The sequence below is a fragment of the Seriola dumerili genome, unplaced genomic scaffold (assembly GCF_002260705.1).
Source record: "Seriola dumerili isolate Sdu_G_001 unplaced genomic scaffold, Sdu_1.0 BDQW01000621.1, whole genome shotgun sequence".
Taxonomy (NCBI): domain Eukaryota; kingdom Metazoa; phylum Chordata; class Actinopteri; order Carangiformes; family Carangidae; genus Seriola; species Seriola dumerili.
Window position 1 is genome coordinate 878,129 of NW_019174876.1, and position 143,556 is coordinate 1,021,684.

Consider the following 143,556-nt stretch of genomic DNA (forward strand, 5'->3'; position numbering starts at 1 on the left):
TATATTGATAGTTTTTATTGTTAAAAGCAGCTAATGTGTAAGGGAGATACATATGTTGTGATTTATGAAGTGAATGCATTGCTAATAGGCTACATCAGAATATATTTAAATTACCACCAAATAATTTGCCAACGGTGAGTCATTTCTTTTTACTATTCTCTGTTAATTACTTAATCACATGACATTTTTCTAATGGTAAACAATAAATGCAAAATAACAAAGAGGTCATCACTGCATACATGAACACAAGAGCAGCAGAGTTGCTCCAAATATTGCAGCACTAAGGAGAGCATTTATGTGCCCAGGATACTAGTATGGACACTCAACACAAGACTTCATATCAGTAGTATCAATAATCTGCAAAGCAACTAGTGACTACAGGTACAACAATCAGGTAAATGTAGCATAAACAAGTGTCTGTAGTCATACTAATGGCTCTGTGAGAACCTTGCAATGAGCAGCTCCAATAATGACAACGCAAGTCTGTTGATGTTAAGCAGGTATAATGTTTACCCTGTTCACTGTCTTAGTTTATTGTGTTAGCTTGCTACTTACAGCTGAGGCTGAAGGGAGTGTCATTAGTTATTGGTATTTGGTTATAAACCAAAGTACTGGACAAGTTAAATTTTTGACCCACTGATGTCACTACATGAAAAGTCAATGGCTCACCAAAGTCATTAGGATTTATCCTCTGGGAACCATAATGTCTGTACAAAATTTGGTGCCAAGTCATCTGATAGATGCTGAGAATTTTATTAGGATAAGTGAAAACTTATCCTATTAATTGTCCTGTTGGTGGCAGAGGAGTAAAGGTCATAAGTCAGCATTATTCATCTTCTTGGGACCATGAATGTCCAATAATTGTTGAAACCTTTCAGTCTGGGCCAAAGCAGTGGGTTGACAGTGCCAACCACAGGTCCTTCTTATGGTGGTGCGAATAGGTGCCTTTAGTAGATTTGATAGAGAAATTGAACTGGACCACATTTGCATAACTGATTTGCAAAATGAAAATTTGCCAGCAGAAAGATAAGAAGGAAGCAGGAACAGAGAATAACCCCCAGCACTCCAGGAGACATACTACATATCCTATACATAGCGTGGTAATCATCATGATAAGTTGACCAGTTGTTCTTAATTGTTCAAATTTTCAAACAATGATTTCTGTCCTGTTGTCAGGATGTTTGGACTAAATATTAGTTTTGAGAATTTAACATCAAACTGCAATGCTGTCTTTGTTGGTTAGTAAAAACTTTTAAAGATAATTGAACAGTCTTGACAACAAAATGTTTCATATCGTACATGCCAAAGAGTGTATTATGCAAATGTTTGTGTTGAATATTTTTTATATGTTAATGCCAGTATAACAAACTGCCTTTATAAATCTCAACAAAACATATGCTAGCTATGATACTTTATATGGCTAACTACAGAGTGTAAAAATTTCTTCTGATCCACCTTAGATACCAGGATGTTATACTTAGAACTTTGTGAGAAATTAAACATATACAATAATAAAACAAAGAAATTTCGTTCTTGTACAACTGAGACTAAATACCATCATTTGCATCAGTGCATTAATTTATATTTTTTTAATTTGGGGAAATAGGATGTTGCCAACATCTGAGATTTCTACTTATATGGCTAATGCATAATAATTATGTCACTATGGGCATTGCAGATTGCTATAACACCATGATAATAAACAAGTATTGGCTAAATAATTGGTATAATGATGGTTTATTGAATCAATGCACTGATAATTCTTTCAATTACTAATTTAGGCCATTACAAGCATTCAAAAGCGCCCAATACAGTTTTCCATAAACCAACCTGACATTCATTTAGATTTGAGAAGCGAAAACATGCGAATATTTGGCATTTTTGCTTGATAAATGACTTTAGCAGTTGTTCAGTTATTAAAATAGTTGTGCATTATTTTTCTGATCATTAATCGACAAGCTAAACTGTTCAGTTTCAACTCTAATCTAATTAGACCATTTTTTATTTATTATTTTGCTCCAAACATTAGTTTTGATATTTTCTGTATGGGAAACCCCAAAGAAAAGCTAACATTACTGATAAAAAATAAAACTTTTAATCATATTTTGTTGTTTTGTTATTGAGATGCAGCAACCTTTGACCTTTCACGCCACACCTCCATGAGGAAAGGTAAAGTTAGCTTAACCGCTAGCTAGGTAGCTACTTAACGGTAAAGTCAGCACGACTGTTAGTAAAATATTGTGACCAACAGACTGCAGCGTGGTTAGATATTTAACTGTCATGTGGATTGATTGAGTCAACAACTGACAACTGTACAGTTCTTATTTGAAGTTTGTTTCTTTGTTTGAACTTGGGTGTATTGCTAGCATCGCTAGCATTACCGTTAATTAGCTAACGGGTAATACAGCTAACGGGTCATACAGTGAATAACAGCTTCAAAATAATCAACTAATGTTGAGTTTTATTATCAACAACAGGTTTACTAAGAAATACCGACTTATCTACAGCAGAAAACATGACAGATATCGAAGGCCAAATTGAGCTCCAGCTCGAAAACTCAGCGCCCATGCAACAAGCGTTTGGGGGCCGACTTCAAGAGGACATGAGCGGGGAGAGGCAGTCAGACTTCAGGGAGGGTAAATAAAATACCAGCCAACAAGGTCAAAAATGTATCCTGTATGTGTGTCGACTTTCTAACATAAAAGCTAAATTCTGCATACCTTGACGTTAATGATTTAAATTAAAAAAACACATTTTCTACAATCCTTCAAGACACCGCTGCTTGAAATAATTTGGAAATTAACGCTGTTTGTGTTTTAAAATGGTTAAGTTTCCTCCTGATGTTTATAATATATTGCAGAGCTGGATGAGCCGCTGTCGTTGTTGGCTGACGTTGCTCTGGCGCCACTCCGCGGTAAACATGCAGCCTGCAGCTGTGACTGTGAGGCCTGCAGCTGCCTGGAGGTTAGACACATGGCGAGGAGCCTCCAGTCTATGCAGCTGCAGCTCCAGTTCCTCATGAGCAAAGCAGATGACCTACACAACTGCCTTGTGAATGGGTAGGGTTTCTGGTAACTACACAATGCACTGATTTCATCTGGGTTTTTTCTGATTTTCAAGGAAATTCTTCTTTGTGTTCTGGCAGACAGGGTCATTCAGACAGAGACGCTCTTGCTGCTGCGGTACCAAGTTTCCTGTACACCTGTCAGCCTTACTTTAACCACCTGGAATCCACAGCTAGGACCACTGTGTCCCAGCACACCCCTCTGCCTTATGACATCTACACAAGGGTAAATGTTTTTATAGGGATTTTCTCACAACTAGGATGTTGCTGATAGTTCTGGTTTTATGTAGTCGGGTGTTGGAACAGACATTTCAACTACCTTCTACTGAAAAAAATGGTTTATAAAGCCAGATGAGAGGGAGGTCTGCTGGATTTATTTAAATGTCATTTTTCAATGCTCTGCTCCATAAGCTTCCATTAACCTTCATTGTATCAGGGTGGTAACACAATCTGACCTAAGAAAATAAAACCATAACTGTTCAGCTAAACACAACTAGAAGTAAGTGTGAAAATATACATATGTATCATCTACTATGTAGTACTCCAGGTAGCTTCATTCAGTTATATTTTGAATGAAGCTACCTGTGACACACAACTAGCTTCAATACTCATACTGTATGCCTTACTTTGATTGAAAGCAACAGACACATACCCTCTCTCAAAACCTAATGAATGGCACCCTGAGAAGAACTCAGAAATTACACTTTGGTTTAACAAATCATGAAAAAAAACCCTCTTCCGATGCACGTCACATTGCAGACCACAGAGAACATACACTATTACAATGTATGTAAGCACTGTGCACTGTGTTGATGAATTTGGTTGTCTGATATGGTCAACTGCCTCAGAATAATTTAGATCTGTTCCTTATCCAGTTGTTGGAACAAACAGTATCCTAAAGCAGGGCATATCTTTTGCTGAATGAGAAGACCATTTGTGTTCACTGTATGAAATCATCATGGTTTAACCGCTACAATCTGACTCTAACTTCGACAATGTGCGTGTGTGTGCAGCTGCTAGACTTCTCTCAGCAGCTGTGTGACAGGTTGGAGCAGCTGGTGTTAACCTACGCCAGCCACAATCTCCTCTGTTTAGATGAAAGTGAGCCTAACAGGTATACACACACACACACACACACACACACACACACACACACACACTCTTAAACACACACACACTCTGAAACACACACACTCTTAAACACACACATGCAAACACACACACTCTTAAACACACACACACACACAGAGGAACACAGGTTTCTACTAATAACAGTGTGTCCTAATTTGTTAAAAAAAAATTTGTTGTTTTTGTGTTTGGAAAAAATCACTGTTACAGTAGCACAAATGCAACATAACAGACATAAATATATACATTAAATTATTCAATTTCAACAAAACAGTTACTTGTGCCACAGTTTGTTTCATGTAAATGATTTTATTTCCTAATTTCTGTTAAAAATGTTTCATGTAACTAGCAAAAGATTGGCCAAGTAAAGTTTCCGTACAATATCAGGCCATTGCTCTTTTCCTGGAAGCTCAACCTCATGGTTATCCTTTAATAAATGCTTGACAGGTTTCTCTTTCTTGTATAGCCTCCTCAATACTCCCTAGGTGCATCACAGCACAGTCGTGTGATTTCAGTCCTTACAAATTTTGCTTGGTATTTTTATTAGCATAAATTTCCCTAAAATGTTCATTCACCCATTTAAATTGGTATTTTCTGTGACTTTTGCTAGTATAACTAGCACTAAGTTCTCTGCAGGTATCAGTCAGTTTTACTGTCTAATTCTCTCCACTCTTCTGTCTCCATTTCCAGCGTGTCTCACTTCTGCATCGGTCAGAGTCAGCTCAGCCGACTGAGGCTGACAGTGTTCCGCTACTGTAAACCGACACCATACCTGGCCCGGGTCGACACCGGCCTGTACAAACGAATGCGATGGAATGTGGAGAGGCTCCAAGACAAGCAGCAGCAACAGGCAGAAGAAGAGCAGGGTGGAAACAATGAGGAGAGGGAGGCAGAAATAGTTGGAGACACAGAGTAGTGAGTCTGGATGATACAGTTTCTCCACCTACTATTACCTCTGTCAAAGCGCTGATGAGTATCTTTTTTCGAAAAACCCTTCTGCTAATATGACATCACACTCAGTAATTTCTAATTGTCAACTTATTCTCTTACTTTCAAACTCAATCTTACTACAAACTCTTTAACCTTACTGCTGTGTTTTTGTCCCTTTAAGTTACTTCCTGTGCTATGAGGATATTCCCAACATACATGCAGAGGCTGATGGCGGCGGCCAGGGCGTCTCTCATGGTAACATGGCAAGGATATGGTCCATCGGTCAGTGGGTGCAGGTGAACCCAGACCCCGCCACAGAGGACATCTATGACTGGTACACTTATTTACATTTCTTTGTTAATTTCTCTGTAGATGCTTTTACCTTGAGATTTCTCCATGCTCAGGGTCGGGAGTAAAATAGCAGAGAATGATAACTGCTAAATCCTGCAAAAGAAAGGCACTCCTCACATTAAAAAAGTCCATTGCATTCCAGCTGCACCCAGGATCCTCATTAGTATATCTGACACAGCTTCTCTGCATAGGTTGTCTGACTCTATACATTTGTGTGTGTTCATGTTTCAGGATCATATGTGAGGTTCCTCAGGCCAGCTATCAGAGGCTGTTGTTCCTGGGCAGTGATGAGCCGTCTAGCTGCAGTGCTACAGACTACCTGCAGCAGCTGCTGTTGTCACACCAGACAAAAGACTGACGGGAGGCCCTGTAGGAGGAGCGTGTGTGCATTAGTGCACACATGACATCTACCTCTAAAATACACCTGGATATACAGCTCATGGAAAGAGATTGGACCAATTCAGCTAACTTCGGATGTTGGAAGTAAATCCTGAGGATAGTTATTATGAAACAACTGTATGCCCTGTATGTCAAGTTGATGTGAGATTGTAATGTTGAACATCTGGTTTCAAATGCGTCTGGAGGTTGATGTAGAAACACCTGAGCTGAAATCACAAGTACCTCACACAATTATAATACTTAAAACCTTTAACCATAGTTTTATTGCTTTAGTCAGATTATGTAAAAGTAGTTTTATGCTGTATACTGTGATAAGTCTGTTGTAAGTGTAAGGTTTGCTACACTATTTTGTCACTTTATTCTGTTCAGTGTGTTAATGTTGTAAGCTTTAAAGATTTTTATAAGAGTTTGCAAATATTTTATTATTATATTTTAAGTTTTAAGAGTTTAACATTTTTAAGAGCATTTTGTTGTGCTGTAAAGAAGTCCAGAAGCACAATTAAAAAAAACATTTTATTTACATTAAACATTGTATTGAAATAATTACACACAATCACATGTTTCTGTTTTTCAGAAAGTCAAAGACAATAAGGAAAATTGTACATTTTAAAACAAGCTGCCATTATTTGGGCCTCACAAGTGAGAACACCCAATTTACTTAATTTCAACAGGTTCATCAAGCCATTTAAATTAGTACACATAAGCTCCACTTCATTTTCAATAAATTAATATCCAAAATGGGAGATTTAATAACTTTGAGCATGAAATTGTTCACTCAAGAGTTCAGCCTGCTGTGTTCAGTTTGACCTTGTAACCATTCAGTCCATCAATTCTGTTGACTGGACATAAAGAAAGGCATTTAACTTACAACAACGAATAAAATCTACCACTTACAACCAACATCATTCATTCTCTAATTCAATAAAAATCTATATATGACTCTTAAAGGGCTACTATACTTCTAAATCTCTAAAGTACAAAAGTAAAGTGGAGTTTCCCTTCATTACAGTGATCAGTCTTTAAACAATATACACACAAACGCTTACAAAAACACTACACAGACAGGTTTGCGAAAGCACATTTAAAAAGTCCAAATTTGTCAAAAATGCAGTGTGTGTAATGTGTCCCGCCTGGAGGTGCGGACATGCAGCTTCTCATGTACTACACAAACTTTGATAAGAGACTGGACAAAGTTGTGTGCAATGATAAGGGTAATTTTCTTTGCTGGATCCAATAGTGGGAAAGGGGCAAGAAGCTGTCTTAAAAGTCAGTTAAGGTAACAGGACTGGATGCCAAATCTCCTCAGTTTTCACTTCAGCTAAACAATTCAGCCTTCATACGGTTTTAACACTGGAGGACAAGGCAACAAGCCAAGAACTGACTAAATATAAAACAGATTTAAAGGAACAGGAGAGGAAATAAAAGTCCGATCTAAAAGGGGTGTTAGAAAATTTGGCTTTAAAGAATTCCCTAATCTTAGAAACTGACATTACAGTGAATCTCAATATGACTGTCTTAAACGCTGACTGAAAGACAGACAGACAGACACACACATATATACACACACACACAAACACACAACCGTACCGCAACTCATCACAGATTCAACATTAACACAGTTAATACCCAGAATAACCTGATATCCCAGAATTCCCTCCCTTTTAATAATATTCCTCCTCCTCATAAGACAATACAGTGACCCCTGACCTTCACAGCAGTATCGGTTAAAACCCAGAGAAATTATCAAGTCTGTGTATTGTACGTTACCAGACTAGAGGGCCGGTGTAATCACAGACAATCATCTGTCTGTTGTCTGTGACTGAAGTAACGTCATCTAACACGCGAGCATGAGAATCTAAGGAAGACCACACCTATGGAAAAGTTCATGTGCAGCTACAGAACAGTGACGTTGACCATTAGAGATCTTTTTGCAAAAACAAACCTTCAGCAGTATTTAAATGAATCACTAACAAACCTCATTTATCAACACAATCATATGCACATAACTAAAACCTCATTAGCGCCTGACTCCAGTGTTTCAAAGGGAAATGCTTGCATGCCGCACTAACCTTTGGTAAACATGATGATTTCTTTGATCTCAGTTTGCAAATAAATTAGACCAAAGTAAGTTGAGAAAGCAGGCGACAGCAGAGACTTGTAAATAACCAGCCATAGTTTTTAGGCGTCTGTGATCAACATATTAGAATGAATATACCTTACAAGACTTTAGGGATTTCATTAAGTGCAATTTCACAGAAATCTGGGGATCAGTGGTCTTCTTTCATTATTCAGTAGCAAAATATCTCCAGTGTATTCCCAATTTTAAATAGGGTGACAAGGAAACTGTCAGCATGTATGCACAGCTCTGGCTTCAAATAAAGGGGCTACAGGTGAGGAACTTAAATAAAAGCAACCAAATCTATCCATGTATTTTACTTAGATTAATAGTGGCCATTTGGCACCATTGGGGTGAGAGTGGCTACCCATGGCACATAGATTTGGCATAAAGAAAAGTGTCCAGTTGCACCCTGTTAAGTCAGTAGCAGTGATGCATCATGGGATTCTGTCAGTAATCACATGGTTTCAGGTGTGTGGGTTTAAAGGATTGAAATGTAATATTATAGTCTGTAAAGTCTTGTGTTTGCCATGGTGTAGGATATCGTGTGTGAGGTAATAGAGGTGCTGAGTTTCGGTGTGGTGTTGTGTTAAGCTTGTCTTCTTAAATTTCTGTGTGGCTGCGATGAGACGCAGGTTCTTCACTGGCAGCATCAGAGACTTTCTTGCCCTGAACAGAGACTCTTAGGCAGCATTGTAGTTAAATACCTTTATCATTCTGTCTGATATCTTAATTTGGGATATATATATATCAAAACATATATATGATATATATATATATATATATATGTTTTGACATATATTTCAATGAAGCCTAAGAATATGACCAAATATTTAACACTCACTCAGTTTTGTTCCTCAAACTGTAGAGAAGGCTTGAAAACAGTTGGTTAATAAAAAGTAGAAAGACAGAATATAAAATTTCAGTCTGATTCAGTGACTTGACTTACCTTGACCATAACCACGACCTTAATACAGTCTTCAACTTTCTGAATCCTTAAACTGACCATTCTCTTGTCAGCAGGGGGTAGCCTGGGGGTAAGCACTACCTGAGAGTTTTAATTCAGAACAAGAAAGTCCCTTACCTTTTTTGCATCAATTAAACTTCATACATACTTGAAATAAACCGCCAGCTGTTAAACTGTAGCACCGCCAACAATTAGTGTCTGTGTGTTAAATGTGCTTGTTTTTACAGTACATTTAGATCCCTTCAGATTCATCTTGTGGCCCCTTATTGGTTGGGAACCACTGATCTAAAGCACCACAGTTTACGGGTCTGCCTACAGGACTGGGCATTCTATCAATATAAATTATTATGTTTGTGATCCATCATTGATATTTTCCTTACATGTTGTGAACTGTAATACCTAATTTAACACTACAAAAATAATTCTCTGAGGGTTATTTTTCTGAAATACTTTGGAATTACATTTTAAAACAACCCTGCATCATTCAGTACAATGGGACGGACATCTAAGTGATCTAGTTTATCCTCTAACAGATATTGTGATGCAAATCGATGTGAAAGAATTTCTTCTGGTAACTTCAAATTTTTCCCAGCCCAAATATTGTATATAATATCTTGTACAGCTGTTCACAGCTGTTCCACAAGTAAATATTAATTTGCTTTATTGTGTTTAGTAACACCACAGTAAATGTGGGCCACTCTGCATACATGTGTATATTACCCTGTCTTGTTTGTCTCTTCTAATCTTGAATTCCCATGTATGTGTGCACGTATAGACAGCACTTGTGTCACCATCCCTGTGTGAGTGTTGTTAACGTTTAACATTACTGCAGGATCTGCAGATTAAAGTGTGTGAGTTAAATCACGCACTCAGGTCCCTCAGTGATGTGTCTCCAGCTCAACCACTGTCCACTCTCCCTGTGGGGAGCTTCCAGTGGCCTCTGGGGAGAAACTACTGACAGAGGTGACGGTGGCAGAGGGAGGGGTGAGTGGAGGCAGCAGGCTGGGCCACAGGCTGCTCTCCAGGGGGCTGAGTGTGCCTCCTGCACCCCCTGGCATCAGCAGCAGGGAGGAGCAGCCATCTCCATTGAGCAGAAGAGTCTGATTGATCAGCTGCTGGACTATGTCCACTTTCTTCCCCCAATCCAGGTCCAGGGGTGGAGGTCGCTCTGGAGACTCGGGAGGGCAAGGGGAGGAGCTGTCACCATCCTGGGAGGGGCTGCTGGGTGTCTGAGGGGAGTCTTGGTGAGGAGGCGGGATCTCAGTTGAAGATGAAGAGTCTCTATGTTTGTCTTCATCTGACGTCTCCCTTTCACAATCATCGTCAATGTCTTCATTTGACGTCTCTTGCTTGAGCTCTTCATTCTCTTCAGTGTGGTTCAGCTTCTTTGTTCCCTGTTCTTCATCTTCAGCCTCCCCTTCATCACTATTCTCCAGTGCTTCATAGATAGTGCAAAGGCCAGAGGAGGGGGACAACAGCACCGTCTGACCTTTATTAGATTGTTGCAGCTCTTGCTGCCACTGCATGATTTGCTGCCTTTGCTTCAGCTCCTGTTGTTGCTGCTGCAGTTGTTGTTCAAGGTCTCTCCTCTGCTTCAGCTCCTCTTCCTTCTTTGTCATCTCTGCCTCTATTATCTTCCTGTCCTCCTCCTCTTTATTCCTCTTTATTTCTTCTTCCGCTTCCTCCTTCTTCTTCCTCTGCTCCTCCTCCTCCCGCCTCTTCCTCTCCTGCTCTGCCTCCTCCAGTGGTCTGCACTGTTGGTCCCTGCGTTGCTGCAGCTCCAGCAGTTGTCTCTGGTGTTGCTCCAGCCTGAGGAGCTGTGGGCTCAACGCCTGCTGCCCGGGGCTCCTGGGTGGGAGGTCAGCACAGGTCAGCTTCGGTGGGGTAACAGAGGCGCCATGAGGTATGACGATGTCGCAGTAGGTTCTAGGGTATGCTGAGTGATCGCGGCGGTGATGGTGCGGTAGTGCAGTGAAGCCTGTGTGTGAGAGGAAGTGGGAAGGAAGATTACAGTAGCGTGATGTTATAAAAACAGAAGTCACAGGCAGCAGGACAGTGACAGCGGTGCAGTGAGTACAAGCAGAAGAGTGTATAGGGAAGGGGGTGGCCTTCAGAGGCTCATACTTGCTGAGGGAATAGTGAAAGCATTGTGAAGCCAAGCCCAAAGGTCTGCCAGTAGCCTACAGAACCAAACTGGCTGGCAATTATTTGTAGTTTTGTACTTTGAGCAAATGACAGTAAGACATTGTTTGCAAGTTGTGCAGCAGTGACAGATACAGCCTGTATTAGACCAGTATTTGTAGTATTTGTGTAATAACAGTGAACACACCAGTAAATAGTGACCCAAGGTGAAGTGACTGGGGGTGGTGACTGGGGCCAGGGTACGGAAATTTGTGCAGAGAGCATTTGTGCATACTTAAAATGATTGTTTTTCTACATGTATTTTTTTTTTTTTTTTTTTTAAATGACACCCAGAAAGATTTTTGTGTGCGAAAAAAGCAGCCAACTTCCTGTATATGCAAATACTATCAACAATGGTGAGACAAACAACCACAGAAAAGCCTATTGCCAGCTTAAACCGTCATCACCCATGAATGGAGTTTATAGTTAGTCAACCAGTGATACATGCAAAAGCTCTCCATGCATTTATAGACATCCAGCATCACAAGAAAACTGAAATAATAGCTTGGCTTTAGAAGGAATCATGTTGAGGTTAGATATTATTCTAACCTAAGTATATCCAGACCTAGAGCCAAGCTATTTGGCTGACCCTGAACAAACCAATCCAAAGTAATGAGATGAAAGTCTAGTCATTGTGCAACAGTGACATGCATAAGCTCAATTAACTTTAATACATGGCTGTAGAACAGTGCAGCAAGAATGCTAAAACAAAAAACAAAACAAAAAAAAGCCAGTAGAAAAGAGCAACACACCCACAATAGAGTTGAGGGAAATTAAAGTAGCAGCAGAATAAGCAGTGTTGCGTCCTTCTTGATGCTGGACAATGAGATGTCAAACTCCTTTATTGCTTTAGATGCTGCAGTTCGATCCACGGATGAGAAGGTCTTGTGGCATGGATGATCAAGATGATGATGAAGTCACAGCAGATTCATTCCAGTTTTGTAGATGTCAGACCAGTGAAGTCTTTCAGGTTGGGCATGAGTTCCGCTGTTTATCGTATCCAGTTTTCAAACGAAAGGCCATAACTTACACATGAGTGTCTGTGTGAGTGTATGGCAAGAGTGGAGCATTGAATGGCTATGACTGTTGACTTGAGTGTCTGCAATATCATGAGGTGTCTAGAGCCACAGGTAAAAAAAATAAAAAAATAACAGGAACTTTAAATGAAGATCAGTAGTGTTGGATGACCATGAATATGCCTTCCATTCAACTCCAAAGTGCTCATTTCAATAAAACTGTACGGTGAGAGAGTACATCATGGTAAAAATCTAATCTTTATTTAAAGTTTTAAGGTTAATTACTCCAAAAGATGGATAAACACAAGAAAAAGCTTGGGTACAATTTAAAGTGCAAGAAGAGATGGGGAGTGATCGAGGAAAAGGAAGATTACCTGTATTGTAAGGTAGGAGAGCGAAATCAAACATGAATATACAATCAATCAAAACTCATTTTCAATTATCAGCTTTGAGTGAAAAGGATAAATACACATGAAAACATGTTAAACAGTTCATTCCACACTTCTTTTGTTAAGCTTCATTTTTTTTGTTTTCCCTCTTTAAGAGCTGTAAACAGACAAGTCAAATCCATGCCAGTTCAGGGCAACCACATAATTCTGTGTTAAATAAAACAGAAACCAAAACCCAGACACGCTCAGACATTAGGAGTAAATAGTAGCTATTGCACATACAGGAATTGAAGCCATATACTCATAATGGAAATGTTATATCAGAGGGAAGAGCCACTGCTGTCCTCTTTTTTTAATTCTTCCCTTTTTTTTTTTTTTGCTCTCTGTTTTTTTAAGTTTTACTTTGATTACGTCCACCCCCAGAGATTTCAGGACAAACACTTACAACAAGAACTACAACAGTGAGATATTGTTTTGGGGAGGCTAGAACAGGGCCAGAGGGAGACAAGGGATGTTATTTGGGCGGTTAGGGAGATGATGAACTATACATTACCTGCGAAAGAGTTCTCAGTCTTTTCACAGATAGCAGAATAGTAGGGAGGTTGGATGTCATCTGGGTTTTCCTCTGGTTGCTGCAAAGTGTACAGAGTTGATGAAGGGTCTTCCTCTGACCCCGGCGCTTCCTCGTGGACAAGCTCAGCTGACTCTGCTCCCTGCTTCCCACACTCGATGTACTGCTGCTCTGCGAGGCATGGCTGGGTGAGAGGCTGTGGGATGAGACAGGGCTCCTTGGCCTCCTCAGGCAGCTCCTCCAGGGAGAAGATGCCAGGGCTCTTGATGCAGCTCTCCCCTGTGGACTGAGCGTTGGAGTTTGAAGCTGTGGTCATGGTGTCAAAGCCGTAAGACGCCAACGAGGTAGCTGAAGGTGGGGTGGTGTCTTCACCTGCGCCGGCCTCCTCCATCTCAGCCTCCTCTCCCTCTTCCACAGTGGACAGGCAGTGCTGCGCTGAAGGCTGGCTGTCAAAGGTGATGAGACTGACTGCTGGATTCTCCAAAGAATCATCCAACTGAGCTTCTCCCTCTGTGTCACTGGCCTCGTCTTCTGTTACGGAGGATGAGGAAGGGTTGGAAGTGGGGGCAGTTGCAGGGCCTCCAAGGACTTCGTCAGCCGGCAGGGTCTCTGCCTCTGCCTCCTCCTCTCCTTCCCTGTCTCCGCTCTCCAAGTGGATGCCCAGGTCCTGGTAGTCCATGTCATGCTGGGGAGAAAGCAGTGGGACTTGCGCATCTTGAGGCTGGAGCTTCCCGTCTCGATTGTAGTCACCAAGTTCCTCAGGTGTGCTGGTCTCACTGCTCAGGGTGCTTGACAAAGACATTCCTGGGGCAGAGAGGGGAGCTGGGGTCAGGGTCTGCATTGGGGCAGGGCAGGGCTGATCCAAGTACATTTGGGCCTGCAGATTTTGTGGCTCATCTCTGACAGAGGAATGATGGGGGGCTTCTTGGTTTTCATTAACAAAAGGAGCAGAGCCTAGTTCTAGCCAGGCTTGGGCTGGGGTCTGAGTTGGGGTCTCAGAGTCTGCTTGCCAGGGGTCTCCCAAAGGACTTGCTACAGCTGCTCCTGCCATCTGGGAGATGTGCTCAAGAACCTGCTGTGGCTGAAGAGGTTCTGCCCAGTGATCAGCGAAGGGGTTTGGTTGGTCCCACTGAGCAGCTGGGGCAGAGGGCAGCAGAGGAGGGGGAGGAGGGGGCTGGGCCACTCTGTTCAAGTTGTCTAGTCTTTCATCCTCAGCAAAGTCATCCTCATCTGCATTCCCATAGCTTTCCAGGCCACTCTCTGTCACCCCCTCACTAGCCATCTCCACATCCTCATCCTCCTCATCATCATCCACATCATTGTCATGCCTGGGTCTCTGCAGCTCATCTGTCCGCTCTGAGCCCACATCCATGTCACACACACGATCATTGTCATCGTCCTCCTCATCTTCATCCTCATCAAAGTCATTAACTGGTATGTCAGGAACCTTCTCAGAGTCAGGGGAACCTGCTGAGGCACCTTCCATGTCAATGGCTCCTTTGAGGCTACCTTCTCCCAGATCATCCATGCTCTCTGTGCCCTCCATTACACCAGGGGTGCTAAACTCAGACGCACCCTGCTGGCTGCCGCTTACATCTTCAGAGTCCAGCTCAGAAAGCAAGGCGCCACTGGCTCGCCAAGCAGACCCGCCCACTGGTCCAACTGATCCAGGATGGGACTCTTCTGTGGGCTGTGTGGTCCCACTCATTTCAGACATAGAAACCAGCTGGCTTCTCTCCCTCTCCTCTTCATCATCCTCCTCATTTAGATCGGTGGGAGGATCTATCTGAGGGATGTCATTTGCTACTTCTGGGAGGGTTTTAGATGTGGAGGGGGTTTGGTTTGTTAGCAAGTAAACAGGTTCTTCTGATAGGCCTGGAGGGGAGGCCACAGGTGGTAATGTGGGCTCAGCTGGGGCAGGGATCTGCTCCTGCGTTGTTAGTAAAGGAGCACTGATTTCTAGCTGTTCTTGGGGTGGAAATGTTTGTGGTAAAGCTGTCCTGACAGGGCTTTCTGGAGGAGTGGGAGCAGCTGCATGACTTTGCGCAAGCTCTTGAGGTACCACCTCTGGTGGGGTATTCTGTGCCAAGGGTGGGGGAGGGACCTCCTCTGGTGCAGAGGCAGCAAGGAATGATCCTTGTGGTAAGGCCACTGTAGCCTCAGCTTGTGTTTCTGCGAGAATAGCTGCTGCTGTGGCAGCTACTACCACTGCTACTGCTGCACCGGCAGTACTCTGTGCTTCTGTAGCAGGTGTGGTAGCATCTGAAACCCCTGTCTTCTTGATAGCAGTAAAAGGTGGGACAGCCTGAGTGGGTTTGGTTCCACGTTTTGCCTGAGAGGTGCTGCCATTTGCAGGTTTGCTGGCTGGAGAGGCAGGTGGGGTTCGGCCAAGGGGTTGTTTGTTAAGGGCAGGGAACCGAACAGCAGCAACAGGTTTCTTTGTGGGAGGTTTTGCAGGCTGTTGAGTTTTGGACTGTGACACTTTGGGGTCTGTTGCCTTTGCTGTTGCAGACCATTTGGAGGCAGCATTGAGCTTTACAGTGGCCACAGGTTTCGATGGTTCCGTTTTTTTGGGTGCAGCTGATGTTGTAGCTGTTGTAGGTTTCTTAGCCACTGTAGTAGAAGGTGGTCGACTTACATCTGATGCCAAGAGAAAAACAACAAAATTCAATGCTTCCAATCTGAATGTCAAAAAAAATTAATTTTTTGAATCAGTCAATTTCAGCTATGCATTTTTGTGATATTTTCATTTGGACTGTCAACTAACTTCTACCAAAGGCACACTAACAATATTAATTTGTATGTCCAGTGCACAGACTCATAAGGAATCTGACATCATGGATTATCTGTTCATAAATAATTATTTTTACATAGTCATATGGTATTGCTGGGACTAATTTCAACCACTTCATGCTACTTTATTCCAGACATTTAGGTTAATAACCTGAAACTGTCTAACCATAGCCATTAGATGTGTAAATACAATGTAAATACAATCCACTCCTTTAAGAAAAAAAAAAAAAAAAGCATCTGAATACAGCTCTGTGACATGGCTTCAGAAAAGTGTCTCCTGCACAGAACAAGGATCAATTTCTAACCTTTTTTAGCAGCAGCAGTTTTAGGAGGCTGTGCTGCTGTGGTCCTGCCAGTAGAGGGTACTGTAGTAACTCTAGAGGCAGTGGTTTTGGCAACTGCAGTGGTGGAGGACTTGGTTGTAGCTGTGGTGGGCCTAGATGTGGTGGATGCAGGCCGAGCTGTTGAGGGAGCTGTAGCAGGCCTGGAGGCAGAGAAAGAAGGACATGGTCAAGTGGCAAACAAACACTCGAGAACAAAAACGAACACAGCTTAATTTTTTGTTGGCAAAGGTCCAAACATGAAATGTGATGCTGCACCTCTATATGCATTTACACGCATAAATAATTGTCCTGTCCTAATGTAAACCACAAAAGCAATTTCAACAATGGGAACACATTAACAGCACCATCCATCTTTTGCCACATTAATGCCTCCTTCCTTCTCCACTCACTACCAAGATAAAAGGGCAGGCTGTAATGAGAAGGAGGGGAAAAAAAGAAAGATGGAGGTGGAATGGAAAGCTTGAACAAAGAAGAATGACAAAGAAAAGAGGCAATGCAAAGGTAGAGGTGATGACAACTGAGACAATGAAAAGTATCAGGAGCAGAAAGGGCCACAGGGTATTGTGAATGCAAATCTATTCGATACACATGGGCTCATGACTGTCACAGTGAGACAGAGAAAGAGAGGCTCATTTGTCAATGATCAAACCCATCCAAGCCCAAAACCTTTCGCAACAGAATGGCCCTCAACCAAAAACATGATACTTTTACCATAGCCCATCAGGTTCAGGCTGGGTTAGGGCTGGGCAATATAACATTTTCAAATCTTTTCAAGCATGGGGCTGACTCATGATTTTAATTAAAGCTGTCATCAACCTGTTTAGGGTGCAATGAACTTCTGGCAAGCAAAACGTAAAAAAAATTGCACCTGTGCATTGCCCAAATCAGTGGGTGGATGTGCCAATATTTGCTCCAACTGAACAAAGACCAAATGGAGATAATTGTTTTTGGTGCAAAATTAGTATGGCTGAAAGTTGGTGCATATCTCGATTTCCTTTCTTTGAAGCCTAAAAACCAAGTCAGAAATCTTGGTGTTATTGACTCCAATTTACATTTTTCAGCCTATTATCATCATAAAAATATAGCAAGAATTAAAGGATACATAAAAACAAGATCTAATTCACACTTCCAGTAGGTTAGACTAGAATAATCTTTTCTAAGGCTTTCCTTGTTACTTGTCTATAAATCACTTAATGCTTTAGGGCCATCTGTGGCGCCTCCCCAGTGGCTCACCAGTATACAGAATACTACTTATGCTCAATCCTTACCGCAACTGCCATGGGTTCGAGTGCGACCGACGGCCCTTTGCTGCATGTCATCCCCTCTTTATCCCCAACTTTCCTGTCACTGTCACTATCCAAAATCGAGACAAAAAAAAGAAGCAGCTATCTTCTACATTACATTTTTAACTAAAAGTAACCTTTTTGTGCATCGTTATAACTCGATTTTCATGATGCAGTCATTTTACACATTTGCAAGGAGGCAAAATTGAATTAATTTGATTTATTGCACAGCCCAAGATCAAGTGGCATAAATCTACGTCAAATCCCAATCTCATGCCAGCAGTACTGATAGTGATAGTTAGGCTAACAATTACAATGACATGTATAAAATATGTTGCTTCCTGATTGAAAAGTGTTTGGATGTGTGGCCATGTTTCTCTTTGGACACTGATTTTTCCAGATATTTTGTTCTTGCTGCATCATCTGCCCATGTGAGAAACTTGAAAAGATGCAATTTTGTCTACGCTGGAAGAAACAGTGCAGTCAAACAGATTTCCTGACAAATTTGACCTTCTGGTAAATAAAATACAATGTAGATTGTCAGCCAACCTTTTCAAATAATAATAAATTTCTTTGTATTTTTAAGCTACACCACACCTGTAATATAGTTGTGGGCATCTTATGAAACAGAGAAAATACTAATTTGTAATGTTATTCAGTTATGCTTTTCAGGGCCTAACTGAGGGCCACATGGAGGCCTAACAGGCATGTCTTACTCTAAAAACAACAGACCTGCTCTGAACAGCTCAACAGAAACAAGCAGCATAAACTACAGCCACGTTCCAAAACCCTGTTATAGTATTAAATTTGACAATCAGAAAGAGATGTGTATCGAGGTGAGTGAAACGTAACATGGCATTTGTGCATCATACTTGCAGTGCAGTGATATGAAAAGCAGTAACCTACATAAAAATCTGCTTGTGCTATACTGGGCTCTGTGAAATCTCAACACAATGCATTTGCCTTGTCAGGCTCCAAGAATTTGACATAGTCTGTGCTGCAATGCACTGCTGCACTGGCTAACCTACAAACAAATGTCTGTGAAATGAGCGATTCGTCAGCCGCAGGCAGAACTAGTCCTCATTTCTACACTTGATCCCTTGTGATCAAAAACAATGCAAAACCTCACCAATGTAAATAATTTGACATCTGTTTTTAATCAGACAGATTGACTTGAACAACAAGAGCTGAATAATAACATGTAATTGCCTTAAGGAACTGTGTAACCCCATCACCAATTACAGTAATCTCCATTATGTCTTCTTTTAGTTCTTGGTCTGCCGATTTGGTCAGTGATGTAGACATGAACTGACAAACACACGCTGACTTTGATGGCTTTCAGTGGAGTAGCATGCCAGCACACAGATGCCGCTCCCACATTACATTAACCATTACAATGACCATTTGTTTCCCTGAGATCACAACCACTGCACAGACAAGGACTCATAGCTATGGGACAGTGTAATTGGCTGTCATCAAAAGATTTGGGTTGCAATGTGAAGTGCAGCTAATTAAGGTCATTTTTCTAACCCTATATGTGAGCAAAATCTGAATTGACATGACCACTCAAGTATAAGAATCAAGGTGGACAGCACTGAGTGAAAGGCTTCCTCTGAAGGGAGAGAGGGAAGGTGAAATGAGGAGAAGAGTAAAGGGGAATAAAGAGGGTAAGGGGAGGTCGCAGACACAATATAACCGCAAAAACACCCAACCCCTCCCTCCATTGTTTTACGATGAGTCATAACTCATAAAAGGTTTGATCAAGAGGGGACGACACACAGACGAATAGACAGACCCACTAATGCCTGTACTCCACACACTGTCTGTGGGTGTTGGCTGGTGGTTCTGTTGTTGGTGTATCAGTATGGATTACATTTCGTGCCAACGGAGGGTTGAAATCAATACAAATCAACGGTCCAAAGAGAGGATGAGAGGCACAACACACCCATCTGAAGGATTTTAAGGGCAAAGGTCAGCACAGAGACACTGTTACACATTATGGGCTTTCTATGTTTTAATTTAGAATCAATATTCACAAATGTTCACAACAGATGCAAAAACACACTAATGGCATGAACATACTGAGCAGCTGCGACATCTGTTTGGCCAAAAATCAAAGTGTAAACATGAGGAAAGTTTTGGTGAAGCCACACCTACACCATCCATTCATCCATGAATCTCTCTTTCCTCTTCTTCCTTCTAAAAAAAAAAAGAAAGAAAAAAAAAAAAAATTGCTTGGAGGCTAGACTCCTTTGCATACTCACTTGTGGATTCAATTATTCTGTTTTAATCAAGCCAAAGAGAAAGAAGTTGGTTTGGCCAGGGTGTACACTTTATCCCTGTTGCAGTAAGCTCATCCTACAAATAAAATGCAGTTTAAGTACAAATTCTTCTGTTCTCGCCCTTTCTCCCCTCATCACTTCAAGAGCCCCCTCCGAGACAACAAATGGAAATAAAGCACCCTAACAATACCTTGTTTGGCTTGTAGGCTGTCCAAACCCAGCTGCTTTACTCCCTCCGGAGAGGAGCACACATTCCTAGGGTTGTGTAGGCCTACACTTATCTCCTTGACAATAAAGAGTGGAGCCCTGAATCAGCTCAGTGGAGAATTTAGATGAAGTGTTGCAGCCCAGCAATAGCTGGGCAGACAGCACTGGCTCTTATGAGGCCCTAGGCACCCACTGTCACTGTGATAGATGCCATGGGTCTTTTCCGTTAGGCCAGTAATCCTGCTCCCTGCCAAGACTGTCGGGGAGAAGTGACACAGTTTTATCTCCAATAGAACAACACAGAAGAAATCAGGAGACGAGACAGTGGGAGAAACAAAGTGATGGGCTAAAAGTGAGAATAAAGTGTGTTGCACAAAGCCAAGCTATTCTTGTATTTGGTTTAATTTTGATAAATTCTCCATTACAGCAGTCAGTTTTCTGAATGAGGATTAATACTGTATCAGAGAGACAAAAGTACTATGCCCCTGCAATTCTGTGCATTCCCAATTGCGACTCTGAATATTAATCATTAATCTACAGATTGCTCAGCAACATGAAGGTATGCTACATCATTGTCCATCTCATGTTACACAACTTCACTCTGAATTTTCCAGTATCTGTGTGCAGCTAAATGATGAATGAGTTAGAATGGTAGATTGGACGTTAGGCTGTAAGGAGGGCTTGAGGAGATCCTGGACAAATGCCCAGCACTGTACATGCACAGACGGCAGAAAAGAGGGATGAGGGGCAAGAGAAGGGAGACTGAGAGAGGGGGTGGGGTGGGCAAAGACTGATTACTCAGTCAGTGCAAGGACACCATAACTCATCATTGGAGGAGAGCAGAGCAAAGCAGGTGCCAGATTTTACAACATTTGGCTTCGACTCTAGTTCTCAAGGGTTCTCATCGACCACTGGGACAGAGACATCCTCCTGTCATGCAGATTAATTGTCCATCTTCACGTTACACATTCTAACTAACGCACAGAAATGGCAACAAAGCTGAAACAGCCTTGCCTCATAACTGTGCACCATCATATCCTATGAAATCTTATTGTCATCTTGCCTAAGCACAAATCCTATTTCTAGGGGCTCACAGATGAACCCATCGCCAAATCTCATTTGCCCTTCTTGAATGAGGCTCATTTTTTAAAACCCAATACGTTTTCATTTCTCCCTCTGGACCAGTTAACATCAATACTTCATGAGAGGGGCTGGACTTTCCATTGGACACAGGCAGTGTGTGCCACTACAACAACAACATGCTTGTTGAGCATGATGACCTTACAATAGGCTTTACTGTCTATGCTGTTTGCCACAACAAGTTTACTTGAACAATGTTTACCTGCAGATACTTGAAAATGTTGCAGTTTGAGCCACCATGCTGCTGTTGTCTCAGCAACATGAGAAACAATGGCGTGGCTGGAATTACAAAGAAATGGCTACAAAATTACAAGGAAGAAGTGATAGACCTATTGTGCTGCAACTAAATAATCTCCTTGGGTAGTTTGCCAAATCCTTTAACACCATTCAGTTCTGTTGGATGTGCTGCTATGGAAGGTTAGTGCCATTGTGTTAAGTGTCACGACTAATGCAAGTCACTGCTTGAGCTGAGAGATCCGTTTGTGTTAGTGTCCCACTCTGCCAGAGAGCCAGCAAGAACACCAATACTGACTGAAATGCACACCACCGATACGGTTGCTACACAAAGGATTCGAGACGCTGCTGACTTTGCCATCACACACAGGTGGCACGAAATGCAACATGCGTTGTCTGTCACAAGGGCACACACCTGCTGCTGTTCTCCTGTTGTGCTGCCCATGTCTCAAGCTGAGAGAGGCAAGTGTCTAATGTCACGTCCTGGTGAACGAGCCGGGAACAGTCACATAAGGATGATGTGCTACTGTAATCAGACTCCTACACTTCAATGCCTCATCTGATTAATTCAGGATGAGGTTCTTGACACACACACACACACACACGACAACATTAAGAGCAACTACTCTGAGTCTGACCTATATAATTCCAGTCTACATAGTGCCACATTGTTAAGTACTATATAAAAGTGATCATTGGTCATTGTTCTTAAAACCATGGACATCACTTTCAAGAGGATTGTGATAGCTGTCTCGGCGCTGAATTGATCAATGTATCAAGTCATCTGTCACACAAAAATACCTTGGAGTCCAGGAACCTGTCGCAGCCATTTTAATTTGTAACCATTTCCTAACATTTTATAGACTAAACGATAAATTGATTAATAGATAGCTGAATTAATTGTTATATTAAACTGATCATGAAAGTAATTGTTTCCGCAGTAATTAAAAAAACAACAACCAAAAAAAAACAGCTTTGTCGGCTGTGTAAAATAGGAAATTGGAGAATCTATAAATCAACAATAAAAATAGAGCTGAGGTGTAGAAATTACACACAAAGAGGCATTTATTTTATTTCTTGTAGAAAAGAAACAATTCAATGACCCTCTTCTGCTTCAGAAAAGAGAGTGATGCAGCACATTTTTCCTTTATTTAATAATAGAACATTAAGAGGGAAGACGAGTGGAGGCAGAATCTAATCAGGCCTTTTAGTACAGAACAAAACATCCTGTGGAAAGATGTTGGATTGGTGAATTATGTACCTGACTCTAAATTTCAGAGACTGATCGCTTCATTTCCACAAATGAGTATCTCAGTAATCAAGTTCAAGTTGCGATTACATAATTTGACAAACATCTGAAGAAAAAGGGTTTGTAGCTATAGCTTTGGCCTTCAGCTAATAATTATGTTTGGCAACTGGTTATAGAAGCCTGAATTTAATCAGGATATCTTAAATTTCTGTCAAGTAAAAATGTCTTTAACAAAAGCGTTCTCGTTGAAATGGCAGTAAATAACAATCTCAACAACAATCTCAACCATGAAATTCTACAACGGTTAAATGATCACTTGAGAGCACCACTTCGAGCAAGTCTAGTCCAACTACATCACTCCATGTCCAAACCACTGGTCCAGTATGAGAGGGATTATGAGCCAAGTCAATAGCTCTCTGCCCTGGGGAGGTGGGGCTGGTTGCTGCCAGGGGGTCCGTTTGGGACAAAGCGGTAGTTCTTCAGTATCACCGACTCTGTTAAGGCCCTCTGTCTCAGGTTATTTCTGCTAACATGACTCACACTTGAAGTGAAATTTGACTCAATAACAGCCCAAAGACCACAATGGACATCATTCTCCGTTGCTCCCTTTCAGGACATCAAGATAAACAGTCAGTCTCATCAAGTTTGTAAGGGGATTAAAAGTTCAGATCTCAGAGACAGAAACACAATGAGAGAGAGAGAGAAGGGCATTACACACAGTGCCATTAGGCCTGTAAACTTTTCAGCACCTGTTGCCCCTTTGCGATAGGCATGCATACCTTGTGGTCTTTGAAACAGCAGCACTCCCGGCTTTTGTTGTAGTCGAAGTGCTGGTTTTTGGGGCAGTGGACACCACTGGTCTGCTGGTAGTAGCTGCAAAAAAAGAGAAGATGATACGACTGATGAGATTGTATAGAAATGGATGTCAGGTCGTTAAAGTAAAACAGAACAAAAAGAAAATTTGAAATACTAACAAACACTACATCAAGTTACAGAAATTTAAATCACAATTAATTTTACTTTTCTTATTCAGACTCACGTATGGTTTTGGGTCTTGCTGCATTAGCAGTCTCAGCCACTGGTCTCCTCTTAGTGCCATTCACTGTTGTTGGCTTGGTACCATTTGTTACTGTGGAAGCAGCAACAGAGGTAGTCCCAGAAGGTCCAACAGACTTCTTTTCAGGCACTCGATTTTGGTTCCTGACCGTGGTGGAAACCGCTGCTGCACCCAGTGGTCTTTTAGGTACAGCTCCCGCTGCTGATGCTTTTGCTGTAGTTGTTGTTGTCGTTCTCTTGACCGCAGCTGCAGAGACATTGTTGGAGGATTTGACGTTATTCATCATACGGTGCGAGGCAGTACCTGGCCGTGAGTTGGATCCAGAAGCCCCTACAGATTTGGCTGTGGGCTGTGTTTTAGTTGCAACAGCTTTTAGTTTGACTTTGGGCTCTGCTGCCACTGGCTTGCCATTGGCTTTTGCAGCAGCCGCGGGCACTGCATCAGTCGCAGCATCATCTGGTTTAGATGATGCTTGCTCTATTGAGTTGTCCTGCGATGAAGATGGCTCTGCTACTTCTGCAGCTTCAGTGGGCTCCGTGGTTTCCATGGTAACCCCATCCGGTTTCATCCCCTCCTCCTAAGGTGTGGACACTGATGTTGCTGCTGTTAAGTAGGGTCTAGCTGCTCACACTCGTCTTGAATGGCCAGTTCCTCTCACACCTTAATGTCCTGTAGAATAAAAGCAAAACAAGAATGAATCTCTTAAATGCAGAATTCAACCATGTTGCACTACTCATGAAGTCATATGATAAACATGCCACTGTTGGCCAAAGGAAATTCCATTTATGGTAAGGGGCCTCCGTGGAATTTGGGGGAATCTGAAAAACAGGAAGTGAGCAGTGTGAAATGCCAAATAACCTCTTCTCTAAACCAGTCACTCTCATCTAACACATAACTGACAATCATAATGCATGACGCAGCAAAATTAAGTTAAGAATCGTTATTAAAAACACCAGAATAAAGGAACAGTGGACTTTTTTATCCGCACATTTTATGGGGCAGAAACACAAAAACTGATGACTTGTGACTGTGCTCCAAATGGCTTCCAGCATGTTGAAATTGAAAAGGGGAAAAAGCTGTGGTTTGGAGTACTGAAAGCCAAGAAGCTTCACAATCTCTTGCCATGACACACAGCCCACAGAATGAGTAGAGCGAGGAGATGGACAACAAACAGTAAATGGCCCATTTGTTGGCCCTTGTCTTTCTTTATGTTGAGCAAATGCAGATGGTAATAATCAAGTCACCCAGCGACTGCTTAAAAGAGATCTGTGTCCTGAGAAATTCTTTAATTCACAGCACAAGTGGAAAATCTGAAATTAATGTAGAGTATAAGAGGCTGCAGTGAGGGACAGCAGAAAATGAAAGCAAAGGGCGGTGTGTGGAGCATGTGTGCGAGAAGAGTCATATATAGGTCTTGAATTCATTAACCTCAGTCAAGTTTCCTCTTTCTCTGACTGGACAGAGCTTTTCCCGGATCAGTTCTGGTTTATTCTCCTTCCCCTCAATCATCCTCTCCACCCACACTCCCCATTCCTCTGCCCCTTTGACCATAATAGCTTCTTACCCCCCCCAACCCCCCCCCCCCCCCGATTACTCCACTCCTTTTTCCTATAGCCACTTGTTCTTCTCAACTCCATAGTCCCATCCTCCCACTACTAATAGGTCTGCTTCCAGTAAATTGCTACACAGATGGTCTAGCCAGTAGAGGCTCTGTATGGCCCAGGAAACAAGCTGTGCAAGAGATGGATTGAAGAGGAAACAAAAAAGATTGAGATGGATAGAAAAACAGCAAAGACCTATCTAAGGAAGCGAAAGCTATGTAACAAAACAAAAGCTTTAAAAAGGGGGAGAGAAAAGAGATTTATAAAAGGCTGAAGGAAGAAAAGGAATGGTACACAAACAGATGTTGACAGCTCAGAATTACTATAAGATAAGAAAAGCAGGAGTAATAATAAGATTGAACAAACCACGACAGCAAATCAAAAAGCGAGTGGGCTCTGCTCTTTCAGCACAAATTAATAAAGGTCATGTCTGTTGATGTTGTATGATATCAAGTCATTAAGCCTCATGACTAAAAACATCTTAGGAAAATGGCAAAGTTCCAAAGAGCACAATTTTCCACAAACATCAGATTAATGACTGCATTTACACACACAGTGTAGAATAATAATCGAGGAACACTAGAACCTAATTTTGCCTTTACTATGATAAACGCAGTTATTTAAAGCATCTGTATTCATGTCTAACTGACAGACATTTTAGGATTGATTCTTTTGGAGAAGCAGCACACATTCTTGTACTAAGGTCGGGGAACAGTTTGCTCACCAGTTACACATTAACATTTGAGGCAATGTGATACTGAGGCACTTTTCTCCCAGAGCCCAAAATTGTTTTACTTTGGCACTTATGTTTACAAGGCAATAAAGATCAGTAAGACTTGCCATCAACGTACTGGGGATTAGCTTAGAAAAAAAAAAAAGCAAAGATTCATCAATTAAATGACAATTGCATTAATGACCATTTGCTGCCACTCCTGGAATGACTCATTTGGCCAGATGAGTAATAACTACTGAATACACAACTTCACACCTCCTCACAGACTCCTCACACAACAACCACACCTGTACAGCCACTGAAACACCCAAATCTCTTGTATAAAATAATTAGGTCATACCCCTTCAGTTCAGCCATGCAAAAGTTACAAGTTGAACTTGCCTCACCTTTCAACTGAGCTTTCACTCCTGCTGCCCTCTTTTGTATTTCTTCTCCTGTGGTCTCTTGTAGTTACAAATCTCACACAGAAAGGAAGCCAAGTAGTGTAGAGTAACCTGGCTGAAAACACAATGTTTGGATTGTGCCTTCTTTTGGAAAATGTCAAGCCTTAGGGTGAATTAACCAATGTGCAGAGCCCTTGGGACAGTGCTGAGCAGCTCCATTATCATCACTCAATTTATATGGACTGAGAATCGTATGAAGCCATTAGCAAATTGGGAACCATACAACTGAGATCTAATTTTTAAAAAAGCAAGTACAAATCTATTTCTTTTCATATCACTTTTGTACAAATTGTCAAAGCAGAAAACCAACTAGAAAAGCTAACTAGGTGGCTACTCCTGATAAATCCTGCTGGATTTTAATCTTGATGTCGTTTTTGTAAAAAAAAAAAAAAATTAAAATCAGGTCAAACTTGCTCCTTGAAGAAAGTTGGTGGATCCGTTTGTAAATAAACCCCACCCAGTTTATTCAGAGAGGAGGGAGCAGTGAGACAGGGAGTTCGGTTGGCACTGTGACGTGCATGGCATGGCACAGTTTTGCCAGTCCAGCTACTAATGCCAGGGGCTTAGCAGACAGCAGCATGAATCACATTCCTCATGTGATGACCCCTTTCTGGGCAAGTAAAGGCATCATCTCTGACCAGCTGAAAACTACGTGACGCAGCACAGAGGAAGTGAATGGATCATTCAAATCCTATCCACACACACACACAGATTGTGATGTTTTACTAAATAACAGCAAGACCGCTCTACAGCCTTGGTGTTCGTTTTTTTATCCATCAGAAAATGTCACACTGGACACCAATACTAGACTCAATTTGGTGCATCTTCAAGCTGTTGACACCTAGCTGGGGATATGCTGGGTCAGAGTTCCAGATTTTATGTTCAGAAAAATGACTACACAACAATATCAGCAGCACTTTCAAAATGGTCTGTCTGGTCAAGATAACAACCTCATGCATTTTGATGAAATACAAAGAAAAAAAAAAAAACCTCTATTGTCTCCCTTTCTCTCAGTCCACATTTGCATAACAAATCCTAGTTCACTGAAGATTTAAACCATATTGAGGATGCAGCATGTCTTCTTTCTTGCCAGCTCCACATAGCTAATATCACAATTAGCTCAACACCCATGGTGACAATTACAATGAGTTGCAAGTATTGTGATGACGTAAACGAAAGGCACGACAGATGAAAAAGCTGCAGCAGTATATGTTCAGCCAAAGCAGGAGAAAGGTGTGTGTTTATAAATGCAGCCACCACTTTGTAAGATTGTTAGAGGGAGTCGGTCTAGACAGAGAAAGAACTCAGTGGCCTCAGTGGTATTTACATTCCACTTCTTCTAATAAATAAATATGGCCTTATGCGTCATTAAATCTTACTCCTGACCTGTCTTGAGGCAGTTAAATTACATCTGTTGTACCCCATCTCTCAGTCTGTTGCTCTACACGTCCAGACATTAGTTGTGGTGCCTGACAAAATGGGTCACTTTTAATACTGTGTCTAATACAAGCAGAGAGGGATTTAGCTGTGTTGAGAGCATGGCAGGGGTTTGGAATGCATTGTGCAGACTGCTGGAGGTGGTGGTGGTGGAGGGGGGCGGTTGATACTGATGCACAGGCTTAATGTCATCTGTAGATCTACCCCAGACTGCTGTCACAATGCCGCAATTATAAAAAGAGCAAAAAGACAATACACATTAGGAGTGGACAGATTAATGGCGTGCCTAAACTGTAGGTAAATACTAACACATGCCAGTGAAGGAAAATTAGGAACATATTTCTGCTCTTCAAGATTTTCCTTATGTGCCTTTTTGTATCAGAGCTGAAGTGTTTAGTCAATCAACAGAAAAATTATTGGAAGCAATTATGATAATTGATTTAGTTATTCAAGACATTTTAAAACAAAACAATCATCTCTTTCCAGCAGCTCACTGGTGACAATTTCCTGATTTTCTTTGCCAGATGTGAAAGTAAATTATAACAATATTAATAAAAAAATTATAATAATAATGTCAACATAACAAAAAAAAACACCCCATCAAGTTCAAGAAAATAAACAAAAAAAAAAGAAAGAAAAAAAAGTCAAATTTAAATCAATATTTGCACATGAAACTTCCTTTGCCCAATGTTGACTGTCTACTTTAAGATTCATGTCAATGCTGCATCTGCTCCAAGATGAGTAATGGTAGAAAGTGAATGCCTGAAGCAGCAGCAGTATCAAGAGCACATCTGACCCATCCACATTCCAGTTCTGCTGACTTCCTCAAGAGACTTCAAGGCTACACAGTGACAGCTGGCCGTGTGCATGTCTGACCAAGTAGGAGTGAAAGGGTCATAGGGAGGCTAGTGAATGTGTGTGCACTAGGGTTGGGGGTTGTTGTTGGGGGCAATTTTTGTCATTTTATTTTGCTAAATTAGTGGTCTTCAACTCAGTAAATAATTAACCTGTAAAGTGCACTTCAAAGTTTACGCCAATAGGAACTGCCAGTTGGAGCTGAGCACGTTCTTCTCGCATCAATTTCCGTCTTTCACAAATAGTGCAGTGAGTAGATGACAATTAAACTGTCTTTAGTGGTTGCTGTCCAATCGATTGGCGCCGAAAAGCAACATCAATTTATTAATAGCATAATAGTATCTGGCAACTAGACCCAAAACTGTGCGTGCGATTACGCTCCGTGATCATTTAATAGCATGTTATCCCCACCCGTTTGTTCACTTGGAAGCTGCAAGCGGAGGCGTCCTTCATCCAACGCTATGGGACTCTTTTTCAAATAGTGAGAGACGGCTGTTCAGCCTGTCCCTACAGCTTATTGCTCAGCTAAGATCTCAAGGTGATCTATTTTGTTTAATTGAAGAAAAGCAGCCTATGTGCCATGATGTTTCAGTAGAATTTGTTCTTCACAGTCTTTAATGTGAAAATCTGAGTGGCCAGGTGGAAAATTTTAACATTACCCAACCCTAGTGTGCACTGTGTGAGCATGCAGAAGATATAAAAGTGTGTAAGCGAGCAAAAAGTGTGTAAGATAAAAAGTCTGCAAGATGTGAAAATCATTTGTACAAATGTACACGCATGCAGACTAAAAAAATGATGGTGTTTACAAATGATATATGAAGCCTGAGTCTATTTGTTCATTAACTTTCCTCTGGCGTGTGACAGAGAGATGCATGTACACAGGAAGAAACACAGGCCGCATTCAGTGCAAGTGTGTGTGTGTATGTATGTATGTATGTATGTGTGTGTGCTTGAAACTGTGAGAGAGGACTGAAAAGATTAAGAGGAAGATGGTGGCCAGTTAATGCCATGGAATGAAGAGCAGAACAAGAGATTTAATCGTATTTGGGAAAACGGGGGGGTTTCCTGACCCCGAGCTCAAGCCTCAGTCTCAAGAGCAATAGAGCAGATGCAGAAAGCTCACACTTTCACTCCAATTCCTGCTTCTGGATTTACAGAAACAGCGTTCAGTGACCGCTGAAGAATCTAAAAGCAAATTCATGTCAAAAGTGGGTAGGTAAATTGACTCCAATAAATGGGACGTTGTGTGTCTGTGTATAAAGGCTTGCTGCTCCATCTGACCATACAAGGTAGTAGTGCCGTTTCTGCAGTATCACCAAGTGAGTGTTTAGTTCACACACATACAGAGTGACAAAGTGGGAGAGAGAAAGAAGAGAAATTCAATCTGCTGTTGGAACACAAACGTCTCAAAGCATGCTGATGGGAGAGGCCAAGTACATTCAGTGTACTCACTGTATGAGCCTTGAATTTGTGAATACACAGCTCTATAGAGCACATTGCCGAAGAGTTGCCTCCGTCTCTGCACATGAATGGTCTTTGCAGCTCTCTCACTCTGACACACAAGCACGGTAGATCGTGAGTCATTCACAAGAAAAGGAAAATTTATCCATAACATTTCTATCGATTAAATGTGACTTTGTCCTCTGGCTTAGATAAGTATCACAAAACTAACTTGAAATTTCTCCAGTTAGGATTAAAGAAGTCAAGCTTGTGTTGTACAATGATGTACAAGCAAAGCAGAAGAATGCATCTTTAAAAAGGAAAAAACATAAACAAGAACGCACTGTGTTCTCCATGGCCAAAAAAAGAGATAGCATAGTTTTATGAGGCTATGATAACCAAAAAAGGCAACAACACTATCACACATTAACAAAACCAGAAATGTAACTTGGCCATTAAATTTTTTAGACATCTGACACCAAAGTTAGGCCCACAGTCATCTGATCACACCGATTTTGCTCTCTCCTAAATTGTTTCCTGCCACTTTATATTGGTAGTCAAGAAATAACATTTTTTTCATTATTAAAACTTGAAAAATAATGCAGTGGGAAAAGTCATAAGAAAGGATCCAATTAATCAAAAGTATTCTTTATAAGTTTTGTATGATTTCATGATAACATTTATTTCTACATCAATTGACAGGAAATGATAAGCTTCAATAACAGGGAGTAACTAAGTCAACTTTAGACCAAAATGTAATTTCTCTCCCCTTCATGATACAGACAGTGGACAAGATGACTCCATATTTGTGCTTTAAGCTCACTTTGTGAAATACCCACCTGCACACCAGTAAAATGATCTAATATAATCTGATGATGGTGGCAGCTTGCACCAGGTTAAGAAACAACCGATAAACATCAAGTCAGTGAAGGACAAAGTAGTTTGTGAGCTGCTGTCTCTGTCTGTGCAACACGGCTACTGGATTATTGACTTTCGGCACAATGTCCCATCGGCTGTGAAGAGCACAGACATGTTCAAATGGAAATTCTTTGTATCAGTGAAAATAGTCTGTCATACTGAACCTGCTGTTTGGTTGATGTTTGAAATGATTAATCAGTTCAGAATGGATTTCTTGTTCTGGTTTTAAGTAGTGCCTCTGCTGCCATGTAGCATACTCAGATGTGTTGCCTCTTTTCAAGCACATCATTTCTTTTAAGAGGTTTTTTTTTTTTTTTTTTTATATATATATATATATATATATAAAATAAAACAATGTCCATAACTCTTTAGACTTGGCCATGGTGAGCTGATTGGAGATGACTGTTGACATTACAACACCCAGTCATCTCTAGTTGCATTCCTCAGCAGGCTGCCCAACAGACGAGCAAAATCGCACACAGAAAGTAAAACAGCCCCATTTCTTGTGGGAGGAGGGAGTAAGGACACACCAGCATTCTTTCTCAGCAATGTCTCACTAAAACAAAACCACAGAAACACATACTGTGTGTGAACACTCCCTTGATCTATGTTCAGGTACCATGTTCCCGATGGACAGACAGTAAGAGCTACTGCAGGGCCAGGCCCTGTCTCCTTAGAGCATCATATGTTGACCTTTTTCCCTAAAACACAAAATTACAAAAGGTGAAATTCCCTTTGCTTATGCATCCATTGTGAACCCCTACTTGTTGAGATTTTGGAGGTGTGCCCATCTGCCAGCTTCAAGGAATTAAAATGAAACAAAATTAAATATAATCTTTAAGAATAACCACTGGCCCAAACACTTAGCTATAAAAATAAAAACATCCACTCAAACACACAAATATATAAATTGCTTTTACATTGATGTGTGGTGGACCATTTGCTTTTGTTCTGATACAAAAGGAGTGATGTGTTTAAGCTACATGATGCCAAAGGAAAGCTGCACTCCAACATTATCCACTATACATGATGTTGACAATGGAGACCGGAAACGGATAATGGATTCATGCAATCTAAAAACATAAAAACATCCCCTGAAGCCCCAGCACTTCTTAACACTTTCCCAATCCAGTCATCATGGAGGGGAAGGGCTATGGTTGGGTAGGAACGCTTTTATTCATGCTTGCGTACTCTGCTGGAAACCCATTTGTCAAATAGTGAAAAAAAAAATAAAAATTACACTCACAATATCAATATTGTTCATTTTACAGTAAACCAGCTGGAGCTGCCATGGGTCGTATAACCATAAAAATATATTGACACAAGGATAGGAAAGTTTAGAAGCCAAGAAAACAGATGGACCCTTAAGGTGCACCATCCCATAGCTTTCTGAAGAGCATCTATTCTGTTTTTTGTTCTGTTTCTCATGATCAAGTCTTGGCTCCTGTCCCTGCCAGTCTCCATGGATAGACCTTTTATAATTATGTGTATGTATGTGTGGAGGGCAGGGCTGCCCACAGAGCCTCCTCACCTCTGCCAGAAAACGATCAGGAAGATAAATGGTGCTCCATGCACCTCGTTATCTGTAGACAAAGAACTGGATTAACCCTCAATGATCTTGCAGATTGGTTGGCTTCTCCTCATCTGTCCATATAACAAGACTGTGTGCAAGTGTTGACAAGCTCTATAATCACCATTTTCCATCCCAAGACTGCATTTGTATTGACAAATGCTTGTCCTGAGTAAGTTTACTTGCTGTCTACAAACTGCAACCTCCAGGGTACCTCTGTCAAGAATCCCTGCATTACTAAGCAGTAATTTATCCAAAGAGAAACCTAGGATGAACACAATCTGATCAGGCCGCTAAGCCCAGTCCCCAAAGTACAAGCCATGGACATGATTATGTACTTCAAAGTCAAACTCTACATTGTGTAATAAAAAGGTACAATGATTAGCCCAGATTGCCTTACAAATTTGTAACCCCTTACAAGTATGACGTAGACAAGGGGGAGGGATATGACTTATAACTGTAACTTTGACAAGATTAGTGGAGGAAATAAAGGATCCAGGAACAGCATCATAATATTCTGTTTATGCTGTGTACACATTAAAAAATCAAACCAACTAATAAACTAACGAGAATAAGTTAGGAATGCTCTAGCACAGCTAATACTCTTGAGAGAAAAGAAAAAAAAACTTTCATCATGGGGGGGTTTGGCTTGACGTCAAGCATGCAGCTTATTCTAATCAATTCCATAGGGGATACTAACATGTGCTAAGTGACTGTAAGATACTCAATAAGGCCATTAGGAGCAGGTGGTTAAGTGTGGCTACAAGTTAAGTGGACTAAGCCAGTTAGCCTTTAAGGGAGTGGCAGTGAGAAGGGACTGGACTCTAGGCTACTGGCAGAGCAGTGGTCTGAAAGGCTGCATGGAAATAGGTTACAATCTGTTGTAAACCTGGCAGGGTTTTCAGAAAGCACCAGCTAGGCCCTGCTGCCATCAGACAGGCTGCCGGTGGAGTGAGTAAAGGCAGTAGGGTGGCATCATTGACCATGGGGGATAGGAGTGAGTATAAGTATTTGTGTGTATGTAGTCAGAGCTGGTCCAAAACAACAACAACAACAACGATCATCTTAAGTGTTTGTGTGCTGAACTGAGTTTAACATGAGGGTACAATGAGGGGGTGGGTGGGCAGACAAGCTCTATTGTCTGCAATTCGCACCATGTAACCCCCTCAGGCATGGTGCTGTGGGGAGTGGGGGTTGGTTCTGAGTGGATTAACTGGTGCAACGGGACGGAGGAGCAGCTGGCACGGGTAACTTCACCCAAAAGACTCCAGGGATATCAAACAGGCTACAGGGTGAAAGACAGAAGGGTGGGTGACACCTCTTTCATACAGTAGATGTACAAATGACATGGATGTACCATTTGTTTGATGTAGACTGAAGTCTGCTAGCCTGTTATAGCTAAATCTTTACCCAGCAACACCATTCAGAAACTCGGATCTGCAGCTAGTCCCATGCACATCACTGCTACTATCATAGTATAACAAAGTCGCACATTGCATACTGTAAATACCAAAAGGAAGTATCAGTTTCAGGTTAGAATTTTCCCTCACTTGCATGCACTCTTTTAAGTAGCATCCAGCCTGTTTAACCTCGTTTAAAAGAGGATGCTTGACAGAAGTGAGAAGAAAAGCTGAAGGACTGCTAGAAATGGATGGAAAATAAAAGGTGCCGAGGGAGTTGTAGAATGAAACCATGGCTATAAATCGATTTAGACCAGGCATACCAGTTACTCACCAAGGACCTTTGTCCAGTGTTATCTCCCTCTTCTATCTTACTCTTTTTCCATATTTCCTGTTGCTTCCCACCATCAGCTAACTAATAAAAGTGGAAAGGGGCTGGATAAGACTGTGCAGGCATGTGAAACACTACCTCCTATTCACATCAACTTTGTGTTAAAAACCCTTGGCATTTTCAGTAACTTGAATTCAACATAAAACCAAGAGTCAAATTAAGCGATTCTGTCAAGAATGGCTGGCTGTAGAGAAGCCAAAGCTGACATCAGTTTTCCTATATTAAAGCCAGCAGCTACTCTCCTGTGCACCCGCCAACTGGCTATAGACAAGCAGGCAGATAGTCAATATAATGCTGGAGAGCCTGAGGGCCAGATCAGTTACCATGCCTCTGACTGAGCAGGGTGAGCTGAGGCCAGATGGACACTGATCCCACACCTCGCCTGCCTGCCTCTCTGACAACAACCAAACCCACAGCCACACCCCTGAACAGTGCAAAATACACACACACAAACCAATTACTCAACACACAGGATCAACTTTCTCATGCACGTTAAGAGGCAGAGCCAAGGATGATAACAGGATATGCCCAGCCTGCCCAACACAAACAAATGCACACCCTTATAGCGGTTGTGCACTTTTGATTCACCTCAGACAGACTTGGATCAATAACCAAATAGATAAAAAAAAATGCGAAGCATTGCATCAGTAGGGACAGCTTCTACACACAGCAAACGAGGCCAAGTTAAGAAATGTTCTCATCGTACAATATACTTATGCCCCCTCTCCTTTTTGTACAGCTGCTGGATAATCACATATATGTTTTCCAATCATCTACATCTCTGTCTTATTACCTGCACAATACATTGCTGCAATAAATACCACTACAAATACTAATGCAAATGCAACTAATAAATAATAATCACTTGTTCCAACAAAACAAAACCCCACGCTGGCAAGTCACAGCAAAGTATGTCTATGGAGTAACAGTCAAGGCTACCAAATTGAGCTAACAAACAGACTCTGAAAGTGCTGAGTTACTCTTTCAATAATTACAGTGCACTGAGCCCAGCTTCACAGTCCCAGACAGACCGAGTGCCTAAAAATGCAGCGCCAGCGTCCACCACTTTATCCTAATGGGCAGGAGAGTGCCAGCCTCCAAACCACAGTGACGAGAGTTACAGCACCGCACCGTCTCACCATCCCACAGCTCAACAGCCAAGAGCAACACAGGAGATGCACAACAAACCTGAAGGGTGAATGATGAAATATAGTTAAACCCTGAATGTCACCCTAAACAGATGCAACAGAGCAGGAAAGAGTTCGGATTGAATTCCCATGGGTGTGGGACTGAGACTGACACTGGTTGCATGCTGTAAAAGCAGCTGACTTCCAAGCAGATGCAAATGCTCTATGCTGTATAGGGGTTGTATTTTCCGTTCAGCTGCCCTGACTTCTGAGTGAATCCTCAGACAAGGGACAGACTGAAAAGTGCCAACGTCGTACAAACAGCCTTTACAGATTTCAGTTCAGTATCAATACTTTCAAACTGAACTTCAGTAAACTAAACTATAGCTGAAACGATTAGTCTATAATCAAATGATACAAATTGAAATCAACAGTTGATTTTCTGACATCTTAAAGATCAAATGATTAATTGATCAGCAGAATAATCAAAGATGAAGAAAATCATTAGTTGCAGCCCTGATCCAAACACAAGTTAAATGCAACAATTAGTCAATTAATTGACCAACAGGAAAGTGAATCAACAACTACTATCAACAGTACTTTTTCAAGCAAAAATGCCAAACATTGGATGGTTCTAGGTTCCCAAAGGTGAAGATTTGCCGCGTTTCTTTGTATTACGTTATGGTAAATTGAATACCTTTCGGTTTTAGACTGATGGTCAGACAAACCAAGACATTTGATGAAAAGTCACCTAGGGCTCTGAAACTTTATGAACAAAACAATTAATCAAATACAAATAGTCCTTAGTGGTAGCCCCAAAGTAAAAGCTGGGAAGTTGATTGCTTGAATTTTTGTTGCTTGGACACAATTAAAAAAGAGATACATGTTTGCATTCATTCAGCATGGATGGATCAATTCAGATAACACTGCAATGACCTTCCGTTTCCCCTTTTATTTAAATAAATTAGTTTTATCGTCTCTCTGATGTGGATAATTTTCCCTTTAAAATCTGATCCATAATGACTATGAATACCAAAAGACAAAAGAGTAACTGGTAAGTACATTCTGTTCTCACACTGTGACTGAGGTGGTGAGGAAATTTAAACCCTTGACCCCGACATCCATAACCACCATAACCTCTCACAGCTGTTGCACTGATGCACACGCAAAGCTGAATAAACAACACAGATCAACCATTAGATGTATTAATCCTACACTTAATCCTGACAGTAGAAAAAGTAGATGACTAGTTTTTGTTCACAGGCCTGTCATCACAGATAAAATCTTGAAGCTTGAAAAAAAAAAAAAAAGAAAAGAAAAAAGTTCAAGTATATGTCCAGAGGGTATTCAGAGTAGTGAAGATGTTTCAGTGAAAACACAGAACAGGTATTTCACTCACTCGGTCACTGAGCATTGAGACTTGTTCCATTTCCCCAATATGTGGCATCCATTTTAAACAGTCACTCTACTGCTGCAATGTCAGCCACCTGCATTTTTCTCTGACCGTCATGCTTGAAATAAACAACTGCACCCACCCCATTAGGCACCAGACCTGCATGAGTACAGATGCACATACCAAGACAGAGAGACGCCATACACTGAACTTGATCTTGTAGCAAACCAGTAAACAAAAACATGGAATAAAGTTTTCATCATGATTAAACATGAAATTAATTCCATGTCACACCAAGCTGTAGATATTTTAGTCTCTGTACTACTGGTCACCTTATGAATTTGACACAAACCCTGTTCAGACGAATGAGGATTTAAAAGTAAGTAACTCTCTTTGCATAATGCTGGCAGTTTCCTCTTTTCAAATCATCTTATCCAACAACTTTAGCTTTCACAAGGTTACAGAATGCACTGAAATGAGAACTATTTTGAGCTCCTCTTCTGGCTTGCTTTGGCCTTTAGGAAGAGGAAAAGGAAACAGAGGTGTGGACAGGGGACGTAACAGTACAGTATGACAACACAAGCTTTGTCCCAATTTGGAGGCTGGATCTGACAAAGGATCCGGGTCTTTCACAGAAACTGAAGGGCAGACCCACTGTTCTGCTGAAAAGATAGCCTCGCCTTGGAGAGAGACCAAAACTAATGGCTTACTTGTTTGATTAATTAATTAATTAACTAAAACTTAATGTTCTGTTTGGAGTATTGTAGAGACCCTGGACCCACTTTAACAGCTAAAAAAAAAAAAAAAAAAAAAAAAAAAAAAAACCTACATAACATTACTGTATCACCTCAACACATAATTACTTTCCATAAGTTTATGAGAATTGCTAATAAACATGATTTTAACCTTATGGCATGTTTCAGAAGTTTGCTACACAAAATGACATATTATTTCTGTTTGAGGTCCCCCGCTGGTTAAATACATGGATTTTCATATGCTCTGCATCCGTGACTGGCAGTACTATCCCTCCCAAATCCAATAAGAGATCTAACAGGAAGTTAGACTTCTCTTGGGTCCAACTTATTCCAAACATAAGTAATGTCATGATGTAGAAAAACATACTGCTCATGTCTTTGTAAATGATTACTTGACAAACAAAGGAATATTTATTTGTTCATTGGTAATCCATGTATAAAACATATTGACCTTTGCACAATGGATTGTGTGATACTGAGGGACATAAATGATACACCAGATGAGTCCTTCAAATTCAGACTGCATGTATCTGCTGCAAATGGTGGAACCTTTCATATAGGTAAGACTGTTGTTATGATGTTTTCAGACTCGAAATGCAGATTTTGGGGGGTTCCGCCCCTGAAATGCGACACAGTAACAGTGACCCTGCAATGAGCCCTTGGAGCTTCGCCAGAACATCAGAAAAGGCATGAGGGAGAGACCACGTGCGCGTGTCATTCACACTTGGTTTCACACCCTGGTGACGATAAACTGCTCAGCAACAACTCACACACCCTGGCATCGTTAGCACGAAGGTTTTCAGGGGTTACACACTCTCCAGTGAGTTTCTGCATGTCCGATACCTTTTTGAAGCCAGGGATAGAGTCACTGATCCTACACCCTAACCCTGCCCACCACACCCACACGGCTCAAAACACACCAATTATGTCATGTAGACTCTGAGCCAAAACCTGAATGATCAACAACATCCCTCTATCACTGAGATCTGCAGCCGATGCTGTCTGATAGTCTGCCTGATAGTCTGCCTCTGAGCTCCCAGTACGCCTCCCTTTTCTCATACCACTCTGCCAAGTGGAGAGGGAGATCGCTCGATTGTGCAGAGATGCAAATATGAAAACAGAGATGACGGCAAGCTTGGCAAGAAACAAGTCAGAATTATCAAAACACTTGAGAAAGCAGACAACAAGTTCCTAAAATCTTAAAAAGACATGTAGTACTTTTAGGAAGTTTTACCCCCCCAAGTATCCAACATTTCAAGTATTGTCAAACTGATCCTCATGTTGTTTTGACATGTCAAGGACCCCTGGGTGGTCCCTGGACCTCACTTTTGGAGCCATTGTTTTACAAGTTACTGGGTGTTTTTCCAAGCCTCAAGTGGAGCTTTAATAACACCACTTGTCCCAGGGAACAAACACGCTGAATTCACCCTGGTTTAGCAAAAGGCCCAGTTCAGCCTCACAGAACAATAGCAGTGTACGCCGGGGAAGCTTGCAGAGAGAAACACATGAAGCCAGTCAATAAACTGAACCTGATACGACCAAAACAGTGCCAGCTAACTATTGTAACACTGTAAACCCAAATAATCGTTTCTAGGAAAATAAAACCCACGTTGAATCCACCGTACAGCCGGGAATGCTAACATTTCACATCCATCATCACATCCAGACACAAACTGGCCACTACACATTACAAAGAGGTCGCCTGGCTTTCAAAACACATCATGTTTGGTTAATCAAAAAAATACAGCACAAAGAATGTGAGTTTCTTTTTGCAAATCTGTCATTTCGAGGGACTTTATGGTCGAGATATTACAAATAAACGAGAATTTTAATAATTTCTCTCGCGCTGGAAACGTTACAACGTAGTAAAATCTCCATACCTTTCAACCGCCGCCTCTGCTCCTGAAGACTCCGGGAGAAACAAACAGTCCCTCCCTCTAGGTCCAGCACGGAGGTAAAATGCACTAAATATGTCGACAAAACCGTAAATTTAACCAGACTAACAATGGAGCCGCGCAGTCAGCGGCGGGCGTCCCTCTCTGTGTCCTTCCCTCCACGTTTTAACAGCGGCAGACTGCTCCCCTTAATGAAGGATGGACCTGGGCGGGAGGGGGGCTGAATGACCGAGGAGTCCGTTTGAGGATTGAAGGCGAAGCGTGTTGGTCATAAGAGAAAATGCAGATTAAATCCCGCGAGCGGTCCAATCAAAAGCGCGAGACTGGTGGTTATGCAAAGCAGGGGTGACGTCAAATTCAAACCAAGCCCGAGCTCTGTACTGTGGCGCGGAAGGAGGGTGGGGGTCCCAAACGTGGGGTCCTGGGAAGTGCGGAGCAGCTTAATTTCATCAGTGGTGGAAGAAGTGCTCAGATCAGTACAAAAATTAAAAGAAAAAAAAAATCCAATACAAGTAAACATCCTGTATTCAAAATCCAATGCTTTTGATATCCAGAGTATCAAAAATAAAAGTAGGCTACTCCTTCTGCAGTGGATTATATCTTATGTGACTGATATCTGATTCTATGTGACATTATTACATTGGTAACACTGATGCATCCGTGTGTAAGCAGCATTTTACTGTTGTTGCTGGTGTAGTTAGGTAGTTTAATCCAGTGGTTTCCAATCTAGGGGTTGGGCCCCTTCAAATTTAGTATTGTACTTCAGCAAATATGGATGACTCACAACACAAAAATTAAAAAGGAGTGGTCAAATTTTTAAAAAGAAAAGGCAGAGATATCCTAAACTTTAGTCCCTTGCATTTGTCAAGCGCCACCAACATTTCCCAGATTGCAACTACCATAGTTAAATAATTTCCCCCTGCCCAGTAAATGCTCACATCCTTCCCTGCGTCCAGCTTGTGAGACATACTTTTTTAGTGCCTGAGTCCAAACTGAGGTGACCCAGATTAACCCTGTTTTTATTTCAGTCTGCAGAAGACAGGATAAGAGGAAGTATAACTGTTTCATTGGTTTCCAGATACACTGTTTGTGCTTGCATTTGCTTTTATTTTTTGTTTCATTATTCTCCTGAACTTGCACTCTAACTATGTTAAAATGAATTATTATTACTCAGCTGATAAAATCAAATGGAGAACCAGCTCTACCATGTGCAACAACTCTGGGCATGTTTCACATGGAAATCAGTATTTTAATTGTTTAGTTTTTCCAATTAAGTTTCATTGTTTCCACTGTTCCATTGCCAACTACTGGTCAAATGTGTGATTCTCTCCTTTTTTCCGTACCAAGTTAGACAAAATGTGGAAGAGCAATGCAATCTCATCAAACAGGGATTGCCAAGAATATCTATTTAGGGGCTCTAGGCATGAAAAGTTCAGGAGCTGTGACTCCAATAAAGCAGTGACACTCCACAGACACTCCTTGCCCTTTTTCTCCCACTCACATGTGTTTAGTTTCTGCACTTGAGAATATGAAATTTGAGACATTAAAGTTCCATGAATAATATTCTTCCTCCTTCACATGCACAGAGATTTTTCTGTTTCCTGAGATTTGGAGGGTTGGAAGCATGCCTGAATAAAAACTCTAAAATCTACATTGCTCATTTGCTACAGTCATACCCCAGCACAGTGTCAATTTCCCTATGGTACAAACACACAATAGCTGCAAGCTGAAAGCCTTTTTTTTTTAAATGTTGAGTTGCAGCTGCAGGCTCCACAATAGAAATCAATGAAAAGGGAGAGGACATACAAAGACTATTGCAACTCACAGAGAGAGAAAGAGTGAATGGGTTAAGACATCTGACATCAGCTGTTGTTTTCTCCAATAATACTCAGAGAGGAGGAGAAAGAACAGAGGCGTGTAAAAGAAAAAGCCTTGGGCGAAGAGAAATCTAAAAGTCTGCGAGCGAAGGGAGGAATGAAGGCTTACCAGAAATCATCAAACATGGACTCGTCAGTGCACACGTTCTCAGTGTGGCTCAATGTAGAGTGAGAGTGTGTGAGTCATGTCTCAGCTCTGCCTGTCTCCATCCTTGCTCTTTACAGGACTCTGGCAGTGGTTTCATCAGCAGCCTGTCAGCCTTTCCAGTCGGCAAGGGGCCCTGCGCCAGAGCGAGGGGGAAAACCCCAAACCCTCGCTAAAGTGTCACTAATTCTTTAACTTAAACTCAATATCAGCAAACCGTTTAAATACTCGAATTTGTAGCAAGGTCACTTAAAAGAAGGTTTTCAGAACCATTTCAGCTGATTTTTACCAAGTAATTTTACATAGTTTGTGCAAATCTGAAGCCAAAAACTACATGCAAAGCTCTTGCCACAGGAAACAGGCTCTTGGATGCGGATCCACCAGAAGTATGTCAGTAGACCATTTTAGCCTCCTTTTCTTATTTGACTAAACTAGGCACTAATGGCATCCATCATTATATCACTGCGCTGAAAAAGCTAGTAAATCTCCTCACATCCTGCCCATCCATTTCAGATTGCTTCATAATGTTGTTACACAAGGGTGTGGCTCAGTGCTGTGCTCTGGTAAAAACAGAATTAGGATAGACTGAGGGGGTGTTAGACTTGACTATACAGACTTGACTTCCTTTAAATCTCTTTCTTTAGTGTGGTCTGGTCACCCATCTGCCCAAACATCTTGCAGTGAAGACAGCTGCACACTCTGCCTGTAGCATAAAACACACTCTGCAGGCCCCACACACACACACCGACTGACACACCAAACACAATGTCAGGCTGCAGATTTGGTGACTCACTGAATAAAAGGAAGAGGAAACTGCTGCTGCTGCTGCTGCTACAGATCTGCCTTTTTTTTTAATCTGAGGTGCTTTGTTAATATAAAAGTCCCTGAAGTTCAAACAGCAAGTCACACTTGACTGGAGCACATTTCATTTCAAGCTGCGATCAAACTGGCATTAACAAAGAACCACACCTGACACCAGCACACTGAATCTACAACTGATTAGCAGCTTCTAGAGCAAGAGTTTTCCTCTGGGCTTTCATTGTGAATCAATAGCACAATTAGAGTAGTTCGACATATACTCTCATCATGTGAAAAGGATTATTCTCTGTTCTAGGAAGATGAATGAAACATATTTATGAGATGCATTAAACTATGAACTGTACCTTTGCTTCTCCCACACACACTCCCAACACGAACCATCGAGAGCAGTACATAATGTATGATGATATCAGGTTAAGTGGGTGGAAAGCAAAGATGTGCTACATCTGCTGCCAAGCCTTGCTTGGAGAGCTCAATAACCAGGAAATGAGTTCATCATATTGGACTGTTCTGACATAAAAAAAACAAAAAACAGAATTGTAATTTCCCTCCACAGAGCTTTGTGCTGCAGCGTCGCGACTGAAACATTCACAAGCGCTGTGTTTGACAATGTTTTAGACAAAATCACGAATCGTAGTTTCTTCTACGTCCTTAATGTGCCCTTTCCGTCTTCAAGTAGAAAAATAAACTTATAGTCCTTTGGTGCTGTGTTTCATGAATCAGTATCCACACACATTAACTACTTGCTCCCTCTTCTGATGATTCAAAGGAACTGTGTTTGAATGAAACTAACACATAATCTGTATTGTCTTCCACAAACAGTTTTAATATCAAAGATGACCCGGGAAAGTTTAATCAGTAGATTGGCAACATATGACACCATGTAGATGACTTCATGTTTGCATTTCACAAGTACAAGTGCATATTATTTGTATAAAAAAACATGATACCTTCAAACTGTAGGAGAGGTACTAGATAATATAAACATGCATGTAATACCATTTAAAGTTAAGGCCTTGGATACATTTGGCACACATTTGTCATCTCGAGCCAAAGTCCCTACGAATAATTAGCTTAAATGTGACGTGTTTGTTTATAAGACAGAATATGAGATGACTAAAAAAATACTGTCATCTTACACTCAATTAACCTGTTACTGCTAAAAGATCATCTCTCCCTAACAAAATAAACTATTGTCCTAAAAACACCTTCTGGAGTCCAGACTGTGAGACTCCCTATACTACTGTGCGTTTTATGCGGTACATAGACAAAGAGAAATAAAGTTATTCAAGCGTCCACTAAAGATCCGGTCACTGGTCTACAGTTTTAGACAAGACATAATTATGAAGACATGGCAAGACATTATAGCAGCTCTACAAATACGTTTCTGCCATCATTACATCTCCTTGTTATCTACCCCAAACCCCTGCTCTATTTTGTAAGGCAAGTCAAGTTTTTTTCCCTAAAGACTAAACAAGTCGGATGCTATTTGTTGATGGCCGTCAGTGCCGTAAAGAGATGGAGAAAGGGGGTCAGATTTCTACCTTCTGAACTTTGGCATCATTAAAGAAACATGCATATGGCTCTGGAGAGCAGCTTTCCTTGTTGTAGCTGACCACAGGCAATGCTGAGTGCTTCATTAGTGAGTGAGTGCATCCCACTGTATTGATCTTTACTCAGATAAATGCAACACAATCTACTACAGCAATCAAGTGCAGCAACAAAAACAAAACAAAGATCCACATTTGAAGGCAATGTGATGCTTGTGCAGTAAAAGCGCAGCTAGAGAAACTGTTTGAAACTTTATACTGTAGGTGCAGCTCATAGTAGAGCAAACAAATCGAGTCAAGTCAACACCTAAAACCGCATTCTGTATATGGTCCTGTTTTCCAGTATTTTTCTGGAAGTCATCTCCCTGATTGTCTTAAATAAAGACAGACTACTAGAAGGTGGATTTCTTCCTCTCATACTGTATACATTTACATGTCCCAGTATGATTCTAGTGTCCTCTGCTGAGTCATTTTTGCAGTAAAGAACACTATTTCAAAATGGGTTTTGGTAAAAAGGAGAAGACAGTGGATATGTTTTGTGAGATGTATAAATGCCTCATTTTAAGAGCCCTGTCCTCAAGAGGTAACTGAATTTGAAATACTATAGTAAAAAAAACAACAACAAAAAAAAAACCATAAAAACAGTCAGCACCATGTATGCTCTTCTGCAGTCCTCATCATGGCAGTTGTACCCACTTAGTATCTTTACAACAGGTCCTTTTCCTGGTTCAGCATTGTGCATTGTTAAATACATAAGAAAAAATACTGATACTTGTTTTAAATACCAACAAGGAACAGAGAAATGTATTTGCATTAGTCATCCATGATGCTGCCTTGTCTTCCTCTTCATACAGAGGACAAGTCCAGCCTCTGATCAGTCCTCAGTTTCTTCTTCATGGAGTCGAGGACAGGAAAAGCAATAGGTCCAATGAAAAGACTGTTGTTACATACTCCCTCTACAGAGTGCTGGTCCGGCTGATGGCGGTGACTCCTTCAGATGAGTGCTGAGGTTTGACACAGACACAGTATGTTTGTACAGAGACACTGGGCATCAGGACTGTGCAGTGTATCCCTGTGGTCAGCAGGGGAGGCTATTGAGGTCACTGAGATCAACGTCAGTTCACCAGCAGGACGTCCTCGTACGTCGTCGTCCTGGGGGGAAATCAAAGACAGATGGCACATGTTAACGATTTTCTACAGTCATGATATTTCATATCATAATCATATATTCTCATTTAGAGTCACATAATTGTTTTATTTACTGAAATATACTTGAAACATCTTGACAAATTATGTCACAACAAGATGAAAAGAAATGGCCAAAGTGATGGAGAAATGCGATATTTTCCAAACCTGATGGTGTCATGTGAAAACCTTGTAAATCTTTTTTTAATTTTTGAATACGTTTTGCTTTAATTTTGTTTCAAAAGTCCCTAAAAAAAAAAAAAAAATCATGGTTATCCAGCTAGAAACAATGCTGTCTCTCTAACACAGATGAAACTTTGGCTGAAATATTGAGCTTTTGTTACCCGATATAACCAGGTAGCTCACACAATGTCTTACCCTTTCTTTCCTTTACTCCTACTGTCTGTTATCAATCTGTCCTGCTGCAGTGATGTTTAGATACACTTAGATATAATTATTCTAAAAATAATTATTCCGTCCTTGTTGATCAATCATCTGTTGTGTTCACGAGACTCCACAGAGAAGATTGTTGTTGTTGCTCTCATGTCGGCCCTCTCCTCCTCACCTGTCACAGCAGCAGAAGAAGGAGCACGGCGAGGTCTCCAGACCCCTGAACTTCCCAGAGCTTGGTGCATCTGTACACTCTGCTATGAAGGCGTGTAGGTCTGTGATATGGATGGGTTCTTGGGTTTGGTGCTGTAGAAATCAATGAGAATTCATCATTGTTGGTTTTATTATTTAGTTTTTTTCACCTGTGTCTTCCCTATTCTACAGCTCTGACACCAGGCAGTCGAAATGATAAACCTGGATTAAGTAGACCCCTTTTCCTACCTTAATGGTCTCATAGGCTCCTGTGATGAGGGCAATAAACAGCGACAGCACCATGTAGATGAAGAGCGAGATGAAAGTGTACAGGTAAACTTGGCTGAACAGCCACACCAGAGTACTGCTCTCCTGCATCTCCGCGAACGTCACAAACATGTCGTCCCCGTTAATGAGGGAGAACAGACACTCCGACACCATGGACAGGGAACGGAACTGAGGGAGAGAAAACAGTAAGCTCCATCAAACCTTTTTTATTCAGTCCACAGACTGAAATAAATCATTCAGTTCATGGTGATGAGTATTATCTGAGGTAGGCAAAGAGTTGCATGTGAAGGGAAAGAGAAAGAAACAGAAATATTTGACTACACTAAACAACACATTTTTAACATTTTAAATTCAGTAGTTTTACTACACTGATTACTCTCCTGTCTACAAGGGTTTCAGTTTTACTCACCTTGACATGGTATGGTCCCAGGACGATCCAGCCACAGAAGCAGTAACCCAGATAGATGACGGCCACACAGAGGCAGAACCGAATCACATTGGGGAACGCTGCTCGAAGTGTGACGATCAGGATCTGTAGGAGGCACAGAGACATCGCACAGATCAAATCACAGTGTGTGAGAGAGCAGAGGAACATTTTCTCACCTTCTCACCAGTTATTAAATCAGCAGCAAGTTACAACAATATCAGTTGTCGCATACCAGTGAATCTGAGACTTACATTGTATTTCTGGAAGAATGTGAGGTAGCGGATGACTCCCACCCACACCAGAAGTGTGGAGGTCCCCAACAGGATACCACAGAGGTCATAGGAGGACATGTTCTGACAGGAGAAAAGAAGAGATACCAGCTTGACAATGAAAACAAATACACCGTATAAAGAGTAAACTGGAATTAAATACAGCAGCTAAATAACATTAGTTGGAAGCCTGAGTCTGAGGGACACCTGCAGAGGAAAGGAAAGAAGACCACAGAGGAAAGGCAACCAAAACTGAACAGGAAATAAATAAATGTGGAGAAGTCAGAGGTGAGAGTGAGGGAGTGTGTGTAACATTATCTCTGCTGGACAGTTAGTTTAACATCATGTATCAGAAGACGCTGCCACTCTCTGTTGTTGAGATTGGCATTTTGTTGCTATCAGGCCACGGTATAAGTGGGATAACAAGTTCCTTCAAGTTTGTAGGTTCAAGATTATAATGGATGCCTCAGGGGCTAAGAAGCACCCAACGCAATGCAAAGTGGTTTGCCTCCTTTATCAGGTATTATCGTTTACACAGAGCACATTAAACTGTAAGAAACTAACTACAAGAACTACTGTGGCAGATGTCGTCATTGAATGGTGTAGGGGTAAGAAGGACACACCTTAGATTCAATGCCGACTTTGATGATAGTGCCAGTGATGGTGAGGATATCGCTGACGATAAGGAGGATATACCAGCCATTAATGAACTCAAGCCGGTCTCCCCAGCACACTTTACGATCCAGAGTTTCCTTGAAGAACTGCACAAACTCCTGAAAAACACAGAGACAGTGAGAGGGAAAGGCCAAATTGAAGAATGAGGGGTATATGCACTAAGAGGTTTATTGACTGTACGTTTATGTACATTAACTACACACATTCAGTCACTTTTCCCCTTGATTTTAACTCAGCATTCTCACCATCTAAAGCCTGATTCTGCTTGAGTCAACGCTCTTATTCAGAGCCCTCATTCTGTCGTATGTTTTCCTCTCTTTTGGTTGTAGCAGACTTTCCTTACCTGTTGCAGCATGATGCCTCGCAGTATGGAGCGTCCACAGAGCAGCAGTGACACGACACACACCAGAGCCACGATGATATCAAAAGCTACACGTGAGTAGCTGTCAGCTGGGGGTTTAAAGGGAGACAAAAAAACACCAAAAAACAGAGCTGTTAACAGTCTTTCACTTCAATCTGGCAGTAGCGCACCACCCTTGTTAAGTACGGCTGTATAAATAACTTCATGTACTGAAACTTCATGTTGGTTCAGTAATGGTAACTGTAACCAACTTTTAACATCCTCATGTTCCCTACCACCCTTCAAGTTCACATCCTGTTTCTTTCACTTGCAGCATTTCTCTGACTGCTATGAGTCTTATATCACATGCTGCTCAAACCTCTTCTCAAGAGCCCCAACCATCCGCTCACGTGCTGTCTCACCATGTCCAGAGATGCTCGGGTCTTTACACTCCTTTATTGATGCCTGGTTTTCTAACCGGATCTTCACCTTGCCGCTGTGAGCCTTGTTGTCCAGAACTATCTGGAGGAGAAAGGAGGCCGACACAACAATTCATTTCCTTTGGAACTGTACTTTTTGACATGTATTTCAGACAACGAAGTATGATCTAATAGAATGTGTAATAGTTTAATTTGTTTAAGAAGTCAAATATTATGGTGCAAATTTGATCTGTGTTATTTGTCATATTGTTTGTCATAGTGTTGCATGATGAAAGTCAAACATAATGCTCAATGAGTAAGAAAGATAAATGTTCAGACTGACTGTGTTGGAGGTATCAGAACAACTAAACTAAAATATGTACGATTACTGTATAAGTCTAATCAACATGATAACTTGACTAATCAATCTTTTTTAGGGCATGACCGTATACCTAAAGACATGTCTCTCTTTATTACAAATCCAGGATCTCCTTTTGACAACCAAGAACCTTCACCTGAAAAGTCTCATTCAGTCCCATTATATTAAAGGGAACAAATTGTCTTGTATCGTCTGTGTGGAGTTTTCATAGAATACCGCACTCTGTGTTGAGCTCAGCAATTCATTAATTTGTCTATACACTAAATAATCCAAGACATGTCCAGTAAATGCCCCTCAGCAGTGCTGGGGACCGAACCATCAACTGTCTGGGTACATGACAGCCCCTGGAATCAACCCATCAGACATTACCTTTGGATCAACCATTCATATGTCTCTACCATTTGTACTCACCGTTACGGAAAAAGTGTAGCAGTCTGGGATCTCGTTGTTGATGATGGTCTGTATATTGATTGCCTTCAACTTGAACTCTATGGTGACATTAATGAGCCTTGAAAAAGATGAAACAGACAGATGGAAATTGAGAGGGAAGCTTGGTAACATGTGAACACTGGTTTGTAGTGCCAGTGTCTATGGTGTGAATCCTACTAACCTGTATAGGGATTCATTAAATTATCATTTTGATATCCCACTAGTTGTTGCATCAAACATCTTTTCTAGTGTCATGATGTGATGACCTCACTGACCGGTGCGCCACCCCATCAGCGATCTTGTTGGGATTTAATTGATTAGGGGCCTAAGCACTGTTTATTTGTTCACTGTTAATTTCACATTTTTCATTTGTTCAAGTGAAATATTTCTATGCATTCATGCACACAATAAAGATTATTGATGCCTAAAAATGATCAGACAGGCATGAATCAGGACAGCGAACTATGTGTGTGTTTTTGTATCTAAACTTGTATCAGTGTCCTTGTACACATGCTTGAACGTGCGTGTGCAGCAGAGATAAGCGACTGGTTGTCATCAGATATTACAGAGATAATCTTGGCAGTAGAGGCCAAACGAGGGGAAGCCAAAGCCATGCGAAAAATGAAGCCTTACTTGTGGAACTTGAGCGTAAAGTTCTTGTAGCTGCTGCCGAGTGGAGCCGGAGGGACCGACAGAGGGTTCACACCTATACAGTCTGAAGATGGTGGAGAACAGGAAGAGAAATGCCATGTTGAGTAAACACTGGGATATTCTGAAGCTACAATCAAAGAGGGGGATTTCTGATCTCTGGCATTTTGCTGTTCCTTTTCTACACACTGAATACAAAATATAATCAAATATGAAATCTTGTCAGCATTATTAGAAGTAGCAGATCACAAAGAAACATTTGACGTACGAGTGATATGAGGATAAGAAAGATGTTAACATGATCTTGTTCCCACTGTTGATCTTACTTCCTCTTAAATTGGTCTAATTTAACTCAAACACACACTAACATGAGGAAGTAAGAAACTTTTGACAAGCAAATAGGAAATGGTGACACTTTTCTTTAATCCCTCCTGCTTAGCATTTATAAGCACTATACAAACATTTATCAAATGATTTGTGAAATATTAATGTATTGTATTTGTCAACCATTATAACCTTTACTATGAAGACATATTTTATGTCACTACAGCTGTGTTTTACTTTATCGTCCTTCACTATCTGTTTGTATGCCACATGATAACGTATAGCTGTTGACAAATACATAAACACATATCTGTTTACAATCACATTATATTATGTCACACATAGAATAAACCATGTATTGTACACTGCTTATAAATGTTAAATAGGGGCATGGGGGTTAAAGTTAAGTGTTCCCATCGGTGTTCATAATCACCTCTAGTTTGCTTGCTTCACCTTCAGCAGATAAAAATCATAAAAAGGCCAGCACTAGATTTTTGACAAAAGGTAAATTAATTCACATGAAATGCCATGACAGGACAAAATAATTCAGTATTCTGGGGAACAAAAAAACAGCCATCTTGTAAATGCAATGATAAAGTGGACCTTATCATGTTATTATGACTTCAGTATCTTCATAATTGCGAGATCAGGTGCTACATTGTATTTTGTAACACATCAGATTAAGTGACCTGATTAGGTGGAGTCAAAAATTGCTATATTGCCGCTGTAAACATTTTTAATCACACTGTATTGCATGCTGGATCATCTCAAAGCCTTCCTGGATTATTTATGATGAGTGACTTTGTGCCTATGAAGAATCCTGTACTGTTTTTGCTGCTTCTGAAGGAACACAGAGAACCGTCCTGCAGGTCACAGTTATTAATTATGAGATAGTAAGTCACAATTATGAGATAAGGCTTGAGTGTGGTGAATGTAATGCAGTTCCATAGCAACCATTATCTATATGATTAATATAATTTGTTTTGCAGACAATTTGAAACTTACTAGAAGCCAAAAATGTGACCAGGGCTGCACACAATGAAATAAATATCACATTGTATTTTCACCTAATTTCAGTGGAATGTGACATGAAAACCCGTACAAGACTCTTGGATTGCAGCTGTTTATTTCCTGTGGTTGGAGTTATTCTAAAAAAGCCTTTTGTTTGAGAATACACTCCAGCTTTCACAGCTACTTGTGTAAGAGCCAGAATGCACCCTCAGACATTCCTCCTACTCAGACGTTCCCTTTTGAAGTCAATGTTTGTGTTGCCCCCCTCAGGCAACAACTGTCACCCTGGACAGTCTGGTCTGTAGATAATTGTTCTCTGCTTGACCTCTGACTTTGTGAAACCAAACTATATGCAAATATGCTTGGAGCATCCCTTCTGAGAACAATTTATTCTTCTTGTGATCTGTCACTGCAGCACTATCACCATTTTTTCATGTGTTTTTTTTAGTGTCAAAGGAGAGGTGCACCCGTGCTTTCAGTGGGCTTTATCTAGTTATCGGCCGCTCTGGTTCACATGCAGTGATGCAAATGCTCACGGTGCACTTAACGTGATGTGACAATTAAATTCTATTAAATTCTTGCATAAATGGTATGACTAAACTCATATTACGGCACATATGTCCTACATCCGCTACAACCCCCACCACTACTGTGTGGCATTTCACAGATCAACAGCTTGTCACAGAGAGGAAAAGTTCACACTACACAGACTTGAGAGCAGCTTTCTACCACTGTTAGCGCTGTTAATGGAAATCAGTGCAGTAGAATGTAGCTCATGTACCTGTGATGATGTGAGGGTCTATACTGAAGGTATCGTTGGCTGGGTCAATGCGTCCCTTCTTGTAGTACTGCTGGCAGAGGGAGAGCGCGCTGCCATTCACACCGACATCGTAGACATATGCATAGCGTCCCACTGTGGTCTCTGGTAAAGCCAGATACTGGGGGAGGATGAGAGGAGAATAACTGAGAAAAAAGTGTGCATATCCATGAATGTGCTTCATAAACATACAGAGACGAGAAGAAAAAGGAGAGAGACTGGAGGAAAATAACACAAATGTTCAAAATGACTTTGAGATACATCACTGTCTTCGTGCATTGTTCTGTATTCCACAAAGTATGTCAGAATTTCTGGCGTCAACTTTACACAACTCATTATCTAAACTCTGCGTGAATCTGTTGCCTCTGCTTGCAGTGTCAGTTTCTACCAACCTGTGCAGGGATTCAATAAGATGGTCTTTCGTTTATTGCTTTACTGTTTTTTACAGTTTAAATTGATGGCTCTGGTTTTGATATCCCAAACATCTATTCTAGTGTCATGAGCCAGACTGGGCAGTGTGCCAGCCCGTCAGCCATCTTGTTGGGATTTAACTGAGGACATCTGATACCACAAACTATCCCACTCACATTTTGACTAAATGTGAAAATGCAGCATTTGAAAATGATGGAAACAAACGATTTTTATCAAAACAGCAGATAATGTTCTGTCGATTGACTCATCAATTAATCAGTTCAGCAGCTTCCCATTTTCCTCAGGGCTTACCTGCTCCACGGCATAAAAGATGTGGTCATAGACATCGCTCTGCGTGTAAACAGCAAAGGAGTCATCTGTGGACTCATCGTAGTCTTTGAGGAAGAGGTGTTTGAAGGTCATCGTGTTCTCCTCCTTGAAGGTCACCACCACCTGGTTACTGAGGCCGAACAGCACTAACTGCAGCAAAGAGAGGAGGGTGATGAAAAAAGTTGACAGGTCAAAGAACAAGGAGAGACGGAAGAGTGAGATATGTCATGAGGAGGAGTGGGTGTCAGAGAGAAACCCTGAGGCGGTGCGCTCCAGGTGCAACACTAAGACTGCAGGCTTTGTGTTTAAGAACTATGCTCTAATTAATGGCTTGTCGATCAAGTAATCAGAACGTCCTCTGTGTCTTTCTGTGCCTCATAAATCAATTCTTCACACAGGAAGTAAAGATGAGACTTCTGCACCGATCCAGTTTAATGAAAAAAATACTGACTACAACAGTTATTTACAATGAGGTGACAATATTGCTGCCTCTTCCACTACCACTCTACACAGTTCACTAAAGAACTGACTGATGCAAGCCAGCATCTTTTATATCAACATAACTTTATTTAAATATCATGTAGACAAGCTGAGAAAGTACTGGTATGGGGCTTTCACACAGTATCTCATATCTATCTGTAGACAATGATTTTTCTTTAAAAGAAAAAAATATATATATATTTTCAGTAATTCGGAGGCAAAATGAAATGGGATTAAATTTATCTACATGTGAATAGACGGTATAATACTTTTATATCTTACAGTTTTCTGTTGGAATGGTACAATGGTGTTTATTCAAGATTTGCAATTTTTTTTAGGTGGCAGAAGACAACAATGAAATTAATGCAAAGTTTAACCAATTAACCAATTGGAATTGGGGCACCATTAACATTAAACAACAAATATTCCTCAGGAAACAGCACTCTGTCCTATATGTCAAAGAGTTAATATGGAACTGTATGAAACTGTAAGACAAATGAGTTCACACAAACTGAGTCAGGGCATTAACCTTATATATATATCAGAAGCCCTGATAATAAAAATGCTGTGGTGAGAAAAAAGAGCAATGTACCTGAGCTGTGACTATAATGATCTTGAGCAGCTGCAGGATCAGTTTAAAAGGCTTGCGGCCCTTAGCATGATATTTATCACAAGGACTCATGAAGAAGTATTTAAGCTTCCTGCGAAGGGCTTCCTCTTCCTGATCAGCCCCAACCCAATGACCTGCTCCCGTCGTGGGAAACTGATGGTTGCTGTGGTTGTTGCCATGACTGCCACTGTGATGGTCATACTCGCCGCTGCTGTCTGTGGAGCCGTAGTGAGTCACAGAGGAGGACAGGCCTTCTCGTTCTGGAGGAGAAAAAAAATGAAACAGCGTTTTTGTTTCTTCATGCTCATGCAAATTTTGATCAAGATTTCATCTTGGTCAAAATGATTTTAAAAAAGTACTGAATTAATCTTTGATCAGGACTAATACTCAAAGACAAGCAGACTGAGAAAATATCCACCTGATGTACAAGCTCCCAATGAGCTACGAGTACTCAAAGTCCTGCATGTCATCATTATTTAATAGCCACACATCGAATATGAAATGCCGCACAATAAGTAACAAGAGATTACAGAAACGCCAAAGATTCATGAGGCAGTTCAGAAACACTAACTAACACATATCTTAGTTGCTTTACAAACACAAGGATCAAAGAACAAAGGGATCCTTGGCAAATGTGTTTCTGTGTTATCGGTCTATGTAGAAAGTTAATAACAGCCCATATCATTTTAATTGATCATTTTAACTTTTAAATATCAATATTGGTAAATTCCTTAAAATTCCAGTTTTGGACAGGCTCTACATCTTCTGATTTAGATTTTCTTCATTCACAGACTACATTTACTCTGAACATTGGCATGTGTCAACATTTTCAAGCCAAACCCACAATGCACATTACTATTTCAGCAGTTAGTGACAGACAGATTCTTCTAAATTAGCATTACTGTCTTTCCCTCCTCATTACGATCGATACTGTTTAACCCATTCAGGCTGGTGTTTATTAAGTGTGGCAGATGTGGCTCAGAGTCAGTACTGCTTTCAGGGTTTCTTCTTAGAAACTATTTAGCTGAGGTGAGCCACCCTGATCCTGATGCATCTCATGTCATGGTCAATTTAGTTAGTGGATGATGGCCTAAATAACAACAGCCACGCTTATTAAAAAACATAGCATTTGTCATACAAAGTAGCGCCTGTGCTTGTTTCCCCCTAAAGGTTAATATTTAATTTGATTAAATGTGTTTATTTTTAGTTGGTTGCTAGAAACGGCTCCAAGGATGGCAATGTTGGTCGTTCCACCACCTTGGTCCTGACTGGAAAATCTCACCAACCGTTTGATGGATTTCCATGACAGACATTCATGTTGCCCTCTGGATGAATCGTAATAACTTTGGTCATCCCCTGAATCTTCATCTTTTCATCAAGTCAAAATTTAAAATTGTTCAGTACTAAAGTTTTTGACCAAACAAGTCTGTTAGCATTGCCATATGAGACAACAGTGACTATACCAACTGGCTGAACAGGAAAGCATCATTTACATGAATTGAACTGGTTTTCCAAAGTGCTGAGCCTAAGTCTCGTCATTTCCTGCAAAACTCTACTTGACCTTCTTGTCACAGACACAGACGACTTGCAGCAACAGCAACCTGTCAGCACCACAAGTGTGCCTGAGTCTGAAGTCTGTCTTCAGCTTTCACTGCTTTCACCTTCTCTTTGTCTCTCACTGTGTCTGGCTTTACCTCTCTCTGTCCCCTCTGGCACGCTGAACATGTGCTCAGGTCGGCTTTACATGTGATTTAACCCTTTCAGCTGCAAAGCTGCAAAGCTGAAAGGGCTAATGTTGCTGAGGACAGGGCACTAAAATAACCAACATGTGATTTTTACAGTTGTCTTCACACTGTGCATGATTTCTGAAAACACTGCTACACTTCTTATTTTTATTAAATTTAGAGAGGAGTCATGCTTTCTTCATTCTCTCTTCCTCTTTAAATATGGGAAAGTATCTGAAGCCAAGGTTAAACTATGAATCTAAGGCACCCTTTCAAAAAGTGACAGTGAAAGGGAGAAATCTGCAGCGTGTCTAGTTACTGCAGACATCAGTGTAGCAGGTGAAGTGAGGCAGATTCCTGGGATGGTTTGGTAAGAGCTGACAAATCTAAGGAGTCTGACCTGGCTGGGTTTGACAAGGGTAACAACAGAAACTGAGGAGAGTATGTATGAGACATGTTTTGGACATTACATGTTCATAGAGCCTTGTCAGGAATCAAATTTCAAACAATTAGTAGCAGCATCCTTACACTAGCGCCTCAGGTTGCACCAACCAAACAAAAAAAAAAGAAGCTGTCAAATCAAAGACAAGATCATTTCAACTTAATGATGATTAAAAAAAGAAAAAGAAATAGGGGAAAGGGGGTATAAGGTTATTACTGACTTTACTACACAGGGTGTAATGTGGTAAACAGTAACTGTACAGCCTGCAATCTGATCCAAAAACATATTATAACTAACAACAGCATCTACTGTAGGCAACAGAAAACATCTGAGACTATTGTGAATTCAATTTAAGATTTTTTAATTCCCGCTGAGGCCATTTTTTTTTTTTTTTTTTTAAAAAGGAAACTAAACCATGTTTTTTAAGACTTTTCAGGACCTGGACTTCTACTTAATGTTTACAACTCGTGTGCAACTGACTTTGTCTTTAAATAATTAGTGATATAACTGAAAGAATTTCAACTTTAAAAATGGATTTTGGAGAGAAAAAGAAAAAGTTAGTGAGAGACGGACAGACTGGTCAATTTAACCAAGATTTTTTTTTATAAATCATAAAAGTGTGACTCAGCTAACAGCAGGCGATTTATGTGTCATACCTCTGCAGGAACTGACTACAACCCATAGGAAAAACCACAAATCACCAAGTAGCTTAATCATGCTGTCACATGTTTTTAGCTTTCTAGACCAACGACTGATCGCTGCACACGAAGAGATGATTTTAAAGCATGTGTTTACTGTTTTTTGTTTGACAGACATGGGGACCTTATTTAAGTATTACTATGAAGTCAAAGTCAGCATGGCAAGGTCAGAAACTGCTGAGGGTGAATCCAAACTCAACAGACACAATAAGTCAGCAAAGCAAACCAACAGCTGGGCAGAGTTGTCCAATGGAAATGAGAAGTGAAACAAGAGGAATACACCACTGGTGTTTAATGTTAGTCAGCACTAACTGTAAACAAGATGAAAGTTCAACAGAGGAGCATGACACGGAAAAGATTGGGACTGACACAACTCCAAATACATGTCGCGCATTATTTCCTTGCACTGCACTCAAACAATGACACAAATGACATTTGTCAAGTTTTCCTGTTTTTCAACATGGTGCAATACTTAAGAGTCCTCTCTTTACCCATAATTTATTTCTTCAGAGGATCAGCTCAGCACAAGTTACTAAAAGGAGAGGGCCCTTTTTATAGATAACAATCCACCACATGAAATGTAACAAATGGGTAGCCTCACTACCAAAAAAAAGACTGAACAATTAAATTGGAGCAGTTCATGTTTTCTGATACTGTTAAAAGAGTAATCAGCATTTTCTTTTTAAATCTGAAACATGGACTCCTCTGGGTTTTACTTGAGGCAGTTATCCAACTAATTTAGAATGAATTCTGCTTCATGACACAAGCGTATTACTGATGTAAACATACATTCAAGTGTCTCAGAAAATTAATTACACAGATTTAGCACTTTTCTAGTGTGTATTAAAGAACCAATCGATCTATTTGGTAGTGATCATGGGTTCCATGTTTTCATCTTTGTTGGTTCATTAATTCTTACACAAAGAAGATACAGAGGCTTATTCTGTGTATGATCAGTGGACAAAATGCAGCTTTATGTATGTATCTGAATATTGCGTAAAAGAGTGCTACAACGATTTAGCACTGCATTCCTACAACACCGTCAGACTCGTGGCGGAAAGTTTCAAGAACAGTATCGAAATCGATGCAGCAGAACCAGAGATATTGTCTTTTTCCCCCCGTTCACTTATCTTCCTTTTCAAAATCTGGCGATTACATTGGCGCAAAATGCAACTTGTCCGGTGACTGTTTGGTCAGAGATTCTGGTGTGTTATGCTAGCCTCAAGCAGAGATGGGGAGCGAGCTACAGAGGCCTGGTAAACTAACTTTGTTAACTCCACACGCAGATAAAAATAAATAAATAAATAAATAAATAAAAAAGTTCTTAATCTTGTAATCTTCAGACCCAACTAACATTGACTCAAGTGACATCACTTTAAACATCGCTCCCTCTGGAGCCACAAACACTTTACACAACTTCTTTCAGTTTAACTGTACCTTACATGGTCTTAAACTAAGTCTCAAATCTTTACGTCTTTACCTTGTTTTTTTGCTCAATATCTGGAAACCAAGTTTGACGGAAATGCTTGCTGTGCGTGACTCAGCATAGGAAAAAAAGTTGTAACCAGAGATTTTATGATTTGTTTGCCAACAGTAAACAAACCCATTTTCATATGGTTCATTTCCTACATTAACCAACACCTGTTATTAACGTGTGAGAATTTCTAGCTGTATTGGTATGAATAAAATCCACGAGCATTTGACTTCAACAAAATTTGCTGTGAGTGACAGCATTTTCATTAACTCGGCTACAAACGAGGCAGACGAGGTGCCCTGGCTTTGACAGGGGTTGCGTGCCTTGGTGAGAAGCATGAAAAGCAGCCAAATGAATCCAACCACTTAACATTTCAGACTGCACACATATTTTTTGTGTGTCGATCGTCACGGCAGATAACAATCGGACAAACAAAAGTGGGTGCAGGCTACTGACCATGCCACCATGTTTGACACTTTGAGTCGCTCAAGCTGAATAAATCTGTGAAAATATCTGGCTCTTCCGGTTCACTGCCGCCTGTGGAGTGATGGCAGAAGCACTGATGTAGCTACCTCGCTGTCGATCAAAATCCTTACGATAACAAGAAATCTGTCAACAACTTGGTATCAGTGCCTGGATCTAGTCTGGCAGTCCAGAGCAAAAGGCCACCCACAGGCTGAGAGTCCAAAACTTCCACTTTTACCCGAGTTAAAGGAAACATCTTGAACAAAAAAAAAAAACAGATGACATACTGATAATCTAGGTTAGATGTTGGAAGGAGGATATCTTTTTTGTGAAATGTGAAATGTGAAATGCCTCGTTCTTTTGCAGCAATGAGTTCAACATCACTTTTCAATGACCACTTCACTATCAGCGGAGGAAGAGAAAAATAATCCTGATCATACAGTTTTAAATGGTCAATGCAGCCTAATTACAAGAGAAAACATGTATATCGTGTATATTCTTACTTACCTCTAATGGCATATAATTATACTGGGGGTGGCAGGAAAAATCTGAAAAAGTTATCTCAAAACCTCCGCACATACATAGTTAGATACCATTAGGAAGTAAAATCTTTTTGTAACTTGGGTTAGGGTTAGCTGACCCTTTAACTTGAAGCTTCCTGACCATATACTGTGTGCGATGCTACATGAAGTAGGCGTTAGTCTGTATGTGTGTCTCAAAGCTCCTCAGAGCTGATCATGAAAACACAAGTTGTTATTAAAATACAAACACGCAATACAAAAACATCTCAACTCAAGGTCTACATACTAACTTTTTTTTTTCCAGGGCTTTCAACCACATCTCACAGGCTTAAAAAGTCAGTAAGCCCCCCAATACAGAGGGTCGCTATTCTCAGTGCAGTCCTACTTCATCTACCAAAGAAAACAATCCTGCAAAAAACTACAGACTCACTCAACCATGCATGAGAGGAGCTTATGAAAGAGCTATTATTATGTGTGAAAGAGTCAGGCCGTTTAGATGTGGTGGTGGTGTAGCATCTGGGTCTTAATGGGAGAGAGATTTAACAACAGTCTCTTTTAGACAAAGAAATCACACAACCACTGCAACCTCTGAAACTTGGGCGAGTAATTCACACATGAGACGCGGTAGTATAGTTCCCCAATCAGCACTGATGTTCAGTCAGCTGACTTGGTGCAAAGGGTCATTCAATTATTCTAGTCTGCCATACATGTAACTGAAGGTAAACCAGCCGCTTTGTCTAAAATATCAGAAATTGAATATGAAAAAATGACCTTCACAACTTCATTCATTCATTCATTCATTGGCCGTTCGGGGTCGCAAGGGGGGCTGACATTGTTCGTGTAAACCCTGCACATGTTGCCATTTCTATACATGGCTGACATATAGAGCCAAACAACCATTCATGCTCACATTCACACCTATGGACAATTTCCAATTCACCTGAGGAAACCCACACAGGAGATCATGCATACTCCACACAGAAAGAAGAATCTGATTGCTGTGAGGCGACAGAGCTAACCACTCCACCACAATGCCACCCTTCACAAGTTATCACAAGTTCAATGAACCCAAAATATATTCTTGTTTTGTCTGAGGTACTAAACTCATATTGACATAAAATCGAGAAATGCAGCAAATCTCTACATTTAAGAACATGGAGACAGTGAATCTTTGGCATTTTTGCATAAAAAAGACTCAATACTTAAATGATTGTCAAAAATAATAACACATTTCTGCCAGGTAACTAACCTATTAGTCAGCTAATTGTTTCAGTTCTGTGAATTTAAGTCTTATGAAGAAGGATTTGTGAGGGTAAACAATAATTTGCGACCTAGCTGTGGTTATTGCAGCGATGATAATCATGAGGATGTCACGTTAACAACTCTGTTATTGTGCTCTAAAGTTTCTGTTTTGTAGAGGAATGGAGAGGTAAAAACCCCACTGAAGATTAAAATACAGAGTCACTATAAACCTGATGTAAAAACATACTTGTTGATAATGACTGCAGTACTTCACCGAGAGCAGACATACATGTGATAACCGTGATGTTGAGGACGTCTCAACAAAAACAACAGCTCCGTTTAGAAACGAGAAAGCAGCTCTAACACCAGCTTCAATACAGAGGAAAACCACCTGAACTGTGTGTTGTTAACGAGCAAAACAATCTCTCCTGCGAAAAGACGAATGAGTTGTGAGTTGTATGTTTTATATAAAAAAAATTGAAAAGTTAAATGTTGGCGCTACATTACCTGAGGAGTCCCGGTGTCCTGTCGCAGCCATGAAGTTAATTCTTTAAAAGACAATAAATAGGCGAATCATACGGCTACACCTAAAAGTAGCCGACTGTTTTCACTGTGGCAGTGCCTGTTTATGAGCAGACTACGGTCTTGACAGAAGAGCCCTGCAGAACTGCTGCTGTCTTCCGCTCAGGTCATGTGACCAACACCATGTGACCACATGAGCCAACTATGGGCAGAGAAGTGCTGTGGGGTCTGGCACAATGACTGATCTTTTGCAGATTTTTTTTTTTAAGACGATCCCGTGCAATGATGCACGTGATGCCGTTATCCACTTCTCATGGCAGTTTCATTATTTCCCCAGTAATCTAGAGGCGAAATGATTAGTTAAGTCATAAATGTGCATCCATGTTTATGTATAAGTTTTTCATCAATAGGTTTATTGAATTTTCAACATTTTATAGAAATAGTTGAAAACAACAACAAAAATAAACAACAACAACAACATCTGACATTTTATGCACTTCATAATTACTCAATTATTAAGGACAATAATTGTTAGCGTATTGATAAAGAATGTAATTGTTGGTTGCAGTTCTCCTATGATGGAAAAATGTGACTTTGCCTGAGGTTTTCGGTGTGTAATTACTTCCTGAACACACTCAGAGAAAAAGCAATTTAATAAAACTATTTTACAAGTGATCAAAACATAAACTAAAACAAAGCTTTAAACCACAGGTTTGCTCTACACAAGATGGAGGACCTGTCTTAGTTTGTATTGTAGCCTACTTCAGACAAATTCATCAAACTATGTGGACATAAATGATACAGAATAAACCTGAGGTTTTTGAGGCCCCTGGGCAGTGCCCTGCTGTGTCCAGTTTGTAATCTAGCCATGCCTACACAGCATAATTTACAACTGTACATTTTCATTTTGTAAAATTACGCAGGGGTCATATCTAATATGATTTCAACTCAGTAGCCCAGTGTCTGTGATATAAAATAAGTTAATAATTACAAGACTGTTGTGATGAATTATATTTTATTGTACAGGTCTTTCTATTTAACTGATCACTCAGTGAAAAGGCTACCACTCCGTATGCATAAATTCCACCATTACTACAATTATCTTCAGTCACATTTTGATCTGGACAAACTGTGAACAGTTTTGTAATAGTGTCAAATGTCATTAAAAGTGTCATTATCTACTGAATTCATTCAATTTACCTTGAAGGTTTTTGAGGGTAAATGCAAAAATAATGCATTAATCTAATACCTTGCCATCACACATTTGTGGTACTCTGAAACAGGAGCAGAGTGAGAACTCTTTGTTTTCCCTCTCAGACAAATGACTCACCGCCCCTCCCTACTTTCCCAACACTTAATTTTCCAGTTGCAGTAACTTCTGTGGCAAAACATCCATCATAAAAATATTTTTCCAAAACATCCCTTCATGTATTTATTTACATTTCATGTTCATATCAGAACATATACAGGTATAAACATTAATTTGCATAAACACACATGCCAACAGTGAAGCTTTAGATGAAGGCTTAACATGTGACACAAGTAAAGCAGCCCCACGTTTTGAACACATCCCTGCTACTGTGTTACAGGGTTGTTTTATTCCTGCAATACAAACACGAGCAGGCAGAGTCTGTGAAGGATACAACTATAATCGCAAAAGGCCTGTCAATTAACCTTTAATCTGATTCATATGGTAATATGAGGAAATGGAAGATTTCCCATCAGCTGTTTGGTTTGGAAATGTTTGGTGTCAGCGAAATGTGATGTACAAAAAGAAAACAACAAGCTCATATGCAGCACAAGATTAACCAATAATCACTTAAATGAACAGACAACTTTGTGTGATGTTTACATTTTGTATTTGTCCAGGAAAGTCTTACTTTCCATTGCAAAGGAGTGGAATCAATAAATATGTCTGAGTAACAGATACATTCAATATATTCAACACAGTACACTTTCCCTTAGTGCTGAAATGTTCATTTATCGATTAGTTTTGTGATAGAAAGTTGATCAACAACAATTTTGATAATTGATCAACTAATATAGAAAGTAAAAATAACAACAGATGACTGATTACAGTTTGTCGAATGTGAACATTTGCTATTTTTTTGTTATGCTTCTAAAAGTAAACTGAATTTCTTTGGGTTTTAAGATGTTGATTAGACAAAAAAAGCAAAAAAAAAATATGTCAACTTGCATCTTGGGGAACGCTAATGGGCTGACATTTTGTACACTAAACAGTCGATTAATAAAGAAAAAATTCTGACCATTAACCAATAATATAAATAATTGTTAATTGTCTGATCGAGACATTCCAGCAGTTAAATTAACATCATACCTTCACCCACGCACACCCTCTCAATCTCCCATCTCCACTATCTGCCTTCCAGTGCCTTGTCTCTGGCGATCACTGCCTCATCAAACTTGATCATGAGCGTGGTGCCCTTGTGCCAGTGGACGGTGACTTTGGCGGGGAAGCCACTGTGGGTGAGGATGGCCTCCACGATCCCTCCGGTGAAGGCTGCACAGTTCAAGGTGCTGTTCTCTTTAGGAACAGAGATGTACGTGTTGACGAGCGGCTCTTTTTCGATGATGTAGTAGGTCTTGTCATCGTCGTTGGCCTGCTCCAGCTTGTCTGCCTCCTTGCCAAACAAGGCTCTCCACACAGATACCTGTGGAGTACAAAGCAAATGACTGAGGAGCATGCAGGCAGAGGTTCACACTGGGATTTCATAAACACAACATTAAAAATGTAATGAGTGTATGTTTTATAGTGTTCCCAATATTCAAATGTGCTGATATCACACCTGTTTATTGGGTTGGGTGAGATGAATATAAATCTGAGGGTATGGTGATAAATAAATACACTCTTAGCCGGTGACATAACTGGTCCCATAGCTCTGAAACAGCTGTGTCAATCACAGTGATGCATTACGACAACAGCTCAACAAATGGAAAGATGCCTCTCCAGGAAATCATGTTGTTGCCTGAATGGTGCAGAGCAGCATGATGTGAACACAAAACATCTCAAACCTGCAGCCTGCGGCAGATGGTATTTTTTAAAAACAGTTTACTAGTGCAATAATTAAAAAAATATAAAACAAAAAAAAACATTGCTTATATATTATACATCACATTGTAATTGATATGCTCTGACTCTGTGATGTACTTCAAGAATAAAACATAAAATGACACTGAAAACAGAGTTGGAGAGGAGGCATTGATGCACATGCTTGATGGCCCCCCAGTAATATGACATTGCTGCCTAAACAGGCAGACGTTCAATGAACACATTTTTCAGCAGGAATCAATATTACCTTAATAGCATTAAATATTGGTGTTTTTGTTACTATTTAATGTCTCCACAAGTCCTTTACTTGTATGTGTACACCTACTTGGCCGATAAAGCTGATTCTGATTCTTAAGTTTAGAGGACTTAAACACTTTGTATTATGTACAGCTTCTTGACCTCTCCCCTCACATATGTTTCCTTCTTTGATCTGTTCTTATATCCTTTTACAACCAGTGGTATTCAGGTCAGACATATGCATATATAAGTAGTTAAATCCTTTACTTAAGTGAAAGTAGGCCATCAGTACCACAGAGTGAAAATAGTCTGAAAAGTCCTGCATTTAAAATTTTTACATAAACAAGGACATTAACATTATTAGCAAAATGTAATGAACTAAACTAGGTGTAAAGTATGTGTAGGGCCATGTCTGTGATACACAGACACAGACACACACAGACACACACAGACACACACAAACAGAGCTGATGTGTACCTTGATAAACAGCAGTATGTTTAGGACTTTGGTTTCCCTCTTGCCGCTCTTCTCTCTCAGCACCAGCACGTCCAGCAGGCTGCCTCCGACCCGCTGACCCAGCTCTGCCAGACGAGCCTGCAGCTCGGACACCGAGTACACCCGGCTCTGGCAGTACTGCACCACCTCCGAGAACAGCAGGGCGAAGGCACTCACACTCACCTCGGTTTTAGGTCGGCTCAGAGGCCGCTCCAAAATAGCAGACTTGCCTCTGGTGAAGCGAGTCTCCATTATGGTTTTAATTACCGGCTGCAGCGGTACAAAGACACAGAGGGGTATAATTTAAATTGAAATAATTAAGACACATGCTGCTGTACCTCAGGCTAGCAGGGTAGTGCTAACAAGACCAAACTGCTGCAGTCATGTGCGGGACACCAAAATAACATCTATCGAGGTGAGCTTAGAAATATTTTTCATTTCAGCTTTCACAAAAACACACTCTAGCTACAGTCAGAGTTCATATCATCACTTACAACCATACATCCATGCTTACTACACCTGCTTTTGTTGACGGTCGAGTTACTTCCTGCTCCGGCGGTGAACGTCACCTTGTCACATGACACCACAACTCAAACATAAAACTTAACCATGTCTTTTTTTTTTACCTTTTCTTCTTTTAAACTTGGAATTATTTCACAACTTTTAATGTTGTCATGTCCCATGATTTTGACTTTTTGACTTACAATGTCAAATCTGCGCTTAATGTGATCATTCTTAAAATTAAAACGTGCATACAGTTACTAAGAGGGGGATATTTTTTGGATTTTGTGACAAGTTATTAAGACTACATGATTATGTAGGCCAGCTTCATGGTTTATCAACACCTCGAATAACAAAATCCCTCTCATGTCAGAACAATACTGTTAGTCTGTAATTACCTGCATTTAAAGTTCACATATAGCTTATCACTACTTATCATTAGTGTTGAGTCCACTATTATTTCGCAGCAAAACCGGACTCGCGTGTTCGTTTGATGAAGTATGCAGGACACAGATTTAAAGTTCAACACGTCTAATTTATTAAAAGTATAGCCAAGCATAGAAGTTTGAGATTGCTTACAGAGCTCTGGACTCACACTGCTCTCCTCTCGCCTGTCTAAGCAGAGTGCAGCCCTCCCTCGTTTCAGTCACTCACTCTTATACACATTCTCACATTCTTTGTATAACAATATCACTCCCCTTCTTCTCGCACAGCCCGACCGAACCCAGCATCTTAACTGCACATCCTGCTATCTAAGCATGTTATCATCGTACTTTCTCGTCCTCTCTGTCCTTGTACGTCATTCTGCAATCTCAAACGGCAGACAATGTTACAATGTTCACATAGTTCATATAGTTTAAGGCTGATTCACCCTTTTAATCATACAATGCATACAGTAGCAGAAATAACATATCCCTTCAGTCCCCCTTTTGATCTCAGATCACTTCTGAGATCAATCAGAAACTGAAGGCTGAAAATATTAATTTCAAATATCCGTCATGGGGGCGGAAACCTCCTCGTCATCATCCTGCGGTGACTAAAAAGTTTTCCTGACATTGGTGAGCACACAAACAGATGCACACATCACATGAGATGGTAAACATTTACCACGAATCTGGTTTGTCTTTCACTTCAATTCTTTAACGAATGACATACTGCATTATGATTCTGTACAAGGCTTTTTAACAACTAAGGAAAGAGTGATAATATAATACAATAAAATTTTGGAAAAAGCATGGATTTGTAAAAAAAAAAAAAAAACCTTGCAAGGCGGCCCAGACTTTGTTTTGCTTGTGACACACTTTAAGGTACTGTAGGCTAAATCAATATTTGGAGCCATCAGTGTACAAAGAGTACTCTCCCCTATTGGGTCACAACACTGCAGTCATGCACGTACACCTACACAAATACACCCACACAAATTCATCTCAGAAGTTGTAGGGAGCACAACTGTGCTACTCAGTTTACATTTTTGTAAAGCCTGCATGTTAAGGATTATTGTAGAGATTCCTTCATTCCTCAGTGTTTAGGTTTTTTTCATTTTGTGGTGGGTAAGCCCAACTCTGGGTCCTCTTTTTAGCAGAAACTAACTTTTTTTTTGGAGGCAACAATTAGGAGATGACTAGGAACATGACTTTGTCTGGACTATCGATTTTTGTTCTGGGTTTATTCTGCTTCTTTCCGGTCAGTAGCAGGCCGACAGGTAAGTTCATCTATTCAAAAATATGTAAACGTTTGTGTTTTGTTGACAACATTATGATTATTATCAGTTAAATTCTTCATTATGCAAATAGTTTTCTTTTGGTCTGCTGGTAAGGAATATTTTCTGTCTAGGCAACCTTTCATATTGTGATTCACTAAGAACGTGAAGAAACTGCAGGTTTTCAGAGTGCTCACTATCTTATAATTATGCAAATATAGAATTTTTTGAATATAAATCAACAAACAAATAACTTTTAAAGATGAATATCAAATACTTCTCAATGTATTTGTATGAAAATTGTATAACTATCGCTGTATGAATAGTCCTGGTGCTTTCCTCTTTTAGTTATTAATTGTGAAACAAATTGTCCCCTGCCTAACCCTTTTTTTTTCTTGTTGTAATTCACACAGCGATTCAAGCTGATGTTTCTTCTAAAATGGCTTTTACATGCCTTCCAGGAAGAGCCACAGTCCAACAGTTCATTCACTGCTTTATGAATGCACTCTTCCTTCACTTCTTTTTATCCTCATTTGTGTTGTTATCAGGTGTCCACCTGCGTAACATGGACAGCTTCATCCGAGCTGTGCGGCAGGTTGAAGACTCCAACCGTGATCTGTCCCCGCTGGCTCTGCTCAGGGCCCTGCGCAGGACTGCCGGCCATGATGATGCGATGACAATCCATTTCTTGGGTGCATCATATAATCTCACTGATGCTGAGGTCCTAGAGACAGCCATTCTCAATGCCTCGTCCTTCAGCTTTTTTGACAAGGCTATCCACCACATTGTGACAGACAATGGAGAGGAAAGAGGGGTGATTCTCGCTCCAGATGGCACCACGGTAGCTCTTGCGCCTTTACTGCTAGGAATCGAGCTAGGACTGAAAGCAAAGATGGAGGGGACGCCAGCTGCGGGAATCTTCCCTCTCACCTTAGGCAGGACGCTGGGCCTGTCCTTCCTCAGCCTCCAGGACTTCACGCCATCTCATCGCCTGGGGCCTAACGGGTGCTGGGACAGTGTGGACCACCCTAAGATGTTCAAGCTGTCTCGGCCTGCCACTCTGGCCACTGATGCTGTGATTAATGGGGGCATGGATGGAGCTATACTGGGCACGGACCTCAGCAACCTAAGTGGATCTGCGCAGCTACAGGCCCTCAGTGAGATTTTGAAAGGATACTATAGTTTTACTTTGCATGAGGGGCAGGGTCTTGATGCTGTGACCAGCCATATTAGTCCAAAGCGAAGGGAGCTCTCTAGATCCATTCTGGAGCCACTTGATCTTCACAGCCAGGTGATGGAGACACTAGCATTGGTCTGGAAGTTGGAGAGGACAGAATGGATTGCTATGGACACTGGAGTGGGGAAGGCGGTGAAGGATGGATTGCGGGCATTCGTGCACAAGTACTGGGGTGAGCTATGAAGTGATCAAAAAAAGGTAGCGCTGCACCATGGTTAGCAAATTGTGAAAAAACAAGTTATATCCACATTTGAAAACCAGGAGCCAGTGGATTTAAAAAAAATCTTTAAATCTTTTTGACTCAAACAGTAATTCAGTAATCAAAATTATTGCTGAATAATTCTATGTCACTCAACTAATCGATTAATTAAAGAACCCTGTGTAAAATAGTCTTTTTTTATTATATAGGACTGTATTGCCATTTTCTGTAGTCTATAGATACAATATCAAGCTTAGAGTTTAAAAAATCAGATAGCAATAAATTAGCCAGTGTTTTTTGTCCTTTTTTTCTACATTACATAAACAAACATTTTTTATAAGGATCCCTTAAAAAGTAAGTTCACAACAGGAAGAAAAAGTGATATCAGGGTGTACTGACACACCCAGGAGTATGCTTCTACATCACTGCAGCAAAGTGAGAAGTTAAACCACTGGAGGTCAGCAAAAACAGGTTTTCAAGGGGCATTAAGTTTCTCTTTACTGCTGCACTATTTGTTATTGATTAACTTGTAGATTAATTGATATTGAGAATAGTCACACAGAGAATCTTCACCTGAGTCTGCAGTTCCTCTCAATTTGACAGCAGTTTAGCATCTTTGAACTCTTTGTTTTGTTTTTATGGTCTGCAACTTAAATGTATTGTAATTGCAAGTCAGATAAATTTTCACCTCCGTCGAGGCAAGTGTGCTGAGGCGATGTGGAAAGATGACATGAAAATTCTGCAGACTAATGATTGGTCAGAGAGACTCACTGTCATATCACTGTCATATCATCATCATCATCATCATCATCATCATCATCATCATCATCATCATCATCATCATCATCATCAATTGACTATTTGTACAAAGTGACTTTGAGCCTAAACACATATGCTAACGTTAGCTACCAGGTTAGCGTACCTTCAGATGTGTTTGTCTTGCTCACTCCTTCATTGAGGAGGTGCTATATCTGCAGTGGAAAAAGAAAAAATACCAGGTACCAAAAGCGAGTAGAGTCGAGTCGACTTGAGTAGGGCCAGCACCATGCTGTGGAGGAACACTGTAATAATGGCTGATATATCAGTCTAGGCAATGTATGGCTCGAGACCTCTAGTCGTGACTGGTTGACTGTGACATCACAAAATCTGTAGTGGTCTCAGTATCCTAACCTGCATCCTCTCTCCTCCTCTCTTCAGACTGCCCTCAAATCATCCCTCGCTGTCAGTGGGGGGCAAAGGCCTACCAGGGTACACCTATCCCGCTGTCTCTGCCCCTCAAATTTCTGTATGTTCACCACACCTATGAGCCATCCTCGCCCTGTTTGTCCTTCCCAAAGTGCTCTAGCGACATGAGAGCCATGCAGCGTTTCCACCAGGAAGACCGTCGTTGGGGTGACATAGGATACAGGTAACTGGCATTTAAAGGAATAGTCTTACTTTGGGATATACATTTGTCTGTTTTCTTGCTGTGAATTAAGATGAGAAGATTGATCATGTCACTGCATTGAGAATGGACATGGAGAAAGGGGGAATTTAGACTAGCTTAGCATAAAAACTGGGGGAAACAGTTATCCTGAATCTGATCTAATTCAGCAAGAGAGCAAATCTTCCAAAATCTCAAACTATTACCAGTTAATGTTAGAAGAACTGTTCGTAAGAATGCTGCTGATTTATTGTCTTTAATGCTCAGAAGCACATATTGTTGAAATCTTTAAAATTTATTTGCCATTAATTCTGACTATTTGCACTATTTGTCTCTTAACACCACCCTCCAATTTTCGGCATAACCTTTATTAAGCTTGCTGTACATTGCATTCATGTACTTTGGTATCTTTATGCCCTCAGCTTTGTGGTCGGCTCTGACGGCTACATCTATGAGGGCAGAGGTTGGAACCACCTCGGCACTCACACCAGGGGGCACAATGACATTGGGTATGGCGTGTCTATCATTGGTAACTACACTGCCACCCTGCCGTCTCGCCATGCAATGGACCTGTTGCGCCATCGTCTAGTGCAATGTGCAGTAGATGGAGGAGGACTGGCTTCAAACTTCACCCTCCATGGCCACAGACAGGTGGTGAACTACACCTCCTGCCCTGGAGATGCCTTCTTTTCAGAAATAAGAAGCTGGGAACACTTCAGGGAATGACAGGGATTCTTAAACGCCGTTAATGGTTCTTCATGGTATGATAAGTTTTATTTTTTTAAGTAGTTTCACCTTATGAAATGGATCTTGAGTTAGTCCTCCAGACTCTCTGCAGGATTAATTAAAATCTGGTCAGCCAAATGGATCTTTCTGGTCTCCTCACATGTGGGGCACTAAGGGTTTAATAGTTAGACTCAGCCACTTTAGAGCTTATTCAGGTTTTTTGGCCTGAAAGGACCTTTGGACTAAAATGAGTTTAGATCCAGTGCACATCAGAGGTCCAAAGATCCTCAGTCAGGAAGTCATGTAGGACGAACCATCTGGACTATCCAGCTTTTTAATATCTGGAGTTTATTCACCTTTTTTAGGCAGATCTCCACAGTATGAAAACTTAGTTGACATAATGTTTTTAGGCCAACAAAGATGACTAACTAATTCTACTAACTCTGGGTTTTTAAGAACCTTTTAATTTATCAATGTATACATTTTCAGGGATGTATGAATTAATGGATGTAAATATTAATTTCATTTCCCTATAGGGGTAAGAAGAAATTTGTTCCCAGTTCCAAGTAGGCAGGACCAACCCCCCCCCCCGCCCCCCCCCCACAAAAAACAACAAAAACAAAAAACAACAACAACAACAAAAAAAACAAAAGAGCACTTCTTCACAATCTTGTTTCACAATTATCTTCTTTCTCCCCTTACGATTTCACAGGAAATGGATTCCTCAAAAACAGAACAATAAAGAGGCTGGCCAACTGTAATAAATACGATTGTTTCTATTACCTGTCTTGTTCATTTTCATCACTTCTTCTATCAACAGGATTCATTGCCAGATACATCTCGTACAACTGAAACAAGCACAAACAGATGTTCTCCTGCATTTGACAAACATTTTACAATTTTGATGTTGATTCAAAGTGAGCAGCAAATGATTTACCACCACATTAACTTTGTCTGAAAAAATTACACACACAATAACATATGTATGGTGCATGTGCAGCAACAACATGGCAAAGAGGCTGAATTCTTCAGCGATATATTATCAAATTAAAGATAATGTTTTTTTAGCCATCAAGATCTGAGAATAGTGATTTGTATGAAGCAATATTTTTTTTTATTACCATAGCCCTAGTGGGGGCATTGCATGAAACTCAGCAGTCCCATTCATAGTCTCGATCTGTTGAGCCAAATTTAGTTGGAATTAGATGAAGCATTCAGGAGTTACAGCAGGTTGAACTGATTCTACCACACCCCCAAACGTTTGTTAGTTAATCATGGAAAAACGCTAAATGATTTGTCAAATCAAACATGAGAGCATTGCTCTGGGTCATCTAACCATGATATGTGCCAAGTTTGGTGAAACTTGGGTCAAAGATGTTAGATAGGGAGTCAAAAAATGTCAAAATGGCGGGATTTTTTTGGGCCTGGCGTATATCAGTCTCTTCTGCATCACCCACTGAACCCATTGACACTGGAATTTTTCTACACCTCATGGTTTCTAAGATATTAGCCAAAATATTTTTAGGTGTTTTCTAACCACATGGTGACGCTACCATCTTTAGCACTGATCATATCATCATGTTGACATCATGTTTTTTTAAAAATCATATAAAATCATATAAAATCAACTGTCACACATGTCTGCACCAAAAGTCATGGCACCTGTCTCCCCTAACATTTTAGCTTTGGAAAAATGTTTCTAACTGACTGTGGGGCAGATAGACAAAACAGTTGTGCATTTTATGACTAAAGCATGAAAGTTTCAGCATTTAATATACATACCCCAAGGTTTTAATTCAGACATGGGGGCAATTTATATCTGACCTCTGGTCACCTTGAGAGGTCATAGACCTCAGTATTGCATCTTTTCAGTTTTAGCATCATTTCTCCATTGTAATCATGTAAATCTTTGCCAAAATTACATAACGATGTGTGTTTGCTGCTATGGCCATTTAATATAATTTTGCTCAGAGCACAAATATTGCAGCAGTACAGCAGACCCCATTACTCCCAGGTGTTAAGGTAGCTATAGCTTGTTAAAAACACTGACAACCTCTGCTGTGTGTTCTATGAACCTAAATCACTAGCTAACACATTAGCAAACATCCTAATCAGAAGCTAGCATGCTAGTTTGTTCTGGACCACACCCAGTACTCCAGGGGGCTCTGCCCTGTCCCAGAGGTCACATCTGAAATACCTCCAGGTTTGAAAATAAACTTCATGGTTTATAGAAGCAGTGGAAAACGTTTCGGGTTTAGTAATAAAATGCACAATACCTTCCATGTACAAGCTCATCTGCTGCACTACAAGTCAAGATTTAAGCTAATCACAAAGTTCCACTGGGGAAATCAGCAAGGAAATTCAGTTTCCCTTGTTCCCCCTCCTTGAGTCAGTTAGATTCTCTCCTTCCGTTACATTCTGTTACAGTGAGTTTCTTATGTGAACTGTTCTGCCCACAGTCCTTCTCAGCGCCGTCACAGTCTAAGGCACAGCCCATCCAAAAAAACAGTTGAGAGGAGAGCAGTTGAGAGGAGAGCAACACAGTGAAGTGTGGAGTCAGACATGTCTACCAAGACCGTTAATCGCGCTCTCGTTGACATGCTGCGGGATTTGAGCAGCATGCACTTCGAGATGTTCTTCAACGCGATCCTGGACCGCCAGAAGAAGCCGAAGGTCAGACGCTACGACGTGGAAGGCAAAAGTCGTGTGGAGTTTGCAGGTGTTCTGATCTCAACTTTCACAGAGTCCGGTGTTGTGGAGGTGGTTCTGGAGGCGCTGGGCGAGATCGGCTGCAACGCTGAGAAAGAGAACTTCGGTGGGTTTATTTGCCCTTCATTCACATGTCATTCATATTTTCAGTCCCCCTCCACACTGTTTCTTGACTTGTTGGATGTTTGAGCATAACTGCACAGGATGAATGTTAGTGCGGAGTTTTTATTTAAGGTGAAAGTGCGCACTTCTGCGGCAGCAAGACTTTGACACATATATATATATATATTAGAATTTTTAATCAGGTATTGAGAGTTTTTGTGGAAAAATCATATCAGATGCAAAGTAAAGTAGGTTATCTTTTAATCCTGACTTACATATGCTCGCAAATATTCAAAACACTGACCTGAAAACGTTGTGAAGACATCTGACCACTTATCAAGTTAGTTAAGACGTGTTCATTGGCCAGCATGCTTCTCAGAACAGAACTCCACAATGAACCATCTTAGTATCAATCTCTAGTTGTATATTCATGAGGAGGACAAGATATTTTGGATGAAATGTTTTTACTGAATTCTCAAGTTTCTTTAACATTTGCAGTTATTAAGTTCATATTTGTCAGATGTTCTGTTTTTTTCTTTTACCAAGTCTCCCTAAGACAGACGTCAAGTGGATTTACCACTGTTAAAAACACATTTTCCATATTTTTCCACATTCATGTTCAACTTTATGATTATTTATCTGTTTACTTCTTCCCAATCTTGGGGACAAACCCTCTACAGGCAAACCAATTTGTTTATCAGCAAGGGCCATCAATGTCCAGTGTAAAGATATAATACAATAATTACATGTTTATCTAGATGTGTTTTCATTTCATTCATTTCTGGCTTCTTTTTCTCTGTTGGTATGGGTTCCTTTGAATCCTATCACATATATCATAATATTACATTTTGTTTTGTGTCACACATAAAGAACTGTGTTCACTGTGTTCTGCTTGTTTAAAACACAATAAAAACTAGTCCAAAAAAAAACAGACAGCATAGATTACCCTGCACAGGATAAACAAACAGAGGAAATTGGATGGATGGATCGCTGACATGAACTGTAGGAAAGTTTATGACTCCAAGAGACTTAGTTTCAGAGTCATGCATGATATTTCACAACAGTTTTATCATGTAATAACTGAGCCGAGAACAAAATGGTTCTAACCTCAGCTGTTTCTTATCCTTTGTCAGTTACTTTTACTTTCATTTTATTTTATTTTTATTTTTACTTTCATTACATACGGTGTACTTGTTGCTTATTACTGCTCATAACAATATTAATAGAATTATTTCAGTGCTATTCAACATGATGTCTTTACTTCCAGCCAAGGACATAGGTGAAGGATCACTGACATCTGTTTCCAGTAAGTGAGTGTTTTTGGATGATGTGAAACACCTTCAGGTCCTCGTGCTAAGAGCTCATGTTGATGTGCAGGTGTGTTGATTAAAAATAATGGAATAAACGGAACATTTGTAGATTACGGAGACATCATGAAGGTGGAAACTACTGGAGCTTCGATGCAAACAGCTCAGCAGGACAACCTGGATTTCGCAGGTAAACCTGCAGTACAAACACACTTATCTACACCCATAGTGTAACTATATCAGGAGATTGATAAGGAGAAAGCTGCATTGAAGTCATACTCCTTTCCTTACTTTCAAAAGGTAAGGAGGCGTCGTACGCCATGGCTGAGACTGATCTGGTCGAAATGAACAACTACAAATCCATCATCAAAAACGTAGCTCGTCAGAAAGGAGTTGACGCAGCGCTCATCGCTGCCATCATCTCTAGATGCTGCAGGGCTGGAAAGTGGCTGTCGGGAGGCTGGGGCTGCTACGACGAAAAGAGAAAAAAATATAATACCTTTGGGCTGATGCAGGTTATAATAAACTGTTTTACTCACTCCCTCTCAATAGTGTCCTCATGTTACACTACAGTAGAAGTGATTTCCATCTGAACTGCAATATTTCCATAGATTGATGTCAGTCCGAATGGAGGTGGACACACTCCAAAAGGCGAATGGGACAGTGAGGAACACCTCTGCCAAGCCACCGACATCCTGATTTATTTCATCATACGCGTGAAGCATAAATTTCGTGGGTGGAGCAAGGAGCAGCAGCTGAAAGGTTTGTTTTACTCAACTGCTAAAGTTTCATGACACAACTCCTTTCACGCTTTGTTCTCACTTGTATTTGTCTGTGCAGGAGGGATAGCAGCCTACAACGCAGGAGATGGGAACATTGGCCCTGATGGAGATGTGGACTCCAAAACCTCAAATGGAGACTACTCTAATGATGTTGTTGCAAGGGCTCAGTGGTACAAATCCAACGGTTGCTTTTAAAATCCTGAAGCCACCACAATGTCCTAAAAATCTGAAACCTTATCTGTAATGAAAGCAATATGTCCAAACATAAGATATAGGGATTCAATTCATCTCCACTGTGGGCTTCAACATTCCTCCTGTTTTGAGCTTATCTTTGTTGATTTTTTTGCAAACTGGCACCATTAAATATGCTCATATAATAAACAAAATATGATGAATAATGTATAATAATGTATTTACAGTTCTTGTTTGCAGTGTACCCATAAATGTACAGACTAGTCTCACTGTATTATTTTGATATTTCTCTGAACTATAAACAGTGTCTTTTTTAGCTCATTTCCTCGAGCCCTGTCACTGACAAAGCACCTGTGTGACAGTATCATACAGTACACTGTAAAGAATTTGACTGGATGCAGCATTTTACTGTTATTTTACAGTTTTACACTGTAATTTATTTTAACAGTATATTACTGTATTTTGGATTACAGTATATGTTTTACTGTAATTTATATATATACCAGCATGTTACTGTTTCTTTACAATCTACTACTTTTGAATTTAATTCCTATAAATTACAAATTAAAAAAGGTAAACCAAGAGAATACACATTTAATAAAATTTTACTCTAATTTATAACATGTCCTCAAGCAGTTGCATCACAAAACTTATAAAGTACTGCATAATCAAATGTCTCCAATAAAATCCTTGATGACAGACTTTACTGAACTCATGAGCACAACCTTGTGCTGAATTAAAATAGCATCAAGAACAGTGTTCCAGTAGGAGGAGGCTGGTAGAGAGAGAGCAGGAAGAGGGAGAGAGGTGAGACTTGATAGGAGAGTGTGGCTGGTATCCTCAATCCCCAGTGACAAATGTCTGTAAAACAAACAAACAATAAAAAAATTGAACAACACAATGTCACTGGTAAAATATAAGAATATGAAACAACAAACTTCTGAACTTTTGGAAAGGTCTATGACATCTGGGATAAACACACGCTGCATTGGGTGTACAACTGTGGGTCTGCATGAGCCTCATTATGTTAACATATCAAGTCGTAGCACACGGTATCATCTTGCTCTGGTTAAATATCTGTCTTTGACAACAAAGATACATTTCAGCTTTAGTGTGCTACAAGGAAAACTTATGGCATTTAGGAACAGCAAAACAGCAATACTCGGCTAATACAACTAAATCGCACAGTTTAAATGAACAGACTTTTTCCATTTTTATATAACTAAATGAGAAAGACAGACATTACTGCAATGGACTACACAATAAAATGTGTTTACTGATTTTAATCAGGGGAATAACACACTGACACACCTCACTTCTCCATCTGCTGACAGAGAGAGAGACTTGAGGACTTAATCCCAGGTCCCCACTCCCTTTTGAAAATTTTCCAGCCTTTCCCCCTTGCAGTTGTACAGTCAGCTCTGTAGTTGCACAAATAAATATAAGTTAGAGACTTCTTCACATTACAATTGGCGAGTAACTTTAATAAACTTAACTTTACTGGCTGTTTTTGCTGGCTTCAGTTGAATCTAAGGATACTGTGTCTTATTTACAGAACTGTTTAATGAAGAGGCTGGAAACGACACCTTTGCTGTTAGTCAGCTAATTCTAGTAAGCTGACCTAATGAATCATTGTCTGAAATGTCAAGAGTTCAATAATCACGCAGAGAAAAAAATACTGGACAATGCCACTTCCATGAGATAAGAGTCATGTTACCTCCTTGGTTGAAGTCCAAATTGACTGCTCTGAACTGAAGCTGAGCTCTCCAAAGTCAAGCTCAGAAATAGCCAGATGCCTCTTGTCACTCAAAAATGAGTAGTATAAGAAGTTGGATTAATAAAAAAATGTCATCTTCAAATGCATGTTATATTTAAATGTAAGACTCCATGTTTTATTTTTTAATTTTTTAAATAAGGAAACACCGTTGTGTCAAAGAAATATTCTAATGTGCATCATTGTACACATTCAGCCTGACATATTTAGTATCTGTGGAAACTTGTCAAAATCTTGACTAGAGGAAAACAAACACTCTCAAGCGATAAAAAATTTGAAATAATGGGGGATGTATTATAGCACTCTGATCTGCAGTAAAAAGTGATCTGATGTGATTTCTCCAGTGTTGCACAGCTGTGCCTGCTGAAAAAGAGCAAAGGTTTAATCTTGAAGATTAATGGTGGCATTTACAACGATACTTTGTGTAGTCTGGGCATTAAAGTCTCACTATCATTCACAGGAATTCTCCATTTCTCCATGTTCTTTAGACTGTATCATCATAACACATCACTCTACTGAAAATGACAGATAAAGTAAAACAAAATGAAAGTGAAAATGAACTCATTCAAAGTTAATAAAATTACTTTAAATAATGTTGATGCTAAATGAAAAGGTTCTGGTACTAATTATAATCCGTTTTCCTCTGACCTAAAACGTGACCTGATGTGATATGTCAAGTGTTATATAGCTGTACCCACTGAAAAAGAGCAAAGGTTTAATCTTTAAGTTCCACATTCTCCATATGCAATCAGCAATGCTGAACTTCAGACAGTGCATCTTTATAACACACCACAATACTGAAAATGAAAGTTTAAGGTATCTCTTCTTTGGTGTGAAGTTCAAAAAATCCCAAGTTCAACACTAATAAAATGTAACTCATACTGACAGTGTGTGCATCATTATTTCCAAATCTCCACTTTCCTAAAATGGAAAAGGGTTCCCAGCTGGCACCGTACTTCAATGCAAAGTCAGGAAGACGTTGATTCTAACGACTCTAACATCAGACAGATTTTAGTTGTAAAGGAAAATACAGGTGTTGGCTACTTAGATTGTGACAATCAACATCGACAGTGGTGGCCTGCTGCATGCCTGCTGGGGGAGTTGCACAAGTCATGCAACATGCTTTCTGAAAGCTGATTTACTGCTCTGCCTGGCTGCTGACTGAGCAGATAAAGGAAATGACATAGGGCTGTAGTTTTTCTGACACAAAGAGTCTTGTTTCTGTTCCAGTCAGTGAAAGCTGTTTCTTTTAAATCAGCTGACCTATTCAGCAGGGCTGCTTAAAAAAAGCCTCCTGCAGGTGAAGAACAGATCAGAAGCAAGATAAGGACATCGTAGTGAAACTGAAAGTACAGTAACTGTATAAATATAGCTTCTCTGTGTGTTCACGCCAAAGAGAGGACAGAGGAGCACAGAGTCACAGCTCTCCCATTCCAGTTTGAAGAGGACTATCAGACGAGGAAACAGGAACAATGGGTGAGTTGTTTTTCTGATGATTTACCTTGATCTTCATTGAATGTACTTGTGGCAGGAAGAATAGTGTTAGACAGATTTTAGTTGGAAAGGAAAATACAGGTGTTGGCTACTTAGATTGTGACAATCAACATCGACAGTGGTGGCCTGCTGCGTGCCTGCTGGGGGAGTTGCACAAGTCAGCCTTTATATTTTCCTTCAGCACCACATTCAGGTCAAAAATTCAGTTTGTCCAACACTTTTAGTTCATGACCACCAAAAGGCTCATGGGACAGTGAGGATCACCTCTACCAAGCCACCAACATCCTGGCATCTTGTTTCCCTTCTTGTTCTTTAATTTGTTTACTTTTGTTTTACGACTGCATACAACAGTCATCCTGTTAACTTCTTGTCAGAAATGTTGCTTTCTCACTGAAGAAAGGCTGTAAATAATGGAGGGTATATGTTTACACAGACTAATACAGCACTCTGATCTGCAGTAAAAAGTGACCTGATGTGCTTTCTCAAGTGTTATGCAGATGTGCCCATTGAACTTGTGGCAGGAAGAATAGTGTCTTACCACTTCAGCATGAAATTTTTCATACTTTTAAACTCACTATGACTGTGAAAAAAAGCCTCGATGGCATCTGGTTTTTTCCACCTGATTTGAACATTTTCTTAGAGTTTGTATTTTTGTAGCTACTATCTGTACCCACATTACTCCTCACTTGTTTGTAAGGATGTGTTGTACATGTAACTCTAAAGTCCTCTCAGGCCCTCATGGTTGGCGCTAATATGTCTGTGTATGTAGAAGAAAAATAATCTGTACTAAACTGTACTGAACAATTGTAGGTTATGCAGACATCATGAAGGTTCAAGCTACTGGAGCTTCATGGCAAACTGCTCAGCAGGACAGGCTGGGATACTCAGGTAAACACCGCAGCAGAGAAACACAGGAGCTGAGTGATCAAATATTGTAGCAAAAATAATCATCTAACCATCTGTCTCTACAGTGTTTCTATATCTATACACTGACATGCATGCATTTGTTGCACTGATGATATGATCCTGTTTTCTGTTGGATTTCTCTCTGAAAGGTGTAGAGGCATCAAACACCATGGCAGAGACTGACAGAGGCAGAATGGGAAGGTACAAGTCAAAGATCCACAGAGTGGGAAATGACACTGGAATCGATCCAGCTCTCATTGCTGGCATCATCTCCAGAGAGTCCAGGGCTGGAAACGCACTGGACGGAGGCTGGGGAGACTCGGGTAGAGCCTGGGGACTGATGCAGGTTGTAACAACTACTAGTGTTTTACTTGCATCTTCTTAATAGAGCCTCACATTACAATACAATAACAGGAGTGTTCATCCTATTTTATTCTCATTTGTAGGTTGATATAACTAGCACTGGAGGTAGACACACTCGACAGGGTGAATGGGACAGTGAAGAACACATCCGCCAAGCCACTGGGATCTTGGTTTATTTTATTGACAAGATCTGTAATAAATTTCCAAACTGGAGCAGAGAGGAGCAGCTGAAAGGTTTGTTTTTTTTATTGGATCAGACGACTTGTACATGCATCAATTTTCTTCACACTTTGTTTGGTTTTGTTCTCATTTCTATTCGTCTCTGCAGGAGGGATAGCAGCCTACAATATGGGGGATGGAAACGTCACATCCAAAAATGTAGATGAAAGGACAACAGGTGGAGACTACTCCAATGATGTTGTTGCCAGAGCTCAGTGGTACAGAAGAAATGGCTTTTGACAACTGAAACTGTCCACAACAAGAGTATTATAAAGAATCTCCTGATAATGTTCAATGAATCGCTGTAATATGCGTCTCATGTCAAAGAGAAATTAAATAAACACAATACAAAATCTCATATGATATATCTGTGTGTTTGGCTCAGTGTGAAATCTCACTTTGATAACTTGCAGTACACAGTAGACTCAAGTTCACCAATGCTTCCAAGTTTTGTTTGGCTGCAAGAGCCATGAAACATTAGAGAAAATAATTAAGACTGCATCTAACGTCTGCCTTCGCTCGCCCTCTCTGTGAAGAAATGCAGTCAGGGAGCAGCTATAAACTGTTCTGTTGTTCATTTCCTGAGGCTGCTTGACTCTTGAATGTTGAATCTTTGGCCCCTTTAAGGTGCATTTGGTTTTCAGCCATGTTAATGGAGTGGCTCTGGGGAGGACGGTCAACTAGTGGATAGATTGACGTGTAATTTGGTGCACGTCTTCATGTCTCCTTCAGAATGAAATGTAGTAACTTTGGTGAACCTTCATATTTTTTTCAGCACCACATTCAGGTCAAAAATTCAGTTTGTCCAACACTTTTAGTTCATGACCACCAAAAGGCTCATGGGACAGTGAGGATCACCCCTACCAAGCCACCAACATCCTGGCATCTTATTTCCCTTCTTGTTCTTTAATTTGTTTACTTTTGTTTACAACTGCATACAGCAGTCTTCCTGTTAACTTCTTGTCAGAAATGTTGCTTTCTCACTGAAGAAAGGCTGTAAATAATGGAGGGTATATGTTTACACAGACTAATACAGCACTCTGATCTGCAGTAAAAAGTGACCTGATGTGCTTTCTCAAGTGTTATGCAGATGTGCCCATTGAAAAAGAGCAAAGTTTTAATCTTGAAGTTTCACAGTGGCATTTACAGAGGTGTCGTCTGTAGCCTGGACGTTAGAGTTTCATTGTCCCTCCCATGAATTCTCCATTTCTCCATGTTCTTTAGACTGCATCATCATAACACATCACAATACTGAGAATTAAAGATAAAGTAAAACAAAATGAAAGTGAAAATTAACTCATATTGAAAGTGAATAAAATGACTATAAATAATGTTGATGCTAAATGACTGAATAAGCTCGATGATGATGGAGTTTGTAGGATGACAGTATTGTTTGATTATGTGTGATAACATGATGCAAAAATAGAAAGTGGAACAATCCTGGACAATACTTTTTCCAGCAATATCTTCATTAGCATTGCCAAATAACCTCCAAGAATATTCACATCCAGTTTGAGGGATATGATTAAGCGACTTCAATCGACATGCTCAAAGACTTAACGCACAGATCTGCAGTAAAAAGGTTCTGGTACTAATTATAATCCGTTTTCCTCTGACCTAAAACGTGACCTGATGTGATATGTCAAGTGTTATATAGCTGTACCCACTGAAAAAGAGCAAAGGTTTAATCTTTAAGTTCCACATTCTCCATATGCAATCAGCAATGCTGAACTTCAGACAGTGCATGATTGTAACAAACCACAATACTGAAAATGAAAGTTTAAGGTATCTCTTCTTTGGTGTGAAGTTCAAAAAATCCCAAGTTCAACACTAATAAAATGTAACTCATACTGACAGTGTGTGCATCATTATTTCCAAATCTCCACTTTCCTAAAATGGAAAAGGGTTCCCAGCTGGCACCGTACTTCAATGCAAAGTCAGGAAGACGTTGATTCTAACGACTCTAACATCAGACAGATTTTAGTTGTAAAGGAAAATACAGGTGTTGGCTACTTAGATTGTGACAATCAACATCGACAGTGGTGGCCTGCTGCGTGCTGATGTGACCTGATGTGCTTTCTCAAGTGTTATGCAGATGTGCACATTGAAAAAGAGCAAAGGTTTAATCTTGAAGTTTCATAGTGGCATTTACAGAGGTGTCGTCTGTAGCCTGGACGTTAGAGTTTCATTGTCCCTCCCATGAATTCTCCATTTCTCCATGTTCTTTAGACTGCATCATCATAACACATCACAATACTGAGAATTAAAAATAAAGTAAAACAAAATTAAGTTAAAGATGAACTCATATTGAAAGTGAATAAAATGACTATAAATAATGCAAAATGTGAGCTCAGTAATGTCCATCAAAGAATAAAAATGAACAGATGAAAAATTGTGTGCATTATTATTTCTAAATCTCCAACATTCTGCAAATGAGAAGGAGTTTCCTAATTAAAGACTTGCACAAGTCATGCACAGCATGCTTTCTGCAAGCTGCCTTCACTGCTGTCCCTGGTTTACAGCCTGTCACATTAGGCAGAACAAATGAATGACATACAGCTGCAGTGTTTCTTGTAAATGCCCTGTTTTCTCTTAACAGGTTCTCTCACCCAGCACGCATGGGAAAAGTCTGCCCTTTGCAGGCGAAAAATAGAGCAGCAGCAAGATAAACAAACGGTGGTAGTTGGCCCTGGCTGCATTCGACTCAGATGTGAACTGTGGACGTTTAGCGCTTTCTGCAACTGGTGCATGACGCAACTAGAAGTGGGCGTAATTATATTATATTGCCGGTATCGAAAGCTACAAACAGGCACCGAGGGGCGAAGTTCTCACATTCCTGTTTCAAGAGAGCAACCATACGTGGAAACCGGGAGTCATGGGTGAGTTAATATCCGCACATATATTACTGTGGCTGATGTGTTAGGATGCATTTGACATGACTAACTGTTTCAGATCCTCCTGGGATCTTTGTGCTAGTGTCAATGTGCAGGCTTGTCGAAGAAAAATAATCTAATAAACCCATCATTTGTAGGTTCTTTCTTTTCCTCTTCTTCTTCTACTTCTTCTACTTATGGAAACATCATGAACGTTGAAACTACTGGAGCTTCAAAGAAAACTGCGCAGCAGGACAACCTGGGATACTCAGGTAAACATTGCAGAAGTGGCGCACAGGAGCCGCTCTCACATGTTATAGAAAAAGTGATCACGTAATCACCTGCATCTACAGTGTTTCAATTGCCGTTTAAGTAGATATGAAAAGAAATGTTTGCAGTTTATATCTTAATCAGGCATTACATTTGCAGGCAACACTATAGTATTGTTCCCGTTATGTTGATGTTTGCTCTGTCTAATACCCTTGTTCATATGGGTTAAATATAAAATATAGAATAATCTGCAATTTTCTTTATGACTCTGCATTATTTTACCTGCTCTGTGCCCTGGATTATGACCACTCCAGTCATTTTTTACCAATTTCAATAACTTTTAAAGGGACAGTACAACACATAAAATGCTCATTTCCACATGCCATAAAGTGACTGCAGCATCTACCACGCAGGGCTGTGGGAGGATGTTTTAAATTGGGGGTGCTGTAGTGGGAGAAGCATTTTACCCCAACCCATACAACCTATATACAAATACAACACAGGCCTACAACAATACTTCTACTACACACACACACACACACACACACACACACACACACACACACACACCACAAAAGCAGCAGCAGTAACAACAACAGCAGCCAGGTCTATAAAAAAGGACTCAGTAATGCTATTGCACAATAGCTCACAATAATAGCATAACATCGCAATACACAAGTCAAAAAGGCCATTGTGCACGGCACACAAGAACATATCCAAATCTGCACAATTTTTCAACAAAGTTATATCAGTGTGATGTTAAAAGTAATTGACAGCTGAATATTGCTCGGTGGCAGCTTAAACCAAATAACTTACCCAAAGGTGCAGACAATGTGCTCTAGTAGTTATATTAATCCACATGTGGTTATCAGGACGTCCTGGGTCTGACTCCTTGGGAAGTGAAGAGGCATCAAATCAACCGGTTTCCCTCTGCTGCCTCTTCAGGCAAGCGAAACACACAACCTGACCACACTCCGCCATGTAATGAAGCCACTTACATTTAGAAAACCAAGATGGTGTAAATGCACGGCTGAAAGTTTCATTTGTGCTCTCTTTAGCTGGTGGTTTGCCAAAAAAATCTGCAGTACACTTTTCCTTAAAGGAGCAGAGACCTCAGCCACTGTATTTGCCTCCAAAGTCTCAAAAGTCAAACTTGGCGAGTGAGCGAGTGTGGACTGCTGCGGGAATGCTGGCAGCAGCCAGAGCCGCATATTGTTTTCGGGTTGTCTGTCCCATTCTCGTGGACACGATATCTCAGTGACTACCTCAAAGGAACTTCTTCAAATTTGGCATCGTCACTTGGACTCAAGGATGAACTGATTAGACTTTGGTGGTCTAACCGATCTACTGGACCACCTCTACAGCCTTGTTGTGTTGTGCTCTTGCAAACTATTTTTAACTTTCAGCCTTGTCAGCCTTGAAATATGTCACATGAAACCACTGGAGCTTTAGATAAAACTAACTGTGGCTGGCCTACAAAAATATATGTCATCCCTGCGGCACTCTATAGGCTGTATAAAGATGGATGTAGCATCTGTGACGTCACTCATAGACTTTGGTTTTGAAGTGGGCTGCTCTGCCATCGTAATCTAGGCAGTGCCTGACCCCGCCTAACTGAGTCGACACTTTGGTGCACGTCTGTTTGTGGCGAGCTTATGCTCACCCACCTGTCACTCAAAGCGGCCACACCCTCAATTATACAGAACTTTAAGCCTTAATAAACTTCAATGGGCGAGTTATATAAAAATTCACCCCCTGTACGAAGTGGGAAATTATCTTTAAAGACCAAAACTGTTTTCTGTACCAGGCTGTACAAGTTAAGTACTTAACATGGGAGTCTTTGGGGATCGACTCACTTATAGCCAGCCCATTCGAGGAAGTGCACTTTTTGGCACTTATGTGTTGGCTTAATTTTTCACCCCCGGAGGTTGCCACCTGGTGTTGAGGTGTTGCACACGCAACCACAGTTGTGCATGCGAAGCAGAAATGTTCCCTCAAGAGAATGGTTTTCAGCTCTCGGATGCTGTTCTCTGTGCTCGTGTCATGTGTATGCAGATAGAGTTTTGAGATTAACTTAATGCCATAGTTTCTATATCCGTGCACAGACAGGCAAACACATGCATTTGTTGCACTGATGTAATGATCCTGTTTTCTGTTGGATTTCTCTCTCTCTGAAAGGTGTGAGGGCATCAAACACCATGGCAAAGACTGACAAAGACGAAATGGAAGACTACAGGTCAATAATCTACACAGTAGCAGAGGAATGTTGCATCCATCCAGCTCTCATTGCTGCCATCATCTCCAGAGAGTCTAGGGCTGGAAAACAAATTAAAGAGAATAATGGCTGGGGAGACTGGAACCCAAAGAGAAACATGTGGAACGCTTTTGGACTGATGCAGGTTGTAACAACTACTAGTGTTTTACTCACATCTTCTTAGTAGAACCTCACATCGCAATACAATGACAGGAGTGTTCATCCTATTTCATTCCCATTCCTGTAGGTTGATGTTAATCCGGATGGAGGTAACCACAAACCTGAAGGTGAATGGGACAGTTTAGATCACCTCCGCCAAGCAACTGGGATCTTGGTTGATTTTATTGGCAAGATCCGTAATAAATTTCCAAACTGGAGCAGAGAGGAGCAGCTGAAAGGTTTGTTTTACTGACTCAGTCGACTTGTACATGCATCAATTTTCTGCACACTTTGTTTGGCTTTGTTCTCATTTCTATTCGTCTCTGCAGGAGGGATAGCAGCCTACAATATGGGGGATGGAAATGTCAGATCCAAAAACGTTGATGAAAGGACAACAGGTGGAGACTACGCCAATGATGTTGTTGCCAGAGCTCAGTGGTACAACAACAATGGTTTTGACAACTGAAACTGTCCACAACAAGAGTCTTTTGATGAATGCAACACTGTGTAATTCATGTTTCGTGTCAAATTTGGCAAAATAAACATAATGGGAAACAACAAATGATATGTCTGTGTATTTGGCTCAGTGTAAACTCTCACTGTGATAATTTGCAGAAGAATGATATTCATTGTAGCACTGTATAGTAAACTGCTCTGCTGTTGAGGCAGATTCTGGATTTGGATAATTTGAGTTGATACTGATGATGCACCACATTAATTCTAGCAGTTTGCTTCAAATGCCTTTATTTTGATTTGATTTGATTTGATTCATATCTGCTTTCTTTTTCTCTGTTGGTAGGGGTTCTTTTCTCATTGATAATTGTATCATATCGCATATATTAGCTATAATTTTACATTTTGTTTTTTGTGTCATGCATAAAGATCTTTGTCTACTTGTGTTCTTCTTTACACAATGAAAACACAATAAACACAATAAAAATAGTCTAATATACAAGTACAACATAGATGGCCATGACCCTGCACTGGATAAACAAACAGAAAATGAAATTGCACAAGACTTAGGCTGTAGGAAAGTTTATGACTCCAAGAGACTTAATTTCAGTTTTGGTGAAACCAGCTTTCTGTTTCAGTTGCAGAACGATTCTTTAAAATCAGAAATATCAAACTAAGCTTATTATCTAGCGATTTAGTATTGTAGTTCCATAGATTGAGGGGTCTAGCAAGAGATATATCAACGAAAGAATGACCAAAAAAAGCAAACAAACTCTGGATCATACATTTCCTACAATGCAACCTCGGTAGCGTCTTTCATTACGCCTTCCTAACACAGTTTCTGTTAAAAATATTTGCTCTCCAAGCCCAAAGCCGGAACAACAAAACAAAAAAATCCTATATGAAACAATATTTGTAAAGAGTGCAATATTTCTAAACAACGCTGCTCTCTTAAACTTCATATTTGGTCATGACCTGCGTCATCTTGTTTCCTTCTTGATTCTGTTGTTTACATCTGTGTACGGCAGCATTAAACAGTCTTTCTGTTAACTGCTTGTTGGAAATGTTGTTATCTCAAGCACTGAAGAAAGACTAGAAATAATTGAGGGTATGTGTTTCTACCTATTTGATATAGGTGTGCCTGTTAAGAAAGAGCAAATGTTTAATTGTGGTATTTCCAGAGGTCAGAGAGAGCTGGGCATTCTAGTTTCATTATCTGTCACAGGAAAGAAAACCTGTGTGATGGTCTTGATTTTCATATGTAATGTCTCCTCCGTAATGAATGTAAACAAAGAAAAAGGTAAACCAATAAAAAAAGCTACTTTTTTTAAAGCTACTAAAGTGTTATGCTGTGTACCCACACGTTACTGTGGCTCTTGTTTTTGAGGATGTGTTGGACATGTAACTGTAAAGTCCTTTCAGGTCCTCATGCTTTGTCATCATGTATTGATTATCTATCTTCAATGTGCAGGCGTGTAGAAGAAAGCCACAGCACCACCAAAGAGGGTGGTTATTTCTAGCGCAACTTTGGGTTATGCAAGGTGCAAGTTCCCAGTGAGATAGCACTTGTAGGAAAAATGTTCTGTGGTAGCTGATAGAGAGTGACCCTGGTGTAATTAAAACCTGTGGTGCACTTGTGTCCATCGGTTCTGTAGTGCTGTTTGCCTCTGAGCCGAGATGACATTTCATAGCAGAGTGTCCACTCAGGTGAAAAAGAAGTTTTCATCTTAAAGAGTCCTCAAGTTTCTTACTTGATTTTATGAAATCTTAATGTCTTATTTAATTTTTATTATTTATTCAAATTGTTTTTTTTTTGTTTTTTTTTAAAAAAAGTTTTCTTAATGTATTTCCATACCTCTGTAAAGCACTTTGAATTGCCTTGTGTCTGAATGGGGCTATATAAATAAAACTGCCCTGCCTGTGCCTGTTACAGTCAGTGGGAGCTGTTTCTTGTAAATCACATGGTTCTTTTTTCCCTCCTCTTTTTCATCAGTAAACTATCCAGGCCTGAAAAAGGAAAGGAATGCTTCAGCGGGGGAAATTTACCATTAAATACGCCCATCCTGCGACGGAAACAGAGGATCAGTGTGCAGCAGCTCTGTTGGTCACAGGTCTCATACTCAGCTTCATCTTGACAATCCAAGGAGAAAATAGCAAATGGTACTCTTCTGCTGATTTTCAACTGTGAGGGCGCTTGGGACCCATAACCTGGACCTCTCTGCAGAGGAAACACTGGAATATTTGTATTTCCTGCTAATATATGAAAAATATTATAATTTTTCTGTGGTATTTTCTAAATTCTATCATACAATTACCAAAAATCTCATTTGAAAGGATTACATGTTGTCACCCTTGAAATATGTCACATGAACCCACTGGAGCTTCAGATAAAACTGCTCAGCAGGACAATTTTAAACCCTGCAGCTGAGAAATACAAAAGCTGATTTGATCTGATGGTTTAGAAGTAATCATTAAGTTTTTCTTAAATCTAACCATCTATCCATATCTGCAGTGTAACTATATCAATACATTCATGGGAAGACAGATACAGTTTGATGCAGCGATGCCATAATCCTGTTTTTTTTTCTACAAGGTGTGAGCACATAAACCTTGGAGTTCTGCCGCCACATGACCACAGATCACAGAGAAGATTGATGAACCATGTGGGAAATATACAGTGTTTCGCTGAAAAGCTCTAATTCAAACTGAATTCAGTCTTCTGTCATCTTTAGTGATGACATTCATTATTTAGCTAAGAACCACATGATGGCATGTTTTTAGCTCTTGACATGCTATTCATTTAAATAAAAGAAAATCACCAATAACCGTGAACCTCTTGTATATTTATATAAAACACATGAGAGAATAGTTAGTAGGCTAGTACTTGGATTTTTACAACTCAAGAAGTACACAGTAGATTACAGTCAACCACTGCTTCCAAGTTTTGTTTTGCTGCGAGAGCGATGAAATAATCTCCCATTACTGCACTGGAAACCTGTGAGCAGGGTAAGAACAGTATCTTTCTTTCCTCAATGTCCTAAAAGTTAAATCTAAAATATAAAACTACTATAGCTTTGGATAAAAGATTTGACATGGTCATAAAAACAACACAGTCAGTAGCTTTCTCTCCTGAAGGTGTTTCCACCGCTTATTGCAAAAGGCTGAAGACGTTGACTCTGCTGTTGTCAGAGTCAGCGGTAGGTGCAGTGCTGCTCCTGGTGCTGCCGCAGGTCCCCTTTGTGCTGGAAGCTGTAGAGGCAGCGAGGGCAGCGGTAGGGCCGGTCGTCCCTGTGTTTGCGGCTGTGGGTGATGAGGTTGGAGCTCTGGCTGAATGCCTTCCCACATATCTGACACACATGGGGCTTCTCTCCTGGCACACAAACACAGCACAGGTCATTTGAATACACAGGAAATTCGGGCCGTATATAGATGAAACAGATAGTGCTCTAACATTTCAGGATAGTACGTAAAATTATTATATATCGTCTTATTTAATTCAGTTACATATCTGTATATCTTGAAATTGCTTGTTTTGTCCAACCAACATTTTGAAAACCAAAGATATTTAAAGAAAACCTCATATTTCAGGGGCACAAACCAATGGATGTTAAGAAATAACTTCAAGGAATTCCGACATTTTGCAGAAGATTAATGTCACTCATGTCTAACACAATAAACATTAGTTTGAGTCACAGATAACACTGTTCACTTGAGTTTAAACGCAAGGCAGGGCTACGTGCTGAATACATTAGTGATGTATATAAAATGAAACTGCGGTTCACTTTAATAATTTTATATGAGTGATGTCAGATGTGGACTCGGACAACCAAAGGGTACACGTCAACCCACCGGTGTGTATGAAGGTGTGTTTCTTCATGTCAGACTTCTGGTGGAACCTCTTGCCACAGTACTGGCAGGGATACGGCCGAGTGTCCGAATGTATGAGCAGATGAGTGGAGAGGGTGGAGGAGCGCTTGAACACTTTCCCACACACCGTACAGCCAAACGTCCTCTCCTAAAACAACAGGCACTGTGGTTATGGATTCAGAAGTGTTGCAACATCATATGTGCATTAAATTGTCCGAAGTAACCAGATAATTCACTTTAAAGAGAAATGTGATGCTGACCTTGCCCCTGCATGGTGACTGCGCAGTAGTTGTCCTGCTGGACTTGATGCGTGCTGATGACACTTTGCTTCCATGACTCTTGCATATGTGAGTCTTCAAACTAGACAGACATGAAAACATCTGCAAAGACAAAATAAACATAGTTTAACACTGAAAAAACTACAGACATAATTGTAGATGTCAGGACTAGAAATTGTCATTTAAAGTAATTAAAGTACATTTAAGTAAAGTAAAGGAAAGTACATTTCCTGAGGCTGCTTGACTCTTGAATGTTGAATCTTTGGCCCCTTAAGGTGCATTTGGTTTTTAGCCATGCTAATTGAGTGGCTTTAGGGAGGATGGTAAAGTTGGTCTGAAATATCTCATCAATGAGTGGATAGATTGACTTGAAATTTGATGCATGTATTCATGTCTCCTTCAGAATGAAATGTAATAACTTTGGTCAACCTTTATCTTTTCCATCAGCACCACCATCAGGTCAAAAAAAATGTATACCAACAAAACTAACGACAGTTCCCATCAGGCTCAGCTGTTCTATGTGTTTAGCAGTAATAATCATCAAGTGGGGCCGAGTCGTAAACCTTCACAGTTGTTGTTTGTCTGTCAGACAAATGTAACATATTGTAATGGAGGGATGCCATACTTTGCTACAGAGTGGACACTCTTGTCTCGGAGCACTGATCTTCGAGCAGCCACTACTCCTGGTCTCCCTCAGGATCTGAGGGTGCTGAGTCAAGTCTACCAGTCCCGCTGAAAGTTTGTCTGGATATCCTGAGCTCACATGAGGTCTGGACCATACCGCTGATGTGGGAGGGCCTGAGTTGACTTTCTCCACGGGGCTAAAGGTGTTTGAGTCGACAGGACTGAAGGGCTGAGCAGGTCTACAGTCTGAGAAGAAATACAGACAAGTAAAATCATGAAAAGTTAGACTGTAATGTTCATCATCTTCTGCTTTGAACCCATAACTATTTTTCACTGTGAATAATCTTTTATTTGTAGTTATATAGGAAACACTTTTTGTTTTTTTTCTATCTAAAGTCTTTTGAGACATTCTAGTGATGAAAAGCCCGTCTAAATGAACAACAAACATGAAGTAGCTCTGTCACCCACCATAAGATTTGGGACTCAGTGGCTGAAGGTTCCCACTCCAATCAGAGGGACTGGCAGCAGGAAGGTCCTGCTGCAATAATGTGATGGACACCGTGTTGATATACGGTGCTTCTGCTGTGGAGTAATCCAGAGATGTGTTCCAGGACCCCATCTTTCTTTTTAGCTGGCTGAACGTTACTGGGGTTGATCCTGGGCTGGGGCTTCCTGCTGCGGGCCGAGGGTGGTGCAGCCCTCCGCGCTTCACCAAGAAAGAGCGAGGCATCATTCAGGAGGGAGAAGGACTTGCTCCACACCTGAAATTAAAGTCATCTAGAGGGGGGAAATAAATAAATAAAATTAAATAAATGCCCGTGTTAATAAAGGCATTCAAACATACAGCTCCAATATCAGTAGTTAATACCAGCTTTGACTGAAGGCAGGCACCAAAGGACCAAAGGGGTAGACAAGAAGTTTGTGTTGCCCAGAAGAGGGCAGCAGAACTGTTCACTCAGTGGTTTGTTTCCTGTTGAATCTGTGCAAATACTGGTCGAAAATATACTGTACATATGTTGCTACTGTTGAGCGGAGAAAAAGTGTTATCAAAATATTGACTACTGCATTGTTTCTGAAACCTTTTCACTTTTTTCACTTTTGTTATGAAATTTGAAAAAAAAAACGTCATCTGTTTTATATGAAACGTGTAGATTTATAATAACAAGTGGAAAACAAAAGTAGAAATGAAGATACTGCGAAACACCTGATTTACTTCAGCTCTCTCAGACTGTATACAGAGCTGTGAACCTTCGGTCTGCGCAGATTTTTCATCCTGAATCCGTTGGTTTGGTCACATGTGTCATGTTGCGTCAAGCTGAAAGCTGAATCTTTGACCTGTACGACACTGAACAACAGGCATGTTTTTCCTCACTGAGCTTTCTGTGTTGCTCTGATCATTGCTGCTCGGTCTCGCAGAATCCTCAGCGTCACTTGGCATTGAAGTCAGAAGTCAGTTTTTGTCACATCAGACCAAAGAATCTTTTTCTTCTGGTTCAGGTGTTTAAATTCTGCTTGACAAACTCCAGGTGGCCTGTCAGACGCCTTTTTGTCATCAGCAGCTTACTTGACAAAGTAAGGCTGCAGAGATGGTTCTTCCTCTGACAGGCTCTCCCATATTTGGGGCTTCTCTTCTGAGTGACATTCACGCTGTAGGTGAAAGCAGCCTGAGTCTGACTGAAACTGACATTTGGATCTAAACTTGGTTTATGACAACATGACACAAACAGTCATATGAGAATTGCAACTATATCACTTAACTGCAACACATTTCATGACTCAGTGCTCGCACTTGAGCAGAGGTGAAGCTGCAGTGGAGGAGTTCAGTGGAGGACACTGAGGTGTAAGACCTCATAACTAGAAAGTGACATGACTGAATGTTCAAACTTCAAGTTTAAAGATCTTGAGACCTGCCATAATGGTCTTTTTAGAAAATAAATAAATTAGTGGCTACTTATTTAAGACACTGCCCAGGTCCCATCAGAAAATAAAAGACTTATTACTACAGAGACTACACACACCAGTATGAACAGATTATGAGGTTTAATCTTATTTCATAAGATTATCCTATGTTTTTTAAAAATAAAATCTTAATCTGAAAATAATGAGTAACTCCACTTGCCATAAGAGTTGCAGTGTAGAAGTACAGAGTAACTTAAAGTGGAAATGCTCGGGTAATGTACAAGTACCTAAAAACGGAACTACTGTACTTGAGTAAATGGACTTCCCACCTCTTTACAGTTACCTGCATGCCCGAAACTATGTACTTCCTTCCTCTTAGATGTAAAATAATCAACACGGAGAAGAAAATTACTATTCTCTACTTAAACGTCCTACAGCCCAGTTTTGGAAATCAGTTAAGACCAACTTTTATGAGTAGGGGAGTACGCTCTATCTTTGGAGAAAATATTTTCTTTTAGAGGGGGAGAAATCTGTAGTGGTCGTTTTGCCTTGTATTATATGTCATTATAAACACACATTTCCTTAAAAGTTTGTTTTTCTCATCTCATTTTTACTGTGAGTGTTGTTAAGATTTTTTCTTTGGCATGTGTTGTGTGCCCGTTATTTGCTTGTTTGTTTGTACATACACATACACACGTACTATAAAACTTTAGAAATTGAAGCTGATGTGACTGAATTAAAGGGTTTCTTTTAATGTGCTAAATCACATTTTATACAATAAATCCAGCAATGAGGGACTGGTATCACATCTGTGTCTTTTGTATTGTTTAGTTCAGAAGGATGACATGCTCAAACTGGTGCTGAATATTGACTACAATGAACAGCACAATATGAACATTCAAACAAAGGTCCACCATATAAGCACTATCACAGTATAAGCTATGGACCTAGATTTAAAGTTGTCTGTATTCCCTGTCACACTCAGTTTGCTTCGACGACCAGCTCAAGGAAGGCGGTTCAGCCAGTCTTTCATTTTAGAGTGGCAGTACATCCAATGATTTATTTCTACAGTGACTTTGGGTTGACATACACACAGCTGTGTGTTTGGGCTCTGATCAAGATACTTTCTCTCAGCGATGATCAAAGAAAATCGGACGTTTTCAAGTAGAATCTTCTGCAGCTCAACGTGATCGGGAATTTTTGAAGAATGTGTTTGCTTTTTGTCTCGTTGCATTTTTGTGTGTACTAGTAGCAAAAAACAAACAGATAAATAAAATAAAAAGTTTAGAAAAGCTTTCTGAAATGTGTGCGTCATTACATTTACAGAAAAGCAAAGGTGTTGTGATAAAATAAGCAGCTCTATTTTTCAGCCGTTTGAGCTGCTTTAGTAACAGTTTACAGCTTTAGTAAACAATTATGTTTATGAACTCCGATGATCAGTATAAGAAAATATGATAACTGCCTGAGTCACTTACGATTAAAAGATTACATTGTTATTATTATTGTTATTATTTGCTTTTTTAATAAATGAAACATTTGAGAAAATGATCCACATAGTCACATGGAGATAATTACGAAACAGGGTGATTGCCATCTGAATTCACTGTTGAAGACAGATCACAGATCAAATCTACACTGGTCAAACAGTCCAAAAGTATTTTTTAAATCATCATGTTAAAAAGAAAAAACAAATAATAATAAAAAAACAACTTTAACCAAACCAAAACTGTAGCAGTCTAAAACCTTGAAGATAGTTTATAAATATGCAAATACTCACCAGTTTTCACATTCCCCCCAGTGCTTCTCAACGTCACACACAAACTTCACACAAGTAGTTTTCCTGAGAGAGGAGTCTTATATCAAGTTAGAGAAGACGACGTGAGTCAGTGTGTCACATGAGGTCAGTCTGCTCTGAGGTGGACTGTGAGCCGTTGGAGTTCTCTGCAGGTCGGAGTGATGAGAGTAAAGAAGGATGAGGAAGTGTTTCAGCTCTGACACCTCTGAGCCGACAACTCTAACCACACTGTTTCCTCACACACAAAACACAAACACTACACACTCACTCACAGCAGCACAGAACCTGACTGACTCTGCTTTTTAAAACCTTTCTGTGCACATTGTGGAGATGTTGCCGTGATGTGCAAACTAAACACAGCATCAGATTAATCTTTGGAGGACAGATAAAACCGATGTGAGGGGAAGGGGCCGGACGACATGTGCTGAAAATTCTCCAGAAAGTGTTGACACACTATGTTGACACAGTTGTGTTTCAAAACAAGACCACTGAGGTCAACTTTAAAAGAAGCTGGCTGGTGCAATAGACAGATTCCCCTCTATAGAATTCAGCGAAACCATAGCGCACACGGGAAAGAGAAAATGTGAATACTTCTCTGTGTAATAAATGTGAGAAACCTGAGGATGTTTTGGGACGGGATGGGCAACTTGTTTTTATTGGTTTTATTATCTCGTCAACCTTAATTGTTCTTAGTCTAAGGTTTTTTTTTTTTTTTATTTGAATCTGCTTGCAGACTACGAATAAGAATAATCTATATATTTCTTGACAACAAATCCCATAAAGAAAAACAAAATCAACAATTAAATGATCCTGCTATTAAGCATCGTCTGTGTAGCTAAACCCTGATATATCCTATTCCTCTGTGACATGGAGCTCCATTGTTGTCATAAAAACTACTAAAAAACACATCAGTGAACCACATTGTTGCACTGGGTGACATGTTGCTTCATTAGGATGAACATGGGCAATGTAGTTTATTTTGAGTCAGTCCCACATACACCATCCTGCTGAAAGAAAGATTTATTAGCAAACCAGATGTGTTAATCCACAGCTGAAAATAGTCCCAAACAAACGCACTGTTTACTCCTGTTTGAGTAATGTTTGCCAAAAACTACAGTGCCTACTTGTTTCAGGAAATTACTTTTTACAGTCTTTTTTGAAAAATGAAGGACTCAGGAATGTGTAGGCCTGAGCGTCACAGACAGAGTAGAGAAGTCTGAAAGTATTGTGAGGTTAGGTTGGAAACCACTGATTTATGCAGAATATTTCATAAGATTATCCTATGTTTTTTAAAAATAAAATCTTAAGAAGTACAAAGTAACTTAAAGTGGAAATGCTCAGGTAAAGTACAAGTACCTCAAAACGGAAATACAGTAGTTGAGTAAATGTACTTCCCACCTCTTTACAGTTACCTGCATACCCGAAACTATGTACTTCCTTCCTCTTAGATGTAAAATTGATGTCTGTGAGACTGGCTAATGCATTGTTGCTTTGTAGCTTTTCGTCAGATTTGTTGGCATTTAGAGAAATATTGAATATTGTTTTGTTGAACTTGTGTAACAACAAAGAAATCTTCATGTGAAGACATAACATTGTCAAAGTTTGATGGAGTGGAAGACCTAACATTGGCTGTTGCATCAAGAAATAAACGTTGATTCATTTTAAAACCGTCTCAGCACAAAAGTCTGTTTTAAATGTTTTAACGCTCCAAAGGGAAGACGTCAAGAGAGTGGATGAATTCAGGCACTTCATGTTAATCTGAAAACAAATAATAATAATATATTGACTTTTATTTTTGTCCAACCCAAAATCCATCCTAGGGTGTCAGTATTTGACGAAACTGTGCTCTCCTGAACTTGGTTGTACCAGCTACTCACAACTCCATTCCTATGCTTGTGTATAAAGTCCAATTGCTAGCTAGTTTCAAGCCAGTGATTTTCTAGCATAAACTACAGGTCAGTGCACCATCACAAATTGTCACATAAGTGCCAAAAATAATCCTTTTTAAATGTTGAGAAGTATACGTTTTAGAGTTAGTGGTATTTGTGCAGTTGAGTCGCAAATATTTGATTATACTGATCTAACCAATACTATTTAGCTAGTTATTGATACTGAAACCCAACTATACAAAGTCATAGATCTTTTTATATCAAGATCCAAACATTACTTCCTGAGATATTGATGAAAATGTTGGAAAATCTCACAATGTTAAGGAAAACCAAAATAATTTTTCTTCCCTGGTCCATGTCCCATTCTTCCATCAAGTTTGGTGCAAATCAGCTCAGTACTTTTTCCTGCTGACAAACAAACAAACAAACAGACACGGGTGAAAACATAACCTCCTTGGTGGAGGTAATTATACATTTTTAAACATTATTTTACATGACTGTTAAACAGACAAATACAGCATAGTTTATGTTGCCTCCTTCACTATTCAATCTAAACAAGTCATGTATTAGCAAGCTAATGTTAGCTTTGTCTGTTAGTTCAGTTAGTCTTGCAACAGGTACACCTGGCAGTTACTGTGTCTAAATATACAATAACATCTAATCTCTTCGTAAAAAAACAATTAGTGTGGTGGAACCTGCACCTGAAATGAAGAAAATCAAGATCGATAAAATGTATAAAAGTTTGCATCTTAAAAGCTTTGAGTAAATATGATCACCCAGTAATAAACAACAGCAACAAAATCAGGCCTTTGCAAAGGTGCAATGTCAAAGTTTATTTTGTATCATTCATAGGATACAGAACACTGAAATGTATTTTTTCCCCATCATACTGGAATTTATATAATCTTTACTGTCATTTAATATATTTGACAACAACATCAGTTGAACTGCAAGAGAGAAAGAGAGAGGGTGGACAAGGTTCTTGGGTATGATGCTGTGGATATCAAACAGCTGTCACATACAGCACATAAATCTGAGAAATCCTACACCAGACTAACCAGGATCAGGACTGTCTGTAAGGAGAAACTCTCATCATGTAGCTCTGTGTTGTTGCATTTCCCACTTTAAATCAGGGAAAACATGTGGTGGGCGTTCCAGGTTCAACACGATACATCTGGAGCAACACAGTGTGATCGTTTTACAATCCACGCAAAATCAACTTTATATTACATGGCTGTTTAATGAAGGGCTGTAGTGGCTGACTTGTTGATGAAACCCTTGTTAAACACACATGAAGTCATTGAGCATAGTTTGTAAATCTACCTACTTTTATGGCACATTATGATGTTTAATCATTATCATCTCATGTAATGCTGTTAGCAGGAGAAAATGAAATACTAATGGCAATTATAAAAATAATATCAAGGATGACAGCTAGTACCATATTCAAAAGTAATTTACAAACATATCAAAATGTTTCATCACAGTAGATAGAGTGGTATTTAGACAGTGGTGAGAACAGAGCACCATCACTGAACAGCAGTGTGCAAATGTGTTTATGTGTTTAAGGACACTAAGCACTGATCTGGGTTCAGATTAGTTTTAATTTTTCAAGAAGGAAACTCAGTCCTACAAACAGTTTATGTAGTTTTTGACTGAAATCCAAAATAAAATATTTTAATTATATTCCTCTAGATTTTAGTCATAGTAGATTTGGCAAAACCTGTAGTTACTGATGGTAACACGTTTTAATAACGCAGGGCCCAGAGTTAAATTTGAAATATGCTTTGAAGGGTTAACCTGTCAGAAAGGCAAGAGAAGAGGAGCGATTTGTGCAGATGTTTACAGTGCAGCCAAACACATGATGAGATGATTTATCATCTCCATATTTTAACCCAGAAGAGTAAAGAAAACAGTCAACAATTGCCAGGTTTCAATCCAAATGTGGTAGAAATTTTAACAGAATTTCCAGAAAATAATCAGAAGAGCAGCAATTTAGTGCTGTTACTCTCCAGTTAGGTGCCATTCAACTATGGCAGAACAGTGAAAGTCAAAAATATGAGGACTCTGTAACGTTCCTCATATTAAAAAATGAAACAAAGGTAAATTCCTTATTTCCATTATATTTTCTACATTGTTTTCACAGTTTTAGTTGAAATAATAATAATTCATTTGTGTTCTCTTTTGATGATTGATGATTTGGTTAAAATCTGTGCCACATTTGGATGGAAACCTGGCTGTTGTTGACTGTTGTGAAAAATTGGGTTTGATATAATAAAGTCTGAAGGATTGTAACTTTAAGTGACCAGTTCAGCCAGTTACAACCCAAAGTAAATGGATTTAAGGGCTTAAATCTCATGCTGAACAGAGCTGACGCCAGTCTACATTCTGTATATACTAAGAACCAGAAGGAACTGAATTGAAACCGTTTGTACAACACTGATATGGTCTGATGATATCAAAACACTGATTCCAGTGTTAAGATTTCAGTTGCTACACCCACCAATGACCACTAAAAAGCTGTTATTTGCAACAGTCTGGCGGGCAAACCAACATCCTCTTTAGTTTTTGGATGGCCATTTATTGGAAGATCCAATTTCCTTATTTCTGACACAATGAAAATAATGCTCTGCTTTACCATTCTTTCATTTCCATTGCAAAAACAATGCCAGAATTGTGAAGTTGGCCTTTAGAGCATTTACAGAAACTTCCAACATCAGTCCGAGGAATAATGATACTATAGACTATAGCACTATAGAAAGTCAAGACGTTAATCTTGGAGTGAAGTACTTAGATCGCATCAAGGTCCCTCCGAAGAGCTGAATATAATAAGGAATGATCCCACAATGAATCCATTAATCCACACCATCTCTCACTGCTTAATGTCATGAGCAGAGAGTTTCTCTCTCTGTAGTGCAAAAAGCAGAGATCATTGCTCTACATATGACACCCTGTCTGATAAATATCTTCTCACCATCTTCAGTGTATTTTGACTGACAGTGATACAGCTTTAAATCTTATCTATACAAGTTTGTTCCTGTCACTCTGTATATTTCATACTCTCCATACATTTTACACCCTTTTTCTACACAGAATATATTAATGTTTGATATGTAAAATATTTTCCACCCACACGCCCTCCAGTCATGATGACAGCCTTTTTGTCAGCGTCCTTACGATATGAAGTGCTCCCTCCACTTTCATTGGCCCACATGCTGCAGTTTTAGTTGTCAGAAAGTGATCTGTGCACATGAACTGGGCGACTCCAGATCAGCACTGTTACCTGGATTTTTCCTTTTGCTTGTATGGGACACTGACAATTAAAAGGAACAGTCTGACATTTTGGGAAATAAGATTATTCACTTAGATGAAAGGGTTGATACCACTCTCATGTGTGTCTGTTACTTGTGAAGCTCCAGCAGGGAGATGGTTAGCTTAGCTTAGCATAAAGACTGGAAACTGCTCTGTCCAAAGGTTAAAAAAATCTGCCTACCAGCACCTCTAAGGCTAAATTAATAAGCAATAAAAAGCACCCTTGCTCTATTCATTACTCTCTGGGGTTTAACTAGCTGTTTCAGCCTCACTTGGTCTGGTTTGACCAGTAGCTTATGTTGGATAATGTTAGCTAGATGTTGTTATGTAACTGACATTACTGAGACATTTTTCTTTACTTGTGCCAGTGTTACTCTATGTTTTAGCATCTACCACTATATTACTTGTGGCCACAGTTCATCAAAAAAATAAATAAATTAAGTGTAAAAACAAGTTGGGGTCTAATGTGGGGTGCTGGACTTTTTCTTGACTGTGTGCAGGAAGTCACCAGTATAAAAGAAATAGCCCAGCTGATCATTTAACTCTCAGGCAGACAGCAATATAATGCAGTAAATATAGTTCCCAAAATGTCAAACTTTAACTCACACATAGACAATGATAGTGTTTGGTTTTGAAGGACCCCACATGGTTCCCATCATAAATACATTTTGAAGAGCTCCAGGGAGGAAAATCACGTTTAAACTGTTCACAAAGATTAAAAGAAAAAACAACAGAAAGAACAAAATGGAAGAAGTAAAATTCTAAATCATAGCAGCACATTTTCCGTCTCTGAAACACTCAAGTGTCACAGTAAACCTGTAACAGACGACTTGTTGGCACAAAGGACGCTGTAGAAAGTTTGGCCTCTGTCAGTATCTCTACGCTCCTATAGTTTCATATAGATATATAAAAAATAAAAAAAATATCAAAATAAATTACAACATATAAATAAGTTAAAAACAAAACATTTGGCAACATTGAGTATCTTCCTTCATTTTTTGTGGGTTATGGTGAATATGTTTTGACATGAGCTGTTGAATTGTTATCTGCAAACCACAGACACAGACAACACACATATTTAGTATGTTAAAGTGTTCATGAATCACTCATGAATGCCACCTTGTGATAAACAAATAGTTTGATGTGTACATGTTCCTACACTGTACCTTTCCTTCTCCTACTCATCATCATTTTGAGTTTTTTTTTTTTTTTTGTGAATGGATGGCTGATAGAAGTTTGTTTCTGAAGGCAGTGACGATGGATGTGTGTCTTCTTAAAGAAAGCCATAAAAAGGGAAAAGAGAGGATAAAGATGTATTTAACTCTGAACCAATCAGGGAGGAGAGTTATATAAGGGTAGACAGAGCATACTGTATGTCAAGTGTCTATTCTTCAGTTTACAGGGAGAGGGAGGTGTTCTTATCTGTCTACCCATGTTTCACTCCTCGTCACGGTCACGGATTCAGGTCCCATGGTTGATCTCAAGCAGCGAGCAGCAACAGTCTTTATGGTCCAGACTCAGTTTGTTTGTGTGTCTTATGTTTGTGTTTGGATGGATATGTATTTTGACGGACAGTCTCTGGCGCAGTTACACGTGGGAACAAGGAGAGAGGCTTTATATTTCCTCTTTGACAGGGAATGGACAGTGTGGGGAACAAGGCGGTGGAGGCATTAACAGGGGCGGAGACTACACATAGTGATGACCAAAAGAGTTCCGATCAATGCCATTATGTCTGCATCAAGTAAAAGGTAAACACTGGAAAAGCCGAGGAGGAGGAGGACTGGATTGGATAATGCAGTCCCAGTTTACAGTAGCAGTCCTGTCCTGTAGAGCTCCAGCGTCTCTTTAGGTCAAAGAAATCCAATGGACTCTTCACACCCCCTCCAGGTCTCAGTTATCCAGACCCTCTGCGCACACCATGCTGCCGTACAGCTGCTGTGGGTCCGGGTGTGTCCGCATGCGCTCCTCCGCCTCGCTGTCTGTGCTGCCCTCGCTATCTAGGCGAGCAGATGGGTGACACGGACCGGACAGGGGAGGGTAGAGGGCATTGGGAGGCAGCGGGCTGGGGAGAAGGTCCTCGTCTGAACTCAGGTAGTCTCCCTCAGCGGAGGCGGGGCTGGCCAGGCAGAGGTCCTGGTAGTTGGTACTTACGCCTCCACTGTTGACCCTGGAGCTGGGGGTTGCCTTCTGCCCTCGCAACTGCCTGATCTGAATACAGAGAAGACGGTTTTAATTTGATGGATCCTACAGGTAGGTTTTGTCTATATTTCATCCTGCTCAAAAGGAAGCAAGGCTCGGATTTTGAAGGCTGACATTATTGTGTATTTTTTGTGTCAAAAAAAAAAAAATCAAAAAGACCAAACAAACACTGTGTTAGTCTGTCACTCAATACTTTCTTCTTCCTTTCCTCATGCCAGCTGAAGATGCAAATCTTTCAAAACGGTTCGCCAATATAGAGCTTCATTTTCTAAAAAGGTGACCCTTTTTCAGAAAAACAGTGGGGCACTATAGTTTTTAGTAAATGTTACTCAAACAGGAGACAATTGTGACTGCTGGGGACTAGTTTCAACACTGGACTGATACAAAGTTGGTGCTCTAGTGGGTGTTTGACAGCAAGATGGTGTATGTGGGATTGACTCAAAATAAAATACAGCACCCATGTTCACTGCAATGAAGACACGTCAGCCACAGTGTGGCTCCTCTACTGAATGCATATTTAATCATTTTTAGACAACTAGAGGTGTGAGGTCAAAGTGACCTTGACCTTTGACAACCAAAATCTGATCCTTTCGTCCTTGAGTGAAGATGTTACTGAGATATCACATTCATCAGAATGGGACGGATGTACAGACAGAAAACCCAACCCTGGCTGTCATTGGCTGAGGCATAACAAGAAGGCAAAGATAATATTTCAAGTAACGAAAACACAAAAATAATCTTTAAGTTTTGTAATCTTGGTTTTCATTTCCATCGAAACATCTGCAGGTATGATGATGATGCCTTGTTTCCATAGAAACTCAATAGTACATACGCAAATCTATGCAGAATGTGAGGTAAGGTAAAAAGTACAGCCCAGCTCCACACATCTCTGTATTGCTGTTTTGAAGTTCACAAGTGAGTTTCGAAATATCAACTGTGAGTTGTGAGAATTCAAGGATTCGGTTTTATAAATTATTTTCAATATTAAAAATAATGAGAAACTAAATAAATCGTGTTAATCTGTTTGTGAGCTTTTGCAAAAGCATTAAATGTCAGGTGCTGGGAATTTTCTTTTTGACAGGCTGTTGGGTGCGTAGAAGACAAAAAAAAACTGTGAAACCCACTGACCTGTATCCTAGCTACCATTTAGAGGTTGTACAATTTCAGCGGTAGGGCCTACAAAGCTAAATCAGAGCACTGGAGGTTTCTCACCTGACTGTGATGTCAGATGGGCAAATAAGTAAAAAACAAAACTGAACTAGATAGATAGATAAAAGATGTGTGTATGTGTGTGTGTGTTTGCATGTTTCTCATGTCCAGCTTTCAGGTTACGGTGGCTGCTCTGTTCTTACGCATGCATGCTTTTCACGTGTTAGTCTTGCATGTCCCACAGTGACTCATGACAAATCTCAGAGGTTTTTGTTTTCCCCCTATGATACACTCAGACGAGCTGCAGGGTGGGGGGAGGGGGAAACCAGTGGTTAACCATTGGAAATGTTTTGACTGTATCTGACTGCTCTTCAAGCTACAGCAAATTAAAGAACAGAGGCCAAACTTTTTTTGGGTCATTTCCTCTTTTTTGTTTTTTGCAATTATACTAATATTTAATATCAAAATATCAGAGAACTGTCAAAATGCTAAATGCAAGTTACTAAATTAATGTCAAGCTGAATCACAATAAATAACCTGCAGTATAAATGTGGGTGTAAAATCATCCCAGCTAGTTCCTATAGAATCTATCATTATGTATCAGGACTGTCAAAACATCTCATAATCATTAGGTGATTGCTTAGAGCACTATACTGAGATTTTTCTAAATGGTTCATTGCTTCCTCATCCGCACTCACGCAAGTTTCAGTCTCATTTATAAAACCCACTGCTTTGATAAAAAGCAAAAAAATGTGGGGAGAGGAAAAGAAAAGAGAGGAGAGGAACGGTAAAGAGCAGGGCAGTGTCATCACACCCCCTCACTTAAAGGTTTAAACAGTTCCCTCATAGTCACGCACTGCCACTCTCTGAATGAACAAACCCTCGGTTGTATGTTGGGTGAGAACTTTGTGACTCCAAAACTGCGTTGGAGAGATCTTCAGAAACATGAGAGGTCATTGAATGTTTTCAGACCACAAGAAGCTGCCAAACTTGGAAATCAGCTAAACTTGAGTTACACAATGTATACTTTTTTTTTTTTCCAATCCCACAGCGAGTTCTGTGCACAGTTGAGTGAACAACTGTGTACAGAAGCCACACAGCTGTGGGTTCACCTATGACAGAAAAAAACAGTTACGCACTTATTCTTTTGAAACTCACTCATCTTTCAGAATTAAAGTTCACTGAGAACCAAATGATGAGAATACAGTTGCTGGGGAAGAGCAGTGGTCTCTTATTACAAGAAAGACATTGACACAACTGTGAGTGTTTCGGATGGAAGTGGTGCCTCTAGTGAGGCTGCATGTAGATGAGAAGATTTTTTGTGGTGGTGGTTACCAAGGCTGCAGAATATCTATGTATGTATATGTATAGACATATTTGACACCATTTCAAAGCATCTACCAACACCAACATATCCTGAACAGAATTATTAACTACAGGTTTGTCAGCTATATTATTGTGACACTAATAAATCATGGACATTAAAACATCAGTAACTGCTGTAAGCAAACAATATTTGCAGGGGCTAAACTACATTTTACATCATCTGTTTACGGGTAGAAATAGAAGATAGGATCCAAATGGGTTGTGCCTATTAGTGTAACAGCTGTTTCAGCTGGCCGGAGAAACAGTTGACCAATCACATCTTAGTGAGGGGGATTAAGAAAGGAGATGCCATATTCCTACATTGCTACACAACTACATTCATAGTGACAGAAAACGTTATTGTACACAGACATAAACTCTTATATCCCCCTTCTACTGACATATTTCTTTGATTAAAGTGAAAAACTTTTGGTTAACTCTTCCTAGCAACCATTTCCACATCTGTATTTTAATACAGCCGAATTCCCAAAGAAAGGTGTTGTCATTTAGATGTTTTCCTGTTGCTGTTGGTGAACAAGTTTGAAATAGTGCCCAGTCCACCTGCTGTTCACACCAGCAGCATGTTTCTCATTTCCCATAGGCTTCATTATTCAAAAACTTGCACTTCCTGCCATGTCCTCTGTGTGATTGATGCACATCTGCAGATGGCTCTCTGACCCACCTTTTATGGACATGTCCAAAAATCTGGGTATTCTCATTCCTTACTAAATCAGAGTCTCTGTGCAAAGCACTATTATGTAAGGAATGGTGACAACAAAGAAAGTAATTTTAAGGCTCTGGAAGACAGATACTGTGCCACAGTTCAAGACCTGCTTATCTGAGCTCAATGCTATATTGCACTTGGAGAAATTTCAATATGTTATGATGGGCAAACTCATTAGATGTTCTCATGTATGGCAGCCACTCTCCTCTTTGTTTGTATTGTAACATGAAAAATCTTAATTGAAATCACTTGCCGCAGATTGGTTAGGGCAAAACAAAAGACCACGTCAACAACAAATTGGCTAACATCAACACGTCAGGCCGAATGAATTAAGTGAAACAAAATGGCAATTCAGCCTGCAACTATTGATTATCTATCTTCAAGTGTTTTTCAAAATATCGACTAATTAGTTGATCAATTTTCAGTTCCAGGAAGAACAGCAAAAGGCTCATGGAAAACACACTGCGGGTATTCATTAAAGGAAATTCCCAAAGGGACGCTGTGAAACTACTTAGTGTTGTTACCACAGTCTCAATCATATCTAAAAGGGTGTTAAATGGTTTATTGGTCCACATTTATGAAGAAATCTTGTAAACAGTGTAGTTGTGTGTGTGTGTGTGTGTGTGTGTGTGTGTGTGTGTGTGTGTGTGTGTGTGTGTGTGTGTGTGTGTGTGTGTGTGTCCAACCTCGTTCTTGAGCTCAGCGATCTGGTCCCGGAGCTGGGTGATGTACTGTCTGGAGTCTGAGTGGTTCAGCTGGCCCTGGATCAGCCCTTCCTCCTTCTGAAAAACACATTTGACAAACACAAGTTCAAGGTCGGAGTCTCTTCACTGTTACAGTACTGTTAAAACAATCACTTCATATACAGATCCAAACGTCTACATGGTGATGCGCTGATCGGCTCTGATGTCAATCTGAATCTGCAAGTATGCGTAAATAATCCACCCACCACACATCTGAACTAATTATTTTCCACGATTTAGAGACTCACACCTGATCACACATTACCATTATTTCTCAGTGGGATATTACGTGTGATGATATGGTGACATATTACACTGAAGTAGGTTGGTTTTAAACAAACCGCGGGAATATAACTGTGATCCATGCATGACTAGTCTACATACATAAAACACACACCTGTATCTCGAGTTCAGCAATCTTCTGCCTGAGTTCAGCCACGGCAGCCATACTGTCTGCTTCCCTCAGTCGCACAGCCATCACCTCCTCTTTACTCTACACGTGGAAGTCGGAAGACAGAACGAGAAAGATGATGACATTTCAAGCAGAACAAACAGAACAATGACATGCTGGATTTCAGTGATGTATGTTGATAATAAACTATCTTAGTCCTCCTCTGCCCCCCCCGCCCCATCTTGCTGTTAGTGTCTCATACTGTCTCTACGTTTCAAATGAATCAATATTTAAATCAACCAGCCCTTCTCTCATGTTCCACTCTCCCCCCTGTTGCCAACTCCTTTTCCTCCTCTCTCTCCTCTCCATACAGACCTTGCAGTCGAACTCGGCCTGCTTCCTTTTCATCTCATTGAGTTGGGCCTGGAGAGCTTTGTTCTGATTGGCCAACATCTGGAGCCGGTCCTGCAGGGCGGAACGTTCCTGCTCGTGGCGACCAATCAGCTTGCTGTGGATCTTGTTCTAGAATGAAGAAGGTCAAAGGTGAGAGGGTAAGTTTCCTGATTAATTCATGAACCACTTTGTCTGTGAAATGCCAATGAGAACTTCATAAAGCCCAAGGTGAGATCTTGAAATGACTCATTTTGTCCAGTCAGCAACTTAGTCAGTCCAGTCAGTTGAACTTACTATCAAAGTTGTCAGTTATTTTTCTGTCTGTCATTTTTCTTATTGATTATTTGACTAATCACTGTAGCACCAGACAAGGGAAAAAAACATAATGTCATTTATTATTATTATTTGCTGCATTATCCTGACACCACAGGGATGATCTGCTTTTATCATTTTGATTAACACAGTTCTAATAAAATGCTTGAAACAAATTACACAGCACTGACTTCTACACCATATATCTTAGTATGCAAGAAGAGGACTTGACTGTTTGCATACCCTCTATGACTGACTGACAGTGTGTAGTTGTGAAGTGTGACAGACCTGGCTCTCCAGCTGCAGGGCTTTTAGTTTGACCTCTCGGAGCTCAGCCTGGGCCTGGGCCTCCCTCAGTCTGACCGTCATCAGTTTGTCCTGCAGCTCGTTCATGGCGTTCTTCTTCGGGGACTCCTTCCAGTGGCCACCCCCACCACCAGTGCTGCTGCCACGGGACATATGATGCTGCAGAAACAGAGTGAACAGGTGTAACTCTCCTGCCGGCGTACAGGTGGGACACATGAACATGCATGCACGTGTAGTTTACAGAGAAAACAGCACAGGTTTGTGTGCGTTACCTGCCAGCGCTGGTTGAGCTCAGTGACTGTGTCCTGCATCTCTCTGAAGGAGCGCAGCGTCTCCAGCTCCCTCAGCTTCATCTGCTTCACCTCCTCCTGCAGAGCCGCCATGTTGTTCTCATCAGGCAGGCAACTGCTCCTCTAGATGGAAAATATTTTTCATGATCATAGTTTAGCTAAGACTAACTAGTCCACAGCCATGTTAGTGGCTCTGTGAGGCTGCTGTATGGGAAAGGAAATGCACTGTTGTACCAGAAAGGAAATCCTTGAGGTTTTTGCTAACCTCAAGGATTCACACAATGCATTCTGGAAAGTAATATAGAATGTAAACATACAGTGACTTTTGTTTGTTTATGAGAAAACTTAACAGTGCACTTTTAAGGAGGTATTATACCTGCCAAACAATATTATGTTCCATCACCTTAGCTTGTGTGTTAGCATGCGCCAAATACTGCTAAGGAATGTTAATTTCCCAGGTATTTGGTGATTTAAGTACGGGACCAATTAAAAGTTTGACATTATGATGGCACTAGAGGAAGAGTGAAGGGGTCAACAAAGTTATTACAATTCATCCTGAAGGGGACATTAATGTTTATACAATATTTCATAGCAATTCATTTAACAGTAGTGGAAACACTTCACTCAAAGCCACATATGTAAACCTGCTGATGCAGCTAGTGGAAAAGTTAGGGGATCACCAGAGTCAGTAGGATTCATGGAGATGGTGGAGATATTTCAGTCTGGAGCAAAGTAGTTAAACAGCTCGCCAACAGACAGACATTGCCATTGATGGAGCAGCGAGCGAGACTGAAAAGCTCCAGGAATATTAAAAAAATCCAAAATTGTACAAACAAACATTGGCATTGAGAAATATTTGCCTTTTCTTACATTCAGTTTTACATTAAAGTAAAACCATCATTATTAAAATGAGGAAGAGCTGTTGTGTCCTAACACCTCAAGAAGTAAAAGCGAAACCTCAGAAATTAACACTTTTTCTATTTGGCTTACAGTAAAATAATCTTTACCACGTTCACAGGTACGTGCCTGCTGTCTCTGCTCTTTGTTCACACTGTGTTTTCTCTCACACACTAAAATGTACGTCTTGTGTGCCCACCCACCTTCTCCAGGTCCAGAACCTTGTCTTGCATCTCCTTCAGCGCTCCGAGCAGTTCAGCCTCTCGCAGTCTGGACTGCTCCAGCTGGGTCTGCAGATTGCTCACAAACTGCTCCGTGTACTGAAACAAACATCACTGGTGTTACACAGGTATACTGTATCCCAGGTCAGTGGGGCTTGACATCAGCTAGTACTAACTATGAAGAATAGTTGTCACTATAACAGACCTTGTTTGGGTCAGTTTTATTGTCATATGCAGACAAGATGATGGCATTTGTCATGACTAGGGGTTTAGATCAGCTAGAATTTCCACAGCACTTCATTGGGTGTGAATTCTGCCACAAGCCATTGGTGTTATATCTCTCTCTTTCTTTTTCTCCTGCTGAGAAATCTAACAGCAAATTAAATATTCAGACACTGTCATGGACTCCTGAATCCTTGCATGCTGTTTGTCTTTTTTTTTTTCTGAGAGCTAACATTGTCATCAATAATAATAATCAATACGTTTTCTGCAAACAAACAACATATTATGAAACCAGTAGGAAATTTGCAGTTATACATTTGATTCCTTGGCTGCTTCCACAAAACAACCAAGAGTCGTTGTGTTATTCCTAGCTTCTGCAAGAAATAAATCAAGATCATCAATTGCAATATGCCACTTCAACCCCCGATCATGATTATCTGCAGCTGGTCTGCATACGGCAACAGAATGAACACTGTGTAAGGGTTTTAACTTTCTCTGAAGCTGTCAAACGTCAGTTGATTTTTCTGTTCTGTGACTGATGTTCCCAGCTGTTAGCACATGTCTGTAGAGTAGCCCAACTTGAAAATTGCTAATGAAAAAAAATGAATTTGGTAACCAACGATACTCTTGCCCCACTGACTCAGATTGATGTCAGAATATAGAAAGCTACTGTACATTTTCAAGTCACCACATCAAAGTGCAACTACAAAGATAAAGGCATGAGAGCAGCAGAAAAAACTCAGGCGGCTGAGTGGAAAAATACTTTCCTACGAGGCAAAATACAAAAGGTTGAAATTGGGCAAGTACATAGTGTGAGTAAAAGAGTCTCGATTTGTCATTTTGGGCATCTCAGTCTTGGTTATCAAAGAGAACTGTGAGTGTCTGGAGTTGTGTGAACTCTGCTGGGTGATGGGTGCTGGCAGTCTGAGGTAGAATAAAATCATGTACCACAATGGCAACACTTAAAGTGCCTTAAATCAGAAGAATCAAAAGGCTTGCATTTTTTTTCTTTATAAGTAACACATCTTTTGCTTGTTCTTCATTCTGTCTGAATGTACGTAACATTAAAAAAGAGAAATACAATGTATGAATTTTGTCACATGTCATATTGTCACAGAAGAGTGTGATAAGCATAGGTGAATTTTAACTATAAATGTCTTTATGAAGACCACTGGTTCTCACCACGAGGGTTTATTTTTTCTAGGACAGCAAAGTTTTAGTTGGCATATTCATTACAAATTGTGAGTGTACTGTATGTATAAAAACAGAAGCCCCTGTGAGCTCTTTACAAATTAGAAATCAATATGGTCTTATTATATAGTAGCACCACATATTATGTAGAGGCAGAGAAGATTATTCAGTTTCCAGGACAGACAGGAATGTTTCAAAACCCAGTGATGGAGAGTTTTCAGATTCTTTACTGTAGTAAAAGTAATGATACTTCAAAGTAGAAATACTCCATTATATGTAAAAGTCCTGCATTGAAAATGTTTGAAAATTTTATTATCAAAAGGTACTTTATGTATCAAAAGTGAAAGAAAAAGTAGAATTACTGGCTTGTGGTTGTATGCCTCTGGCAACCAGCCGAGCTGCAGGAAATATATCACAATCTTCCTTTCCTGAGTTACAGTCTCGAATAATGGCCAGAAGTGTTTTCGCAGAACATTATGATGTCACAGGGAAGTTGACCTTTAACCATTTCGATACAAAGTGTCATCACTTCATCATTTTATCCTATAACACATCTGTGTGAAATTGTGTCATAATTAGCGTGTTGATTCAAAAAAGTCTTTTGTGAGGTCACAGTGACCTTTTGACCACCAAATTGTAATCAGTTCACCATTCCAGCCAAATTTGAAGAACGGCGTTACTGTGATATCACGTTCATGAGAATGGGAAAGACAGAAATACGGACAACCTGAAAACATAAGGCCTTCAGTCACAGCTGTTGCTGCCAAGGAGTACAAAAAAAAACAGAAAACCACTGAATATCAGAAGCAACCAAAAATGTAAGTTTTTAACCTTCAAGGTCAGTCCATATGTATTTTGACATTTTTACACATTTTTTCATAAAACAGAAATTTAATGATCTACAACAAACTGCATCCATCACCATACAACTAACTTGTTTCCTCTGTGAAAACTTTATATTTTGTGGTTAATTTAATATTTTCTCATTTCTCATGTGCCATTGTGACAACCCTCTGTGCGGCCCGGTTTGTGACAGCCATAAAATAAATTTGCCTTGTCTTGCCTTACTCCTACTAATATTTTATTTATAGAGCACTTTTTAAAATACTCTTACTTAATTAAACAAGTAAAAGCACTGTATGTGATTCAAGTTTATCATTGCTTTGCTGTGGAAATATTAACTGAACAGATCATATGTCCATATGTCATAATGTCCAACATGCTCAAACTATATAAAAATATATAAAATTTCTGAAATATACACGGCATCCTAGAGGTAGTTTTCAGGTTGAAAATTAATTTTGATTTCAAAATATTGTATCTTTGTGATCTGGAGGGTCTTCAAGGTACAAAGAGAGACAGGTATCTGATGAGAGCGTTGTTGGTTGCAGGTAAAAAGGCTTTGACTAGAAAATGGCTTAAGAAGGATACACCAACTGTAAATGAATGGGTTGACTTGGTGCATAATATCTATACTATGGAAAGAATCACATTCACACTAAGAACTCAAATGGACTTCTTTAACAGGTTTGCTTGGCTGTCGTTAACAATAAGGCCTGATTTTGAATAGGACCTCAATATACCAAGGGCTTTTATTTTTCTTCCTCGGGCAGAACAAACTAGGACAATCAATGACGCAGATATTTTTTTGTACAAAGACATAACTTTTGTTAATTTAAGGATGTAACCTCCCCTGGTTCTGTTCTGGTTTGTTGTGTGTTTTGTTTTGTGTGAATTAAGCCTGTTGGGCTGCCTCGTAAAAGTGTGTTAAAACGTCAAGAAAACCAATAAAAAGTAAATTACAAAAATAAATAAATAAATAAATAAAAATACATAAAATTTCTGGTGTTGTTGACAGGGCCAACACAACTCCCCTGTTGCAAAACAGATGTTATGTTTTGGTGGCTTGTGTTGCAAACATTTAAACTTAGAAATTTCCACTGAAGTCTTAAGACAATCAGTGTTGCAAGTAGTTTATTCAAGTCAAACACTGGCTGCCCTAAATCTGACCTGAGACAAAGAGATGGTTTGTTTAATCCATATGAAATATAACACAATGAGTGATTTTATGATTCATATGGATTAAACAAACAAGATAATGTAACGTGTTAATTAGTGAGTTTTCAAGCTGCTGGTAGGTGGTTATTTCTACCTTCAGATAGAGCCAGACTAGCTGTTTCCAACTGATTCCATCCGAAAAAGTCCAACAGGCGCTTTAAGTAAGAGAAAGTAAGATTGAAAAATGGGTTTTGACATATATTTTTGACATGTATTTTTCTACTTTAACAAATACTTTCACTTTTCATTTTTAGTTTTGTCTTTTTGACAAACTGGTATCAACTGAATCAGGAAGCATGATTTTGCACACAAAAGCAGCCCAGATTCTGAAATCTGGACATTGACACACACTCAAGATGACATTGTCCCATACGCAGATAAACCGCTTCGGCCTTGACAGATAATTTTATTGCATAAATCCCCTATTCAACATCGTTCATAGTGCTACCACAGTGTTTGGGTACAGATTGTGTACCCTGTGTTTACCCTCTGTTGCTGCAGCTCTCTGATGGTGTCCTGCGCTTTCTCGAGGCTCTCGCTGGCTGTGTTGCACTGCTGCCTCACCACCGCCAGCTCCCGCTTGATCACGTAGTTCTCCTCTGCTTCCTGTGCCCTCGTCACCTGACCCTGGAACAGCAGCAGGACAAGGGTCCAGATCAGCTGTGGAGTTTAAACTTTAAAATGCAGACTTTATACCAATGTAGGGTGAAGGATGATTCTGAGGGAACGTAACATCATTATGCTTAAGGGGAACTTTGTTACATGGTACATGGTAGATTTTTTTAAGGAAAGGTTTAATATTTAAAAAATAAGTTTATTCAGTTTCTTGCCGAGAGTTAGCTGAGAAGCCTAATACCTGATATCTGTCTGAAAGTAACAAAATCCATCTACAAGCACCTTTAAAGCTCATTAATTAGCAGGTTCTATCTTATATTTTGTTTAATCCTTCAAAAATTAGTGGTAAAAGGCCTGTGGCCAGCAAATAAATAGTCATAGCTGCCCCTGTAAAACCAATATAGGTTTTACACTTAAACACTTAAGTTTCTGTACAGATTAAACAACAAGATAGAACATGTTAATTATTGAGCTTTACAGACGCTAGTAGGTGGATTTCTTTGCAGTTTCCACGTTTCCAGTCTTTATGCTAAGCTAAGCTAACCGTCTCCTGGTGGTAGCTTTATATTTAACAAACAGACATGTACTTCTTCTTATCTAACTCTCTGCACAAAAGCAAATAAACATATTTCTCCAAATGTCTAATATGCAGGATATTTTTTTGACATTTTGGTAACCTACAGGTATTTATAATGAAAATGTATAATAGTAATAGCAGTAATAATAAACCTTTACATGCCACATGCAGGGATTGTACAACCTCATATTAAAATTCCCATCATGGATAAATAGTACATGCATTCAGGGATCACAGGATGTTCTTGTCGACTGAACAGATATACAAAATTAACAACATTCTCTCATGCACTTTTGGCTGGCTACTGGTAAGAGGAGGGAGATAAGCAGAAAAAGGAGGAGGAGGGGGGTGTGAGTAGGGCAGAGGACAGTGAGGTCAGTGGGAAAGTGGTTTACAGTACTCTACCTGTATCAGTCTGTCTGCCAGAGCAGCACTCTCCTACAGCGCAACAGAGGAGAGGAACAAGAGGATGAAAAAAGAGATGAAGAGAGTGAAAGACAGCGGGACACCCGGGAGGATAAACCACAACAAAACCAAAGAGGAATTTAAGGAAAAGAAAGAAATGGGATAAAAGATTGAGGAACCAATCATTCGAAACAAATGTAGGAGTGTGGAAGTGATTGTGAAGAGAAAAGAGGCAGCAGTGAGATCACTCAGAAAAAAGTATTTGCACAGAGGAGGAGAAGATTAAAAAAGGGAGTCTCTCTCAATAGCAGAGTACTGGCTCAGAGGGTTAAAAAAAAAACCTTGCGTGCAAATAGGACCAATCACAAGCATCCACACTATTCTATACTTTAATCCACACACCCACGCACGCGCACGCGCGCGCACACACACACACACACACACACACACACGACCAAACTCCTCACGATACGAGAACCAACACCACAAAGTGAGTTCACAAATTAAAACCTGCAGCATTATCATGTTGCAGTATCTGATCAAAATGGGAAGAGTCCTCTGCTTTTTAATCTCAATGATGCTGCATAAAACGGATTCATATTAGCATCTCGATAAGCTGAAATCAAAGCTCATCTCTTACCTTCTCCAGCGTCTCAATCCTCTGCTTCAGCAGCCTGTTTTCTGTGCGTAATCTCTGAGCAGACACAGTCAGAGAGGAGAGGTGCTGAGGAGTCATTGTGTATTGCCTATTCATTTTTGTACTTTTTAATGTAATATTGACATCATGCACAAACGCTTAAAACACAAGCTGCTAAGTGCGCACACACATGCGCACGCACACACACACACACACACACACACACACACACACACACACACACACACACACACACACACACACACACACACACACACACACACACACACCTTGATCTCAATTTGCTCCTCCATTTCTTTGTTCTTGATCGTGGTGTATTCTTTCTCAAGTCTGAGGAAAAACAAACAAAAGCAGATTGTGACGCATTACCTCAATTCAATGATTCAAACAAACAAAGACCGCTTCCTCCTTTTACTGTTGTGCATCAATGCTTAAAAAACTAAAATCAGAAGAGGATAGAACTGGAAAACACCTCTTCCTGGTGTGCCATCCACTCATCACAATACTTATAAAAAAAACAAAACAAGCACACATCAAACACCGGATATGAGCGTGCATCGTTGTAAAAACCTCAGCATTAGTAAGACAGAAATACAAATCCTCCTGGGCCACATAAGGCCCGGCCAACCTGAGTTGCACTAGTTGTTAGTTGAGTAACACGTGCTCTTACTTCTTCATCCTCTTGGGGTTGTATTTGACCTGGTAGGCCCTGAGGATCAGCTTGTCTGGGCAGCTGTCAAACTGGTGGGGGATCACCTTCTGGAAATGCTGCCAGACCCAGAGGGAGACAGACACAAGATTAGAGAGCTCAAGACTGACAAAGACTCTCATTCATATTTTATGAAGAAGCAGGCAGATACTTTTTGAAAGAGTGAACAGGAGCAGCAAAGGATCCACGCTGCCTTCGTGGCGAAGTCGGCAGCTGCTGCATTTTTGGAAAACAATGATTGTTCTGGTTTTCTGTGATTAACAGACAATACTCTACATCTGTTTTAAATATAATTAAAAACTCAAACCTTTGATACACTTCATGATATCACTTGTTACCACTTCAGCCTGCTGATATATTTATTTTGAGGTATAAAGTACTGAATAATAAACTGAGTTGAGACTTTAATACCAGAAAATTGAAAAGTCCAAAGTCTAGTAACAGAAAATGCAGTGAGACACCTTTGACAACAGTTTGTACTGGACTGGCAATAGATAAATATATATATTAAACAATTCATCAGTATCTTTTTTATTACATACTAGAGCTGAATCATTGGTCAATTAATCGATGCAATGATGCACAGAAAATTAATTATCAGCTAAATCTGATCGATCAGTAAAAGGGCTCAAATTTCTATTTCTTCAGGTTCTGGACTGTTGGAATAACATTGATTAGCTACACCTAGATAAAACTAATGCAGTTTAATACAACGTGCCTGTAATAAATCCTCCTTAATGAAGATCATAATGTTCATTTGTTATGAATCTGTTTAAGAGGATGTTGGATTACTTTAATGGTCATTTTGGAGGCTGTAATTAGTGGAGTTGCTGAACTGTGCTGGGCTATACTGAGAGGTGATTTAAGAGCCTTAATTCATATAAATGCGATGGACAAAATATTAGGAACTCACTATAATGCAGTAGAGTTCTACAGCAACACTAATTACAGCCTCCATGAAATGACGATTAAAATAAATCCAACATGCTCCAAAACAGAGTCAATAAAACATTATAATCTTCATTAAGGAGGATTTATTGCAGGCCTGTTGTATTGGATGCATTAGTTTTATCTACTGTAGGTGTACCTAACACAAGTGAGTGTCTGTGTCACAGCAATCCTTTTGAATTTGTAGTCCAGTATTTTCTGATCAGGGATCTGACAAAGGGGGTCTATTATTATCATTACCATGATGATAAGATAAGATGATGAGGATTAGATGATTGAATAATTATACATATCATACAAGATGTAATTCATCCGTTTGTTGGGATTTTATTAAGGAGCAACAAATACATTTTTTTCAGTGACAATTATCTCCCTTGTGACTGTTTATGCAGATACTGCATCTGGATCATGAAAGATGCATGTAACTGATGACAAGCTTTACAAACAGTGTCAAAATCACCACCATGCCTGTTTCACTACATATAAAACACTGATATACAAGCATCTCATAGCACCATCAAATATGTCCTGGTTTATGTTTTAAATCACTGGAAGTGAGTGAAGCTTTGTTTTTTTATTTTTTTTTATTCTGTAGTTCAGAGGGTTCGTATGCAAAAGAAAATGTGAAGCCTGTGACTCATGACTGAATCTGTACATGAAACTCATTTGATGGTACAAAGCTGTGGCTGTTTACCTGCGACATGCCCTCCATGTCCAGCTGAATGAGGTCAGTCTGGTTGTACTGCAGGATGGCCAGGCCCACACGGAAGATAATCTCTAGACCCTGCAGACAGGTCATGTATTTCATTATTTGTGCTTAGCAAACTGAAATAACAGATTAGTAGACAGAGTATACACAGTAAAAAGACATGCGCAAACTGTTTCCTACCTCATACATGAAAATATCAAAGATGCGAGTGGCGACAGGCAGAGGGAGGAAGGTGAGGAAAAGGGTGAGGAACCAGGATGAGGCATACATGGATGTGTGGAAACTCTGGGACCGGAAATGGACGTTCAGCTCCGGAAGTTGCTCCTGAGGTAACAAAAGAGCACTCAAATAACGAAAGTAAACTCAAAAGGCCATGTCCAAATATGAATCGATGTACTGGAGATATCAATTGATGATTTGCTGCCCCTCTGTGGACATGTTTCACACTACAAGCCTCTTGTTTACAGACTCATAGCTCCTCTTTACCTGTAGCAGATATTCAAACTGGTAGATGCAGAGGCCCAGCTCAGCCATGCTGGGCTTGAACAGCTCCCTCAGACGGTATTCCTGCATCAGACGCACGAAAACACAAAATGCCTCCTCCTCTGGCATCTGGGAGGAGGTGAGATGGGTGAGCAAAGTTCCCTCATTAGTTAGACAATCAGACACTGCTTATGTTGAACTGTATATGACTCTCATATTTCACTGATCACTGACTTAACCTCCAGGGACAACCATAATTGCCTTGCAGTTTTTCAAAAACCACATAATCAACAGTTTTTAGTTGTATTAATCACAGAAATCTAGTGGGACGGATTGTGAGGATGGTGAAGTAATGTACTCAGCCTTTAGGCAAAATATCCTCATTATGGAGCATTTCCCTGATATGTTTGATTACCTGCATAAGCAGCAAGCCAACTATGAATGCACTGCCTTGGCAGTAGCCCACCTCTCGATCCACCAGGGAGTATGCCTGAAAAACACACACAGACACACACTCACGATACGTTTTCTATGCTCTGAATTTATATAAAGCAGCACAGATGACATCAACCGAACATTCAGACTGATCAGCAAGGATCAACAAGTCACCAGAGGTCCTTTCATTTCCAGAGGAGCTCAGCTACCGGGAAACTTGACTGTTGTGTAGACGTCGTCAAATAAGCTCGTTTGAATGGTGATCAACAACAAATTTCCACATTTCATTGTTTCCCAACAGATTCACTTTCAGGAACAAAATCACATCAGGAAGGTTGGACTGATTACAGTCATTCAGATCTTTCCAGTTACTTTCATCTTTTTCTGAATGTTTGCAGGAAAAAAACGACACGCGACACATTGCTTTATTTTTCATTAATGCTACATATTACTCTCCTGTCATGCTGAAATAAATAATTTTGATGAACTAACACATGGTGGATCAAATTTCTCAAATGTGAAGCCTTCTTCCATTTTATGTCATTGTAAATTGAATATCTTTGGGATCTGGACAAACAACAAGTAAGTTGTCACCTTGGGCTCTGAAAACATGATGGGATTTCAAGCAATTAATCACAGAAGTAATTGACATATTAAATTTACCCTAAGGAGAAATGCATTTGTGCGGGGGTGTTTGTTTGCATTGTGCATGCACATGACCATGAAGGCAGCACAAAATAAATTCCTGTGCCATCAAAGGCAGTAAAGAAGAAGACTACAAGATAGCAAACAATGCATGATTGAAAACATAAAAAAAAAAATTAGCTTACAATTTTTTTATGAGGAAGGAAATGCATTTAACATGTTTGTTAGACCTCAAGGATACACACAATGCATTTTGGTGAGTCACACTGAATGTAAACATAGCTTTGGTTGAAATTAAGGTCTCAGTGCAATTACATGGTCAGCAAGTTTAACCCCTATCACCTGCCAGCAGGACATACCAAGGTTGTTAGTGTTAACATCACACCGTCTCTACCAGAGGAGCAGAAAAATATCTGATCTGGCACTAAATCAACATGATCTGAGCCTTGAGCAGCACCAAGTCACACTGTGATCACATGCTAAATTACTTCATAAATAACTAAATCAGAGAAAACATAACTTAGAGTTGAAGACACATTTATTCCAAAAGACACAAGTCTTACCTTTTAACAGACACTAAATATCAAACTGAGAAGTTCAGACCTTGAGGTGATGTGAAATGCCGCAGTGCTCACCTTCATGACATTGAAGAGGACTTCCTGCCCCAGGCTGTCCTGGCCTTTGAAGAACTCGTGCTCGGGGTAGGTGCGGGCAATGTCTCTGCGGATGAGTTTCTCGCAGGGGGAGGACATCTTCAGCAGCTCCGAGTACTGGTTCTTCACTGGCATGTCAGTGGCATTGCCAAGCAGCTGCCAGACAATGGCCCGGAAATGATGAGGGATGCCCTTCCTGATCAACTCCTGGAGGGCAGAGAGAGAGAGAGAGAGAGAGAGAGTGTGAGATTAAAGAGGACGAATGATTAATACCTTGCTCCTTTATGTAGTGAGGGATGCAATTTAAAGCATCTCTTGGAGAGCAAAGAGCAGGAAGAGGAATCAATTATGGAACAATGAATAAATGTATATTTACAAGCACCCTTTAGCACTATTTCATAATTACAGCCACTCAGTACATTATGATGTATCGCTCTTCACAATAATTCTTAACCCCACGTTTTATAAAAGCTGCGTGTCATTTTTTTGCGTGTGTCTGTAGAGTTTTCAGCCAGTGTCATTTTGCTTGGTTTGTCTGCTCTCTACCATTTTGCCCCGACTTATTTTTTGCTGTCCCTTCTCTCATCCATCTTCTCTTCCCCTGGGTTTTCTCTTTTTGTCACAGAGGACACAGAGGGACACAAAGACAAAGGGAGGGGAGAATAGGATGAAGAGAAGAGGCATAGTGGTGCATTGCAACTGAAAGGCATTGGTGTAATCGTATTAAAACTATCATATTAACACATGGCAACAGACTCAGGCAGATTGTTAGGGTTTTCTTCCCAAACTGTTCCGTTGTGTTGCTGTGCAACGTCAACAAAAACAAACCCTTTGGTCTCAGACAACACTGTTCCTGACACACACATATACACACAGTTAAAAACAGACCAGTGACGAAGTCTGTGTCTGTGAATACATGTGGCCAACCAGCCCCTGAATTAAAGGCGCAGTGAACAGTGCCCTGTTTGTTTTGTTTTGTAAAGTTATCCATTAAACTTCCTGTGAATCATTTTTTTTTATTATATTCAATGACTCACTCTTAGTAAAACTGCTACATTTGACAATCCCCACCTTCAGGAGTTTGTCCTTCTTGCGTCTCCACTCTTCCCACTCGTTGACGATGCGGCCCCACAGGATCCAGGTGTCCTCCTCCAGGTGTGACAGGTTGGAGGAGGCCGAGGAGCTGGACACCAGTGAGGAGCCACTGTTGCGCCGTGAGCCGCTCATCGACCGCATGGACTTGGAATCGGCCTCCAGCAACCTGCATGAAGAGACAGTTCATAAGATTAAGACGATCAAATTACAATCGATTATTTCTGATAGGAAAAGGCGCGTGACCACACTGAACAGCGTGTTTGTCTCATACAAGAAAGTAAACACACTGGAGAGTGACAGGGAAGCTAAGACGAGCATTAAGAGTCATGGCGGACCGACTGGCCTCCCTGAGAGACCAGCAGCCTCCGGGCACCTTATCTGAAACTACAGAATGAGAGGCTGAACCACGAGGACGTTACACACACTGCTGTATATAGGGGTCAGACTAATGAGAGTTTTTTTTATTGTTTATGGAGGGCCAGTTAACGCAAACAGACACCCCACTTCATCTATTACAAGCTACCGACCTATCTCAGCCTTTTAAATTAATATGTTACTTTTATTGGCGCAGAAATCCCAGAATTGGATGTTGAGCCAACATAAACAATATAAACAAAACAAGCACTGCAAAAAGGTTCTGTAAATACAGTCTGTGTTTTTGGTATAATCACAGTAGAAATGTTAAATGTTAAAATACTGTCTTTCAAGCAGTAGCCTTATACTTTGTTCAACATACAGTACAATAAGTCTGTTTTTTGTAAAGGAGGTGGGTAGAGCATCTGTCGGTCAGCTGAGATTTGCCAGTATGGGACACATTCCCACTACACCATTTTTAATCCTGTGAAACGACAAGTTATCATTTTTACACCACAGTTTATGTTAGGATTAAACCAACAAGGTATAACATGTTAATTTGTGAATTTTAAAGGACGGCTAGCTGTTTTCCCCTGTTTCCATTTACTATGCTAAGATAAGCTAATATGATATCCATCTTCTTACCTAATACTCAGAAAGAAGCAAAATAAACACATTTCCCAGAACTATTCCTTTAAATGTTGTTTTTTTAATCCTTCTTATCCTTTTGAGTCTGAGACAAAATGACGGCAGGAAGCAGAGATGATGTGATTAAAGAGAAAGCTCTTTACCCCCGAGGGTGGCAAGTTCAGTTCCACTTTGACCCCAAATGTCTGATTCCTTTAAGTCACTTGACTCCTACGTCCTGCAGTTTGACCCCTCTGCTGAAACATGTGATGGCTGGATGAACACGCTCCGTCTCTGTGTCACCTTGAATTTTACTACTGTGCCCCTGCTGGGGTTTCCCATGGAGAATCTGGTGCTCTTAGCTGTGTGGAATTAAACTTTACCCTTGAAAGAAAAGTCTAAAACATGACTGTGAAACCAGGTGATTACATTTTCAGATATAATCCCCGATGAAATGGATGAGCTTCCTGAAAGAACACACAGCCGCATCCATGATACATGCTCTACGTGAGAGGAGGTGTTTTACTCTAATGCAGAGGTCACTAATAGTTGGACCGTAGTCCAGATCCAGAGTCAGACCATGTCCTATCCAGACCCAGATGTCAAACTATAAATCATTGAGAATTATAAAATTTTGACAGAGCGTTTCCATTTTAACCAGCGTAGCTTTTCTGGCCTTTATGGCACTGGTCACATGACTCCACTCAGCCAAGTAGCCATGCCCATGTAATATATACAATTCACCTGTGTCTGTGTTAATCGTTGACCTCATTCTAGTCCTTCTGTTCTTGTTCTGCATCTCAGGCTCTAAGTTTTAAAAAGATAGAAACTGACATAGTGCCCAGCCCCAGTTTTGTAACAGTTTTGTACGCATTTATAAACATCACCTATTCACAGGTTTCTAAAACACTAACCTACATACCCATTTTTTGTTACCTAGTGTATTTCTTGCAAATATAGGCCATGCAGATTTGTGATTCTGGGTCAAAATGACATTGGCTTGTGATGATAAAGTGATACTAGATGTAAAGTCAATTTTGAGCATCAACTCACCTCCTGTGTAAAACATTTTGTTTCATTGTTTATGGAGCATAGCAGCTGCAGCCTGCTTGGATTTTTGGATGGTAAGATGGCAAAAATTTATCAAAATATCCTCAGAAACTTTTTAAATTACCAATTGCATTGTTAATGTCTCTGCTATCCATCTGTATGCTTACTGTTTGTTTTGTTTTTTTTAAATCAGACAATCATGGGTTCAAGTGTCACTTTAAGCCTCACACACTGATTTCTGGTTATGCACATGTGCTCTTGAAAATCCGGGAAAGATTCATTTAAAAGCTGTTGTGAAGCCTGTGAAGGACACTTTTTTCTTCAGCTCGACACACTTCAGGATGCTCAGCAATATTCTCTTCATTTTCATCAAGGTAATTAATTGAGAACAGTAATATCAGTGATTGCTATGACACAGTATTAAATGTTCTCTGTATGTGATCACACACTTTGATATTTCCTGGATGAAACTTTGAGGATGAAACTCTGATAACCTGTGGCACTACTGTCAGTTTTAAAATGGCCCCCAGAGATGTTTTTTTTTATTTTTTATCTGCGATCATGAAGTTCTAATTATCTCCCACATTAGACCATCTCATTAATTAGTTGCTGTTTTAACGCTACCTTCAACCCTCATTATTTTCTGCACTTTAGCTTCTGCAGCTGAAGTCAAACTTTAAGTTCACTTTTAACTTGACCTATTTGTCCGTTCTTTCATCTACATTCCTGAGTTTGTGTTCTTGTTTGATCAGGAGATTTTACTTCAAACATCAAGTGTCTACAGCTCATGGACTTTTCTTGTTCATCGTCGGGTTCTTTGGTTTCCAAATGAATCTCTTATTTTAGGTTTTGGTGCTTTATTCACCCTACTGTACAGGCTACACCTGCCCTGAGGTGACACATTACCTTTTGTTAGAAAGTCAGCTTTACAACATGTATGTGCAAAGATGCTTGTACATCAGAGTTTGGAGTTGGACAGAGAGTTACAGTAATGGCTCTGCCCTGCTTAGGGAAATTTATGCTCCTGCAACTCTGGCCAATCTCGCCTACACAATATATTGCTTGGTCCACCTCCTAAAACCTGAATCCAAAGACTTATTGTTTGATAATTACTGCAACTACTATATATACTATATAATTACTACTACCCTGGACTGTGCAATAAATGTAGCTTAGTGAAGGTCAACCAACTGAACCTGCTACTGTACAAGTGAACTCTGGGCCCCACTCAGTCATATTGAAACTGTAAAAACTGTTTTGTTTTCACTCCAATAGATACACAAAATAAGAGCGGCTGCTGGTCTCACCTGTTCTGCTCCTCCAGTTTAGCCAGCAGCTCCAGTTCATCAGGACTCAGGTTCTCTGAGTCTGCTGGAGAGGCTGCTGGTGCTGACAGCACTGCATCATGGGAAGATGAGTCTGGGCTGAGCACCGGGCTGCCTGTCGACGGGGGGTCTGGGTCCATGCCGGTTGGGGAGGAGGGGCACTCTAGCTGAGGGAGAGCCCCACCAGATCCCTCTCTTTCTGGGCTGCCGCTGGGTATAGACATGGCGGTGACGATGGAGTGGGATGGGTGAAGCAGTGCGGGTGCGGTAAGAGGGTCTCCCAGTCTCACTGGGTGGTCTCCGTGATCAGTGAGCCTTGCTGTCGCCTGATTGGCCACCTGGCTGGCCGTGGAGCCAATACGATCAGAGGTCTGCAAACCTATCATGGATGCAGAAAAGGAATGCGACTGAGAACAGATAATTAAAGAAAAATGATCAATGCAGTAGTGAACATGTCATCACCACAACTGATGTGACATATACGTCCTCGAATTGCACAAAACTTCTGGTTACACAGTGTCATATGTCTAGCCTTTTTTTAACATCTCTCAGTATAACTTATACATTTCACCTGCAGCAGCTTCCAAAGGCTGAAGGTTGAAATGACACTTTCTTCAAACAGTTTAAACAAAAACAATAAACACTACACATTACAGTCTTCATGTACGCAGGACTTACTGCAGGGCTTCTATATTAGACTATCAGCATTAAACGACAGCAAAATCTAGGTACACCTTGTAAACTGGGGGCCGAGTGTAAAGCAACCAAACTGATGAACGAATGAAGGAGACTTCATCTTCCTGCCCATGTACAAAACTCCTTAAATATTAGGTGGAGCAACAACATAAGATGTCATGCTTGGCTAAATGGGCTGAAGACACAGTCATACTGCTCCAACCCATATTAAAGATGCCAATAATGCCGCTCCGCACCCTGGCTCAAATAACTGCGTTGAAGGAGTGGCCCTTAGTCACTGTAATGACATCATTCTGTCTGAGAGCATCGTGGCTCGTCACTGCAGACACACTCTGCTGTCAGGGAGCTGTTTTTGTGCCCACTAAGACGATGGTCTCATCATCATCTGCCCAGTGATGCCTCACACTGAAACAATGCTGCTGATGTGACACTGACCTACAGGGATACCCATAACCTCTGTGTTGCATTATTTCCACCATCGTAAAGAGGAGCGAGCGACCCAACCTGAGTAGCTATCGCTGATGACCTGATACACCATTATTCAAGTCACACTGACTGCAGTCCTCTCAAAAGGACTGAGCCTTGGTCACACACCTATGCGGTTAATGTGCATTCAGACGTGGTGCTACAAAATTACTGCAAACAGCTGTAGACTTTATTAAGATCAGCCTAATTAAATAACTCAGATTAATCGTTGAGTGAGTTCAGATTGATAAGGCAGGTGTCACACAGCTTATAAAGAGGAACAGAGGAACAGAAGGGTTAGGGCAGCTTTTCCTTCCCATAGAAACCAAGGTGTGATATTACAGCAGTGAAAATGCTTTTTCAGCCAGTGGAAAATTGACCTTACTCTTTGGGCCGAAGGCACTGCGAACAGATTCTTGTTTGGCTGGAGTTTTATAAATTATATTAAAAAAAAACAAAAAAAAAAAAACAAAAAAAAAAAACAAAGTTGTGTGTGTGTGTTCCAGGTTACATTTGTTACTTCCAGTGATTAAGGGAGTAAAGGCATTTGTGTCTTTGATGCAACATTCAACTTGCAAATGTGAGACAGCACATCGAAGCCCCGTGCTTTGCTTACTCACGTCATTTTCATCTTTACATACATACAAAAAAATAGATAGCTGAATGTGAGGGGGCAGATTTCACTCATACCAAACAAACTTCACAGAGCTTGGATGTTGTGCTGCATACACATAGCATGTGCATGTATAGCAGCTGGACACAGACACAAACACAGACACACACACACACACACACACACACACACACAATAGCGGTAAGAATAATACAGTAAACAGATCAACACATACCACATCACACTGTTGTTGTGTTAGAAAACTTCAATATAATGCAGTGCAGAATTGATTTCAGCTGTAATCAACCATCAAGGCCGAGAGAGATATTCACTAGCCTGTATAATGTGAAGCATATGACGCAGACGTACACAACAAAACAAGGAGAGCAGAAACATAGCCTGTAGCAGAGGAGAGGAGAGGAGCATAATAACAGTCTGAACAGGGAAAACACTGCATGGGGAAGAGACAAGGACCACATTCATGCACAGAAACCAGCCCAATCAAAAGAGCCATTAACAAGCCAATGAGACCAAATCACATTTGCAAAAGGGTCTGGTCAGAGGACAGATTGGAAGTAACATCCTTTTAATGTTATGAAATAATGATAGAACAGATCTTCCAAATTACAGTAGTTGCTTACTCAAGCTAATCTGACAAAGGTAATACCTCTGCATTTGAATTTGCTGCACTGACAACTTCAGTGTGCCTTTTCTCAAAAAGTCATCTGACGGGAGGTTGAGCCTCAGGCAGACATGCATCTGTCCTGTCAATCACATATTTACCTCAATCCCAGCAGTGAGACTGAGGTGAGCTTTATTACTGACAAGATTTATAACTTTATTTCACCTTCAATCTGAACTCCCAGAAACCCTTCAATGAGTGGACAGTAAAGGTGTGAACATGAGGCACATGTTCACCACACTAGGCAGTCTGTGATGCTTTACACCAAAGGCACACAAGAGAGAAACAATACAATGTTGCTGAGATCGGCTCTCTCTGGACAGAATCGCTCGCTCACTGCTGCTTTTTGGATTTCAGAAAAATGTGCAAATCTCTACATCAGATTTTCATTTGGCCAGATCTGCTCTGCTTGAATGATTGCTGACAGGGTGACTTTTTTGCTGAGCTGCCACAGTCATCGTCTTTTGCTCAGTAACGTACCATAGGACTATACACAGTCACAATCCCTGCAGAAATTTGTGATAAAGATTTGCAGTATTGAATGTGAATTCAACCAATCCCAGTACGGCTCGTGAGAGCTTGCAATTTTGTGCCTCACAACAAACTAGAGGAATGCTTGTAGATTTTACCAATGATTGCACTGAACTACATAAGCTGAGGCCAGATGAACTTGGCAGCTGTTACCGCCAGGCTATGTATGGCTCCCAGCAAAGTCAAATCTGAGCAGAACATTTTATCACCTTACATCTTAACTTAAAAAAAATATAAATAACAACCTCAAACTGGTCACTTTATTTATGAAGCAAACAAGACTCAAACATGAGATGCCACAAAAAAGTGAGAGACCAAAGGTAAGCGTCTACAGTTATGCTAGAGGCTCTTTGAGGGTGCACTTGGATCTAAATACTAGCATCACAATGCTAACATTCCAGCAATGGCCATAAAAACTGATCTTTAGTAGGTATAATGTTCATCATGTTCAACATCTTAGTTTAGCATGTTAAGATTTGCTAATAAGCAATAATGAAGAGAGAGGCTGATGGTAATGTGATAAGGTTTCAACGTGTTCAGCTATAAACCAAAATTCTGGAAAGATTAAATTTTTGAACTGGTGATGAGATCAACTACTTCATTACAAATCATCCCGAGAGTATGTAACAAATTTAATGGCTGTACAATACGTAGCTGTTGAGACATTTCACTCACAACAAATGACAACCTCATGGAGGCAGTAAAGGAAAAGTCAAGGGATCCCAAAGAGTCAATAGGTTACATCATCTGGGAACCATGAATATCTGTACAAAGTTTTGTGTCATTACATATACAGTCTCTTGAACTATAAGCATGTAACCTCTTTCATGTATATTTGAGCTTTTACTAAATTCCTTAATCTTGCTTCTGAATTATTGGAAACTGTCACAAATCTGTCAACACTGCTCACTCGTGTAGTAACATTACCAGTGTGCCTATTGCAGAATCTCATGCTAGCTAACATGTGAACAATAACAATTTATTGATTTCTTACCAAACAAAGTCACAAACCAGAGGGTGACAAGCAAGGTAGTGTGGCAAATGAGGAGATTTAAGATCCAGAGAAGATGCTGCAGAAGGGATTACAGCATTACACAGCTACAAACCACACAAGAGCAGAGGAACTTTCAAGGAAAATGGAGAGGTGATTTCTTATTTGTCCACTCCTTACGTTAAATATACTACCAAACTTGCTCTGATTTCAAGCAAAGTAACTTGAAGTGACACACACCCAAATCTGAGTGGTTTTCAGAGTGAAGAGTGGCACTAAAATTTACTCTCCTATTGACTGTGTCCTGCCAGAGTGGCTCCTATGGAAAAATAGTGAAAACCACTATAAAAGATGGTGACATATTGTTGAGTTTGGACCAAAGTGGCAGATTGACCGTCTGAAAGGCCGACATTACCAACCATGGAACCAAGCTGCTAGCGTGGCTAAAAACTGCATATCCCATCTCACCTTTTTAAAAGGCCACTACACTTTTGGTGCACAAAAAAAAATGTAGACCTGTTAATAAAGAAATAATTGCATTTAAGGGAAAAAAAAAATCTTGTTCAGGATCATCCTCTCAGGGAAGATAGCACAAAAGAAGAGGTGCTTCAGAGAGGTTTCAGCACGACAAAGGGCTAATCAGCTGTGCTGCTGTGGTCAGCCAACACTAAAAGATGTGAGTCATGCAGGACTACAGAAGAGTGGTGGCATTAGAGTGGGATTTTTGTCTCTCCACACACACACACACACACACACACACACACTAAAATGGAAGGACACTGTGAAGGTCTCTGACAAAGCAAAACAAGCCAGATTTTCTGAGCTTGGCTGTTGCTCTGTATGACAGCAGGCTCGCACGCTCCATTGTCATTGTGTACTTGGGAGAAACTGCAGAGGACTGAGAGAGAAAGGGAGGGGGTCATTGTAATCCACTTATATTTGTATTTCTGAGCACTATCAGTGTGTGTGTGTGTGTGTGTGTGTGTGTGCGCACACACTACATGAACGGTCACCATTTCGCATGTACTCCATGCTTGTTGAGTCCATGTGTATGTTCCACCTCAGTATACATGCGTGTTGGCAGTGTGTGACCTGGGAAGGAGTTCTGTAGTGTGATAGATGGATGTATGCACAGTTTTGTGTGTGTGTGTTTAGTCTCTCCTTGACTGATGTCACTGTGCACAATTATGCTATTGTGCAAAGTGTATGCATGAACACATCTTCTCTGTGCTCTCACTGTCTACATAAACAGTGCTATTGTTTCAGCCTCTGACCTCCCTCAACACACACATGCAATCCTTAGTGTAAAATGTGTCTGATTTACAAAGTACTTTTTTTTTCATGTAAAGACGCTTTTCAGGGTTGCCATCTGGGCTTCCTGTTGTAAAGAGTGAGCTGGCCTGGGGCAATAAGAATAAGGAGGGTAAAAAAAATAGCAAATGCTCCCTTTGATCTCCAAACACCCACCACAGACAGATCCATCCATGTTTTCCCTCTTGCAAAATAAGCAAAGATCGCCATCTTGCTAGCATTTTACATGCTATCACTGACATTCTATGCTGTAAAGTTATTTCCCCAGTGGCCAAGAAACTCATAGAAACACAAAAATGGAAAACCCTGACTGGCATCTGATGAAAGAAAAACAGAAAAATCAGCTATTTTTCATACGAACCCCGACCTTGCCGATGTGTCACCCCCCCCCCTCCTCCATCTGTGTGTGTGTTTGTGTGTGTGTGTGTGTGTGTCTTGCCCGGGGGGCCTTTCAGCCCTGACATCAAGGGCGACCCCTTCGTTAATCCGTAGCCGCTAACCTCGCTGTTGTTCCAACTCATGATCCCATGTTTGGTTACTGACACGTGGACTGTTCATTTACACTCTATTCATCTACACTGTACTTACTGTCCTTGTGACTGCTGCTGGGCTCCACGTTGCTCAAAGCATCCCGTTGTAAAGGTCTGATACTGCTGCTCCAAGCTCTCTCCCTCACTGTTTGTGAAAGCCATAACTGGAATGAAAATGACTATTAGCTAACACCAATGCATGGAACTGCACTGACACAGACATATTGACAAGTTAAATGCCCTCCACATACAGTGGAAAAGGGCAATGGTGTGTAAAGTGATCCGAATCAATTTGTGTATGATCAAGGCTTTTAGATGATCTTATAGCATCTGCATGGCAGTAGTGGAAAGGACATTTACTACTGTTCTTAAAGTAACAACAATTTGTACTCCAGAAGGCAATACTGTACTTTTTACTTATTTAACAGTTACTGGTTACTTTTCAGGTAAACATTTTACATATAAATCATATGATCACTTTATAAAATATGATGCATTGTACTCATATGAGTACATTTAAAATCTGACAAACTATTAATGCATCATAATAACAATCCAATAGTGTAATAATATAACATTAAAGGGGCCAGTCTGAATTATGAATACTGTACCTTTACTTTTGATACTTGTGCATTTGTTGCCTTTACTGTTGGGCTTTTGAATGCAGGACTTTTACTTGTAATGGAGTATTTTTATATTGTGGTATTGGAACATAAACTCAAGTCAAGGATTTGGGTACTTTACCACCGCTGCATGAGTTATTGTGTAGTGAATTTGACTGTGCAAAGTGGTTCATGTTCATGTCTGTGTACAGGGAACGGCTACCTATTAACCCAGAGAACATTAGCCTTCCAGCATCATCATTACAGTAACAGCGGTCTGTTCTCCAAACAGCCCTCATGCACAAACTGCACTGGATAGATTATTGAGATGTAACTGCTAACTTGGATATGTTCGTGCCGACATTGAACCTGAAGGAGGGGGAGACACATTCGGAGCAATTGAAGCGACATTGCTGATGAATGTTTAAGACATTTTTCCTTAAATCTACTGACCACTTTGTATGACTAATGCTTTCCTGCTCTAAATTTAGTTAGTATCCCTCTCCAGATGATTCGGTTCCCCTGAGTGCCACTGTGAGAGGAAATTGTCTAGAAATAGCCACTACCACAACCCATCAATTACTTTCGACTGCAGGCAACTGTTTTGCTTTTTTCTACCATGAAATACTCAGTGCATTGGTACTACTACAGATTAATTAACGTCTTACAAAAAAAAAAATCATGATAAGACAAACTGCAACATCCACTGATCACATGCTAGACTCTAAACTGGATTATCATGCTACAAAGTGGATGCTTTGCATTGCTTAATGTGATGCTAAAGCATTGACTAACATTAGTTTTCCAGTTCATACTTTCCCCAGCAGCGTCGTCACAAACACTGATCACTAGCCGTGCTGCTGTTTATTCATCTGTTCTGATTATAAACTTGTTGTTTACCTTAGAAATTACTGCGAGAAAAAACAGTGAAATCCACAAACATCATCTTAAAAATGAAAAAAATGAAATTCAAAGCTTGGTTTCTTGTGTTTTATAACTACCTCAAGCTTCCTGGGAAAATGAGAAAACTAAACAAACAGTCCTGTCAGTAAAATGATCTGAGCAGGTGTTCACAGAGACTACACTGTAGGCGCTTACATCAGTTTCAATTTGAAAGCAGAAAAATCAAAGAGATATGAAATATGATTTACGGCCCTCATCTATTCTGGCATCTATAGAGAAGAAAGCCTCCTCTGTAAATAAACCAATCCGAGCAGATTTCAGTTCTACCTTATTTGAGCTGCAAAAACCTTGTAACTTCCACATTGTTCCCCCAAAGCACAGGGGACACAGATGGCCCATTACCTCACAGGATACATCGTGTTATAGGTTCACTGTGCAAAGGAATCATCATCATCAACAGCCCGGTGTGACGACACAGTCTCTCACTCAGTAACACATCTGCGTTGTTAATCATACCATAGATTCACCCTCCCATGTTCATTCTAAACAATAACTTGACTTAGCTGATGAAATGCTCTGACCTTTTGTTCAGAAAAGCAGCATGTTACAGAAATCAGAGAATTTCAGGTAACTAGTCAGTTTGTCCAAGGAAATAACGTTGGACATTGTTGGAGACAGTTCAAATTACGACTGAAACAGGTGAATTAATAGTCAGGAAGTAGTGGTTTTGGCCTCATTATTTGAATATAATTTGCACGTTGGTATAAATCCAACATGCAGCAGTCTCTAAATGAGATTACGATTCAGTCAGTGTAAAATCTGCAGGGTTACACAGATCCAGTTACAAATCTGCAGCGAGATCAACTACAGGAACAACTGGCGAGAGAGAGGAGAGTTGCTGCAGTCGTAGAGAGCTTGAACCGTGGCAGACAGGTCATCAAGCTGCTCCCTGTTCCCATGTGTCAGCAAAGAAGATGAAGTGCAGTGCCGTGCACAGTCCAACACCAAAACAGTCGACCAGCAAGCCAGCCGGGGAGACGTGCAGGGGCCAGGGCAGATGAGGGACAATATTTTGTTTGAATAGAAAAATCAACCCCATTAAACAGAAAAATCTTTCTTTTGACCACCTTTTGTGTGGTTGATGTTGCTATTTAGCAAACAATGAAACAACCCAGAAATTTAGTGCAAATAGGAAAAAAATGGCATGATCTTCCAACTCAGATCTGTACTTGCTTAGAGCTGAAGCTATGAGCCAATTAAGTGATTAATCGATCAACAGAAAATTAATCTGCAATTAATTTTGTCACGTTATTAACGCTTTACTGTTGAATTTTGCCAAAAATTCACTGGTCGCAGCTTCTCAAATGTAAATATTTAATATGATGCTGGTTTTCTTTCTCTTCTATGACAGTAAATTCAATATATTTGTGTTTCGGAATGAAAAACAAGACTATCTATAGATGTGAAATGTAATCAGCATGTTTCACTTTTTCTTGATATTTTGTGGACTAAACAATTTATAGATTTATCAATAAAATAATATGTAGATTAATCACTGAAAATAATTATATTTTTGGCAGTTTTAGCCTTAAATTATTTTCATAATTGTTTTTACTTCAGCTACGGGACTGAATCAAACAGTAAGCCACCCCGAGGGAAAACATCTGCATTAACCTCAACACTTATTAAGGTTTAGAGCTATACTATGAGGAATAGTTGTAGCTGAAATTAATTGGCAGCTATTTAGAAAGAAATTGGAAAATCATTTTGAGTTATGTTTTTATGAAAAAAGCAAAAAAATAAAAATAAAAATAAAAATCTCTGGTTCTAGCTCCTTAAATGTGTATATCTGCTGGTTTTCTTGATCTTCTATGACAGTAAACTGAATTATGGGTTTTGGACCATTGGTTGGACAAAACAAAACATTTTAAGATGTCACCTGGAGTTTATGTGTAATATAATTGAGAAAAAATTTGATGGATTAAATCGACAATGAAAATAATCCTTAGTTGCAGTCCTACAGGAAAATAGAATTACAAACAGACGCTGAGCATATGCGATAATGATTGGCTACACAACTGCAGTTACAACTGCAGTTTATTAAAAAGTCATAATGCTCCTCTTTGATTATTCATCTCAGGTTTTCTTGTTAGATTAAGTCACTAGTGGAGTAGATGTTAGATCTCATTCACACAATTTATCAAACATAAATCTTGATTTAGGTGTGAGGGAAATCAATCACACCATGCTTGGTATGACCTGGGCATGTGGCTCCTGTTTGTCACCAAACACAGTGGCAGACTATAATAAACCTGGACAGCAGCAGGCAGACAACTGTACAGTACAGGGAGAAAGCTGCGAGATGATATCCCTCCTCCTGTTCTTGCTGGAGGCTACACACACATGCATGCACACATTCATATGCATGCACGCACACACGCACACACGCACACACACACACACACACACACACACACACACACACACACACACACACACACACACACACAGACACACACACACACACACAACTCAGAGGCTGTTTATCCTGACAACACTTCCAGGGCCTATTAGCTTACCACTCTCTCACACAGATGAATAATATGGCAGCAGCAGCAGTAGAGAAAAAGAGCACAGAAAAAAAGGTTAGCTGGAATGAGTTGGGGTTTTCTCATGTGCAGTCTTTAGCATATGGGATCAGATAAAAAAGAAGAAGCTTCGAGGCTGAGGCGCTCAAAAACAAGGTCACCAGGATGTGAGAATCAGATACCTGTTTCCTTGACGGTGAAATTAGTGAGATGTCTTTTGCATGGTGAGTGGTTTTCAGAGATAAGCCTAAAGGCATTGTCACTGTATCACATACGAAGATTTGATGAACCAATTACTCAGTGGTACGTGTCCTTAGTCATGGGGTATTTAAACCATAATTATAATCAACAGAGTAAGATAAAGAAAACCTTGAATAACCTCTTAACTCACCAAAAAAAAGAGAGATAAGTGCCTGAGGAAACTTTTTTATTTAGTGACTAGTCAGCAGTATCCTCATCCACATCATACCCCAAAAACTATATCAGTTCCCTACTTTTTATCCCACTTGGGAGGTAAAATGATGCGTGCCTGGGCCTAGATTTAAAGTACAGAGTCATTTAACTCAGTGGTGCTCAGGGTTTAGAGTAGTAGGCTACTGGTATTCTGTTTTACAAGCTAGCCAAGCATGTTTAAAAGGATTTCACTCTCTCATTAGATGAATACAGCAAAAACAGTTGGATTTAGGGTCAATACACCACTGAAAGCCATTGATTTAGATGACAATCCTATCCAAGGTGACTAATGAATGGGCAGGTAGGGGCTCAGTGCCAGCTCAACAGACATATGGACACACACACACACACACACACACACACACACACACACACACACACACACACACACACACACACACACACACAAAAAAAACATAGCAGCCACTCCGCCATCCATCCACTGTTGTTCCAGATGAAACCAGCTATGTACGAAAGATGAAAGTGACTCCTGTAATCCTTTGTCCTCCACTTTCATACTCGAAGAGCCTGTAATCCTATTGACTGAGTTGTTTGGACAAGATCGGCTCATTATCCCGTTCAGACCTGGCCTCCTGCTGCTGCTTGAGGATGCCTGAACAACAGGCCTACATGCTCTGCAGTCGACTCATGGCTCGGCTGGATCAACATCTGTGGCCAAAATGACACATCATCCCCTCTTTGCGGCACCAAATGTCCCGGCTTCCGACAACAACACGATTGTGTAACGACATTAAAAATGAGAACGGGACGCTGAAGAAACACAACATGGACATGACACGCAGCAACACGCCATGCCTTAACAATAAATACGGTTTATCGGCTAATGAATGGGCCGTGTCTCCGTTGGCATGCTGTACAGTGGAATTTTACACCGGGATAAATGGAGCAGACGGATGAAGCGGGTGTTGATGGGGTTTCAACGACCAACGACCAGTAGTGTTTTGCTATATGGGGCCTGTTTGGTTCTAAAGATGAATTTATTGAAACTAATAAGCTCGTGGGCCCGTCAATAGACTCCACGCGGCAACATTGATATTACATTTAAAAATATACACCTAAAATAAACAAATAAACCATACATGCTTACCTGAACTCCTTTTCCATAATCGGAGCTGTGCGTTTGTCGTCGCCCCCACACCAGTCCGTCGTAAATGTCAACCGTATGTTATCAGCTAATTAAAAGCTTAATAGACCGCTGAGGACAAATACAGAGAGACCGTCCAACGCAGTGCCATCCTCCTGCCGCCGTTCGACCGGGAGGCAGCGTCTCACAGCTGCTCGCGAGCCCCTGTGCGCTGGAGGCTCGTGTGTGCGTGTGAACGGAATTAGAGGAGGGAAATCTTTCTGGAGATACCCGCTAAAATAACCATGACAGCCGTGCGATGTAGCCTGCGGTTCAACAGGGATGTGGTAGGCTATAAACGGCAGCATTAATCATAGCGACTAAATCACACAGAATGGCTGGCGTTCTGTGCCTTCTGTTGAGCACGAGGTGGGGCGATCCAATCACGGTGTAGAATGACGTGTGAGTGGCATGTCGCAGACCAATGGCCTGTCCGGATCGCTGGATCCCTTTCGAAGGACAACAAAGAGAGCCAATCATCCTAGAGTTTTATTCTGCGAGAAGGCGGAACACGCAGGTGTCATACAGCGGTGTCAGCTTTAACGGATTTTGCTGTGTATATAACAACTAAATTATTAACTATGTGACAAAAATGTTACATGTAATATTTTCGGACAATCGTTGGTCCTGTGAGTAATCAACCACAGCAACCAACTGTAGTCTTATGACAAGCTACAATCGCCTGCATTCTTTATTGCTTTTTTCTGCATTTTAGCTTTAAAAATATATATGAATGCCCAATTTTCACGTCATTTACATTTTTTTTATAGCCATGGATTTTGCACACAAAAAAATTTGAAGTAGGCGTAGCTGTTCTGTGTAAACTGACAAAAAATTGTCCTGAGATTAGCAGTAAAATAGCCTATTGGCATGGCTGGATTAACCATCCAGAGGGCCCAGGGCCAAAAGTTGTTCTTTGGCCCCTATTTAATCAAAGACAACCAAAACCGAAACAGGGTTCTTCAACTTAATTATTTCAAACATATGATTTCAAACACTGCACATGGGACAATGGAACACAAAATGAAAGTCATTCTTAAAGACACCAAGCTCGTAAAAATCACATAAACACTGCTCCTTACCTACCTACCTTAATATCTGCCAACTTCAGTTGCCAGTGGTAGAGTCCCAGTTCCTAACTTTAAGAGTAGTCCTTAAAAAATGGACCAATGTTGGTCATTCTTCATCTCTGCAATGTAACATGTAAATAGCATTGCTTATCTTTAGTGAGATCAATTAAACAATGTAAAGAAATAGGCAATCAATGCACTGTGCACTGTGATCATTTTCAAGATGAGTTATATTATAGGTCCTTAATCTTGGTCCAAGATGGACCAGTTCCTAAATAAAATAGGCATAGAAAGGCCTACCTGTCAAACTTCAATACCAATGCTGCCAATACTAAAACACATCCAGTTCCATTGCAGTGGTGTATGAGGTGCAGCATGATTTAACTGCAGGAGATGAGCAGCAGATTCTGCCTATGCTGTGGGAAAGCCAGATCTGTTCACATGCTGTGATCCAGCAACAGTGGGGCTGGAAAAATGGGGAACATGGCCACAGAGCATATCAGGACTGGGAAAAAATTATTAATAGAGAGAGATTTCATCACTAAAGCAAATGTACACATATGATATTATCAAAATATGTTCAATAATAAACGTTTGTATGTCATTTTGGGAAGTAAGTTATATGTATTTTACAATAGACAATCGAAAACTTCATTTTGTACAGTTTTTGTAAAACTACAAAGAAGAATCCTTTAATTAAAAGATAGGCTGACAATTTAATGTCTTTAATATCTTTTCCTCCTATGATAAGATTACATATGGATAAGATCATTATATTGTCTGTACCATATAAAGCAACCGGGAACAAAACTATCACTGTAAACGTGTTGCAACATTATTCTTTTTACAGAAATAGTATGGCACAATTATATTTCATGTAATATCAAATATCATAGCTCTGACCCTTTCTCCCGACCTCTATGGCGCTGTCCAATCACAGCTATAGAAAACTCGACGGTTGTTTCTGTAGGCGCTGCTGTCCTGCGACTGATGCCTTAAGGTGTTGTTTCAAATACCGTAATTATGACTTGTAGAATGTGGACTGCATTATTTTACACAGACATGCGTACAAATTATAGGACTACTAAATGTAGGGCTATGGAGATTGGAGATTTGGCTAGTATTGCCCATAAGTCAATTTACATGGCGAAAAACCTGAAAGCCCTGTTGATAACATGTGTGACTTTTATTTGATAGGCGGTCTAGAATACAGCTCAGAGTTCTGTACTTTCATGATATGGTTCATTAAATAAAACGAAAACGGTTAAATTTTTTTGCGGGCTTTGTTTTGTTGTTTGTTGTTTTTTTGTTGCGCAAAAGCATACTAACATGTTGCTTTTACAGCTGTTGGTTCACAACGATACGATAACTAGAGGTTTTTCGAGGTGTTCCTGAACACACCATACATGTGTGCTCACTGTGCTATCAATACTTGCTAGCTAGCCTGTATCACGCACATAGACGTCGGCAAGACATAAAATATTACAGCAAGGTAATATTGCAGTGCCTTTGTATTTTTCATACCACCGCCACCATGTCAAAATTTGGGTTGTTTATTAATTAAAAAAATATTTCGTCGTAGAAGCTAAAGTTGTGGTTTTGATATTGGCTTCTGTAGCTAACACGCAAGAGACGCAATAACATTAGCTTGATTTTGATTGCCAATTTTTTATTCAGTTAGCCAATTAGCTTTAGTTATTTAGGAGTGGTGCATAACTATTGTTTCTTGTCTGACTACAATACACTTAAAATACCACATACGTAGCGGTACGACGTTAGATAAGTTAGTTAAAAGTAATTCGTGCGTCCCATTCAATTGCTAGCAACTAGCTTGCTAACTAGCTGGTTTGAATGAACAAGAGGGAAGAGGGTCCACTGTTGATGAGTGCACTGTCTTTACCTGGTCACACACTGGTCGACTATAGTTTTGAATCAGCGCAACTTTAATGCCTAAGAATTCTCCCCGTAATTACAAACTGTCTTTATTAAAAACTGGACTCGCCGTGGTTAATGTCAGAAGAACTCATTCATTCTGATGTGAACCGCGGCTGCGGCCTGCAGATATTAGCCGAGTAATGCTTGGACCTTGCTGCTAACTTAGATGACTTTCGAGACAGCTGATTAGGTTTCTGGTCATTGCAGCATCAAGTTAGTATCTACACTTCATTCTGCAGTGAGTTCATAAAACATCAGGGTTAGCTCCTAGATTAACTTATTTAAAGTGCTACACAATAATGAAAATGAGTATGAACCATAACAGCATTAACAGATATTATAATCACTTAGGAATCTGCTTATATTCATTTATCTCATTGTAAGACCGTCTGGCCTTCATTCAAAATATGCTTTCACAATAAAGGGGTCTTTAACACAGTCTGTTGCTTAATAAAGGTTGTGAGACCACTTTAATTACATGCTGTCCATACAGATGGCTGAAAACGACGTTGATAATGAACTTCTGGACTATGAAGAAGATGAGGAACCCCAAGGAGCCCCTGAGAGTGGGACCCCAGCAAACAAAAAGGAGGTCAAGGGATCCTATGTATCTATCCACAGCTCAGGCTTCAGAGACTTTCTCCTCAAACCAGAGCTGCTCCGTGCCATTGTCGACTGTGGTTTTGAGCATCCCTCAGAAGGTGACTGGCCGTTTTGGGTTGTTTAAAGGTCAAAATAAATTGCACATAATACCCATTTAAAAATTACAGCTAGACATATTAAATTGGGACCTTTACCTCAATAGAAACCCTTAATTTTTCCCTTAATTTTTTATCACACTGTGGTTGATGTGGTTATAAAATGATCTGTGTTTTTGAAATTTTCACTCACTAACAGTTCAGTTGCTATTTGTTTTATTTACAGTCCAACATGAATGTATTCCTCAAGCTATCCTGGGCATGGACATTCTGTGTCAGGCCAAGTCTGGTATGGGAAAGACAGCAGTATTTGTACTGGCCACCTTACAGCAGATAGAACCCGTGGATGGTCAGGTGAGTTGGTTGTTGAGCTTTTTACAAGCTTATCTTTCAAACTGAGTCTTCATGAGTCATTATACCTCCTCTTTATGACCATATACTGTCTAGGTGATATTTGCAAGGGCATGATTCTGTTTTGTAAAATTGGAGAATTTTTTTGTAGCTGTCAGATGTTCAAAATACCTTGAGTCTAGTACTCGGACCTGAGACCTTTTTCATTAAAAAAACTCTACGGATATGACAAACCTTAGTGTTTGGGAAAACAAAATGGATCCTTGTGTGAAGAGCTTTCGGAGAGAGAGAAATTTGGTGACACGAACAACAAAACTTCTCACACAGTTGATTCCGTCTTTTATCATATCAAAGCTTTTTGATGAGTTTGTTCAGAAGACATGTCACCTATAAAGGTAGACCCTGTTTGCTCTTTGTGAGAACGACAGGAATGCTCGGTTTGTCTTATTCAGCATCAGATTAATTGATTGCCAAGTTTAAATCGCCCAGTTTTTTTTTTTTTTTTTTTGATTTTTTTCGATTTAAACTCCTTTAGGATACTATGACCTGGACAAATGAGAATATGCACAGGCTGATTGCCAAGTTCTCTGTCTGCGCCATTGGTTGGAAAGGCACTTTTGACAGGCTTGCCCACAATAATTGAAGCCAAGTGCATATAAATGGGCATGTTGGTGTGGAATTTAGTTCATGACTATTTACTATGATTTTCAGAGTAATACCACTCTTTTATTCTTCTAATTATTTTTTGGTATGTTAAGCACAACAACAACGTGTTGTTTAATTTTGCTGTTTGAAATCTTTCATTATAATTAGGTTTTATGAAGAAACTATACAATATTATGATGATTGCCAAAACATTAACACTTTCAAACATTACTGAAATACTCCTGAAGTATTGGTAAAAAGTCCATAAAGTCTTTTAGAAAATCAGTGAAATCCTGGATCAGTAAAACATTTAATGGCGTTCCAAAAGCAGACACACTACATAAAGCCTAAACAGTTAATAAAACTAATGTCCTCATTCCCTGTATGCCAGGTGTCTGTCCTTGTGATGTGCCACACACGAGAATTGGCCTTCCAGATAAGCAAAGAGTACGAGCGCTTTTCCAAGTACATGCCCAGTGTCAAGGTGTCAGTGTTCTTTGGTGGCCTAGCCATCAAGAAGGATGAGGAAGTCCTGAAGAAGAACTGCCCTCACATCGTTGTGGGAACTCCAGGACGTACCCTGGCCCTCATCCGCAACAAGACCCTCAGTGTGAAGAACATAAAACATTTTGTGCTTGACGAGTGTGATAAGATGCTGGAGCAGCTGGGTGAGTGAGAGCAACAGAAGGAAGGGGAGTGTTGGTGGTGTTGGTGGTGGTGGTGGTGGGGGCATCCAGTAGACTCAGATGTTCTGTAATTTCATATCTGCCTTGTGGTTGTATCTCATCTGCTCATCTGTTAGCTGAAATAGGAAACCAAGTTATAGAGCTGTCAGTGAGCATTTAATGTGAAAATTGGTTTTCTCACTGTCATCTAATAGTAAATGTAACTAATATGCATTTTTGAAATTTAAACATTAGCTTAAAAATTTGCCTGACATTAAGATATATTGAGTAAAGTCATAGTCATTTTCTTTTTCCTCCATACAAAGAAGAATGAAGATGCAAATTTGGAAATTTTTTGTTTTTTTTACCACAGACATGAGGTGTGATGTCCAGGAAATCTTCAGGCTGACACCCCATGAGAAGCAAGTTATGATGTTCAGTGCAACGCTAAGCAAGGAGATTCGCCCTGTTTGCCGCAAGTTCATGCAGGATGTGAGTTATCATTGAGATTCAGTAATGTTTCATATTGAACCCATGGTACTCGATTCAGCTATATGTACATTTTAGTTGAGTATTTTTTTTTTAGCAAAGATTAAAGGACCTCAAAGCTGAGAAAATATAAATATCTTAAATAAGACCAATTTTTATGTTGATGAAAATTGATACATCACTTTGATATAGCCAAATAGAAGAAATAGTCGCTGGCATTGGTGGTGTTTCTACAACAGGAATATTGATTCAATCATCCGATTGGTCAGACATGTTTAAACGGCAGACAAAAATTCAACAAATGCTGATAATTCCCAAGTAAGTAAGTTATCCTGAAACTTCATTCTTGCTGTGTTGCATAAGTTGACAATTCAGTGTTTTGCTGTGAGGTGGCTGTAAATAGTTCCTCCTTTTTATGCATGTCACTACAAACATTAATTATGATCAGTGGCGGCATAAAAGTTAGAGAAGCGACCTTGTGACTGAAAGGTTGCCCATTTGATCCCTGGAAAGTGAAAGAGCAATTCATTACCACCTATGAGGCGCCTTTGAACAAGGCCTTCACCTCCAGGGGAGTTGCTGATGGCCTCCCTGAAAAAGAGAGCGCAGCTCTCTGTCACGTCTCCCTGAGTCTAGAAACGTATTCACTGGGGTTATGGCTGTTTTAGCACATAGCAAAGCTGAATATCTTTTAATTGATCATTATATCTATTGTTTTATCTATGGCTTACTATTACCATTATGAAGATCCTCTCATGTATTCTTGTGTGTAATCAACAAATGAGATAGTTTAGGTAGTTCAGTGTTTATAGTGAAACCCCTCATAGCTTTGCCCACTTGTGGCTGTCAGTGTCATAAGTGGCCATATCAGAGGGGGAAATTGATCCTCCTTGGCAGATTTAGCTTGGTCAGGACAGTCACTCCTCCTGACTCTGCTGCAGTCCAGGAGAACAGGTTCAATGAGCCACCAGACACAGTTCATTTGGTTCAAGTTCAGAAAATTGTATGAAGTTCTCATATGTAGATCTCAGGAAAACATGAATCATGGGGAATTTCAGGTAGAAGTTTTCTGACTTCTCTGATCAAGTTTTCCCCTCACTTTATGGTCCTTTCCAATTCTTTCATGTGTATGCTACAAGATTTCTTCTTTCTTGCTTATTATATTTCTGATGTGGTCTACAGAGGTGTGTGTGTTTGACTTCTCTAACTTGCTCTGCAGCCGATGGAAGTGTTTGTGGATGACGAGACCAAGCTGACGCTCCACGGCTTACAGCAGTATTATTGCAAGTTGAAGGACAGTGAGAAGAACCGAAAGCTGTTCGACCTGCTTGATGTGCTCGAGTTCAACCAGGTACAGTGTACAATCATTGCAGATGATGAGTTAGGATCAGTTATGTTCACATAAGTATACATATTAAGTATTTTTGGTTCCTTGTGAATGTACGTTTGCAGCCCTGGTTTTTCACCAATAATTTTAAAGTTTTGTCCTTTCTCCTCTAGAGGGAGATAGTTATGTTAATTCTGGTAATTCTCAGTAAAAATATGCAAGCCTCTTCTTTTGTTTCCTATTAGGTGGTGATCTTTGTGAAGTCGGTACATCGCTGTGTGGCTCTGTCTCAGCTGCTGGTGGAGCAGAACTTCCCTGCTATTGCAATCCACAGGGGCATGGCACAGGAGGAGAGGTAGATTATTTCTCTGTGATTTTAGTCTTTTTTTCAGGCTTTGAATTTGACAGTAGCTTTGGTAATTTCAGTATCTAGAGCACGACAAAATGTAGAAAACAGCACATCATTGCACTGTAACTTGTTTTTAAGCTAGAGCCACTGCTTAAAATCTTAACATGAAAAGTTTGTTGGACAACATCAGCATTGTCCTCAAGCTGAAATGTGAAAGTGAATTAGCTAGTGAGGGTTTAAAAGCAGTTTTGTGTGGAAAATGAGATTGTATTAGAGGTTGGCAGTTTATGTGCTTAGTCTCCTTCACCTTGGAATATTATCTTTTTTCTTCTCCTGTTGTTGCTCATTCCTCCCCACAGGTTATCCCGGTATCAGCAGTTTAAAGACTTCCAGCGGCGGATCTTGGTTGCAACCAACCTGTTTGGCCGAGGCATGGACATTGAGCGAGTCAACATCGTCTTCAACTACGACATGCCAGAGGATTCTGACACTTACCTTCACAGAGTCAGTCCAGCGATAGTTTAGTTTACTAAAACAGTCCTGATTTATTCATGACGTCTAGGACACAGCAAACTGCTTTAATGTGGAGACTATAATCTAAAACATTTAAAAATTCATAGAAGAATCAGAAATTATTCCAAACTTTTCACCTTTGTCCATGATATAAACTTCCTTTCTTTTCATGGAAACTTGATGGCATTTTTGTCTTCCTTCCGGGAGAGCATTGTTTTGAGCTCCAACTTTTTTTCTCTGTATCTCAGGTGGCCCGTGCCGGCAGGTTTGGAACCAAAGGTCTGGCCATCACCTTTGTGTCAGACGAGACAGATGCCAAGACCCTCAATGAGGTCCAAGACCGCTTTGAGGTCAACGTAGCAGAGCTACCAGAGGAAATTGATAT

At 40.2% G+C, this 143,556-nt stretch overlaps 10 protein-coding genes across 12 annotated transcripts in view; 5 read left to right on the forward strand and 5 right to left on the reverse strand.

Annotated features, from left to right (window-relative positions):
• Window positions 1-2,515: 2,515 nt before the first annotated feature.
• Window positions 2,516-5,831, forward strand: cunh19orf67 (chromosome unknown C19orf67 homolog). The gene is made up of 7 exons (XM_022764992.1): window positions 2,516-2,636; window positions 2,861-3,059; window positions 3,146-3,290; window positions 4,078-4,178; window positions 4,883-5,107; window positions 5,304-5,456; window positions 5,705-5,831. Exons 1-7 carry the CDS (start codon window positions 2,516-2,518, stop codon window positions 5,829-5,831), a joined length of 1,071 nt encoding a protein of 356 aa, XP_022620713.1.
• Window positions 5,832-9,833: 4,002 nt separating this feature from the next.
• LOC111236309 (mucin-5AC-like) lies at window positions 9,834-39,886 on the reverse strand. The gene is made up of 7 exons (XM_022764993.1): window positions 39,645-39,886; window positions 23,684-24,370; window positions 23,424-23,517; window positions 16,211-16,389; window positions 13,095-15,752; window positions 10,692-10,933; window positions 9,834-10,517 (listed from the first exon to the last, which is right to left on the reverse strand). Exons 2-7 carry the CDS (start codon window positions 24,267-24,269, stop codon window positions 9,834-9,836), a joined length of 4,443 nt encoding a protein of 1,480 aa, XP_022620714.1. The 5' UTR covers window positions 24,270-24,370; window positions 39,645-39,886.
• Window positions 39,887-43,315: 3,429 nt separating this feature from the next.
• LOC111236353 (mucolipin-1-like) lies at window positions 43,316-60,910 on the reverse strand. The gene is made up of 14 exons (XM_022765056.1): window positions 60,748-60,910; window positions 53,657-53,934; window positions 52,567-52,734; window positions 51,808-51,964; window positions 49,677-49,758; window positions 49,026-49,122; window positions 48,239-48,338; window positions 47,820-47,926; window positions 47,425-47,574; window positions 46,784-46,885; window positions 46,515-46,637; window positions 46,067-46,273; window positions 45,801-45,931; window positions 43,316-45,202 (listed from the first exon to the last, which is right to left on the reverse strand). The coding sequence occupies exons 1-14, from the start codon at window positions 60,776-60,778 to the stop codon at window positions 45,166-45,168; spliced, it is 1,770 nt and encodes a 589-aa protein (XP_022620777.1). The 5' UTR covers window positions 60,779-60,910; the 3' UTR covers window positions 43,316-45,165.
• Window positions 60,911-61,249: 339 nt separating this feature from the next.
• On the reverse strand, window positions 61,250-65,128 carry trappc5 (trafficking protein particle complex 5). Its single transcript, XM_022765008.1, has 3 exons — window positions 65,085-65,128; window positions 64,548-64,835; window positions 61,250-63,434 (listed from the first exon to the last, which is right to left on the reverse strand). The coding sequence occupies exons 2-3, from the start codon at window positions 64,815-64,817 to the stop codon at window positions 63,138-63,140; spliced, it is 567 nt and encodes a 188-aa protein (XP_022620729.1). The 5' UTR covers window positions 64,818-64,835; window positions 65,085-65,128; the 3' UTR covers window positions 61,250-63,137.
• A 1,346-nt stretch (window positions 65,129-66,474) lies between these two features.
• Window positions 66,475-71,129, forward strand: LOC111236363 (N-acetylmuramoyl-L-alanine amidase-like). Its single transcript, XM_022765069.1, has 5 exons — window positions 66,475-66,768; window positions 67,314-68,174; window positions 69,399-69,609; window positions 70,047-70,385; window positions 71,063-71,129. Exons 1-4 carry the CDS (start codon window positions 66,684-66,686, stop codon window positions 70,348-70,350), a joined length of 1,461 nt encoding a protein of 486 aa, XP_022620790.1. The 5' UTR covers window positions 66,475-66,683; the 3' UTR covers window positions 70,351-70,385; window positions 71,063-71,129.
• A 1,760-nt stretch (window positions 71,130-72,889) lies between these two features.
• On the forward strand, window positions 72,890-75,880 carry LOC111236364 (lysozyme g-like). The gene is made up of 6 exons (XM_022765070.1): window positions 72,890-73,165; window positions 74,429-74,467; window positions 74,581-74,658; window positions 74,769-74,983; window positions 75,080-75,230; window positions 75,309-75,880. The coding sequence occupies exons 1-6, from the start codon at window positions 72,913-72,915 to the stop codon at window positions 75,443-75,445; spliced, it is 873 nt and encodes a 290-aa protein (XP_022620791.1). The 5' UTR covers window positions 72,890-72,912; the 3' UTR covers window positions 75,446-75,880.
• A 2,552-nt stretch (window positions 75,881-78,432) lies between these two features.
• Window positions 78,433-86,319, forward strand: LOC111236292 (lysozyme g-like). 2 transcript variants are annotated; one of them, XM_022764971.1, is made up of 5 exons: window positions 78,433-78,692; window positions 79,521-79,598; window positions 79,766-79,962; window positions 80,063-80,213; window positions 80,308-80,549. In XM_022764971.1, the coding sequence occupies exons 1-5, from the start codon at window positions 78,689-78,691 to the stop codon at window positions 80,436-80,438; spliced, it is 561 nt and encodes a 186-aa protein (XP_022620692.1). In that variant the 5' UTR covers window positions 78,433-78,688; the 3' UTR covers window positions 80,439-80,549. The 2 variants fall into 2 exon arrangements, with proteins under 2 accessions (XP_022620692.1, XP_022620691.1); XM_022764970.1 differs by lacking the exon at window positions 80,308-80,549 and adding an exon at window positions 86,084-86,319 and having other exon boundaries at window positions 78,437-78,692.
• Window positions 86,320-89,029: 2,710 nt separating this feature from the next.
• LOC111236300 (zinc finger protein Gfi-1b-like) lies at window positions 89,030-95,024 on the reverse strand. Its single transcript, XM_022764981.1, has 6 exons — window positions 94,653-95,024; window positions 91,445-91,753; window positions 90,978-91,222; window positions 90,335-90,454; window positions 90,057-90,222; window positions 89,030-89,577 (listed from the first exon to the last, which is right to left on the reverse strand). Exons 2-6 carry the CDS (start codon window positions 91,707-91,709, stop codon window positions 89,399-89,401), a joined length of 975 nt encoding a protein of 324 aa, XP_022620702.1. The 5' UTR covers window positions 91,710-91,753; window positions 94,653-95,024; the 3' UTR covers window positions 89,030-89,398.
• A 6,078-nt stretch (window positions 95,025-101,102) lies between these two features.
• Window positions 101,103-135,395, reverse strand: evi5l (ecotropic viral integration site 5 like). Of its 2 annotated transcripts, XM_022764978.1 has the most exons (20): window positions 135,094-135,395; window positions 123,603-123,999; window positions 120,241-120,430; window positions 119,152-119,376; window positions 117,852-117,926; window positions 117,440-117,565; window positions 117,134-117,277; window positions 116,939-117,028; window positions 115,258-115,355; window positions 114,857-114,917; window positions 114,570-114,623; window positions 113,930-113,962; window positions 112,819-112,959; window positions 108,844-108,960; window positions 107,726-107,866; window positions 107,436-107,612; window positions 106,818-106,964; window positions 106,449-106,544; window positions 105,995-106,090; window positions 101,103-102,079 (listed from the first exon to the last, which is right to left on the reverse strand). In XM_022764978.1, the coding sequence occupies exons 2-20, from the start codon at window positions 123,842-123,844 to the stop codon at window positions 101,762-101,764; spliced, it is 2,571 nt and encodes an 856-aa protein (XP_022620699.1). In that variant the 5' UTR covers window positions 123,845-123,999; window positions 135,094-135,395; the 3' UTR covers window positions 101,103-101,761. The 2 variants fall into 2 exon arrangements, with proteins under 2 accessions (XP_022620699.1, XP_022620701.1); XM_022764980.1 differs by lacking the exon at window positions 113,930-113,962.
• Window positions 135,396-137,612: 2,217 nt separating this feature from the next.
• The window catches only part of ddx39a (DExD-box helicase 39A), a 7,106-nt gene continuing 1,162 nt past the window's right edge, over window positions 137,613-143,556 (forward strand). Inside the window, exons 1-9 of the mRNA XM_022764975.1 lie at window positions 137,613-137,691; window positions 138,628-138,835; window positions 139,059-139,186; window positions 140,220-140,496; window positions 140,867-140,985; window positions 142,202-142,333; window positions 142,555-142,664; window positions 143,018-143,162; window positions 143,420-143,556. The exon at window positions 143,420-143,556 is cut by the window's right edge and continues 11 nt beyond it. Of these exons, the coding sequence (XP_022620696.1) occupies window positions 138,628-138,835; window positions 139,059-139,186; window positions 140,220-140,496; window positions 140,867-140,985; window positions 142,202-142,333; window positions 142,555-142,664; window positions 143,018-143,162; window positions 143,420-143,556 (1,256 nt within the window). The 5' untranslated portion in view covers window positions 137,613-137,691. The remainder of the gene's footprint in view (window positions 137,692-138,627; window positions 138,836-139,058; window positions 139,187-140,219; window positions 140,497-140,866; window positions 140,986-142,201; window positions 142,334-142,554; window positions 142,665-143,017; window positions 143,163-143,419) is intronic.

Coding starts and splice junctions, on each gene's coding strand:
- cunh19orf67 (XM_022764992.1), top strand. CDS start 2,516: ATGACAGATATCGAAGGCCAAATTGAGCTCCAGCTCGAAAACTCAGCG. Junction 2,637..2,860: donor GCAGTCAGACTTCAGGGAGG/GTAAATAAAATA, acceptor AATATATTGCAG/AGCTGGATGAGCCGCTGTCG. Junction 3,060..3,145: donor CACAACTGCCTTGTGAATGG/GTAGGGTTTCTG, acceptor GTGTTCTGGCAG/ACAGGGTCATTCAGACAGAG.
- LOC111236309 (XM_022764993.1), bottom strand. CDS start 24,269: ATGAAACCGGATGGGGTTACCATGGAAACCACGGAGCCCACTGAAGCT. Junction 15,753..16,210: donor AACTGCTGCTGCTAAAAAAG/GTTAGAAATTGA, acceptor TCTTGGCATCAG/ATGTAAGTCGACCACCTTCT. Junction 10,518..10,691: donor AGTGCAGACCACTGGAGGAG/GCAGAGCAGGAG, acceptor CAACAACTGCAG/CAGCAACAACAGGAGCTGAA.
- LOC111236353 (XM_022765056.1), bottom strand. CDS start 60,778: ATGGCTGCGACAGGACACCGGGACTCCTCAG. Junction 47,575..47,819: donor GAGGCATCATGCTGCAACAG/GTAAGGAAAGTC, acceptor TGTGTTTTTCAG/GAGTTTGTGCAGTTCTTCAA. Junction 46,638..46,783: donor CATTCTTCCAGAAATACAAT/GTAAGTCTCAGA, acceptor TGCCTCCTACAG/ATCCTGATCGTCACACTTCG.
- trappc5 (XM_022765008.1), bottom strand. CDS start 64,817: ATGGAGACTCGCTTCACCAGAGGCAAGTCTGCTATTTTGGAGCGGCCT. Junction 63,435..64,547: donor ACATACTGCTGTTTATCAAG/GTACACATCAGC, acceptor TGTACTCCACAG/GTATCTGTGTGGAGAGCCTT.
- LOC111236363 (XM_022765069.1), top strand. CDS start 66,684: ATGACTAGGAACATGACTTTGTCTGGACTATCGATTTTTGTTCTGGGT. Junction 66,769..67,313: donor GGTCAGTAGCAGGCCGACAG/GTAAGTTCATCT, acceptor TGTTGTTATCAG/GTGTCCACCTGCGTAACATG. Junction 69,610..70,046: donor TGGGGTGACATAGGATACAG/GTAACTGGCATT, acceptor TTATGCCCTCAG/CTTTGTGGTCGGCTCTGACG.
- LOC111236364 (XM_022765070.1), top strand. CDS start 72,913: ATGTCTACCAAGACCGTTAATCGCGCTCTCGTTGACATGCTGCGGGAT. Junction 73,166..74,428: donor CGCTGAGAAAGAGAACTTCG/GTGGGTTTATTT, acceptor CTTTACTTCCAG/CCAAGGACATAGGTGAAGGA. Junction 74,659..74,768: donor GGACAACCTGGATTTCGCAG/GTAAACCTGCAG, acceptor TACTTTCAAAAG/GTAAGGAGGCGTCGTACGCC.
- LOC111236292 (XM_022764970.1), top strand. Junction 79,599..79,765: donor GGACAGGCTGGGATACTCAG/GTAAACACCGCA, acceptor TCTCTCTGAAAG/GTGTAGAGGCATCAAACACC. Junction 80,214..86,083: donor CAGAGAGGAGCAGCTGAAAG/GTTTGTTTTTTT, acceptor TCGTCTCTGCAG/GAGGGATAGCAGCCTACAAT.
- LOC111236300 (XM_022764981.1), bottom strand. CDS start 91,709: ATGATGCCTCGCTCTTTCTTGGTGAAGCGCGGAGGGCTGCACCACCCT. Junction 90,455..90,977: donor AGTGTCCACTCTGTAGCAAA/GTATGGCATCCC, acceptor TTGTCTTTGCAG/ATGTTTTCATGTCTGTCTAG. Junction 89,578..90,056: donor ACACACCTTCATACACACCG/GTGGGTTGACGT, acceptor TTTGTGTGCCAG/GAGAGAAGCCCCATGTGTGT.
- evi5l (XM_022764978.1), bottom strand. CDS start 123,844: ATGTCTATACCCAGCGGCAGCCCAGAAAGAGAGGGATCTGGTGGGGCT. Junction 114,624..114,856: donor AGGAGCAAATTGAGATCAAG/GTGTGTGTGTGT, acceptor GTGTCTGCTCAG/AGATTACGCACAGAAAACAG. Junction 106,965..107,435: donor CCCTGCAGCTGGAGAGCCAG/GTCTGTCACACT, acceptor TCTTCATTCTAG/AACAAGATCCACAGCAAGCT.